Source organism: Ammospiza nelsoni, chromosome Z (assembly GCF_027579445.1).
Source record: "Ammospiza nelsoni isolate bAmmNel1 chromosome Z, bAmmNel1.pri, whole genome shotgun sequence".
In the NCBI taxonomy this organism is placed as follows: domain Eukaryota; kingdom Metazoa; phylum Chordata; class Aves; order Passeriformes; family Passerellidae; genus Ammospiza; species Ammospiza nelsoni.
Window position 1 is genome coordinate 14,780,797 of NC_080669.1, and position 144,179 is coordinate 14,924,975.

At 39.0% G+C, this 144,179-nt stretch overlaps 1 protein-coding gene across 1 annotated transcript; it reads right to left on the reverse strand.

Annotated features, from left to right (window-relative positions):
• Positions 1 to 4,479: 4,479 nt before the first annotated feature.
• ZNF608 (zinc finger protein 608) lies at positions 4,480 to 82,861 on the reverse strand. The gene is made up of 8 exons (XM_059492389.1): positions 81,977 to 82,861; positions 49,280 to 49,535; positions 12,673 to 12,760; positions 9,754 to 12,205; positions 7,580 to 7,997; positions 6,865 to 7,037; positions 5,813 to 5,966; positions 4,480 to 4,565 (listed from the first exon to the last, which is right to left on the reverse strand). Exons 1-8 carry the CDS (start codon positions 82,859 to 82,861, stop codon positions 4,480 to 4,482), a joined length of 4,512 nt encoding a protein of 1,503 aa, XP_059348372.1.
• Between the last annotated feature and the right edge of the window lie 61,318 nt (positions 82,862 to 144,179).

The following is a 144,179-nucleotide window of genomic DNA, read 5'->3' on the forward strand; positions in this document are numbered from 1 at the left end:
TGAGATTTTGAGACAGAAACATGAAGACAGTACTTCTATCAGTTGTGACAGTGACAAGACTCTGATACCAGGAATGAAATATGAATTAGACTCCCTGCCTGACCCTCACTGGTTCTCTGAGAAGAGCCAGGGTGGAGAGTTGTAGAAGGGCACCATAGTGTCCTTTGTTTATGCCAATATCAACAATGTGTATGTTTTAGGATGAATTCAAGGATTCTCTAAATTCGTGCCCTTTGGGAGTCCTTGTCCTGACAGCAGAGTGACAAGTATAACTCAAGACCAAATGGTTAAGCCCAACCATTGCACCTACCAGAAGCAAGGAGGGGATGTGTGGCAAGGAATTAGCTTTGTGACTTCTCAGGTGTTCCCCAAGGCCACAGGGAATTATAAAATGACAAAACTGAAATTATGTTTCTCTGAGCTCTCATTTTCACCTGCTCTAGGCTAGTCCTGGTAGCCAGCCAGCTCAATTGGTTAGACCCCTGTCCTGTTCCAGCGCCTAGAGCTATGTGATCCCTCAGAAAGCACTCCATCCTCCTTTACTGTTCACATCCATTTTCCTCCCTCTGCAGGCATCACAGGCAGTAGCTCCCTGGCTGGGTTTTTGAGTCTCTCTCTGTGATGGGCTTGTACTGACAGACTTTTCATTTCTCTAGCTGCATTTAGATGGACAGACTTAGAAACTCAAACGAGTGTACTACATAAGCCCTGCTTCACCTTTGCAAGACATCCAGGAACATGTGGATGAAAGACTGAAGCAAGGTCACTGTTAGCTGCTGCTGGAAGGGCAGGGTGGTTAAGGTCAGCTAGAGGTAGCCAAAAGTGTAATCCCATCCTGTGGAAAACAGAGTGCAAATGTATCTGTATCATGAAGATTCTGTGGCCCATTTTCAGTGACCAGCCTCTGCAGCTCTTAGTTCCCAGTGTATAAATTGTCTTCCTTGTATTACTGCTTCAGTTTGCTCTTCCTTTGGATGCTCACACAGTGGTGGATGACCCTGGCAGCTGCACATCAGTGCTCAGATGTGTGGGTGAGCACCCTTTGGGGAGTGCTGAACCAGAGAGTGACACTCACTGTGGCACAGCCTTTAGGGAGGTCAGCATGTTAAACCAGTGTTAAACCAAAAAGAGGGATATGAAGCCAGATGGAAGACATAATAATCTTAAATGGAGGAAGACAATATATGGCAAGAGACGTTAGCCACTCTTACAGACTTCAAGGATACAGTAAAACTATAACGTTAACTGTAATTTTAACTGTTGCTTACTCTGTATCAATCAGAGTAATTCATTCCAGTTACTTGTGACACTCAAACCACACTAAAAATCACCCATAGTGTGAATTTATAACATCTGCTTTACTGTGGTAGCATTAATGGTTTAGGCGGAAAAAAACAAAAGTCAATGGTATGTTTCAACACAAAAGCCATCTGAGCCTTTACTATAGAAGTAATAAGGCATTTATTATTTCAAGAGCCCTGCATTCACAATATCCCCTTTTTCAAAGAAAACACCCCTTCCTTCCCATTTTTTTATGAGGCTAACTTGTAGTATGTCACCACTGTGAGACTTCTGAATGTGTTCAGAACAAGACAATAATAGTAAGCCACAGATGAATGATGTGTAGTAAAAATCAATAAACCTTATAACTATTCACTAAGGGAACTGATTTTATGCCTATAAAAATAAAACAATTATAGCAATATTAATGGCAGATTCATCATAGTAATATAAAAGTCCAAGTGTGCTTGTCTGTTGGGAATCTTTAATTCATCCTTCTGTATTAAGTATTCACAAGGTAGAAGAAACGGAACCAACTCCAAGAACAATCTTTAACTTGCAGTAATTTACCTTGTCAAAAAAAACCCAACAAACACAAAACAAAAACAACCAGTAAAACTTTAAAAAACAGTTTTGACAATCAATGTAACTGGGATATGCAGAAAAAGAAAAAAATTAAAGCCTCAAAAACCTGACCAGTAAATTTGATTTTTTTCACATCACAGTTAGTGATTTCATGTTACTGTGTACTGTATTAACTGCATTGTAACAAAGCAGGTGGTATAGTCACATAAAATATTTATCTTGTGGTAATGCAGGTTAGACACAGCAAAGGATTTTTTTTTTACTTGACAGGTCCTCTGTTTTTAGGAATCTATTAATTTTTTGGGGGAAGGGCAATACAGGTATAATAGGAAAAAATTTATCTATAATTTATAGCATACAGAGCTGCTCTAAAACAGTATTAGAGACTTCAGTTCCACTAATACCATCCAAAGTGTTACCATGGGCCTTTTTTGAGCCTATCAGGGTCAACAGAAAGAGGTCCATCTGCCATCTGGCTTGGACCCTGCATTGCCCGCTGGGAGAGGACACTGGCACAGGCCCAGCAGGAGCACAACTAGGAGCTGTGGCATTGCTGCACCCTCTGCTATCTACAGCTATGACACATCTTTCAAAGTGGCTCAAGAACACCCAGAAATAAAAATTAAAAATAAAAATTAAAAAATTAAAAATCAAAGTTTTTTCATTATTCTGATTGCCAAATTATTTAAGGCAAATAAAAAAATGAAAGCATTTGATATAGGTTTTACATAAAATAAACTAGGTTACAGCATAAAACAAGTAAACAGGTAATGGCATTAAAGTCTCTCCTCTAAATCTGGGTAATTGTAAACATTAAAAAAAAGACTGCAGGACTATTCAAGTAATAGAACAATCACAGATGTCTTCTCATATGCAGGCTATTAGGTTATCTGCCATTCAAGATTATCAAAAAAGACATTTCATTATTCACAGATGCTCATTATCTCCATTTAAAATCTATACATTATATACAACACAGTTTTTGTGGTACTAGAATCCCCATGCCTTCCAAAGGTATATTTTTCACAATACACAATTACAATGAAACAGTGAGTACAGTAACATTTTACACTGATGCATCTTAATAGGAACCACCAAATAGACATCTACATTGTACCAAAGTGTCATCACAGTTAGCCTCTCTGAGAGCTTGTGGGAAATACCAGAAGGGTATGCAAGGTTCAGGCACACTGATACATAACATTATTTATTTACAATTGGAAAGGAAAAAAGAGAGAAGAAAAAGGAAAGGAAGAAGGAGAGAAAGGAAACAAACAGCCTTTTGCGGTTAACGCCTTCTAACCATGACAAGTACATATCTCCATTTAGTGTGTGGTTCGCAACTTAGCAGCAGACCCTGTGTGCGAGCCTTGGTACTGATACAAAAAAAGTAAAGAATATATATATATTTTTATATATATATGTATATATATATATACGCATATATATATATATATAAAAACAGAAGTCTAATTACAGCAACATTTGTTACTCTGTGATAAAATCTGCAATTTACAAAAATGAAATGACTGGTTTTTGCCTGCCATTAAGGCATTTCAAATTAACACCATGGAACTGATGTCTGTAATAAAGCGCTTCCTCATGTGATCCAGTCACATGACAATGTTCATCCCCAAATTCATCATTCTCTGAAAAGAGAAAAAAGAAGGTTTTAGTAAGCAGAATCCTTTCCTCACGCTTTTTTTCTGCACCTTGAATACATCATAAAATGAAATCTGTACAAGTATTCTAAAACCCAAGAAGAAAAGACAGCAAGCCCTGTCCTCTTCCCTCCCCTGCCAGAAAAACAACATCCTGAGAAGTAACCTGTGTCAGGATTTTTTTTCTGTGTTCTGGTTCCCTATCATCCATCAGCTCTTCCAGGGCTACAAACATTTCTTACTCAAATAATTATAGCTAGTGGTTGCCTGTTTTAGCATCAGCTTTCAGACAGACACCCGTAACATGGAACTTCATGGTTCTATTTGATACATTAAACTCTGAGTCTTAACGTGGTGGCAGTGAATGAAACCCTAATGTTAAAAGATGCTTTGGAATTTTCACTTGATATGGAACCATCATAATACAGTAGCTTTCCTCTTGACAACCTAGTAAATAACTGAGAGGCTTTCAGGCATATAAATGATGACATGGGTGTGCAACTTAAATACAAAACCATCTCTAATGGGCTCCCAAACAAAACTCCCTAAAAGCAAGAGCAGCAAGCCAGGCAGCCTTGCAGAATAGATAAAATCCTAAGTTCTTCTGGTCATGCATGGAACCAACTGAACCTTAATTTTAAACTCATTTTATTAAAAATTTGGATCTTATATTTCACAATCTCTTGTTTTATCTTAATACCAGTGTTTAAAACACACTCTATGGAAAATCTCAGAAGACAGACTACTTGTTCTGACCTATGTTACGATTAAAGAACACAACTAAGGACAAAATATCATTCTAAGGAGAACAAAACTGCAATTAATCCAAAGTACCAAGTTTTTCCTCAACTTTAAAAACTTGTGTCATACAAGGAAATGCACACCAGCAGGCTAAAAAAAATCTGTGATTACTTTCTCCTCTCTATGTTACAATATATAATTTATTGGCTATTTACCTTCTTTGTGCAGGAAACATACCAGATGCAGATGCCTGTGCAGCCACCTGCTGAGTGGCAACAAGGGCAGCAGAGGTCAATCCTGCAAGAAAGAAGAAACAAAGGAATGTTGATGTACCTCTGGTTTTAATGGATTTTTGTGGTCACAGTAAGGGTAGGAATGATCTCTAAGGCAAACAACCAGAAAATGTAGGGGGGTTATCACTACATAAATAACAAATATTGCAGGCAACATTGTTAACACAATCTGCCCAGTATGATCAATATACCTTTCTGTAATAAACTGAACTGTCTTTGATAGATATTCTACAAGAAATTACAGCATTTCTACTTACTGCATTCCTTTCCAAACACTGCACTGCATGATGCTAAGTGGGTTGTATGAGAGCTCATGAATAGGAAGTTCAGTAGAAATAATAGGTATCAGGAAACAACAAGAATCAAAAGTCACAGTGAATTACAGAAACGACATGCCAGCTGCTCAGGATACAATACTTTCATAATAACTTACCATTTTTACAGTTTTGCTACTGAACAAGCATAATGCATCCCAAAAGGCATATGGAATCACTGAATCACACTGAGAAATGTCAAGACTTTTACACAGGAAAAATAAATGCTGAGGCACAAGTCAATGGAAAGAAGAAATGTCATTTAGCCACCAGTTGTGGTAGCACATATTTTGCTGCATGGGAGGAAACCTCCTTTTAATTCAGCTAGAGTCCACGGTTAGAGAAAAAAACATTCAAAGACGGGTATAAAACCCAGGGAGAATAAATTGTATCTCACTGTGCTGCTTTTTCCCTGACTGCAACTTTGTGCACGGCATTTGCCAAAATACAAAGAGTCCTCTTTCAAACAGTCAAATTATAACAAGCACAAACCCTTGTGACTGGAATGCCTTGTACATAAAATATGTTCAGTATAAAAAGCTTTTGTCTTTGCCACACTTCCTCCATTGCTTACACAACCCTAATTATACAAAAAGGAGGTTGTTTGGTTTGGATATTTTACTGCCTTTTAGCCAGTTAATGTCAGTTTGCAGGAGGAATCAAAACATTCATGTGGATGACGGCCTAACTGGTACATCTTTAATAATGCTCTGACACCCAGTTTTGGAAACAAAACTTGGTATTTCTCAGACATGAAGCTATTAATCTATTGCTAGTACTTGCTGTGAATTTTCAAGCCTTCCCCCTAAATGTAAAGCACATCTGTTCTAACAGCGCGATCTCTATTCAAAATGCTTCATGTAGGCATAATTTCCAGCGTCAAGGCAACAATTCCATGAGGAAAGCTAATCCCACCCAGTGACAATTTTCTGCTCACCTTGAAATGGGTCATACTGTCCAGGTATAAGGGGGTAGCCCATTCCAACATGGGTATGGTGGTGAGTGTGGAGGTGCCGCTGGCTGAAAGGAGAATGGCGGTCTCGCTCCCTCTCTGCTTCCCGCTCACGCTCAGCTGGTGATTTTTCCACAGGCTAGTAACAGAAAGTGAAAGAAAACTGACGTGAGAACTTTAAAAGGGATGAAATCACAATAAAACCATGTTACTACCTGTCAAAAACTTTTTGTATACAAATGACACTTTTTCTGAAGCAGTATCTCTACTGGAGTATTTGCACTTGATTCTAATCTCAAGCTAATCTTTCTGGATAATGGAAGATTTCCCAAGGCAGAAGATTTTGAGGCAACACACTGCATCTTGAAGACACCATGGTGACTTCTAGTTTTGGGCTCCCTAAAGCTCAGCTGGCTTGCCAATGCCTGAACAACCTGGGTGAGCCTCTGAAAATGCTCACTGTTCTAAAGCTCTCTGGGGATCAAGTCTGACTGAATAGCAGAAAAACTACTTTTAGAAAATACAATGAGAGCCAGTGACTTGCTCACAATTAAAACCAGCAACAACTTATCTGAAAGTGAAATAACAGTAATTGTTCCAACTTTGTAAATCTCATTTGTAAATCTTCAGAAATTGGGGATGGTAATCAGCTACTCGGAAGATGTGAATTCTCGACAAATACAAGGAGGGGATATTATCAAATCCTATAGCCCAACTTCTCATTTCATTATGTTTCTGAACAAGAGGTTCCTATTTAACTGCAAAAATCTGTGCACCAGAAAGTATCTCTGAATCTGTATTTCTATATTAGTCTATTCAAGACAGGAAACCTCAGCACAGAACCGTGTTAGATGTGTTACTTCCAGTTTATGCCACAGAAGCATTCTGACTATAAACTGCTTTTATTATAAGCTGTACTATAAAGAAGAATCATGCACTCATAGCTTGACGCCAGATTGTGTGCTTCCCGCAGTTATGTTCCTCCTCTACCCCTTTCTGTATGTGATACTCTCCGGTAAGAACAGACAAAGCCTTACAACAGGTGACTTGCTGCGATACTGGTTGGCATGCTGCTGGAGCAAATCCAGTGCTTTGGACTCAGTGGTTGATTTTGCATTGATGCTCGGGCTGGTATTGACCTTTTCTGCCTCTTCTCTCCCTGACATCTTCCCATAAACTGGATAATGAAATCCTGGAGAGAGATAGGCCCCTGCGGGTAAACAATAAATACCACATCAAGTTACTGTTTTTACATTTTGATTAAATCAAGGTAGGAGGAGACAATATCAGAACTGACAATTACATCAAAAGTAGATCACATGACTACCAAATGGCACGACTGCTCTTCAATTTCATCACCTAATTTGCCCTGATGAATGGAGGTTATAAAGAGGGTTGAGTTGATAACCATTTCAGACATTTATGGGTCTATTTAAGTAAAAGGAATAGTAACTATAATGGTTCTGACAGTAAGTGCTTAGAATATTTTTATAGGCAATAAACTATCTGTCAGTCTAACAGCAACAGCAGACTGTCAAGTGTTGAGAAACTTGAGAGTTCATAAAAGGAACATCTTGTATGAAACCAGTTTCATCTACAGAACATTCCCCAGTGGAAGCACAAGCAACACAACGTCATCCATGAAGCTTCTAATTTAGCCTAGCTACTAACAGAAATATTAAAATGCAGACTTTATTGAACCTGAGGATGCAAATCTTAACTAGCACACAAGGCAGGTTTTGGAATACATACCAGGATAGCTGTGCATTAGGACAGGAGAGACTGCGCGATAGGCCGGATGGTTGGGATCGTACATCTGCGGATACGAGTAAGCATGCAAGTACTGGATGTATGACTGATGCTGACTCATTGGTGAGGAAACTGCTACTCTAGCACCCCGAGAGTCCTTCCAATTTACAGGAGTCTTTTGATCATCGTTTTTTATCTTGCTCTCATCCACTGATTGAGAATCAGAACGCTTGACCTCTTTGGGCTCCTCTTTAATGCTTGTTAATGAGACAGGAAGGTTAGGCAGGGAACTTTCCTTATTAGGTGTTTTTCTAGGGCTGTCTTCTTTTAACTTTTTCTCACGATCAAGTTCTTCTGATTTTTGCTGATCAAGGTATTTGGGCTGATAGACATAATGATGCCATGTTCGTGAATCTGGATCCTAATAAAGAGGAGAAAAAAATTGTTCTGAACTTAGATGTAGAACTAAGTTTGTTATTAGTATTTCCCACATTTTGGTTAATGTATTTTTAATACCATAGCCCCATTACATAGAGGAGAGGTTTGCTTGCCACAGAGTGCCTTGAGCTCAAACCAATATTCCCATGAAGGAGCAAGAGTCTATTATCAAAATTTAATTCAATTGCTTCATCTTATATCCTTCTTCATGCCTTTAACTAGTTTAATCATGAAATACATGTGCAATGTAATGAAGTTCTGAGACTATGTTATTCATAACACATTTTAATTAAAGCCCACAGAGAGACTTTTCCCACTAGAGAGCAAAAAGTATCTGTGAACCACAAAATTAGAGCTGGCTAATGATATGCCAGAGTACTTAGAATACCTGGAACAATGCTCATGAAAAGCTGATCTAGCTGGCAAGATTCTAATGCTACCTCTGGTAATACAAACGTCCAGGAATCAGTGGAAGTCAAACATTAAAGCAGACTTTTTCAGCTGACAATCTTATTTTAAGTTTGTAAAGTTACAGGTACGCAAGTATTTATTGGATCAGGATCACATGATTTAAAGAACATATACTGGCCATTGTAAATACTTTTAAAAATAATGTATTACACAGACCAGTTTATAAACATGTTACAGAACTGGAGAGGGGAGATCTTCACAATGCTACACCAAATCGCTACGGAGAAGTAACAGGAAGACTTCTTTTTCTTGTACAGGATATGCAAGAGCTAATTGTCAACATTTTCTCCAACTGACAGACATTTATGGCACATGGCACAAAAATATAAGCACGCAACTAAACGCTTGGACAGTCTGGTTTCAAATACTCACTTGAATCAGCAGAAATCTTCTCCTACTTAGGGCTGTACCATCCCACTTCCTTTACAGCTCTCTACTCCCACTCCCCTGATCCCACTGTACATTGAAAGACAGCCTGTAAGGGTGAAGTCTGGGATGTACCATACACCAGAACATGAAAGTATCAAGAATTGAGGCTCTAGTTCAGAGCACGGAGACAGTTGCATTGCCTCAAATGAAGGCAATGTGACATCTACGAGGGTCAGCATGAAGCCACTGGATAAAATTCTGGTCCCACTGAAGTCAATTGCAAAACTACCACTGACTTCAATGGAGAGAGGATTTCATCCATTGTGTAGGTCTGTAGGGGCTTGAGGTTGGTTGAGGAGAGAAGGGGAACTTAACTGCTTCAGAAAGGTCACCTTGGGTTAAGATAAAGAGGTATGCTTTAAGCCAACTCTTCAAAGAACCAGCTCACCCATCTTTAGTAAATGCCAACTGTTATTTAACAAAAAAAAGAAACACTTCAAACCATGTTTCAATCTGCTTTAAGTCCTCTCACAATGAAAGCTGCTTATTTTGCTTGAAATTTCTTATTTCTGAACTAAGCAAACTGCTAACCATTTACATCTAAAAGAGAAATCTAATTCTACTTTATTCATGCATATAATTTAAAATAGTCTGTTCAGGTCGTAAGCCTGTGCTCTGTCACCACCTTACTAGACTTTTTAATTGTAATTTTTTTTGTTCTTTTCAAACAGCTCAACTAGAAGGCTTATTGGTCTATTCACAGACTACAATAAAATCCAGCATGAAAAAATGATGGTGGAGCTTATATGGCTGCAGAGGTAGAAGAATGTAGCAGAAAGTAAATCTCACGTCTTAAAAGATAAACCAAGACACTCTTGTTCCATTTCCTGTGATCTCACCTGTTTAAATCTTGTGGTTGGATCTACTCCTGTTTGCTTCATTGAATCCATAACAGATTTCATCTCTACAGCCTCCTTTATAAGCTGGTGGTTTTCCATTTGTTTGGCTTTGAAAGTGTCCGACTGAAGCTGCTGCTGGTGATTGGAAAGGATCTGTGATTTGCTTGTCTCCTCACCTTTGTTAGGAACTGATGACCCTATTTTAGTGTTATTTTTGCTGGACTCTGGAGTTGAAGGGGCCTTTGAAATAGTGGCAGATGGAATATTCTTCTGCTTGTTGTCATCCTTCCCAATCTCTTTCAAGGGGGGGTCATTCTTCCTTTCACAGTCCCTCCCACTTTGTGCCATTTTCTGTTCTGCTAGTCTCTGGTCCTCATAGTATTTTTCATACTGCTGCCTGTAAGCAGGGTTGGAGGCCATTAAGGACTTTTGGTCCATATAGAGCCCATAGGCATACTGTCCATAATAAAGTGACTGAGCAAGTGCAGGGTGTCTTTGAGTTATTACTGACTGATGTTGCGGCTGCAAATTAGAGGAAGTGCTTTCGCTTTTCTTGGCATCTGACGATTCTGCCTTCTCTTTCTTTTCAGCCTCTTCCTCAGCCTCTTTTTTAATCTTCAGCCCCTGTGGGGTACCACTGTTCCCAGCTGCTGGGGCACTGACCTGTCCAGAGTGCAAGTAACTTGGGGAATAGTAAGGATCGTAGCCATGGTAATAGGGAGAATGAGACTCTTTCCCTTGAGCTGATTGTGCTGTGGTCGAAGAATGTCCTTTTACAACACCGTCTTTATTAGAAATAATATCCGACGGAGAGCTGGCCTTTGACCTCATGCCCTCTGACCTGCTGTCAGAGCCACCATCATCAGCTGCATCAGAAATATCTGAGTAAGCAGGGCTGTTGGTTTTAGCAGCCGTGCTGTCTGCGCCATTCTGTGTCAACACGTGCAGTGGGGCCATGGCAGATTGTCCATTCACCAAAGTGCTGCATTCCATCCTGGAGGCACTCCCTATGGAAGGGCTGGGCGCATTGTCTGTGAATGTGTAAACTTTATCAGCTTCAGCCTTAATACTTGCCATCCTGCTCTCTTGAGATTCTGACAGTCCATTAGCTAGCACTTCGTTCTTGTTGAGATGGTCCTTTAAAAAATGTCCAGATAAGTCTTTTCCAGACCCTTTTGAGTCCTCCAGCTTCCCCAGCTTAGAATCCATCTTAGGGCTGCCCGTCTCTTTGCTTTCTTTGTCCTTCAGCTTTCGCTTCTCCTTTTTCTTTTTGTCTTTGAGTGATGTGAGAGCTGGGTTTACAGTGCTTGGCTCTCCCATAATTGTGGGCTTTGGTTGAATGGGTTTCAGTGGAGGGCTCTTTGGTGTAGCCTGAACAATAGTAGTTGTTAGAGAGGGCAGTCCTGGTATTGTCCCTGTAGTGGTGGTTGTAAAGGCTGTAGTAGGTATAGCTATTAACTGGGGAGGAGTTGGTGCTGGTGCTGGGGCAATGGGCCTGGCCGTTTTCAGCTTGGAAAGGTTTTTATCCACTTTGCAATTGTTTGATTTCTTGCCTTTATCACCTAAACTCTTCTTGTCAATTAATCCTTCAGCCTCCAATTTCGGCATTTCAGTTTGCAAATTGCCATCTGCTACTGAGCAATTATCCAGTGCGGCTGCCATGTTAGAAATTACTGGAAGGCTGTTCAATTCACTGTTCAGACCCTTCTTTTTGCCAGAATTCTTGCCAGTTTTGGAACTGATAACTGAACCAGGGCCATTGCTGGTCAGTTCCCTCTTTCCCTTGGGGGTCCCTGGGGTAGCAATGGAGGAAGGAGATGTCGGTGCTTTTAGTGGATCAAAGCCTGGCAAATTTGTGCTTTGCTCGCTGCATTCAAGTGCCACATTACTCAGTGCTTCCTCACAGTCTGAAATTTTGTCTTCACTGTCAGGCTCAAACTCCAGTTTGTTTTCTGGGTCTAAGTGTGCATGAGCCTGATGGTAACGTAATCCATTAATGTGCTTGTACTTCTTGTTGCAGTTGGGGTGAGGACAGTCAATCAGCACTGGGGAAGAGCAGCCTTGGTCCAAAAAAGCAGTCTCGGGTTTCCCCTGTGGGGTGGTGGGAGTGCTTCTAGAATTAGTACGAATGCGTTTTCCAGACTTATTGTCCTCTGAACTGGAGTTCAAATCCAGCTCCATAGGAGGCTTAGTTTTCCTCTTGTTTGTGGACGAGGGGCTGGCTTTGACTTCATCCATGGCGCAGTTTGGGGGTGTTCTGCGCCCACTTGAGTTAAGGCTGCCCCTCCTCCCCTTGCCATTGGCACCACCTCGATTTTTACTCTGAAGTCCTCGGGACTCTGCGAAACTCGCGTCGTTCCCGGGTACAGCCGCAGCTGCAGCGGACCTTGCCCGCTTTCCCCTGCCCCGTCCTCCACGCATTTCCAGGTCACTTGTTGGCGATTCACAAAACCTGTACAAACAATAGATTCCATCAGCAGGAGCCATCAACTGAAAAAATAACAACCACCACCATGTCCCGTAAGAGAACCTTCACACATGTTAAAGGAAAGATGTCCTTCTGACAAGTGAGAATGTTACAGTGTCAAAGTCATTAAAAAAAGACAAAAATGGTGAGGACATATCCACCTGGTGAGAACAATGGAGCAAAACATTTTCCTAACTTAAAGAAATGCATTTTGAAATTAACTGCTCTCTGACTGAATCCCATGTATTTCCTCTTCCCTCTCAAAAATGCAAAAGTAAAATAAAGAAGAGCTTCCACCCCATGTTTCACTCTGGAAGACAGAACTACTCAATTCACTCATGCATGATTTCAATTATAACCAGTTGTGCTTTATTAATCTCTGTACGGTCTCTTGCCTGAGACTGAGGGTTAAAATGCAGCAGAGAAAAAATAGACTCAGAATGTTTGCCTACCTCGGAGGGGCCCAGTCATGCTTTGTGCAGTCCAACAGTGTTCCCACATAAGTCTTGTTCCTCCATGTAACATTTACTACCAGGACACCTGTCAGTGAGCAAAAAATAAAGTATTATCACACATAAGAACAATAACTGGGATAGCCTTTTTGTTTTGCTCTTTTTTTGTTTTTTCTTTTTCCTGTTCTTTCCTCACAAAGTAAGACATTTACTCTCATTTGCTTTCAAACACTCTGGTCTATATTGTTCCTCTTTTCTGGTTTCAGTGACCTCAAGTTAAAACCCACAGGAAAGACTGCAAATGACAAAGAACAAGAATTAGTGCACCCATGTGTGTGTGTGCAAGACAGCTTGCCTGTGTGACGGTGTGTGTGTAATCAAGATACAGCTGACAGAAGGAAATGGGTTTTGCCATGTCCTGCTGTAAAACAGCAACACTCACCTCTTAATTTTGCTATTATTGCACATAATTGCTTTCACTTGGCAGCCAGCCAGCGTAAACTAAGCACCAGTTACAGTGTTTAAATCAGAAGGTGACTGAGAAGAATAATCTGCTTTGCTTTGAACAATATGATAATGATGCTTCTATTTACTTGAAATTACTCATATCCAAACACACAAACATATACATGTATGCACTGCAAGTCTTGTTCAGCAGATATGGCTCAAAAAATGTATTATTTGCCTTGCTTTTGCTTCTGTGGAAAGTGAGAGACTAGATATGAAACTTCAACCATACCACAGTTAAGGTAGGAGTAATTGCAATATATATTTATATAGGAAAAGGGATCCTTCAAAAAACCTACTGTAATTTAATTGCTTTTCCACTTATGACTTTTATTAAATGCAAATTTGCCTGCCTAAAGCAGAATTCTAATTTCGTTTTATTTGAATTATCCCTGTAAAATTTGTGAATGATAAGGTTATTGTAAGTAACAAGAGAATAAATGTAGGGGATGTCATTCAAATGTTTTCAGGTTGCCCTCAAACGCTCTTCACATAATTTATCATCATGTTTATGGACTAGGCAGCATAATGACCCCTTTAATTCATTAACTGCCACAGATAAACAGAAGGTAGTATTATTGAGCCAGACATCTCTTCTCATTAGAACACACACTGAAATAAGAAATACATTTTATCTAACAAAGAAAGGCACAGTACAAAATGTTCCAAATTTATGAGAGGCGTGAAGACACCAACTCGCTGCTGACAGCCTTGTTTTTCCTCTGCACTTCCCTTATTCTATCTGCAGCGTCTCTGTAATAGAAATGATTATGGCATTGTGCCAGAATGTTTCCAGCCCATCTTTTGCTTTGTCTTACCAGTGCAATTTCTAATTTTGCAATTCTCTGCTGCACTGAGGCGAAGTTAACACACAAGCAGCAGCTTATTTCCTCAGGGGTCTTTTAGCAGCAGGGAAATATTTTAAATGTTGTTAGCAGAGGTACCAAGGAAGACGGGATTTCCTTGAAAATTCTCTGTAACAGATTTGAAATTTATCCCCCATATGGTTTTTCACTGCAATTAGGCAACTCTAGAATTTTGCGCACTGGAATGAACTGGTCTGAAGCATGAAAGAAAAACTGCACTTCCAGCCGGTGTCAGTCAGGTCCTAGAGAGACCATGGTGAAGATGTTTAGGAGAGACTTGGTGTGGCACTTAGTCCCATGGTCTACTTGACAGGGTGATGTTGGGTCATAGGTTGGACTCGATGATCTCAGACATCCTTCCAAGCCTAACTGATTCTGTGATTCTGTGATCAGGGTTAAAAGGCCATGCTGTATTTTTATGACCTATGCAAACTAAGCAAAGGCTGCAAAGACGCCAAGGCTGCTTTATGTTGCCCCTTGCTTAGGCATGGAGGCAGCCAGGAAGTGCTGGGGTCCAGGGAGGAGGAGGAGGAGGAAGAGGAGAACAACCCAGTACATCCAAGAGGAAATATCTGTTGGTAGAAATGGGGTTTCTTACAATGAACAGCTCTATGTTCCCACTTGCCATTTACAGTCTAGAGAAAAGAGATTGCACAGGTGTTTCTCTGGCAGCCTTGATGCCTTTCTTCCACTATAACAGCTTGTCATCTGTGACTCTGTAAGGCTCCAAGTGAAAATCTTGAGTATTTTCCACTGGTAAACTGTATTATGGCAGGCAACCCATCTATCTGCAAGCAGCACATTTGATCCCTCAACCCCATGTACCAGCATTTGTCCAGTCTCCTAAAAGTACCAAGCAAAGAGAGCTCTCTGACATACCATGGAGTATTACTGAAGAACTAACTTTGTCCTTTATTCTTCCCCAGCTAGTTAATTTTTATCCTTTTTTTAAAAAGTAATTGTTACTTTGTGGGGATTTTTTGAGTTTGGATTATTATTTTTTTAGGGGGGTGGTTGGTTTGTTTTGTTTTGGGTTTTTTTGGGGGGATGTCTTAATAAAGGTTTAGTCTCACCTATCTTCCTTGATATTTGTAATCTTGCCTATCTCTATGTGCACTTTATTAATTTATTTATGTACCAGACCTAGCGATAGTTTGTTACCTATTGACAGAAAAGAGGGCAAGGTAGAAGGCATAGAATAGTGAAAATAATAAAAGCCCCTGAAATCAATACGTATTTCAATAATTCTATGAAGACATTTAAATGACCTTCCCATGTAAGAAAGTCAGTATTTCAAAAGCAAACACAAATAAGCTCCTCCCTTAAATCTGCTACACATAGCATGTCATTAAATTTGTTAGGCTTAGCAAAGGTCCCGTGCAAGTAGGAGAGAATATTAATCTCCATGTTGCGTTAGCTGTGGCAAGGAATACATTTTCTTTCCTTAATGGACAGAAAACACATTGCTCAGCCACACAAAAGACTCCACAGAACTGCCAGGGAAGGTAACTCTTTTACTCTTCTAAGATTATCACAGAAATGGGTGAGGAGAATATAAGTAACATGGGAGGTAGGGATCTAAGGAAATGTGTAGCTGGGAGAGGCTCACTAGGACAAAGCACCGGAACATGAAAATGGAGATGACTGAGCTAGTGATCCACACAATGTACTTGATGCAGTGCTGAAGAGAAAGGATTATTCTTCTAAATCAGGGTGTGCTGTTTGTCCTGGCACAGCGTTCAAGCTCAAAGCAAGAAGCTCTGCTGAGCCTGCTGTGTCCCAGGGGCTGAGCAGTGCCTGGCTCACTCCCAGCATCACCTGAGTACACTGGCCATGCACTCAGGGATGCAGCAGCTCCTCTCTGGGTCATTCCAGCTCCTCTCTGTGCACCTGTGTGCCCATGTACCCCCTTCATCTTGTGAAGGAACACACCACACACAGGACCAGACCTCTTGAGGGCTGTGCCAAATCATAAGAAGTTCCTGTAATGAGACTTCCTATCACATCAGACAACATATAATGTAACAATAACCTATTTAACATTGCCTGAACAAGAGAGAAAATGCAAAGACAGTCTGAGAGAAAATGCAAAGACAGTCTGAGGAACCCACAGGTTTCATACTGTCTGAAACAAGAGATGATTTTCACCTTATAAAAAGCCCAAGAGGCTAAACTTTTTAAAATACCTTACTGAAGAATGGGGGAAAAAAATCAGGTGCTTGTAATGAAATGTACCTGAGGATATTTGGACTCTCTAAGATTCTAATTCAGGAGGAAACTAAGCCAAATATCGAATTCTGTTCCTGTGAGGTTAGATCAAAAACCAGTGAATATATACCACACACACAAATGCTTCTTTGAGAAACTTGGGGTGTCATCTTAAAGAGTTTGACCGTTACTAGAACACATTTCACAAGAGTTGAATGTAGCAAAGAAAAACTTATCTCTCCAAAATATATAATAGATAAATTTCTTAGTTTAATTTGGTTGATCATTCCATTTGCAAACTATATAACTATTCACAGTTACAGTATATCCGAAATTAACAATACTTTCTGCAGCCTTCCGTGTCATGTGTCCTACATTAAAGCAAAAAAAGAATATGAGAATTAAATGTTCTGAAGTTACCACCCATGCTACTCTTTATCATTAAGGAGTAAACACAGTAAGTACAGAATGTTTTATGTGTGCGAATTACGAAATGGTGTTATAATGTAAGAAAATGGGGTAATATTACCCAGAAGTTTTAGAGTTCACCTACTGTAGTTTTTCTGCCAAAATCCATTATTAGGCAAGGCACAATCATATCCAAAAGCATTAATGTATGACAATGGCACACCCAGGATGTGATCTGGTGCCCACCACCATCAATAGAAGCTCCTCCTTTAACATCAAATGTTGTCAGCCTTTTAGGAACCAGACAAGATTCTGTATTTTGCTGTTTTCCTTCACAGTATGTGTACCATTATGAGATCTTTTTCTTTACTCATCATAATCATAACCACAACGTTAATGGCAAAAATTTTCAGGCAGGAAAAACTAATGTGTGCCTATAGGAATACAAAGCCATTTTACATAAGTGCTTCTGATAGGTAACATACAAAATAACTCTGACAATTTTTACTTGAATTTTCTTATGGAATGAAAAGTCACATGTCACTAAAGTAGTATGTAAGAATGTCATTTCAGAAATCTACAGCAAAAACCTCACTTTTTATGAGTTCTGTGGATATGATGTATCTTTTCTTCCCCTGTCCCTTCTTCTGCTTTTCAGTGACTGCCTAACAAAGGCCAGAACCAAAACTTGCTATTTACTATTAACTATATCTTGTAGAATGAAATATGTCATCACAAGTTGGAAATGAAGTAAATAACCCTGTTGCTAAGAAATGCAGATGTGCTATTTTGACATGTAAACATCAGAATCAAAGGCATTTTCAGTACCAAGTAAGAGTATTGTTCATACGGATTACTCTGGCACTGCAAGTTTAGCAGACACATCTACACTCTTGCAGACATTCCTTCATTTAAAGACAAAAACCCCCTGAAGTACCTAGTCTAAAAAATATATTAATTTCTTTGTTTTCTTGACTCTGTTTTCTGCAATGATCATAAGCCAAGAATGTTTATGTTTGTATCCAAAACTTTGAAAATGAGCTCATGTGATGAGGAATCAAATTATCACATCACTACCTTAAATGTGGGCCCCAGCTTTTAAAAATACTGTCTTTAGAAAACAAACATGTTCAAATTCCAATACAAGTAGGCACTACTCAATAAATCAGATTGGAAGGCTTGACTTAATTTTTACAGCATAGGCTACTTTGTGTTCAGATCCCAGCAAATGCTACAAAATCCGGGTTTAGTCCAAACTGATTATTTCACCAGGGAACTCAGCAGAGCAGTTATCTGAGAGGGTAAGCCTTCATTTTTGTAAAAGGAGCTGCTCCCTCTGCTCTTAGTGGGCAATCTGGCCGAAAGCATCTGTAAAATTCTGGAGAAACCAGATCTGCACAAAGTCTATCTGAACACTTCTTTGTTGAAGAATATTTTCATGATCTTTCAAAACTAGGAATGATTTGTCTACTTTTCAGTCATCAGAAGTCATGTATATTTAAAAAGTCACATATATTTTAAAAGTCACATAAGTCACTTACCCTTAAACACAAGTGGAAGCCTCTGTTGTCAAAATTCCAAAATTAAGTTCTGCCTACTACCTTTACTATCCTGAGTATCATTTAAAAACAATTTTTCCTCCTGCCAGAGGAATATCTCTAAAGTAGACTACACTTTCCATAATTTTTTAGTAAGAATACTTCTTTAAAAGGTAATATGATAAATTCTTGTAGCAAAAATCTCTGCGGCATAGTAGTTCTTCAAGGCTGAGATGCAATCCTGGTATAGAGAAGCATCACATCATTACTTGATTACTGTTACAAGTATTACTTGTAACACTACAGCATAATCAATTCCTTGTATCTTCATGATTAGTGAATCCACAAATATGTTTGCAAGTCAAATTTGATTTGCCTCTTGTCCCTGCCATGCCAAGTACGAATAATACAGACATGCCTGGGATAGCCAAACCATGGCATATCTGTCATCAGTGAGTACACCACCCCCACTGATTAAACATGTTTTATTCCACATCTGGCATTGCAATTTTTTTGGTCCCACCTGTATCTATTTGACATCACTCCATAACAATAGCTAAAATATGTGAAATGCAAAAAGCTGAAAGATGAAAATCTATATTCTTAGTATTGTCTCAAGATTTTTTGTTGCCACTGGCTTAGTAAAAGCAGTACAACTCATTTGCCTCACAACCACCATATCCGCCACATCATCATCAATCCCACATCCACATATACACCTGCAATTCAACCGGGCATAAAAAACACAGAACAATTTTTATATTAGACTTGCAATGCAAATGGCTTATTCCTCCCTGATTGCTTCCATCCAGAAAGTAATCTAAAATGATCAGTAAACAATCTCCGTATGAAGCCACATCTTATAGACTGAATGCTGATCTGGGAGATGTACAGTTTATATACTACTTTAATCACACTCTGTCTAGCATGGCACAAGAACTTAACTACATCTACAGCAGGTGCACATGTAACCGCATCAACACCAGCCAGCCTGAGGATGTAATGATTGTCAGGTGGCCTGGAAATGCAAGACTGGTGGGTTTGCTTTTTGTTGTTTTGGTTTGCTGGTGGGATTTTTTGGGCTTTTTTTTTTTTTTTTTTTTTTTTTTTTTTTCCCAAGAGCCCTATTGCAGCACAGAATGTTTGAAAAGTCACTTTAACCACATCCTGTAATCAGACCATCTGGAGCACAGATCTGCAATTAGTCATCCTGGGCACTGGACTTTATCTGAACAAATACTGTACAGCAATGAAGATGAGAAGATTGGATAGCATCAAGGAAAAGAAGCATAATGAAATACTGCTGGTGTAGTCATAAACCACTGAGGCACTTACCAGTTGTGTTAATTCTGCTTTCTGTACTTTATGAAAGCATAGCAAGTTTAAAGGTTAGAGGGCTGAGAGGTGAAACTCTGCTATTTTAGTTAATGTTGCCCTGCTGGTGGCTAAAGCTGGACTACAAACTACAGTATCTTCTGCAATCGCCTAACAGAGTAAGATCACATCTGTGTGATTTCCAGTAAGTTCTGAGTAATGACAACCTACATTTCATGGATACTTTATTTGAATGTCATACCCTTTCTTTTCTTTTTATTATGAAGTCATTGGTAAAATAAAGGTAATATTGAAAGTAGGAGCTACCACCTTGGTTTAAAAATAGCCGTTTTATAGAACCTGTTCCCTGGACTGGCAATACATACTCCCATTTGCATTCAAAAAAGAAGCAGCAATTATACAGTGAGGAGTAGCTCTTGGAAACGTGGAGCTGGGCCATCAAGCAGACAACTTTTTAATCCCACCTAATAATTACTGCAATAGATTTTCTTAATCTAGAAGTTTATCCCCGTGCATATAAAAGAATAAACACTCCAATAACTGAAGAAATCCTGTTTCCCCATGAGCCCATGTGCCTAATACACAAAAGAACACAAGCTACTTCCATCACTGTCATGTCTCCCGCATCCTTTGTTCTGAAGCCTCATGGGCTGTATTGATCTGGGAAAATCATTGAACTTCTTGGAAAACTAGACTCTAGCTTATTCACCGCCATCTATTTCTTTCTCATGAAGACAGCTGGTCAATATTCAGTTGAACAGGCAGCTAAAAGAAGCTCTGGTTTAATTTCTTTTTCCTGCCTCCCTAGCAACATTACCCTTTTCCAGCTTTAGTATAAAAAAAACCCATCATGTCAGGAAGACATGTAGCTGAGGTTAGCTGAAATGTCAGTTTCTCTGGACAAGGCTATAACTGAAATGCTGGGGGCAGGTTAGTTCTGGAAGACAGGACAGCATCTAATCTAAGAGCTCATGTCCCTTATTAGTTATAATGATAACTGTTACATTTTTTTTCAGTGCATATATTTCTTCTAAAGCTGGTCTGCCCAACAAATAACCAGTGACCAAGATCTAAATACAAATCGAAAGCCAAAAGAAATATGAATGGTCCTAATCAAATATAAAGCTAAATTTCACATGCATTAAAAGACCAATAAAAGTCTCAAGGAAAACTGGGTAGTACCCCAGAAATTACATCAGATTGGGTCCCAAATGGCTTGTTGATTTATCAACGACTACATCGTTCTACTAAAATATGAGCTACTTAGAGTGGTGATTTTGAAAACTATGAAGCCACAGCAACCCACATAATTTTCTCCTGCCAGATTTTTATCAAAGTGATTAGAATTTGGCAGGATTAGGAAAATTTTTGAATAAAATGCTGTTAAACCTCTTGAATGTCAGACCACATGATTGCAGTGTTTACAAGAAAATGTGCAGTTAATGTTATTATAAACTAACCATAGGCTTCTGACCTCTGGAGTACAACTAAAGAGCTAGTTTTTGTGCAGCCCTTACCTTTTCTTTGGCCAGAGTAACTGAACAACTTCAATGTTTCACTGCAGCTTGAGAATAAAAATGCAGTCTTTATTTCAGCTGATACTAAAAATGCAGTTTGAAAATAATTTAACATCTGTGTGTTCTGAAGAAAACTGTATCTGTTTCAGAAATAAAGTATTCCATTTCTAGCAGATTCTTTTTTCTTTTTTCTTTCTCTTCAGTAATCATAACTGTGATTCACATAGCCTGACACTGAAAAGTGTCACAGTCTCAATTTTAGATGCTCTGTAATCCCCTGAGCTTCCCACTCACTTCTCAAGGAGTGTTATTTCAGCTCCTATGTTGCTGGCCTGTTGAACACATGGACACTCTTCTGACTTCTTGTGGAGCAAAAGAAAAAGAAGCCCCACAATCCACTGCCTTTGCTCATACTCCAGGACCATATGTCACTTGAGATAAGCAACAGAATACGGGGCTTTTCAGCTAATCTGTCACACTCGCTTCCTGCACTTTATATTAATTACAGGAACTCTTCAGCTACTTACTTCTCTCACAAACTCTTTTCTCCCTTAAGAGCAAGTAAATAGCAAAGCAAAACAAGTCTGGAGCATGGTGGAAAGAGCTATTGTTTCAGTACAAGAAGCAGGGCCAAAAAAAAGGGAAAACCAAAACAATTTTTTCTCACCCAGACAAGCATTCAGGAGTTCCTTTTAAGAATTATCTGCCTCATTTCCATTCTTCTTCTCAGACACCAGACCACAAAAATACTGTTTTCATCAGCAGACTGTTGAGAAACAGCTGCAGAAATGGGGAAGCTGGTATAAATTTATGTGTGTATGCATGTGTGTGTGTATATCTATTAAAAAAAAATCTGACAAAACCCCCAAAATCTCTTAAGGAGCTCAGACCTTTTTTTTTCTTCCTGAGGCAAGTATTAGGGCATCTCAGTAGATGTTTGTCTCCCAGCTCTGAACTCTGCCACTGTAGGAATTTGATGAGTAAATCCCAAGCAAGCAACAAATGCCAAAATGCACCTATAAACCTTCAGGTGTCTTTGGTGATTTGTTTCCCAGCACTGTACATCATGATAAAGAGCTGCCAGGTGCAAACACTGGTACAATTATTTATCAAACAGTAGAGTAGTTAATGAAACATAAATAAATGGAAGACAGAAGAGAGACAATTTATGGAAAATAAACAGCATGAATAAAGAAACAATTCCAATCCCAAACCATGAAAATTCTTCCAAATCTGTAGACTGCAGATACCAGAACTGCAGTCGAGCCAGACAGACAATTCTGCTCAACCTCAAAGAGCTGCTGCTGATCCATGTACCTCACTGGGACTGAGAAGCAGAGCCCCTTATAAATTATGATGCTTTATTTAAAGTCAAAGCATTTATTTGCTTTTGTGCCAGCTTTGGATCCTTTTCATCTCTAGCTTCCAGGCCCAAGAGAGACCACACTCCTGTAGCTCTGCTGGCAGCCAGCTGTGGGCCTCAGTAAATCATAAAGCCTCCTAACAAGCCATTCTTTACAAAGGCCAACTGCAGTTAGTAGACATGATAACTTCTCTATTATTCCACTCACTAGAATTTAAAACAGCAATTTAAAGCAGTGGCTGAAAACATTTAAATCTACTGAACTGCATTTTACATCTTTCTCTCTCTCTCTCTCTCTCTCTTTGTATTAAGCTTCACTGATTTCATGAAGACTTCATGTCTTCAGCCTGGGAAAAGGGTAAGTAAACACCTACAACAGACACATCCAAGACAAAGGGGAGGGAAATAAAAACATCTGGGATTTTGTCTGCAGAACTCCCTCAGGTTTTTTTGCAACAGCTAACGGGAGACAAATAACTCTTCTTTCATTTAGTTTGTGGGACTCACAGGGACACATCCTTGGTATTTGAGGATATAAACTCTGTTCAGATCTTAATACAGTAATATGTCACAAAGAAACTTCATGGCAAAATACAAAAAGATGAAAGTGTGGCAAAATACAAAAAGATAGGCGAACAGTAGGTGTACACAGGAGTTCTATGAAAACTCCAAGTGTGAATCATAAATTCTTTCTTCTAACTCTTTCCCACTGATGCACCCAAAAGGAATCAGTTTGGTGTGGTGAGGCCCAGAACTCCCATTTTTCCTCTGTATAAAAAAGAGCAAAAAAGAACCTTAAAAATCTGGGGCTCTTCTTCCTACACAATTGCTATGGTTTAGGATTTGGTGTAACCTAATTTTAGGGTCTTTTCTTACTATAGCTAATGGATTATAAACCAAACTATGCTTCAAACTTCACCTTCTAGGTTTGAAAACACGAAACTACATAATTTTTTGCACTTCTTATATCACAAACTAGTTATTTGCTTTGAAAAATAGTAGGCAGTGCTATCCTTCCCATTATGAAATCCTTGCAACTTTGTGGTGGAAAAGATGCCCCCAGCAGTCAGAAGTGTTTCAGTTACACACTTAAGATACCAGTTCAGTTTTGTAAACAAGCCTAATGAACTGTGACTAATAGTGTTCTCCTTGAGCAGAAGTAAGGTAAAAGGGATTTTGTTAGCATCTACTGAAGTGAAGTAGTAATTTTGCTGGGACAGAACAAAAGTGAACTACTTGTCAGCTAACCTATTTCAGTGGTGTCAAAATTCTGCAGAGAAGTTCACCATGATTTTCTTTCCTATGTTTTAAATTATCTTCCAAGTGGGCAAACTAGTAAAGCATCTAGTTCACCAGCTGGCTTTCTCCAGGTGCTTGACAATACTGATGCAATGCAAAGGCAAGCTACCAGCAAAATGAGTACCCACTAGAGATGAGTATACTTGCTGTGAGACTTTCCTTCTCTTATCAGCAACTGGTTCAACAATTTTCCTGTAAGTGTCCTTTGTGCGTGCTGTCCCAGTTTCTCCACTTATTAATAGCAGCCTGGATAGTTTACTCAGGCCTGCTGTGATGTATGTCTCTGCTGCAGCTTCTCTTGGCTTTTTCATGCACTGGAGCTGATCAACCTTTGACCCTCGTAGGTTTAGAAACAAAACCATTTAGACACAGAAGACAGCCCAGTGTTGCATAAAATGTAGGCAAAGACTTAGGACGCTAGGAAACCTAATATAATCAGCTAAAAATCTCTGTTTATTTTGGCATAGTAACATCCCATAAAGGATTATCATAGGCATGCTTTCCCTCATCAAAAGTACAACCAGCACAATGACAGAAACATATTTCTACACTGGGAGATTTTTTTCCCATGTCGCTAAGGGATGGGGGGGAAGGATTGGACTTTCAGACATAACTTAATTATTTCTTTGGTCAGACAAACAGTTTCAAGATAAAGCTTGCTTTACTCCAGAATCTATACACAAATTTCTGTATAAATTATTGACTGTACTTTGGCCTCATCTGAAATGCTGGCCCCTGAGGCTGATAAGCTCTGACCCCAGGTGACACATCCAGCCCTCTCACAAGAGGCAGGAACATTATTGCCTTGCACTGAGGACTGCAGCCCAAGAGCCAATCAATCAAGCTCCCTGACAGCTTTCACAGCCTCCTCACGTTAGGCCTAAGTCAAACTCCAGGGCTCCTATTGTTCACATTATTCTTTTCTTCCTCTGCTCTGATGAAGTTAGAGCAAGTCCAAGGCTTCAATGAGAAAGAAGGGCTATTATGAGCAGCTCAGATTTTATTGACTCTGAGCTGTACAACAATGGCCCCAAAGCCTTTTTCTTGAAAGCAATATATTACTAATTGCTAATAATCATAGGTAACAAAGATCAGTCCTTAGACTCAGACTTATGTGAAAGAAAGGCTTAACACTGAAAGAGACAGAATTATCATCTTTACTTAAAAAGAAACATTTTGGAAGGTAATTCTGTGCACACCAAGAAAAATAACCTTTCAGTCACACAGAACTGTCATACATATGTTGTCATGTACTATAATATAGCTTGTGTATTAGAAAACCAGTGACCATAACATATTTGATTAAAAATAACCTGGTGGAGTTGTGCCATGCTAACTGTGGACAAATGGATATTTTCTTCTTTAGTCACCCCATAGTATTTCAAGATCAATATCACATTGTCCTCAAAATGGAAAAACACTTTCAGAACTAATCATGATGCCATTTTTCCTAGTGTTGTTCCGAGGTCTAAAGACCATTTAAGTGGGACTTCTACATGTGTGATGTGGAAGTACACTGACTTGTCTTTGAAAACATTTGTCCTTCATTATTACTCAATTTTAAACAACTCTGTATGATTTCAGCTGCGTGCATAAATCTTAATACCACCAACAGGTGCTGTTGCCACATACACAAAAACCTTTTTCCTATAAGAATTTCAACAATTGCATAACATGATTAAATTTTGCAGTTGGCAAAGTCTTCCTTCTCTTTTTAGGCTGTTTGTGGTGGGGTTTTTTTGTTTTTTTTTCTTTTTTTTTTTTTTTAGGAGGGTGGTGTGGTGGTAGGACTTTTTAAATTAACTTAGCTGTAGCCTTAGGTGATTCTGCCATTTTAACTTCAGGATCATCTTGTATTAAATTACAGACAAGAAACTGGTAGCCATAAGTGAAGAATTATTTACTTTCTTAAATCTGAACACCAGTACTAAGGCAGTGAGGTGTATTTTCAATTAAACTGTTTCCTCCACATATTTTTAGTGCTCTGACTTCACAAGTGCACTGAACTGGTATAAGACCCAGAGAGCTTTCTGGGAAGGTGCTGGCTGAAAGAACAGCAGTTTCCTTCTGCTAAAACCTCTGACACAGCAGCTTGCCTTTTCAGCTGTCATTCAGTCCAATGTGGCTTTTCATACAAAACCAGAGGAGATCAAGTGCAGACTAAAAGCTTGTTTCAAATGAAGGATTCCACTCCCTCCCTGGCTTTCAGCTGAAAGCATATTTACGCCCTGAAGAATGAGAAGAACTCATAATTCACAGTCCATCAAATATCTTGTTTTCAGATTGTGGTGAAAATGAAGTTTCATAGTTATTTTGGTGGACATCTGAATAAACAGAGCAGTAAGCACTGGTGGTGCTGGAATAGCCCAATAAAAAATAAAAATATTGCAGGCCTTTAAATTTATTTATGTAGACACTGTGGATCAAACAGTCATAGTATTGGTAACTCAAGTTTTTATCTTTACAAATGTTCTTTTATTTCCTATCTTTTAAATAGTACTGACATTAAATTTCTTGTCCCTACAGGAACATAAAACATAACCGAAAAAAACCAACCAAGCAGTGTGAAAAGGTTAGCACTGCAGCACCTGGGACTGTACAGGAGTTTTAGTGCGCAAGGATTCCTATTTACAGTGCTGTCAATTAGCTCTCACTCCCAGGCACTGTGTTAGGCTGGAGCATTTTTTTTAAGGGAAATAAATGTAATGCTATTCTTGTCAGCTTACAAAGCCGACAAGTAATGCTGCTATATTTAAGCTAAATGCTGTTTTTCATGGGCACTCTGAATGATATCTAATTTGGAAAAATGACAGTGATTTTGCTGAGCTTTCCAAAATCAACACCCATTTTAGCTGAACAAAACAAAAGGCTGCTGAAGCACATTTATCTCCCTGATGATGTATATTCACTAAATACAGCCCATAACCCACCTACTCAGAGCAGCTTTAGACAGCTAACCTCACCTACAGACCCTTACCATTTAATGAACAATTATAGGCAACAAATCTTTTACCAACAGCCTGATGGCTGTTCTTCATTCATACTCTGGGCCCAAAATAGAAATTTGTCACAGCTTAAATAAGTTTTACAGATGTAATAGGTAAATGCAATAAAGAAAACAGGGCTTTTATAAAACAAAAATCGACAGAGCAGAAAGCTGTTCCTCAAGACTGTGCGCAGGCGCACGGGGCTTCTGCTGAAGTGAAATAGACAATGAAGGTTAGGAAGCATGAAATGACAGCCTTCTTTGCTTTTCAGGGAACGTAAATTTTATTCACAGAACGTAAATCTCAAAGTCATGGTTTTCAATCTGCATGCATGAACACACAAGATTGATTTCAAGGAGATTTGGAAGTATTTAACTCATTGCTCAGAGATGCAAATCCCATCTTGTACAACCATTATTGTAAAAATAAGAGAAAAAAGATGGGTGACGTTTCAAGGGCTCTGCCTATACGTTTTCATTTTTCAGATAGTCACAGATCATTAAGCTTCCATTTCAAATATGGACATATCTGTATTGAAACACCCAAATAAAGCTGTGTAAATTCTGCATGTATTAGGGCAGCTTAAAACCGTTAATGAATAATACAGCTTAAATGAAAGACAATCCTGAATGTGTTTGCCACAACATAAGATGCCCATGACTGAACAGCCCTCCCTAAATGAGCAGGAAAACATAGTTCAAATGCTTCAATAAACATGGCAACAGACCTAATGTGGATGCAGTGCTGAAAAATTTTTGGAAATGCAGATAAATATTTTTTAACTTTGGCACATCTGTTGCCGCTCAGTGGTTTTCTTATTATTCAGTACCTCTTTCATGATACTTCACTGCTTATCATAAAACCAATCAGGCAGAAAAAACTGTTGTTGCTAAATTAAAAATCCCAAACCACAGATTCTTAAACATGGTGTGTCAAGTTAATACATTATACCGTTAAAGAATTCTCTGAAGTGCAGCGTTTTCTAACAGAAAACAGATCTATTCTCAAACACAGATGAGCTTCCCCTGTGTCAAAAAACACAAACTGATTCTGTTTAAAACACAGAGGAAACTGGTTAATTTCTACCTCAGTAAAATTTACAAAGCAATAAATACTTTGCAGTACAAGCTGTGTGGTTTGTTTCACTTCCTTGTCACAGGAAATAATGAGGAAAATCCTTCCCTTCATTCTGTTATGCAGATTTGTACTGGAGAGCACACCATGCCCTGATCAAAAGCCCCAAGGGCTTAATTCTGAGTTCCATACCTCACCTGCTACTTCTTCATGAATTTTGGCAAAAAACATTTTCATTTCCCATCTTTATGATGACAGTGCTTGTAAACTCGATCACCACCACACTGTGAGTGCTTAGCAAGGCAGTAAAACTGATGGGGGAGGGGGGAAAGGAAAGAAATGTCATGTCTGAACTAGGGTCATACTAGTATTATCCTTCACTCTCTATTTCTGATACTGAAAATATCAACGAATTTGAATTTTTGCAACCCCTGCCTAGTAGCAAGAGGGAGGGGGAAATAAACTGAATGCCTGAAAATATATGCCTGTAACAGCAGGAGCAGAAAAGACTGATAAAGACTTTATGTACAGCATTTAGTCAGATTAAGTACAACTTCTCACTCCATGTTTTATTGTCATTTATGTTCTTTCTGGCCACACGAAGAAAGCTGCTTCTGACAGGCCACAAAAGCAAGGCTTCTGGGAGTGTTTTGTTCTTTCTCTTCAAATCCTCTGATGCATTAGTTTTCTGATCTCCCTCCTAATATAAAACTACAGCTCCCTTCTTACATGATCGTCCTTGTCAGAACAACTTCCACTCAGACAGCAGCTAATCCACTACAGCTAATGGTTTCTGTCAGGATGGAAGCAAGGGAAATGATGCCATCATTTACTACATGGAATAATCTGCATATCTCAAATGGACCTCCTCTTTCGCGAAATGCCAGTGTGATGTGTCAAATCCTTATAAAATCTACCTCCCTCAGTCCTATGTGAATGTGGTTTCATAAGTACATTTAACCCATGCATTTTTTCTTATACCCCTGAAGATTGTGGGGGTTCAATGGGGTAGATATTTACCCTCCTACTGGCTGGGAGGAAATTGCATGGTAAGACTGCTCTTCTCCTCTTGGCTCTCCACATTATTTATAGATTTATGATCTTTCAACACACCTACCTACATGTCTTATGAAGAGGAGTCTTGTATTTCAGAAGACAAGGTTGCCTGAATAGATTGGTAATCACCCTCCATAAAAAGTTTAACAAGGAAAAGTGCTGGATTCTGCATCTGGGACAGGACAGCCCTGGATGTACAGACAGACAGGAATGAGAGCTGACAGAAGAAATGAGTGCAGGAAGAGTCCTGCATCTGGGTGTCCTGGTCAATGGGAAATTGAACATGAGCCAGCAGTGCCCTGGCAGCCAGGAGGGCCCCCATGTCCTGGGGGGCATCAGGCACAGCATCACAGCCAGGCAAGGGAGGGGATTGTCCTGCTCTGCTCTGCTCTGGGACAGCCTCACCTCCAGTGCTGGGAGCAGGTCTGGGTGCCACAACACAAAAAGACACTGAGCTGTTAGAGAGTGTCAAAGGAGGGTAACAAGGATGGTGAAGGACCTTGGGGTGAAGCTGTGTGAGGAGTGACTGAGGTCCCTTGGTCTGTTCAGGCTGTAGAAGAGGAGGCTGAGGTGAGACCTCACTGCAGTTCTGCAGCTTCCTTGTGAGAGGAAGAGGAGGGGCAGGCACTGATCTCTGTGGTGACAGTGACAGAACATGATGGAATGGCCTGAAGTTGTTTCAGGGGAGGCTTAAGTTCACTATTAGAAAAAATACCCAGAGGGTGATTGGGCACTGGAACAGGCTCACCAGGGTCACAGCACCAACCCTGACAGAGTTCAAGAAATATTTGGGCAATGCTCTCTGGCATGTGGTGTGACTCTTGGGGTTCTTGCATAAGGCCAGGAGTTGGACTTGATGATCCCTGTAGGTCCCTTCCAACTCAGCATATTCTATGATTTTATGAAGATGACCATCTGAAACCACAAAATTAATCCGCAAAAACTGATACTGTACTTGCATTTTGTTCTCTTATGCTTCCTGTGCAATATTCACCATCAGATTAAGAGCTCTTAAAAGAAACGGTAAAGTAGAATCTCTCAGATTCAGGGCATTTCATCAGGTGAAAAAAAAAGCAGCACTGACAAAGGAAGGGTGGCAGTGTGGAGAAAAAGTCAGACCTCCATATGTCTCCACCCATGATCTCCCTGTTGATGAACTGCGTCTCTGAGCAGTAGACAACCAAATGCAGTAACAACAGATGCCACAACAAGAAGTTTGTAACACTTCAGGAAGGTGTGAAAGGAATGACAGTTGGCTGCCTTTTTCAAATCTCTGGCAGAAGCCTCTCTCCTCACCCAGAAGGGAGCCAAGGCTGTGGCACCTTTTCCTCACAGTTTCATTGTGTTCGGAGGTTCTCTCAATGAACTTTGAGTGTTTTATTCAAATAATTGCTTAGAGGCTGCATTTCTTCTAGCAGACTTCCCCTTGTGACCTAGAGAAGAGAACTAGAGATCAATCTAAAGGCCACACATTTGTTTCAACTCTTTAGGGACAAGAATATAGACGTCTTTTGCCTCTTTTGGAAGCTGAACAAAATTAAGACTGGTGTCTACTGGTAAAGGGATGTTTTCTCCTGGAACACCTTTCCAGTTCCAATCTTCCATAAATGGCATTTTGTGAGAGAAAATTACAATTATCTATGAAAACTATAAGGAAGGAAGGAACTTGCCTTTGAAACAAGGAACACTAGTGAAGATTTGAAGACTGCAGATTTAATAACAGGAACTGATATATTCTTGTTAACAAAGATCTGAAACTACATAAAATGGCTAGCAAACTGCTTTAAAAAAACCCCCAAAAATTGGGATTTTAATATGTTAATGGAATACATTTGTAGAGGGTTTGTCTTTTTCCCTTCATCAATCACATTTGCCCAAATCCATTAGTTTCGCATAGGCCCATGCACAATCAGAATCATTCACTTTTTAGTAGGAAACCTTTTGCAGATAGACAGATAAAAAGACGGCTTGGTGAATGGAATCAGATTCCAAGGAAGAAGGCTGGAGGACACACAAGAGCTACGCCAAAAGAAATCCACATCAAGTTTTTGTGATCTCTTTCCAGTTGAGGATTGGTATGCTGGTAGAATGCTGCTACCTTTACCCTTCATTTAGATGTTTTTAAAATAGCAGAATTCCATCAAAAAACCTCTAGGGCAAAGATTCACTGTTGTCCAACAGATGCATTCTCACTTTCCTGTAAGATTTGAAAGGTTATATTAATTTGAGCTTCTGTCCTCTGAAAAAGCCCTTTTCTGCCTTGATAAAACTCCCAAGTGACTAAGAACTATTTCTAAGAACACCAGAATCTGCATCTATGCCATTAGAAATGCAAACTTGACCAAAGAGTTCATAAGGACTGTATGTATGTACATTGTTACACTGATACGATCCTGAAGATACAAGCATGCTCATGAAACCATCTGTATTTCATAAATATAAATTTAGCAACTATTCCTTTTAAAAAGTTTTGTGTACTTTTTCTGAATTTTTTTATTATTGTTAATCACCTATAGACTAGTCCAAAGACTTGACTATACTTCAGACAAAAAAAGACAAAAGGCAAATCTGGTAAACTTGAAAAACTGGCAACTGGAAGTAAAACATCCTTAAACCAAAAGACTGCAAAGGGATTATTTCAGTAGCTAGACTAAGTCAGTTCAGAAATGATTCCATGTAAAATTACATCCACTGACTTTATTTCAATTACTTTTAAATTTCCCAAGTCAACAGCCAGTGTTTTAGAAAAGTAAGACCTATTTTTTTCTCTGATATGTCTTTCTTAAGGGGTTTAATATACCCACTCTCAGTGTCTTTGGGAATTGCTGAAAAGGAGCCCACAGACCTCCAAGGATATGGGGCTATACTTCACAGAAGGCTGTCAGAGACACTCAGAGAGTAAAAAGATAATTTATTGTCCAGAACATTTAACCATCACATGACAGTCAAGGAAGAACACTTCTAGTAAGATTTAATCCAATTTCAGTCTTCGTGTTTGAAAGCAAATGCATTTCCTAAAGAACCTTCCAAATTTATCTGGATTTCAGAGATTCACAATGATCATAAGGATCATTGAGACATAAAGGATGAAATTGTGTCTAGAATGTAAACAGCTTTAAACTTACTTTTCTGACTCCACATTTCACCTGTCCTGCCTAGACAATGTAGCCGGCACAAGTAAAAGTTATTTGCTTACTGGTTAAAGATTTTTTTTCTTAAAAGTCTTCACAATGGGAGATTAATAAATTAATCTGCCTACACAATTAGAGAAGTACAAGGCTTTTTCTTGATGTCTCTGAGATAACATCCTCTTCTAGGGAGACTGGACAGAGAGAAAGGTAAGGTATTTGTAAGTTAGTTGCTCACAGCCAAGGAGATTCATGGTTAGATAACAAAATGTCTAATGACAGCTCTTTGACAAAACTATATGGCTGACCAACTGAGAAATTAATGAGATACTTCGACTTCCTAAAACTTCAGAAGTGTAAGGGAAGACTGTGGAAAAAACCCTAATGAAGGATGAATCAAAGAGAACATTAGTGGTTGTCTTAGGCTGTAATGCAAGATGTGGCTGAGGCTGCGTATTCTATTACCATTTGTTAGAGGTGGGGCAGTTATCTTCTGTTAATTGGGCAGTTTTCTTTATCTCTTCCACAAACACATCCTCCCTCCAGAAAATATCTGTTAATGGGCCACTGAGTCTCTCTGCATGACTGACAAAATTACATCATCCCACTATGAGATGCTCCGCCCAGGGAGAGGAGCCAAGCCAGGATTCCTACCTGGATATAATCTGAGATTTGGAACACCAGGGGAGCCTTTTCCCACTGGATTCCCTGAGGAAGACCAGGCCCATCTACACCAGCACTGGACCTTCAGAGGAAAACTCCACCCTTCTACAGGATCCCTGCTCCAACAGAACCACACCTGTCACTGCAGGAGGGTGCAGCCACCATCTAATCGGACTGCTATCAACACCCTGACCCACAGGGTGTCAGGTCATATTCTCACTCTGCCAGTGTTGCTTTGCATTACTGCATTTTTTTATTTTTTCCTAATAAAGAACTGTTATTCATATTTCCATATCTTTGCCTGAGAGCCCTGTAATTTCAAAATTATAAGAATTTAGAGAGAGGAGGTTTACATTTTCCATTTCAAGAGAGGCTCTTGCCCTCCTTAGCAGATATCTGTCTTTTCAAATGAAGAGAGTGGTAAAGCTCACTATTACTCTTTTTCTGCCAGAGGGAAATCAGCTGCGAGGAAAATAACACAAAATAGGAAAACATTAAATACTATTACCATTGGATGGTAGGAAGAATGAGAAAAGTGGGAAGACTAAGAGTTAAACTCTGTCTCTGAAGGCTGTCTGCCAACTACCTAATGGATAGCATAAAGAAAATAGACCTAGCCATGTCTTTGAGACCTTGAAGAGTTGGGTTTTTTTAGTTCTCTCCAAGCAAAACTCAGCATACAACAAATAGCACTTGAAGAAACGAACAAAAATTCTAATGAAGAATGGAATGTTTTACTGCTGGAAAACATTCAATTGAAAATAGTTTGATAAACTGAAGAAGAGCAGTATATCCTCAATACTCTTACAACTGAAACCAATGGAAGATAAGTGTTATTTACGTGCCTCCCTCAGACTTGATGGCATTCTTGTATCTCAATATGCTGTACTATGTTTACAACACTGCCTTCCCTCACTCCTCCTAAGACAGCTTGAAAGATTATGTTGCAAAACACAAAGGTTACTGGAGAAGCATCCTTCAAAATGGTGAGGTATTTACTAGTTAGGCACTGGTATGAAAAATTAAAGCTAGAGCCAAGCACAAGGGTAACTTCCCTGCAAAGAATACCTGCACTCTCTCCTTATTCTTCTTTTAGCTGTGGGGATTCAACAGTTGGTCTTCATTAGGCTGTCCATAAGAGAGTTGTTCTCTGTTTCATATTTGGTTCCCACAAGCCCTTGATTAATAGCTGTCTGCTATAATTTATATATATAGTCCTTGTTTAGGCAGTACAATTTCTTTATTATGGCCTTTTAAAAATATTTCACTAATGCTGTTCAACTAATTTTTAATCTAAGGGGAGAAAAAATAAAGGAGGAAGGTAACACACTATGTCCTAATTTCCTAGGAAATCTCCATGAGAGAAAAAAACCCAAACCAAAACAATAAAACAAAAACCAGACCCAAAAGTATCCTGCTCTCAGAATTGTACTACAGAGCAAAGAGGACTTCAGGGGTTGCCCAGTCCACCCCCCTCCTACTTCTGAAGCAGTATCAGCATCTATAATAAACATCCTGAAAAATGTTCATGTAGGTTTTTCTTTAATGGAAGACTCCACAAGCTGCTAGATAACCTATTCCACAGCTTCATTATCCTTGATGTATCTCACTTGAATCTCTCTTGTCAATACTTAAGATCATTGTTTGCTGTCCTTCTACCATGATCACAAAGAACTGACCAACCTGTGATAAACAAGATCTCATCCAGCTTAATCTCCTCTTCAAACCAACTTAAAAAACTCCCAAAACAAAAAAACAAACAAACAAAAACAAACAAACAAACAAACAAACAAAAAAAAACCAAGACATGAAAAAAACTAAAAAAACTATGCCAATAAATACTGTGATATATTTTCTAATCTATGCTGTGAGGTTTTATTCTAGCCTTTTCCAGTCAAGATTTGAGCTTGAATAGAGCTGAGGGCAAAATCAAACTTATTAAATCCTGTGATTAGGAACATAATGATATTTACTAGTCTATTTCCACCAAACCATACATGCAATGTGGCTGACCCAGGCATTTTGTCATAAACATTTTATACTACAGCAACAGTTAAGTATTACATATTTTCCAAAAAGTATTTCAAGGAATGTGTGTGGAGGGTAGGGGTGTTTTTAAGGGCCAACTAGCAAAGACTGGTTTGCATTGCTTATGATAGAAACCTCTTGTGAGGTCTTCTAAAACAACAATTCAGCAAAAAGTGAATGTGAAGCCACTGAGTCAGCCCCATAAGCCTTTTTTTTTTTAAGGCAGCTTTCAATGAATCCATTTTAAATATTTCTCATTCCCCTTCCCCAGTTATTCTTATATAAGAACTCTGCCTCCCAACCCTTTCTCTTTGGAAATTTGGTAACCATAGTTTCTGTGTCCTGCTGAGACTTGCTATGTAGAGCTGTATTATACCTGCTATTTAGCTGCTGATAGCAGTGTTTCTGTTGCAATTTATGAGAAATGTCAGTTGAAGGCAGAAAGTATTGTACACACTATATTTTCCCAGCTGGATACCTCCGTGAGCAGAAAGCAAAAACATGAATACACATGCACCATACATTTGGGGGAGGGTAGGAAGGAGACTGAGGGGAAAAAAGGCTGCAGGTTAGATGTGATGTTGGGTGGTCTAAAGAAAATGAGCTTGTCAATGGGAAGGTACATCTAATATTATTAGAGAACACCAGAGGTTTTTAACGCAGTCTGTGGTGCTACAGCAGTAATATAAAGGCACCACTGTTGACTCTGCAGATGCCTTTTTCCTTTACACATGGAAGTTGTACTGTGGCATTTTGAAAACTGTCACATTCAACTGTCTGCTTCTCTGACTCAGGTCTGCAGGTTCTTGTGTAATGTTTAGCACAAGGACATTTTAATCCTGAATACAGTTTAGCCACTTTAACAGTATTTATACCTGAGGGTGTTTTGGGGTCTCCCCAGAGAGAAATGAAAACCAAGTCACCAAGCACAGGAAATACAATTGTGTCTCATCATGCTCTTCAGCATACTTTACTTACTACGATGATAGTGATATCATATAGCAATATGTTCCCTTGGGAAAGTGTTTTTCCTGGATAACAATGATAGCAATTTTCATGCTGCTTGATTGCACTGACAGCTGAAGGTGGTACGGCTTCACAAGAGAGGAAGTCCAGTTCAGTGAAGAGAGGGATTAAAGCAAAATGTTGGCTCTGCCTCCAAAGAAATGATGTAAAAATAATTTTTTCTTCACCAGAAAGTATTGAAGATTACCGTAGAAGGTACACACCAGAGCTTTATAGTCTTCAAGCACTGTCTCTCTGAAGATCAGCACTTCATGGCCATGACATTTTCTTGAGAGTGTACTATATTAAACCAAAGGTTTGCAGGCAAATAGTTTAAAAAATCCCCTAATTTATGTATACTTCACAGTCCACACTATATAGAAACATGAATCTGTCAGTAAGGCAGTACTCGAGAAGCAAAAGTCACCAGTAAAGAAAGCACAAATTATTAGAGCAGCAAAGTTATTCATTTGGGAGCAGATATTGCTTAAATAGTCTATGTGACTTCCTAAACTCTAGTCACTACCAACTAGCTTCCAAATATACAATAATCTTAGTCATTGCCCAGATCACCTCCTCCATTAGAAGCACAGAACTGAAAAGAATGAAAATCCCAAGTCTGCTGAAGTTAAAATACTCACAGTCAAACTGAGGATAGATCCCATTACCATTTAAATAACAACATGGAACTCTTTGAAGGAAAAGCCTTTTGATCTCAAAGATCCAAATGCTGAGTGAGAGTAAAAAACTCAGTTCTTAAAATTTCCAGGGAAGAAGCAGAAAAAAAAAAGGACTATGACCCAGGCTGTCAGTCATGTGCTTAAATTTCTAGCATTTTTAACTGTTAAATGTAGCCCTCTTGGTATGTAATTAGTGGCTTACATCATCATCAATACCACAGTTAATAAAAGCTTTAGTAACTTTTTCTTGCAGGCTGTTCTGGTGAGGAGGTGCCAAGAGCAGCATGAAGTGGTGAAGGACAGACCAAAGGTGAATCATGGGTTGTATTTTTCTTTTTTCTCCCTCGCTACTTTAAATTTAGGATACCCAAGTTTTGATCACCTAACACTTGGTTATTACTACAGATTTTGAAAATATGAATGTCTTGTTAATTTCAAATACAAAGCAGTGCAAGGTCAAATGGTATTAAAAATCTCATTTGGGGAGAATTACAAGCCCTGTACCTTTTGAATGGCAAAGAAAAACAATAAAATTGTACTGAACTGCAGTTCAAATTTCTGTCATTTTTTAATTCTTTCTCTGGAGAGCTGTGAACGAACGATGCTTTGAAAAGTGCTTTAGCCTTTGACAGTCGATGGAGTTTGCTGATGTCACATTTTCTAATTGACACAACACAGGGTCTGCATGGCACACTGCTACAACATTTGTTTTACAAGCGCACGTTTCACAGGAAGCCAGTGATTAATTTCCCAAAGACTTACAGGCATACATTTCTAAAAAGGGAAAAATAAAACTGTTACATATCCATACAAATCAAAATTTACAGAATCGTGGCAGTCAGCCAGCAAAACCACTCCAGGTCTGCTTCCCCATCTGTTTGGCCTGTTAGCTGAAAGAAAATAAAACCAAATTGCTCCTTCTGTAACTAATTCTCAGAACTCCCAAAAAAACCCAACTTCCATGACACAATATTAATAACTCAGAATGCCCTACAACAACCAGTAAACCTTGTAAAGCACTGTGTAATGTAAACACAATAGTTCAGGAAGAGATACTGAGACAAGGAGAGTTCAATCTTCCCCAGGATTGAAAAGATGCCATGCCAAGACACTACTGCTGGTCACGAGGGACCTTTTGACCCTTCCAGCAAATGGTGCCGTCCTGCAGCCAACGTGGCCAAATCCTGGCATGGGGAATGCTACACCCTCCTGTACATCGGCGCTGCCCTCGCTTGAGGCTCTGGACCTTGAAACAGGGAAGGTAGAAATAAATGTGTGTCAAATGGTAGAAGAAATTGAAGGTAGAAATAAATGTGTGTCAGCTCCTTGGTCCCCTGCAATCACAGCATTGATGTAAATGAAACTCGTGCTGGCTGAGGCAGGGCTGAGAACTTGCTGGCACCGGGAGCACGCACAGTCCCCGCTGCTGCCTCTGCTAAACGGGAGGCAACTCACACAGATCAACTGGCTGAGCAGCTGAGGTCAACAATGCCTTCAGCTATTTGTCTGCTGGAGCCCTGACAAGTGATTTTCATTTTATGGCAATGTACCATGTCAAAATCATTGCTTTTTCCTTTTAATCTTTAATTTATAAATTAAAAACCCGTCATAAAAACTTGCACAGCTTTTTTCTGTCTACCACTGGAATGGTATAAAGTAATTAATATACTACAGGTTTCTATTTCACAGATTAAAAAATAATTTGACTAGGAGCACTTTCAACAGCTGCCCATAAATCAGCCTACTCTCAAGAGTTCAACTCAAGAGTTATTGTGTCTATTGTGCATCTTAAGGTTCAAAGACAGATTATTCATGCATTCATTCATAGCCAAGAATGTATCCCAGCAATGAAATTTACCCTTCAAAGCTGACCCGAGCTTAACCACTGGATTGACTAAATAATTTAATTGCTCAATGATGTGCTACATCCCTTTACTGAAGACTGTAGTTTTAGTGAATTGAGCTAGTTTTAAACCAGTGATTTATAAATGGCACATATTCCAAAAGCATAAGCAGCTGCTGCCCACCAACAATACCAAATTGAATAATAGGAATGCAAACAAATCTCCTGGTGCACAGTTAGCTTTTTTTGCAGTACTTAAAAATTGTAGTGTTACAAAATTACTTCTGTGAAAGAGGCAGAAAATAGATGAAAGCAAAGCTGTTATTTACAGAGAGCCTCTAATAGCTGAGTAATGTTGCCAGTGCAAGAACACTAGTTCTGTCACCTCCCTTTCATACCCCACAATTTATTTTCCATTCTGCTTAAAAGGGTTTCTACCACTAGATGCAATGATGAAAAGAACAGCCAGTGTTCTTCTCTCTGACTTTGACTACAAAGTCAAGAGTGCTGAAATAACTTCTCCTCACCTGTTAGGGTAAGCTATCTGGTGCAGCTAATTCAGTCAACATTCCAGTCCTCTCCTAGCCACATTAAGCCAATGCATCTAGACTGAAGATTAAGGGGAAAGGAGACAATTACATTGTGTGTTACTGCCAAAGATGCAAAGACTCTAAATCTCCTTGAAGCTGAAAACAAATTAGCAGCTTTGCCCACATCAAGCTGTCTGTCCAAATGGAGGTTTCTTTTCACAACAGCATTACTAACTGTGCTTCTCAAAGATAATGCTTTGGGGATACAAAACCATTTTCTCTAAATTATTTCCTGTCACTTGCTTGTCTAGACCAACAGAATAATTTGTAATGCAATCACCACCTACTGCCTTGAAGCAAAACCAACTACAGATTTACTCCTGCCCCTCAAGAGCCCCTCTTCCTCCTCATTTATACTAATTTCATATGGCACTTGTGTGGGCAGAATCAAAGTAAAAAGAAATGGCATTAGCCTATACATTCATATTTCATATGAAAATGCATCAGTTACTAAACCTCTGTGCTGCCTTTAATCTTTATCTGAGGGAGAAAGGGGCTGTCAGCTCTTGCAGAAGAACCTTCAGTGAGTAGCATCAAATAAATTACTAAAATGTTACACAACTTCACCTCCACTGTCAACGGGAAGGCGTTTGCAGGGGGTTGCAGTCATTCAAAACCCATCTCAAGTCAGCTGGCACCTACAGCTTCCCTGTTAGGCAAGTGGCACTACATTGGCACAACAGCACAGCAGCTGAGGCCCACAGAAGTTTAGGTGCTGGAGCCAAGAAAGTTCAAGGAAACCAGTCTGTCCAGCTTTTAGGATGCACACATCGCCCTCAAAAAAACCAACAAAAAACCCAAAGCAGCAACAACAAAAACAAAACAAACAAAAACTAAACAAAAAATCCCCAACACCAACAGAAATGTATGTATGTATGTATGTGTGTATGTATGTATGTATCTCCAGAAACACTTCCACCACCAACCCTGCTGCCGCCTCTTCTCCCATCCCTGAAGTATATTTGGACATTTTCCCAGACAAATCTGCTTTTAACAAACCTTGACTATGCAGTTTAATGAAAAATAAACTTCTATGTAACTATGTTTCAGACCCCAGATCTTTCACTCCCATCTTAAGTAATCTGCACCCTGAAAGAAATGGGGCCCGGGGGGGGGGGGGGGGCGCTACAAAAAGTTAATGAAGTTGAAGGATCTCAGAAATTACATACTGTCAAAGTACTAAATAATTTTTCCATTGAAGAGTCATATGTGCTTAAAAATGCTGAATTTTAAGTATTTATAAGAATATCAAGGAAAATTTTTTCTTTCTTTCACACAATAGCAGAAAAATGAAAGACTTTTTCAAATGTGTGAAACTATGTGAGGATGTCATTCTCTCCAGCATTCAGCAAAAAAGAATCTGATCTTCATTAAAAGAATGAACATTAGTAGCATCTATTGGCCTTCCATCTGGTTATATCACCTCTAAATAAAGGTATCTGGCTGGAAATTGCTGGAACCCATGAGCCATTTTTTGGTTTTGTTTTTTTTTTTTTTCTTAACTTTTTTTAATTGCTCAGTCTTGTAACCAGTGATTCTTCCTAGTCTGAAGGTTTATGAATTCTATTAACAGACAGTGATTCTTCTGGATTAAATTGGCCTGGATGCAGACGAACTTGTACTGCCTTCACTGTCAAAGGTGAGAGTAACATGAGAACAAAATCCCTCAATATTAATTTATTGCAAAACTTTCTCCACAGAACCTACAGTCTTAACTTTTAGGACTTCCAAAAAATTATTGAGAATAACCTCAAAATAAGCTTCTTTTTAAAATCTGGAACACACTATAAGTCATACTCTGCTAAAAGCTGGCATCAGTTTCTCTCTTCCCTAAGGAAAACAGCTCTTTTAGTGAAACCTGAGACTCTTCTTACTGTTTCTAAATCCCAACTAGAGTGGGTCACATAGCCTCAGGGCTTTCAAAGATCCACAAAAGCCAGCTCAATATGAATGCAAGGTTAAGAAGTACAGGTTTGGTCACTGCAGGGAAAAGTAAACAGGCAGTAAAACATAATTACTTGTTTCAACCGACTTAAATGAAGAAGTTTTAAGTGATGGGAAAAAAACCCCACCACCTCTAGATTAATTGAAAATTGATTTGGAGCTGCCCCAGCTTGAAACTGATTTTCCACAACACATCCTCAGTGTTAGGGACTGGCGACAGAATTGCCATCGCCTAATAAATAATGTCAGTTCCATTTTATTAACGGAGATCGTCATACTGTTAGCGAAATTACTACAGAAACAGCGAATAGCCTGATCTTCTTCTAACACTCAAACAGAAACAACAAAACTCAAACAGAACAAAATCACTTAAACACATGAAATATTGACCCAAGTGAAGGCCTAGTAAACATCCCAAATAAACTTAACTGACATCTTAAACCAGAGGGAAAAGAAAATAGTAGGGGGAAAGAAGGTTCTTAAGGCTTTTCTTAAATATGCTTCTTGATTCTGATTAAATCTTTAACAAGCATGGTAACAAAAGTCTGCCCTTAAAAATTAATTCTACATCTTTTATTTCCATAGCTATATCCCCTTTAGGTTCTATTAAGATTTAAATTTACAGCTAGTATACTCAAATATACTATACTGGTTTGAGTATACTCAAACCAGTGCTAATTTTGATGGATGTGTAAGTGTTTTGTTTTACTTGATACTCCTTAAAAAAAACACCAAAAAAGAAACCAATCCTGAAAACCAAAATTAAAACAAAATGCTCTAATACTGGTCTTTTGTTTTTCATCCCAGATGTTTCTAGGGGATTTTATTACCCTAAATTTCATAGCACTTGGGGATATAAAAGTGATGAACTTCAATTGTGCTTTCCATTGCAACACCAGCTTTTGTAAATCCAGACCTACTTTTTCAGAGTAAATCAAGAAAGGTATTTCCCTTGAGCTTTTCTTTTTTACATATCTTCTTTTTCTTCTCCCTCACTCTCTACATTTTCAACCTCTGTGTTTCCTGCCTCCCTCTTCTAGAACAAAAACATAAGCAATAATCTTTTATTAACCCTGAAGGTCAAAGGGTTCTTCATTGTTCAAAAATTTTAATTGAGTTTTTCCTTCTGCTTTTTGGATTGCTACTTGCCACCAAAAATTCCAGATTAGTAGCTAGTTACTACTACATCAGTAGCAATTAGAAAGAATTACAAACATGCCTCAGGATACCAAAATTTAACTGTCCACTTTTCTTTTAACAAAATGAAAAGCTGCTTGTTCGGCCAGCCACTGATCTGATACCGGAAAATTAGTCCCAATGCCAAAAGCAGCTTTTCATGACATAGCCTCAAACAGTAGAGAAAAAGGATTATTTTTTAAATTTGTATTAATCTGTATTAGTACAAACACACAGTCTTATCAACTGAGAGAACCTCTCATTCACCACTGTACAAGATTGGTGCTGATTAGGAGTGTAGAAAAACTGGAATACAACAGCTTGTTCTAACTATTTAAACTACGTATAAAATTAATACTGATTGAGAGAACATCTTCAAAGAAGTGGGTTAATCCCTGAAGTACACCAGCTAAAGATACCATTACAGTTGTGCTTTCATTCCCTACTCCAATGGTATTTATTCAGTAAGGAAACACTTGGATGCACACACACTTCATTAGCAGTCAACTCTCCCCCTGCTATCTACAAATCCAAACATCACATGTTCCAAGTATTTCATACTGGAACAGTCTCACTTCTAAGCAATCTGCTGCTACTGAGACTTTGCTTTTGAGCAATAAATGCTCAAAACTGTTGCTTTTCTTGAAGCAGCTCCTTCAGTGTTCATAACCTCACTGCTTGAGCAGGCTCAGTTTCACATTCAAATACCTCCAAGCAAATGTTTCCAATCTCAATTATTCTCCTTCCTTTTTCCTAGGCACCCTCCCTGCCCCCATATGCTTGTTTGTAAAAGGGGTAATTTTCTATGTATGTACAAGAAGCGCAGGGAGTCTTCCTCTGTAGGAGTCTGGCAATATGCAGAGTTTTATGTAAGCACTGTCTGGAATTTAAGTTTTTTCATTCTCTGCTTTGGGTTATACCAAGAGAATTACACCCAGATCCTCACTCAGTTGCAAAATGTAGCATTTGCCAGGTCCCTTTAGATAAGCTGCCTGTTAGTACCCAGGGTAAACAAGTCACATCTGATGTTTTTGGCCAGTTATTGGGACTGCACTGTGGCTACAATTTGCTTAGCATTACATCAGTATATTAAGAGTGGACCAACAAGAGAAGCACTAGGCAGTACAGAAATCACACATTCCTCCATGTAACAGAAGCGTACAGCCTCTCTAAACAAATCTGTAGGACTAGCACTGGCTAGACCCTGTGGGGTGTTTATGTTCAAGGAGGAATGCTGACATTTAAATACCAAATTTAACGTTTAACAGCACAAATTTCCTAAGTGCTTTGTGTTGGTCTGCAGTCTTCAAAAATCTGAAGCAATGGTATTGGGAAGAAATGGAAAGGGTGATGAGCTACCTTGACTTCTCTGCTGTATTTAGGAAGCCTGGAAATTAATAAAGGTTCTGTTTTCACCTCTTTTTTTTAACAGCTCTTCACTAATCTATGATGCTTTACATCACTTTTACATCAAACAGTTTCAAACTTAAATTTATATGAACGACTAATTGAAATTTTTGGGGAAAGGAACTCTTTGCAACAGAATCAAAATTAAAACTCAAAAATATCTTCTATCTCCCTTCCTCTGCCAGCAGGGACCATCCATATCCTATTCTGAATTTCTGCTTCACTGATGTTTATACTGACATGACTTATGTACTGTTTGCTGAGAACAAAGAGGCTGCTAAGGTTTGGTTATTGTGACCCAGCTGATTCAGGGCAACTCACTGAAGCCACACCACAGCCATGTGCACCTGGTTCATTAAGTCAGTCCCAATGGTTTAAAACCAATTGAGAGGCTTTTGTGGATACTCTAAAATTACTATTTTCTTCATTTATTTTAGATGAAAATGGCATAAAACAGGTTACAAGTAGTAGGAACTCCTTGGCTCTAACACTGGCCAGCACTCTATGTTTCAAAGAAATACACAAGAAACAGTATAGAAGTCAGTTAGAGGACAATGCCTGAATTTATGTCCCTAAACAAGTGCATCCTCTCACAAGGTCACACAAACAGCTAAGATGATCAAAATGGCCCCTTCAGACATGACAAATCTTGGTTTAACTACAGCTAAATCCATCCTGTGGTCAGAATCCTAGAACTCTTAAAACTTGTTTCAGACAGTCTGTGTACATCCCAGATTCCTTCTGTAAAGTAGGTAGAGCTCCCACAAACCACAAACATTTTTATGCAAGACTGTGGCTTTCCATTGTGAGATGCAAAGCATATCTCTTCTGCTACAGGTTTCTATGTAACACATAATACATGTCAGACTCCAAGTGCCTGAGATAACACAATGAGACAGCTGGAAGTCTATAAAAAAATCACATATTTAAGGCTTCCTTAAATCCACCGATTTACTGGGTCTGGCATCACATACAGTAGAAAGAGCAAAAATTAAAAATAGTGTGTAAAACTATAAATACATGTAAAGGCTTTTTCTTGACAGACGGCATTTTGATAGTGAGTGATATTCATACTGGGTCAGCAGACGACCCCTGCAGCAGGAGAAAACAACTGGATTTTAGGTGTTCTGTTCATGTAGGTAGCCAAAAACCCTATCTCCACAGACCACTTCTCTGTAACATGGACATAATAAAGCCTAATTTTTAAGCAGTAGTTATCTTTATGCTTCTGTCATAAAAATAGACAATTCTGAATTAAATATAGTGGTTAACAATACCCTACCCCTGTACCCAGCAAGTCAATGGTCTACATCACACAGAAATGTAAATGCACCCAGTATAAAAGCAAACCTGTTCTTTACAACTGTATCACTTGGTTTAATAAAGCCTATTGCCTCTCTCAATAAACCTTGCTTGAGTTCAAGACAAAAATGTGATTTAATATGTTTCTCTAAATTTATACGAATTGTTGTAATGTTCTTTGATAAAAATCTCTAATTTCTACATTTGTTTCCTTACACATTTGACATGACTTTCACCATTACAAGTTTCATTGTTTGATCACACCACTGAATTTGTGAAAGTAAGTTGTTAAACCACAAAAATTGCTAACAGGAATAACAGCCAGACTACTCATTCTTCTAATTCTATTTCTGTTGACACATACACACCCTTACTTACACACACATGTACAAACACATATATAAACAAAGATATTTAAAACAGACTGTTGTTTTAAAGTGGTCTTTGCAAAACTAAGACCACATAGTAAGGCAGAGAGGAATCCACATCAGCTCTGTGCAACAGATACCATTTTCAAAACAAACCATGCATATTAGTTGCAAAAGTGGCAGGCTGGAAAACTGTACACACAACAAATACCAGCATGCCTCTTTGTCATCTAAGGCTTCTCCTTTCTACTAAATTTCTCTAAAACTTCTACAAAATAGTGTCAGAACTGATGCTGTGACAAATTTGGAATACCCTATCAATTATCCCATCAGGCTTCTGAGATCCAGCAGATTCCTGTTTCTTCTATTTGGCAATCAGTTTCAGGTCATAAAGACCAACAAGCTAACACTGATTAAAAAACACAGGTCATTTCCCCATTATTTGTTACTGTACAACAGCAGGTTGCACCTGTTCTGCACAAAGAGGAAGAATCTCACCACATGCAGACAGCCTGTTCTGCACACAAAGGCAGCAAGGGCTGTCTCCTACGCAGTTTTCAGGAAAAAAAGACACCATCAGAACAACTGGTTCCCACCTAAAGGCAGACTCTACTACTAGATGCAGAACTAAAACCAGGACGTGACCCAGGGCAACTGCGTGTGAGAAGCCGAAAAAAACCGAGGGCTCTAAGCAATTTAGAAAGTTGGTTGGTGGTTTCCCTTTTTTCTGGGTCATTTTTATTTCCTCCAGGCAGTAAGCAGCAATTATTGCTCACTTAGAAATTGTTTTCCCAGAAGATAATCACACAATTTAGCAAGTACCTGATTCAAGATAAACTTTTTTTTTTCTCAGTATATCAATAGACTTTCAGCAGCTGTTTCCCAGAACATCAGAATGATCAAACAAACCAAAACACGCACTCCAGTTAACACTACCAAGCTGCTCTCCGTGAAGGACTTTTACTGCAGATAGCTTCGGCTGTCAAATATCCACATCAGCTGCCAGTTTCAGGTTGACTTGCCCACATAATAATTTCTCCTTCCTCTCCCACAGGATAGCCTCAGACAGTGCTCTGTTTCACAGCCTTTACCACCACTTTGGACACACTACCAAGTTATATCCAAACAAGGTTGTTATGCAGATGACAATGCCTATGGCGTACATACAAGCAATTAAACACTACACAGCTTAGTGGAGCAGCTGAGAAATGCCCGTGTGAAAACCATGTGATAACTCAGTCATTTAAAAGTAACCACCTATGGTTTGTTACCACCCCCTGTAATTAAATATCACAGGCTTCAGATGCCAGCTGCCCTCTACACCTCTAAAGATTAAAACACGCTGGGAAAAATAGTCAGTCTAATTTATTAAATCAAGTCAACTAAATAAAGTGGTGTGGAAGTAATGAAAAGAGCTGCAACAATGCCCTTTTTGATCATTCAGAATTTTGTCTGAAATCAAGTGTTGCTTTCTTCCCTTGCCCCCTACCCTTGAAGAGATTATCTTAAAAATATGACTCATAAGCCTGAACATTATCCTTTTGCTGACCTCAAAGAACAAATGCAACAGATTGTGACAACTTGCTCAACATACATAAAACTGGTTACTTCAGATGGCTTCATAGCAGGAATTCTCAGTATATACCTTCTCTTTTATGAAGTATGTTTTACATTTATGCTAATAATGAGTTCTGCATAAACTATTTGATTTTATCTTTCTCCACTCAGGCTACTATTTTTGTTGTAATAACTGTGATTCACCACATCCTTTCTGTATTTGCATTCCCACAACTCGTTGCTGCAGCACACAAAGGCTGCTCAGCAGCACACTTGGTTCCTATACTCATGCAGCCAGCCTACAAGCCTCTCCTTATCACACCATAATTCATTTTACAGAGTGGCTAAATTAGATACAAAATAATTCAAATATGTCAAAACACAAGCCAGGATTAGAAATGTTCATACCTTCCTTAGCTTGTTTAAATTGTTTTATGTTAAGAGCTATAAGATACTATAGACAGCCAGAGAAATTTTGCATGGGCGTTTTTATTTACTTTTGGAAAGCAGTAAAGGGAGTGAAAACTAAAGAAACATAAAAATCACAAAAAAAATTTGTATGTCATCATGAATGTCCAGATGGTTTTAGATGTGCCTAGTTACAAAGACTTTGGTTAAAGTAAGGTGGATTTACATCAGTTCAGGAAAGGCTGTGTTCTGCCGGAAAGTCAAAATCAGAACTTGAGAAAATCAGTATCTGATAATATTTTTTTTCTATTAAAGGCAAAAAGAAGAGCCATCTGTATGCTGTTTCCTAGAATTTGGCAGAAATGGCCCCATGCAAGCTTTTATATAGCTGCTTTCCTGAACCAGTCATAAAGCTTGAAAACACATAAATATGTACTTATGTGTGTGCTTCAAACATCAAAAACTTAATTAAAATGCAAATCATCATTATGAACTCATTTTTCTTAATACAGTGTTGGTTGTGGACTCTGGGATAAAACAGTCAAATTTGTATTATTTTCTTTAGTCAGCAGGATCTGAAACACTCAAACAGAGCATGGTACAAACAACACAATATGATATATCAACTATCTTCAGTCTCTTAATCTACACTCTAGCTATATTTCTAGAGTATTTTAGAATCCCATTTTATCTATATTTGTAGTCACTCATATTGTACACAGAGTGTTTGTAAAGCTATGAAAACAGGCACCCTCATAACAGTTTCACTCAAACATACCATTACTGAATTGAGTTATTTCAGAAAATGGTTTTAGACAAAACTAGGAAAAGGCTAAGGGAGTTCATTTCCATTAACTAACAAGAGTTTTAAAACCACTAGAGTGCTGAGATACTGGTAAATGGAATGTCACCCTGACCAGAATGCACTTTTTTTAATACTTCATTTCTAGTGCCAAACCTTTCGCAAGGAAGGCCTCTTAAATTCAGTGGGGGTCAGAAGTTTAGTTTATTCAGCAAGAATAACACTATTAACAGCTACTGCTCTTTCATGTCAACACAGTTAACACCCACACATTCCAACTCTGGTTAATACAGGCCAGCCAAGAAAGATTGGAGTTGCTAAGGGCAGTCATCTCTGCAGGGATATTTTAAACCAGAATTTATACTGTGCTTTAAAAACAATCTAAAAGGATCAATCTACCTTATGAATCTGCTGTAGACATACACAGAGAGAAAGATGGATGGATGAAAGCATATAAAAGCAAGTAAATCTGACTCTTTCTATTGATTTTTGAGAGGACAGCGTAGAGCACTTTGGTGAGGTCTTATATATCACTGCAAAGGACGAAATGCCATTGTGCATACGGTCTGAAGCATGTCAGGATTTATCATGAAGCACTGCATCGCTGTATTCTGTCATTATATCATTTTGTAAATAATCTTGTTTTCACTGTTGAGGGAGGTAGATCACTAAAAATAAAATAATCCTCAAAAGAAAGATTTTCACACAGCTATAAATGAAAACATCTGCTATTATTATATGAAAAATTGCAGAAGTTTAGTGTACACATGCAGTATTTTTAGCAGGAGAAAGCTGGAATTTTAATAAAGAGCTTTTGAAATCCAAAATGGAAAAATCTGCATATCACAGCATAATCCTCTTCCTACTTACTTTGCTCTAAATCATAGTAAATCATAGCAAATCAATGTTTAGTGTTCCCCAAAGCTCTCCAGCACTCCTATTCGGACAAATGTCTTCAAAGGATATTAAAGAAATCAATCTGGTTTTCATAGCACTTCCTCACCACATGGAACACTTTTCTTCAAAGCTGAAAGCTTTCCTCTTAAAGCATATTTTAGATAACCAAAAAGCAAAAATAATCACATGACACTGAATTTTTGCAGGGTCTCTGGGGCCTCTATTGTTATGTAATAATGGTATTTCTTATCAGCTGAAATATTCAGCTAAGTTTTCATCTAAACTATTCATATATCCACTCCCATCACATAAACACCCCCTCATGATGTTCATTTAAATAGGGCATTTATGCTCTTCTATTAGCCATTTCTTCATATGCTTTTCTTAATTTAGCAAGAGGAAACAATTCTATTATTAGCTAGGGTTACGCGGTAGGTCATTTGGAAAACATAGCTGCTTTAAATAACAAAAAGACCTGCCATTTGTTTTTAAAATAAGAGCTCACTAAGTGAACTGTAAAGCATTGACTGCCATAGAATATAATGGTGTCCCAACAGATTAGCAAGCCTTTAGCCAGCACCCAGGCAGATAGAGCATACACCCCCTTGCCAACACATCTCAGAGACAAACCTAATGGAAAAAATAATTTACCTTCTTCAGTTTCATGCCACACAATTCCTTCCAAGTTCACGCTGGTCCCAGGCTCACAGGGTCCAAGGCATTCGGGTTCTGTTACTACTCCAACCTCGCAAGTATTTACACCCACTGAACGTGTCCGTACCAAAAGCTGCTCAACTGGTGCTGCAATATTGGATGAAGATGGGGAAAAGTAGGAAGGCAGAATCTGAGGTGTGATACTGCTGGAAATCGGAGGTGGAGGTGCAGGCACTGTAAACAGGGGATCAACCTGAAAACAACAGACAAACTTACTATAATGGTGCTGTGAGAGTTAAAAAAAATAAAATAATATAATATGAAATAAAATACATAATTTTTTTTTTTAAAGTAATAGAAAGTCCAGTTTGCCAAGATTGCATTTCTTTATGTAGGGATTTGGTGTACCACAGGTAATTTCAGTCTTATGAGCTCAAATTTTTTGGCATTAGCCCAAATGCCGCACATGAAAAATTAAGTACAAAAATATCTATTATACATGCTAAACAAGGCAACTTGCTAAGTTTCTACTAGACTATTCCCTGTCATCATAGACTATTAGTATGAAATAGTAATAAATTTTTAAAACAAGGATTAAGTTTACTTTTTTCTTGGCACTGACAGAGATTGATTTCTGGATGGAAATTAATTTTGTGAACCAGGAACTTCATTTTCTATTTACAGAAAAAAAAAGACAGGTACAAAGACATAAATGCTATTCTTTCATGTATATCATAGATAAATTAGTGGTTGGAACAATTCTAATATCCATATGGCAGCAAATACAATATCTTATCATCTGATCATTTAAAACACATTAGGATGACCCACCTAGTACATTACAGATAACATTTAGATCTTTCTGCTTGGAATAACAGAGAGGACTTTTACAAGAGTAATTTCTCAGGGTTTCCAAAATGCATATTTAGAAGAATGCATCTTGCCAGACAATCAGTTGGAGCACAAGACAATTCACAGAGACGATATCAACATATGAACTGACAAAGTGATCTCTCCCGTTCAACTTACAGTCTACCCAGGAGCAGATTCTCTGTATTAGGGCTTTCAATATTTCACTCTGGCTCTAAGGTCCCTTGTCCCATAAAAAACAGCTAGATGAGGATATGAGAGTGCCCAGTCAACTAGCTAAACCCCCGGAAGTCACATTCATTTGGCCCATTGGATCACAGATATCATGCAAAGAAATCACTCTTCAACCTAATGATTTTTTAAAAATAGCTGCTTTTTAGCTGCATTGAAATAGAGGATCAAATGTCTTCCATGACCATGCTGTTTTTAATTTTGGACCTCATAGGAAGACTCAACAGAGAAGACACAATGACGCACTGTACATCATCCAGGTTTTGCTCAAATGTATAATAACACAGAACAAAGTTAATTTTCCTGCTTGTAAAGCAAAACGGGGATACAAATAAAAGGACAGACTAAAAGGTATTACACATGTATCACAGATCAGCGCACTTCATCAGATGGACACTTTTTGTAATGAAAACATAAAATGACAAATTAGGGAGAACTTTTTAAAAATTGTAACAATTGTTATCATTGGCCTTTGTAACCATTCTGGGTTTTTTAGCATTGCATAGAAGCAAACTAAGCACCAAGGCTTTGATTCATGTGTGCAAATCTTATGCTTGCTAAATAATTCTCAATAACTTTGGGAAAAATATTTTGCATGATCTTTGTATGACCAGCCTAGATTCTGACCTCAACTACATTAGAACTAAGCAGGAGAGGGGAAGGACCTATAACCACAGTCTTCTCCAAAGTATTTCTCCTTAGAGGGGATTCTTTTTATTGAGAATGAAACTTTCAAGTTAGAGGGAAGTGAAAAAACAAACAAATAAACCAAATAAACCAAACAAAACCTAGAACAAATGGACAAAACAACACAAAACCAAACAAGTTTTAAAACCACAAACAAACAAACAGCCACAAAACCCCACAACACCAAAACCAAAACAAAACATAAATACTGAAAGCGTCCCTAAGGAGTAAAAATCTACTAATACCATCAAAATTCTACTGGTTAAAGCAGAGGTCCTGTGACATAGAACAATGCAAGGCTCAAGCAATGATGTCTTTATTCTTCTCTTTATGCCAAGAGAGTTGCAGAGTTAAAGCACAGGCAGAAAGCTTTGCAGAGCAGACTTGAATGCACACAGGAAAGTCAAATATCAACTGACTCCCAGCAGCAGCTGTTACTTGCAGTATCTAATAGCACACATCACACAAAATCACAGCTGTGGCTGCTGTGCGTGGGCAGACACTGATCCTGTGCTCTGCAGCCCCTGCTGCCTGATGCCAAGAGGAGGCACACGTTTGGATGGCACGGAGCCCTGCTCTCTGGCACTGGCTGTGTACGGGTGCTCTGTCACTGGAACCGGGTCAGGGCGTACCCCCGCATCATTTAGGAGTTCTTAACATACCTTGCCTCACACCAGAAGAGAACCGGGCTCAGTAGCTGGCAGGTAAATGGAGCCTAGCACTTAGGAAAAGCTAAACCACATCCCATTATAAACCCAAAAAATGCTGATGAATAGCCTGTTTGATAGTTTACATGGTGTTCTGTAAAGCTGCGCAAAACCTCCTACTACATATGGAACATAATTCTTCCATAAAATAGACTTATCACAAAACCAGAGGAAGAAAATTCCTAAGTGTTTTCTGTGGTCATACTAAACTAGCCAATGTTTTAAATGAATGTAGGCTAAATTGACAGATGCGTTTTCCATTTTTTGACTATTATAAACAGTGAGGGGGAGCTAATGAAAGCATGGATCTGACAGTGTATCCTATTAAGTTCTTTGTTACAAATATTTGTGCTCAGTTCTGGTTTATTTAGACCTGCTAATAAATGTTCATGTTTTCCACTGGAAACATTCACTCAGGACAAGGCCAAAAAGGGGCGTCTGCACTAAATGGGACTGCTTCTGTGTGAATTAAAACACTAAACCTTTGGAGAAATAAGTGGACACTTACTGTCTCTGAGATACAGGTTCATTGCACAAGTATGTCCCTAGCCACAAGAAAAAAACCAATAAGCTTAAACATTGCTCCAGATTTCCATGTTTTAAAATTAACCCATCTTGCTTGATAATCATAACAGCACTGCAAAGTAGTGGTTCTTAGAGATCATTGTGGTGACACAATTGTTTTCATGAATTCTCCAAAGGGCACTGATGTAAGCTATTAGAGGCAAAGAGAGGCAGGAAGGCCACCATCTCCAGTGGAAAAAAAGGCACATAAGATTAACATCTGGTGGTGGCAGTCTGTCAAACTGAGGAAAGTTAATGTCAAGAACAGATGCTCTGCAGTTTCTCACTGTTATTTTTTCGTTATTATTCCCAGGTGTTGGCACATACTGAGCAGCAGCCTTGCTGTTTATCACACAACAGATTCCAATATGAGATTGAAAATCTGAATCTGAAGAAGGCTATTTACATAGATGCTCTCTTTAGACACACAATCAAAGGAGTACAAAAAGATAAAAATATTCAAGCAATATTTTTTTCACCTAATTCCAAGAGCTTTTGAGAGCTGATTGGTGACAAAGGCTACAAAGCTGCAGTGTTATTCGTGGCAGTTTTCCACTGCCAAGTGTTTGATCGTATCAGGGAGCTATGATGCTTAGTAGCAGAAAGCTCACAGAAAATGAAGGCTGCCTGCCAAGCAATATAGCCACTGCTCCTCGGAGCAATCCTTTATCTGAATATTTACCAAAAAAAAAAAAAAAAAAGGTCTGTTTTGGTGACTGCATAACATTCATCAGTAGGAGGAAGCACACATGAAAGAAAAAGGAAGTAATGTACCAACATGAAATAGGCAAGACTTTCTAAAAAGTAAGATTGCCATTCAGTTACTCAGGCACTTTACATGCTGGAGTCAAGTTCTGTGTATCAAAACTCACCTTCTTGATTTAATGAAGGTGTGTCTTTGAAGATATATCTCAATGATAACATAGTTTACCTATCTAAGACCAAAGTGGGTCATACACTATTGCAGCGTCATGCACCAGGTGATTTTGAAATGTACATGCCAAAAAAGCCATTAAATCCATCCACCAACACAGCCAGGAGAAAGGCAGAAGAGCAGGTTTCAGGCTAAGTACAAGCTCTTCCCAGAAATCACCACTTTTTAAATTGTGAAAAAAAAGAAAAATCTACTGTAAGCACTCCCAGTGGGAATGTCTGGCCTAATAGAAAGAGTATGAAAGGAAGATCTGAATCCTATTATAGGATCTAACTAAAAAACCAAGTCTGGCCCTTTGCAAACCTAAATCCTCCCTCTAGAAGACAGCAACATAAAGGCAGAAAGGACTAAGAAACTTCCAGCCTTGAAAATTACATTGACAAGTTCTTTAGAGTTGTGAATTAATACATCACAGAATCATTATGTCTGGAAAAGAAAACAGGAAATAAAGGAATTCAGCCTTATCTGGAAGTTTGAAATCCTACAAATTGCTTTCTTTAGATTTTAAGGTGAAAAGGAAACAAGCTTATTTATACATAAAGTATACTTGCCTCTATCTTAATTTTCTAAAGCAACATGATTCCAGAAGACCTCAGTGTAGTCTCATGCACAGCATCACAAATCAGAAGCAATTTTAATGAAATTAACCTAACTGCTTTGGAAGAGAACAAATATGGGAGAATGTGACATGAGAAAAATGTCTGTGTGCTCAGAAGCATGTCTGCACTTCCAGATAACTCTCCTCATGCTACAGACCTTGCCCCAGAGAATTTACATATTCAAAACTGAAAGCTATTCCTTCATATTCTACCATGTAACAGGAATTACCATGTGAAGAATCTCCATTTTGTCTCAAAGATCTCATTTGCATCTCAGTTCAGTATTTCTTGCCTGTAAATCGCATCAGAGGCCAACTCAGAAGCATTGTGACATCATGCTTAACAGAACTGATATTTTGTTTTCTTCAAATATTCTGCATCAAACTCTTGGGGGGTAAAAAGGTCAGTCCCATAAAGGACAGCACAGGAAAAAAATAAATACTGTAAGACATGGATGTAGCAAGGAATTTCTGCCATAGGACAGACATATCTGTTACGCACTTTAGGTTCAAAGCTCAGGAAGGTCAGAGGTACTAAGAAAATTACTTTGGTGAACTTAGTTGAGAATCACAAGAGCTTAAATATAAAAGAATTACAAATGTGCTTCAAACTGCCTAAATTTCATCCAAATATCATACTTTGAAACCTTTGTTTGAGAATAATATTTTCCTTTTAAAATATTTGTGCTTTACAAATATTGTTCCGCGAGCAAGGAACTTGATGTGTGATTGTGTTGAACCGAGTAACACAAGTAGCATCTACTTGCAGTTTCCAAGTATTTCCCACTCTCAAAATTAACTTCTCCACTTCAATCAGCTGAGTAGTTGGAGAGGGCAAAAAGACATTAGTAGAACTGTCACTTTTTTCCTAGTAAAGCAGCAAATCACTCACATCTGGAATGATTTCAATATTCTGAACAGTTGCTATTAAGGAAAAAAAAACCCAAAAAAAACCCCAAAAAAATCAAAACAAAAAAGCTACTTAAAACTTATTCTGCTACTAAGCTTTCAATACAGGGAAAAAGGAAGAATAGCCCCTCTTGTACCAAAGATATTCTCTGTCACTCGCATCAGCCACATTAACCAGCACTAACTCTGCAAACTCATCTTTTGACAGTTGCATGTTCTTTTTATATGGTGACCTCCAGACCTCCTCAGACTCCAGGTGACTACGTGACATTATGGATTTGCAGCACCTCCACAGACATGATAACGCTAGTATTTTATTTTTAGAACAGTATTAATTAAGACTATGATGAAAAGTCAAAGTTCTGAGCAGGGTCTGGTCTAATGCAGCGCAACAGTGCTGAAGAACAGGCAAGGAAACTTCCTTGTCCTCTCTTGGATCCTCTCTTGGATCTCCTGTTCTAGCTCAGATGAGTGGGATTTCCCAAGCCATTCACCCATTTTACTGTGAGAGAGATTAGCATTTGACAGCTGCCAGTGATAGCCTTTTGCCAAGGCTGAGTCTGTGAAAAATTGTATGTCAACTCTAATGCTTGGCAGAGTTCTGGGAGGATGCCCAGATCACCAGCTGCACATTTCTTGTAGAGACATTTCTCCTCATTCAGCCTATGTAAATCACATTCGTTGAGATAATTGTACCTAAAACACTTTACTGCATTGAATCTTGATTTCTCCTGGTCGGTCTGCACTTCCAAACTTTTCTTCAGTCAACCACTAAGCTTTTCATACACTAAGCTTTCATACAAAAAGAACAAGTACTAAAATTTAATCAGGATATCAGTCCTGTGTAGAGAGGTATACTATTCTACAATCAAGAAAGGAATTTATTCTGAACAGTAAAGGAAGAAATTTCTCTGTATTGTCTAAGGCTAGATAGAAACTGTGTAATGATGTCCAGTATCTATCACTGTCATGAAACTGAATATGGTAAAAAACAAGGCATGTCTACTTGATGGTGAAGGTTAGATACTGCTTTATTAAGTTATATGAGCTTTTAGAAGCTTTTCATTTTAACAATGACAATCACTTCTTTTTATTCCAAAGTTTCTGCTACACTCAAACTGTCAGGGTTCTGAGCCTGAAAATAGATAGGCTATTTGCTTAATAGGTCTCATAGCATTGTAAATAAATACTATCCTCAGTTTTCCTATGTTTATTTATAATATATGAGAGACTTCAACCTGAGAAAAGAAGCATGGTTGCTCCATGACAAATCAAGACTACAGGAGACCAAGGATAATTTTCTCATTCTCAATTGTATATAGGAAGATAATGTTTAACTTGATGGCATTATCATTTAACTGCTCCACTCCAAATTTTCATTCCTAATGTCCAAACAAATAATGACCTATGACTCCAAAGCAGAAATTCTCCACTGATGGTTTCAGTTACTTGATGATGCAACCACAGTCTGGTGGAAGAGCGGCCATTTTAGCCATTCCAGAATACAGAAGACATTTAATGAAACATTGTGATTTTTTCCAGGACTCCAGTACAATGTATAATAAAGTGGCAATAAAACTCAGAAGACAAACAGCCTAGTTGTACTTTTTTGATTTTCTGCATGTCAATAGCCCACTGTGCCTTTTACACATTTGCTGACCACTCACTTTGCCAGTGAGGAGCAGCACACATTATGACCAAGGCAGTTCCTTCCTGAATTCAATATTTTTTTGTTAAGAAAAATTGTCTAAATTTCTCTTCCAAAAGGTGATGATGGACCTTCTGTAATCCTACAAAATAGAAGTGAAGTTCCTGGATGACTTATGTATACCAAAAGCTTTGATGGGCCTGCCTACATTCTTATGGATGGCATTTTAAGCATGTTCCAAAAATTGACCATTTGGCTTAATGGCCCCATATTTATTTCTATCTACAGACCTTAAAATTTTTAACCTTGGGCTTTTTAGACAAGACATATTCTCTGACAAATATATTCTTGTATTATTGCCTCAGAAGTCCCTCTCTTTTGCTTTTTTATATGGTGTAGGAGCCATATCAGTTAGGGTTTTTTCTGTATTAATTAGACCTTAAATATTCACAGTATGAGCTACAAACACTACCTAGTGTAGGATATTGTGTCCTAATTTTATTTAAAGAAGACAGTATTATGACTTTCAAAATTTGCTTACCTACTTGCCTCAACTCTGAGGCCATTCAGTTTGGCAGAGAAGAGAAACCCAGATTTAGTGTTCTCTTAGTTCTTTTTCACGAGAGCATCTACACTATCAGCACCCAAGTATCTGATTAGAGGTTACCTAATAGACAGACAAATCTTGTCCTTTCAGTGACTCAGAATTCAGGTCACCTTGAGATCTCTCTTTGCATGTCCCTATCTCAACAACATTTTTACCTGTTGATTTTGCCTTAGTACCTCAAGATCCTCATTAGCTTGCTTTCTAGGAGGGCAAACACAGAGAGAAGTTTGCATTTTAAGACTTTTAGTCAGGATTTTTCATTTTTGTGCTGCTGAAAAAGAAGGGAGGTATGCAAAGTCCCTCATTTTATCCAGAAAATCCCAGACGCCATTGTTGAATTGCCTTGTGTTTGCCTGTGTCTTTTCTTACACTCTCATAGACTATTTTTATAGTGTACCAGCATGATCAACACATACTACAAACAAAGCTCCCTTTTTGTTCAAATAGAGCAAAGGAAATTGACAGTCCAAGTATTCCGCTTTTCATGTGATATTTTCTCCAGTTATTTGCACCTTCTAGGATGATCTGCCCTAACTGTGCATATCCTTTCTATTTTACCCATTGCATAACAAAACAAAGACAAACAGAAAGAAATATTTTTGAATACTTGGTAAAAATTCAAATATCTTGCTCATAAAAATAAACCTAATCTAAGATGTCATGAAATCATGAAATGGCTCTGGCAGTTGTATCAAACTATATAGACATGTACAGACCTTTGAAGAAATGAAACTGCACTTTATCAAGTGTGATTTATAAGCAACACTGATTTAGCTGGGAGATAACACTGCTGTCTAATCATTAGTAGTCAGACAACAGCCATGTGAACACATCAATTATGGGCCACTGCCAAAAGCCCTTGAGATCCCAGAGATTAACAGCCAATCCTCTGTTTTACAAGCTCACATCAAAAAGAATATTAATAAGAGGAGGGGCAATGTGAAAGCTTGTCAGAGTAATTCACGCACTAAAACAAGGCATTTTTCCCTTTGCTCTGCCTTGAACTGGTCCATGAAAAAAGCTGGCATTAGCTACAAAGCATGAAGCTGCCAATTTCTCAGAAAATGTTTTTCATTAACATATGTGAAGTTGTGAAAGGCTGGAAAAGCTCTATTTGGTGGACAAAGGCGACAAGTTCTGTGTGTTGCTTTCCTGAATGCATCAATCCTGCAACTATTATTCAGATATTTGGAAATGAATATCCGTACACAGAAGTGTTTGATGACTTTTCTCATCCTCAAAACCAGATCTATTTACCATTATATACATATTAGCCAGACTGCATTACTCTGTATTGCTAATGATTCTGAAAAACTTAAGTAGAAATACTACCAAGTAATTTTCAGGTTTATGAGTGTCTTCAAATATGTGGGGGGGAAAAAAATCCACAATTACGCCTTTCTTATTGACTTCTATGGAGTGTGGTTGACTAGAGATTTACCCTTCATGCATATAAATGAATGGAAACAAACCAAGAATGTAACTCCAAAGGGAACAGTTATTCCTCTGTACAAAAGTAAACATACCTATAAAGGTGGACCTCAAACAACTTGCTGCTGACATTTTAAATATAGCACTTTTAGCTGGATGGTTTAGTCCCTTCACTGTCCTCCCTCTCTGGACTCTACTCAAGGGTCTAAATATAGAGAGGTTTCACAGCATGGCTGCAAACAACCTGAATCAGATCCACCAATAATGTGTATTTAAGGGAAGAGAGAATTTATTTGTGGGGAGCTACCTTTATAAAAGCTATCACAGTTACTGCCAGACATTAACCTCTGAGCAAAGAGGGAGCAAGAAGCAGGAACCTTTTAGACTCTTCACTGTCCCAGAGCCAGTAGCTTTAGGCACAGCTCCAGAATATATATTCTGTTCTGACATGAACCAGTTTTAAAAGTTCCTACTTTGCTGTGGTCTTCCAGACAATCATTCCCTTCATGCTTCTTACACAGAGTACCACACATCTCATATCCTGCTTCAGGATGGCATATTTTTAAGTAAAATTGACACAGCTAAGAGGGTCTTAACTACTCGAGGAAGCACGTAAAGGCACCAAGTATGTCAATAAACAGATTGGTATTGTGGAGCTCCTCGTTTGGTAAACAGCTGGACTAAGGAGGTATCAGTCCCAGACTGTTCAGGCAGCCATGGCAATACTGGCTTCCACAGTTTTACTGCCCCAGGGACACCTGAAATGACAATTTTAACTAAGGGTACAGTCTTGTATCTTGCATGATCTGACCTAAATCCCACAACTCGTCTCATACTTTTGGTGGTATTCATCTTGACGCGTCAGTTCATTGCACAAGGTCCATGAGAAAGTGTGGCAGTGACAGCTCAGTCTGAAATCAGCTTCTGCAGAGGTGGAACCACAGCTCCCATGTGAGCCTTACACCAAAGGGCACAGAACTCTCTCCCACAATCATTCTGTCAGCACATGCAGATGGCAACTGTGCTGAGGAAATGTAACATCCTAAATTCATTTGATTAAGCATCAGTGAGCTTAATCACATAGCTTAATATGTTGTGTAAGAGTCCCCTTGTTCACTCAGGTTTATACTTATTTTCCCATAGCAAAAGCAATGTCTCAAAAAAAACAGGCTCTTTAAGGGTCTGATGGATCACCTGTAGCTTAATGGCTGACACAATTTTAGAAAAAATATTTTTCCTGTCCTAGATGTGTTTTGGAACAGATTTGTTTTAAAAAATTATCTGAAATATATGGGAAAAAGAACACCATGCTATGAGCTTCACCCTAAAATATCTCAAGATTTTAATTTCAGTGTGTTCCCTCTTTCTGTCATTCTATGATGTGATCTTGCAATTCAATTGCTTAAAAGCTAACCTGAGAAAACACTCATCAGGCAGACCTCTTCCAAAGCAGTAACTTTGTAAGGACAGCATTAAAACAAGAAAGTGATTCAACCACTGTATAACTGCTAATTTCCAGAAAAAAGATCTGATTCAAAGAAGTTAAATTTATTAAGAGGTTATGTTTTTGTTAAGCTGGCTGACACAGTAAATTTATTTTCCAGGTATCCTCTAACATTGCCTTCAAATTTGAATAATGAACTATTACAAACCAATACCAAAAGTTGAAGTTAATGCACCAAGTGACATGAGTTTAGTTTCACAGGAGTGGCCTGCCCATATCCAGCAAATTAAAAAGACAATGTTTATCTATTTTTAGACTCTTTCAAAAGGAGCCAAGACTTTCTAAATTTCCAGCTAAAATACATCATTTTCAGAAAGAAGTCCATGAGCAGTCTTTGTACAAAAATATGGGAATTTTCAGATTATATCTCTTAAATCATCACCGAAAATGTTAAGAGTATAAACAACTAACACAGCATCTGGATCAATAGGATTCTACCAGAAAAGCAGACTTTAGGTGACCACAATGACTCTTATATTGGCTCAAACTATGCTGCCTAAGTCACTACTAATAAAAGAGTAAGTGAAAAGAAACCCTTTTATAAAGTGGAGGGCAGTACTTAAATCAATTAAGTTATTTTTGTGGCAGTCCTGTACAAAGTGCTCTGCAGGTTCTACCCAGCACCACTCTCAAGGAAGTGTCAAAAAAGTACAGACAGAAGTGCTGTAAAACAGGGAATGCATTAGAATGGAATAATTGGATGACAGCCCTAATACTGAGCTCCTGATGATGCACAGCAGCACAATCTTTATTCCAAGCAACACTGGTTACTTTTCAAATTTACTATTAGAAAGGTTTTCAGCACTAACTGTGTCAAGCTCTAAACACTTATTTGCTTTAAGATAGTGTTAATGAGTTGGCTAATCACACAATTTTATAGTTCTATAATGTACTGTGCTGTAAAAATTAAATCAGTGTTTATTACACCTCTGCTGCTTTTGCTTTCCTTCTCATTGGACTGACTCTTGGATGGATTAAATGGATTAAAGCGGGAATATAAAAAGTGCGCCAGTTGACAACACTTCTTGGTATGTGTGTAAACAGTATTTTAGTTCAAAGCCTACCTGTGAACAAAGTAATTCAAATACTACTTTCAGGTACTGAAATTGAGGACGTTTATTTTTCAGTTTTGAGGGAGCTGCTAGTTTTTCATTTGCTTCTGGAATTTTCTTCCTCTTGGACATTAAAACAAACCTGCTCAGTTTTCCTTTCCCTATCTCAAATATAAAAGGCAACACATAACTGAGTTTATATTTTTGCAAAATTACACATTTTTGTGAATTCTTTGATGTCAACAGTGTTTCTGTGACAGACCTTGATGCTGAACTGTTAAAACTGCATTGAGAACAAAGCTTCCTTTATCACTAGAGAATCAATATGACTAATGGCCAACCACAAAAGACTGGATCAAAGATCCCTGAAGATGCATTGCTTGTTTGAGGAGAGAGAAAGAAGGCACACACATACAGATATTGGAAAAATCATACACCCAAGATACAGAGGTAGAATTAGTGGATGTCTGAATACAAAGAACTTCATACACATTCTTATATTTCAACCTAACTTTTCTATAGAGGAAAAAATAGCAAAAAGAATTGGACAAACAACCTTCTCTGATTTCAATAGGCATGACATAGAAAGTTCTCTCTTACGCAGTAATGAAATATATATTTAAGCTACCCTAGACTGGATTAATTTGAATATTTCCTGAAGACTGACCACTTGCTTTTGGTATTGTTTATAATTAGAAGAGAATGACCATGTGTTTTATTAAAATTAGTGTAAAATTAAAACAGCACTTGAATTCTGATAGTATTTGTTTACTGCTCCATAGAACAAACAAAGTATCTGTTGTTCTGCCCTCAAACAGCTGAAAATGATTTTGCATTCCCAAACCATGGTAAAGAGTCATGATAATACAGGAATAGATACAATCATGCATTGCACTATGGCATGGCATGGCTAATATTCATGCTCATATCATGAATGGGTATTGCCAGAACTTGCTTTGTGGTCTTAAAACCTAGGAATTCTGAGATCACAGACACATTTGGTTTGGTCTGTATGTAGGCATTAAAAGCCACTTTTGAAGGAAATACTCAGTATCAAAATATATTGACCATTTTCAATAACTCTATGGTCTCACCATCTCAATTCCTCTGACAATAAAATGAAGATAACTTTTTCCCCCCTTCTTCCTTTCCTCAGTGTATTGCAAAGCTTATGGCCAGACGGTGTACTTTATTTAATTAGAACTTAAACCCCAGAACTGATGCCAGATTTTCAAGATAGCTCACAAATCAAAACAAGGCGCCAGATGTTCCAAAGGACAAAGCACATTGGGTACATGAGCTTTCCCTCAGATCCTCATAATGACAAAAGGAGGTGCTAGCCTGTTCAAAAAAATCTTGCCAAAGTTGTAGGCGTTAACCACATTAAAAACCTGTCCTTCATAAATGAAGTCATAATGCTTCCAAATGCAATTTGGTCCTTGGAAGACGAGTGAAATCATCATGCATCGAAATATTTGGACCAAATTCCACTTTTCATTCCAAAAAAAAGAATATTGTGCTTCATTTTCCCTCTGTTTGAGGGCAATTTTAGGGGCAAGGAAGAGACTGTTCCTTGACTTGTTTTTTTCCTTAGTATCCCACAGAAAATTTTTGTGTGTTTTTTGTTCCGCTTGGTTTTTTGCACATGTTTGTTCTAAACAAAATAAAGACAATTAAACTGGAATAGGATAGGATGCCAGTGGATAACTGATAAATTATGCTGTGTTTCCTTTTGCCTCACACAAGCCTTCAGCTTAGTCCAATACATCACAAGCACAAGAGAGAAGGATGTATTGGATTTTTCTGCTACACTCACATTTGCATGAAAAGGAGCAGTCAAACGAAAATTAAGCACTTAAACAGCTTAAAAAAAGCACTGGTTCAGAATACTGTACTTCAATAAAACATTCATTGTTATTCAATGCTTGGCAAATGACATTGCCATCACATACTAGTAGAAGAACCGTGAAGAATAAATGCTGTCTGAAAAAGAGGCTTGTACTTATGCAGCGCTAATGACCATCTAAAAGAGCGATTCTGCATGGTTACATCCTCTTTGAGATTCACAGCTGCAGCTTCACAAGAGCAGTCATACATCATAATCTGCAGCCATTTTAGGCTACCCCTGTGCTTTGGAGTGCAATATGGGAACTAAGGAACTGCTAATCTGTAAAGTTACAATCAAAAACAACTTTATTCAGCGGTGATGAGTGAATGTGATGACCCACCTTCCCCTTAAGGGTGGGTCATCACGCTGAGGAGGAGGTGGTATTTAAAATTTAATACTGACAACACACTTGACTGTAGCAGCAGTGACACACAGGGAAAAGAGCTCCACATTTAGTTTCACTAGAGAGAAAACATACTCATTATTAGATTTTGATTTCTAATTCAATATAACAGTGGCATAGACTAGCGCACACGAGCCGTTCTTTCAAAAGGTCAGATAACTGCATTTTAAGATTATAACACTCACATTGTAATTAACGTGAAGGATTTGCTTATTGAACAACATGCTGATCCTATAAACATCATTAATTAACTGAGATGCAGTGACTTTTCAGAAAGTTAACAGCTTGGGAACAAACAGTACGTCACCGTACTTTGAAACTGATAATCAAAGGCTATATTATTATCCCCTAGATTAACCACAGATTTTGCAGGCAGACCAGAAACAGCCTCCCTTTCTCTACGCTCAAGATTCGCGGCCACACCCATCCCACGAAAATCTTTCCTGCAATTATGCACACTTCTTTAATCTTAGTTTTATGGAAGTAACTGTGGCTCTCAGCACAATATACGGCGTACAAAACGACTCTCTGGATCTTTAATTAGGCTAGACAAAGGAGAACCGTCTGGAAGCTGCTGTCAGTGCTAGGCTTGTTTGGCTCACGCATTAAATACCTTTGTCTCTACAACTACTTTAAAGCGCATTTCTCAGATCAGGTCAATCAAGCTACCCCTCCGCTGCCCTGTAAATGGCATCTGTCATCGTCCTTGTAATTCCCACATATCTGTATGTACAAATTTGGATAAGGAAGCACTGGAAGAAATGGGGCTGGTGCCAGTTTGAGTAGTTAAGAGTTCAACCAGAGGTTAACTGCAGCCAGGAAAGAAAGATAATGTTTTGATTTCAGTTCTCAGTACTTATACAGTCAATACACATCTCTTGTGTTTCTTAGGCTTCTCTTGAGTAAAGTAGCTTGAAATCCAGGTAATTACACCCATAAGCGTCTATATGCTGACATACTGAAGGAAAAACTAACTCTTCAGAAATTAGTGCCATAGCTTTTTCTGCACTATGAACACACATCTAACAGGAAGGAACTTACAAATGTTTGTTGATTTATAATCATTACTGAGAAGCTACATTTCAGCATTTAACACAGCACCATCAATAGTATCTGGCCTAGGTCACAGAGAGAAATAAGGCAAGAGTAATTTTTGTGCTTTTGCACAAGATGGGCAACACAGTCAGTGGGAGACACTTTCCCTTGCCAAAGGCTTACACTCACTTGCATCCTATTCCTTTACAAAGAGGTGATTTTTAATTTCCTCATCACTGAATACCTTATGGAAAGCTACCCAACATGTATTAAATGCAGAGGAAAAGAATGTCACACCTGGAGCCTGCAGTTCCTTGTGCTAGTAACTGTATACTTACCTATTTCCATAGGTTAATCATAATTCATTGGCTACAGAAGACAGTCGACAGACCAATGAAGGAGCAACAGACTGTTAAACATAAAGAAGAGGCTGTTCCTATCTCGAGCCAGCTACAGCAAATGTTTTCCAGAGTCTGGTGGTATGAAAACAGTGGCCAGAAAACAAAAACAGAACAAAACCACAGCAACAAAAACCCAAACAACAACAACAAAACAAATAACAACCAAACAACAATAACAAATCCCAAACTCCACATGACCGGATGTTCAATCTCCACCTCTGCCAAAAAAAAAATAAAAGAGGTTCCCCTGAAGAACTTAGTGTGAATTTCCATCTGAGTGAGCTTCCCTTATATCAAGTGACTCAAGTGACTCAGTTACAGCTCCAACAATTATGCCCAAAAAAATCTGTCCTTCTCACCATCTGTGACATTCTTCCTGGTTACATCCAGAGCACCTAGCCATCAGACAACCAGATAAGAATTTCAAATGTTGCTAAAGAGATGATGCTAAAGAAATGGAGAGTTCCAAAGCAGGAGAGCAAACAGAGACAGGGATTTCAGCAATTAGGTTTCTACAAGTACCGTCCCTGCAGATTAATGAAAGCTTTTAAAAAAGGAAAGCCCTGACAAAGTGTTCCAGATACACAGCTTACCTTCGAGACTTCGGTACATTTTTGTGGTTTCACAACACACTTTCCTATTAATATGGAAATACTTTTCTCAGTAACCAACTGATAAGTTCACAGAAACATCAGGGGAGACAGACAGAGTACAACATGGAACCAGAGACTTTACTCCATATACAACCTGTCAAATGAAGAGGGGAGTCTTGAGGAAACTTTTCACCTTACATTCCACCCCTTCTACTAACACTGAATGTAGAATAAGATAGGAAAAATATTAAAAGGTACTACAATGTGCAAGGAACAAAAGTATCTTGCAAATTCAAGAAGAAGTCCAAATAATCATTCATCTTATGGGAAAGAGGAGAAAGAATTATACATAAAGTAGTGATGCCTTTCATGAAGAAAGCATGCAATGTAATGCTTGCTGTTTTAGTAAATTTCTGTTTATCTAGAAAATCCCAAACCTCAGTCTAAATGCCCAGATGAACTCAATAGACTTAAGTTGCAGTCACATATCCCTTAACAGCAGATGTAAATAGAAGTGAGGGTATCTAAGCTAGGTACTTATCACCAGCCCCACCACACCTATTCTGGAGATCACTGCCTTTCCCTTCACATTGTCTGTGTACCCTCCCCTTTCACCACAGTCAACGTGGACACTAGGTTAGAAAACACACTATTGTGGATCACCTGGACCTTTTCTTGAAGCAGTCTAGGGACTGTTCCACCTCATAGAAATACTCCTAAGTGATACACATTCGTAGTATTCTGGGAAGATGCTGTTAGAACCCCACATGGGATTATAGGTCAAGTTTCATTTTCAGAAACCTAACAAAACTGTTCCACTGATACCTGCAGGCTGAGGCATGCTCTGATCATCAGCTTCCAGTTTTGTCCTGGCACTGCTCCATTTCTACCCACGCCACAGATACAGCTTCACTGCTTAGCCAGATGCAAAGACTAAGGTACAGCCAAGACCGGTGCAGACACTCTTGCATAAGCACTATGCCAAACCTTTTGTGGGAGAACTCAGCAAAACCACAATGTTTTTTGTCCAGAACTGAAGAAAACAAGATTTTCTACAACCCACTTCCACAGAGGAAAAGCCAGACTGAAGAACTTCTGTAGTGCTGTAAGAGGAGTTACTGTTGGATATACTGGTTCCTCTGAGTGCAGCCTAACTTAGATCAAACCAAAGGAAATATCTTTTCTTACTCTAAAGACATGTAATGATGCTTTGCTCTCACTCCAAACCAACAAATGCAGTAATTCAACTCTAAAGTGGGCTACAAGCCTGATTTTAAATAAAGCTGCAATTTAAAAGGAGAATAATTTGACCTCTAAGTAATATTTCCTCTCCTCTCATAGCCTGATCTGTTAGCAAAAGCTTTACAAATTTAGTAATGACTAAAATAAATTAGCCTAATTACTTGACAAACCTGGTACACTGACTTGAAGCTTCCATATCAACTGACCTTCTCCAAGTCAAAACACTGAAAATGCTGAGAGTACAGGAACGAACAACAGAAGCCTCACACTCCTCATCCGCGGAGCTGAGTTTTATTCACAAAGCAAACACAGTGACTTATTGTGCAACAGTGGCAAGACAAACAGGACAGAGAAAATTCTGCTCTGACCTCTACACTTAAACTTAGCAAAGGCTTGTTCCCTACAAAATAGTGAAATCTGGTAGTGCAAATTACACCACTCACTGCCTATTCCATTTTGAAAGTAATATTGTATTAGCACGGCTCTTCCAGAAAGAATTAAAAGTTGATAAACATAATTATAAGAAAGATGAGCTCTTATGACACCATAAATATTATCCAGAACTATTGTTATCCTAATGAGCTAAAGTGCCAGCAGCTCCTTTTTACCAGCTCCTTGGCTTCCAGTATAAGAACAACAATGGAAAAATTAAAACGAATTTCTATCAAATTTCTCCAAATCCGAAGATTAAATTATTTCTTTGTCTAATTGTTGATTTAGAATGCAAATTTCCTTTTGAATTTACTAAGACTCACATTCAGGGCAACATTGCTTTTGCTTAATCATTGGTTTAATTAATAAACTTGTTTTACTCTGCCAAGGAGACAAACAAGTTTATTAAGTCTATCAAGCACTTGGTAAGGTACTACTGATAAAAAAAAAATATGGTCCTACTTCACTGCATTGATTACCCTGGAGTGAATTTGTCTACTGGTAGTTAAGCTTGCATACGTACATACATCACACACACACAAGAGTACTTTTGTTTTGAAAATTTATGAAATTTCATTTGTTATCTCAATGTTATAATTTTTAAGTTGTAGTCTGATTACCAACAGGGTATCTAATAGAAGCAATAATAATAAGGAAATTTTATACGTGCAAGTAGATGCAAAAATTACTACCATTTTGCCTTAAATTTTCCTACAGAAAATATCTTATTACAAACTGGTTTTATAGTTCTGCCAGTCAATTATACAGGTTTTAAAGTACAGTGTGAACAAAATCACAGTACCATGCACATAATGTAAAGTTCTAAGTCACTAAGAACACTGCTTTCAATCACTTCAAATATGTCAATGCTCATTTTACCAAACAGATATCAGATAGCCTGGTTTAATGTTCCTACAGACACAGTCATTTCAGAGCCTAGGGAGTACCCAAAGGGGCGTAAACATACACAAATATGTTTATAATTAATATATTGCATATAAAAGACACAATTCTTACATAACCTCCACAGCAGCATTCTTCTTGCAGAGATGTCAATGCTTATGTTGCTGCTCATTTTAAAGCCATCGCCTTCTATGCCTAAAAATGGGATGGGTGAAGTGGCCTGCTGGTAGGGAATGCAGCTAGGAGCTCTTTTCCGTGCGCTATCTCTCATTCTTGTGACCAGGAAATGCAACAGAAACTAAATCTGTAACAAGAAACGCTGCTAAGAATACTTTCCTGGAGGTTGCTACTTAGTAGACTCTAGCTTGAGGGAGAGAGATTCTGAATAGCACAACTACCGGCAACACGCTCTGCATTTGTTTATACATTAGCAGAGTTCATCATTTTATATCCATCAGTGACTTTCAATCAAGCAATACCTAAAGAAACAAGGCACAGCATTGCCAAGCACTTAAAAAGGTCGCACCTGAAACTCATTAACTTTTTTCTTGTCCCCTTACAAAAGTTACGCAAATTACACACTAAAAACTCTCCTGTTCTCATACTGGATTTCAAAAAACTGAAAAACAAAAAATTTTTGCATCTTTTGATTTTTCTTTACACAAACTTTCCACTAGCCAAAGGAAAAAAATACTGTCCATTTTATTCTAAGTTTTTATTATAAGTTAAGTCAAATTAAAAATGTATTTTACTGCTAGAGATGACCAGACACAACTTACCAAACTTAGCTTATCTACTCTTTTCCCCATGCAAATTACTACAGCCACTGAAGACAAATAATGGAACAGTTGTTTTACAGAGACCAAACATAATGTTCAGATGGTTCATAATCAGATCAAATCAAAGCCTCTTTCCACACAAGTAATCATGACTTGTTTTCTCAGAAGGCTTTGCCAACCAAGATACCAACTGCAGGGATATTCTGTAAAATAATATGTTTTCTTTTCAATGACCTATGGACCTATTTCCTTATTTTAACTCTGTAAATTCATTTTCACAGCAGTGACAAAGAGAAGAAGTCATATAAAATTCAACTCGGAAGGTAAGAATTTTGGAAGGCTATAAATTACGGAAAAAGTGAGTTTTAACTGAAGAAGCTTAAACAACATTTACTGCAGAGGTTACTCCATTTCTGCTATAATGCTTTCTTGGCTTTGATCTTTAAACCAATGACTCATGAAAATGATATCTTCAAATTTACAGGCCACCAGTGAGTAGGTCTTTAAAAAATGTTGTACAACAATAAAGCAGGAAGCACAAGCACTTCTTAACCATTTGAACTGTCAACTAATTAATTATGATACTGAAACAAAAGCCTATTAAAAAAACTTTCTCTAAAAAAGGAGAGAGGAGAAAAAGCAAGTCAGAAAAAAGGGGGCTAGGCAGTTCTAGTGAGCAAACCAAATGGCATAATGGGGAGAGAGGTTCAAGAAAATGTATTATATTTGCTCAAATTAATAGAAGCATTTCTCCCCCATGCCATTCAAAAGGCAAACAAGATAGGGCAGCTCTCTTGCCACAGAGTGATGCCCCTTAGCTGGAAGCAGCTCCAGTTGTCAGGTTCCTGTCAGCACGGAAGTGCACCAACACTTCCCTTCTCCCACTCTTTTGTTCCTACTTAATATGTGTGGTTTGTTCAGCAGTCTTTGCTGTTAAACAATTCATTTTTTTCCTTGCCTCCTCTGCTTCAGGAGCAGGCAAAAATAGCAAGACTTAGGCACAAAATATAAAGCTCATTTCCTGTACCTTACTGCCTCATTCTTTCACCTCCTTGTCCATAGGATTTAGCTACCAAATAGGTCTTAATCTGTAAACAAATGATTTGCTCTACAATTAAGCCATTCACTGCTTTTTTGTTTCCTCCCTCTCTTTCTTTAGCTGCTTGGCTGCTGTCCAATGTGGAGGCTCATAGGTTCTTCTATTATTTAGTGCTGGTTAAAAGGCAATAAGCTCATTCAGAGTTTATAAAACTATAAGCTATCAACAAAAGCATTTAATGCTTCTCTGAAGCACTGTGATTTTTTGCCTGAAAAATTAATAATGTGTGGTTGCATGCTTATATGTGTGTACATGCGGATGATGTGAGGGGGTGTTTTTTTATGCACTGGCCTGGTAATTCACTCAGCATGCCTTTAAAAAGTCAGTTATTGTAAACTACAAATACATATATTTCCCTCAAATTTTAATTGACTGTGTACTTTTTTTATCAACAACTGACAATCACAGGAACTGTGATTCACCATGGCTACAAAGCTGAACCTCAAATACTTTGATGTTGTATGAGAAAAAAAAAAAAGAAGCCATGCTACTGTGGCATTTCACAATGTTTGCAAATATAGTTTCTTTATAGAATGATGTTGGGAATCACAGGAGTCTGCCAGAGTAAGTGAAAGCTTCAGAGAAGTAAGTAACATGTTAGCTTTTTCATTGCTGCAGTTAAAAGTCACTGACGACTCAAGAGAAAATGGCATTGAGATAATTTTCATTTACCTCTATTTTTAAGCTTTTGTTCTTTCTGGAAAATACATTCTCAGGTTAAAACCAGAACACAACGTGTATATGTTTGTCTTCATGGAGATGTTTCTATATACAACACAGGATTAGCAGGCTACTGCCTCAATGTGCGACAGTAAAGACAATTAAATATTTTTTTTTAAAATCATGTCTGTATGTTTTCAATACTTAATACGTTAAATAAGTAAAGTATTGTAAGTAGATAGATAAATTTACAGGTGTAAATCTCATTTAGAAATGACAGGTACTTAGCCATTTCAATTTCAGCCATATACTTCCAATGAAATTCTGCAAGCCTATTTAAAGTCTATTACGGCTGCTGACATCAATATGCCAGGCTTTAGAGTGCTAATCTCTGCTAAAGATTTTCACCTACAAGTTTAGCCACTGGTATATTTGACTTAAATACTCAGTGTTTCTCTGTATAGGCAACTACAGACATAAGGCATTAGAGGTGGATGGGCAATGGGGCAGAATTGACACAGAGCACCTAAAGCTAGTATTGCCTGAATAAGGAATGAAGTTCCAACTCCCCTTAGATTCCAGTCCTCTCCTCCGGGTTTTAGTCCTGATTTCCACACTTTCCACTCAAAATCTCACTTCTTCCCCACTGAATATAACATACTCCTACTGTAGCTACTCATGGGAGAATGAACGCTACAGGAAAACCCTCTTAATTTAAGGTATCTTATTTTAAATGTACACCCATGCACTCATGAATATGGATGCATACACAAGCACAGGTCCATACAAAAGGACACACAAAAAGATTTTAATGAGCTGTACCTATTAACACGCACCAGAGATCAAATGAGGCTCTGTCCCCATCCTTCCCCCGCCATCCAAATGACAACTTCACAACTTCTGACGTTGCAGATAAGAGGTGGCAGCCAGACAGGTGTCAGGTATGCATGCTCATCCTGAAAAACTACTTAGAGGTTCCAAAAAAAATTGTGCTAACCCTGCAGAAAAGAAATGCCTCTTATCCTGAACTGACACAGCAGTCACATCCATATTTCAATGTTAATTATGTGTATTGCTAACTTGTTTAATTTATCGCAATACAAAGTACCCTCAATGATTACCAACCAGTTGAAAAGGGTTTGTGAAAATGAAGCAGTAAGAGGCATTTGAAGCCTTTCAAGAAATATTTCACTTTGAGAAAAAAATATAAATCTTGGATGTAGTTTGAATGTAGTTGGCAAATTTTCCACCTAGAGTAAATCTGAAGGCTCAAAAATAAATATTCAAGAGCATTAATTTGTTTCTAGATGTGTGCGTGCAAGTAAAACAGCAGCCATAATGTGGAAATTTGAGTCACATTTTGCAACTAATTGGAAGCAGATTAGAATTCTGCCTCAGGGGAACATTGTCAAACTAGAAGCTGGAGCAAATGAAGAAAGAGGTGAAAGCATCGTGAAGAGCTGACAGATTTACAGTGCTCAAGGCAATAAACGGGTACTAGATGAAAATGAATGTGCTTCACTGTACTGCATGCAGTTTCAGTCATATCTCAGCAATAAGAGCATACAGCCATGAAACAATTATTTTCAGAGAGATGGTGAAGGAAAGAGCAAGAATGAACAAAACACTACTCAGGCGGCGTGCAAAAAAACCTATAAATCCTACAGTGGCTCAAGTTGTTACAAGAATAATATAATTGGTCATAGTAGGTACTGTTCTGCAACCTGGACTCATCTCAAGTAAGGGATTACAGAGACATAACACAAGGAACTACTTACTTGAGTTGAAAAAGGACAGTAAGCCCTTGCTCAGTGTGAGTAAGAGTCAAAGCATTAGGCTCTTAGGAAAAAAAAAAAAAAAACAAAAACCACACAGATTTTACATTTTTAAAGCTAAGAAAAACACAGAACCCTGCAGACAGATAAATCAGAGGCAGAAGGGGAAAAGCCTTTTTAGGGGGTGATTAGGAAAAGGTTGGAGGAGATCATAAAATGAAAATAAAGTGCAGAGGCTAATGTACCAATGCTGTAATGGAAACAGCTGCTAGCTTTCTCCTTCAGTGCTTGGCATCCATTGCAGCGTCACAGGAAAGACTGTTAAAAGATCTGGACATGAAATGTAAATAAAACTATTAGCCAAAACTCAGTTGCTGTATTTATAAAACAGTAGCAGCTCTTTTTTCTTTACATGTATGTATATATATACATATATATATACACAGCTCCAGAATATATATGTGAATATTTATATTGATATATATGTAAGCATGCATGTGTTTGCATAACCCTCTCCTTAAACAGCAACTAGTAACACTATTACATAATATTGCACCTTACTTTTGGCTGAAGTGGACAAGAATATCAATGTATGCTTTCTGTAAAACTGGGTGTGGAACAACCACCTTCATTGTTGTCAAAACACAGCAGTATTTTTCCTTCAAATTCCAGAACTCCAATGCAATACTGGAGTTCTGGAGCACATATAGTGCCTAACATTAAACCCAGAGCAAAAATTAACTATCAAAACTTCATGTCAAATATGTTCATTACATCCATAAATACTCCTGGAATATTGGATCCTTGTAGTCAGGACAAGATAGCTAAACAAATGCCTTGAAGTTTACTAAATCAGATTTAAAACTCCTACCAGCAAAACAAAGTTCAATGAAGTAACAAGGTCCATTTCTAATTGTATTTGCTTCTAACTATTACCTTTTGTTGAAGAGACACAGATCTAGTTTCATTTCGCTCCTTCAAAAAGAAAGGATTGGCAAGAACATGAAACCCTGAAACATGCAAATACTGCCATTACTTCACTGCTACAAGCCTATAATAAAGCACAGATTTGATAGTCCTATCCGTGTAGTGTGGCGAACCACATTCAAATAAACAGTTCTCCATGAAGAATGAAAACCCAACGACCAAACCCTTCCAATTCAAACATTATTGTTGCTTTTAACATAAGCCATCCACAGAAATCAGCCAAGGAGGTGACAGGAAATCCAAAAATAATTTGGTTTGGCCCTGCACACTATGAGAAAGGAGATTACAGTTTGCTTTTCACTCTTCTTACTGGTTGAGGGAAGTGGTGAAAACTATGAAGGCTATGCTTACGTAACAAGAAATGATGGTACCCACAGACCTATTTCTACCAGAGTTCAGCACAGCATCACTGAAATTCATCAATAAAGGTGGCACTTGAATAGCATGAACTTGTGTTGCAGGGGGGTTGGCCTTAACAAAACCCCTGAATTAATTCAATGGATAATGCAAATGACTAAATGTGTGCAAAATCAAACTGTCTAGTGAACACAGTTAAAGAGGCCAGATGTGCCTCAAAATTTCCTGGGAAACACAGCCTAAACTTGGCGCTTTCTTTTATCAGAATGAAGAAAGCAAGCTCTCAGAGTTTACCAAAGTGTGACCAATTGGAGCTTAGTCTTCTGTTGCTAATTGAAGCATGGAAAAAAAAAAAAAAAAGCCAGTTTCTGAGGGCAAACTACAAACATATACTTTTTATATTCCAGTGCCACATGATAAAAAACAGAATCAAGCTGACTGGTAGAAATTTGACTGGCAACCAAAGACCAACCTATTATTTCAAACTGTTATGGGAATGCAATAAAATTGCTACCAGGTTTCCTCATGTTACTCTTCAATAAAAAGAAGCCGTCGGGGAAATAAGAGGAAAAGAAAACACATCAAAACCTCTAAAGTTTCTTTAAGTAAAAGTACACTTTTGTGGTGTTATGCCATCTGCTTCTTGGTTAACATGACAAGACAACTCAACAACTAGAATGCTAGTGTTTTGAAAACATCAAGTAACCACAATCAATAGATTTTAGTTTGCTCTTTTGACTGCAAAAACTGCATTCACATGCCACTACTGGCATATGCTTTGAACATCCTCATGAGGTTATTTCCCTTTCAGTATTATTTGGTGGAGTTTCTCTGGAGACAAACACCTCAAACTGTGTTTGTGTACAAATGTGAGATTTAGGCTAGGAAGAATCAGAAGCTGTGAGAAGATAAAGGAACCAAAAGTTTGGTATTTTTTTCTGAAGATCAGCTGACGAAGACTTATCATAAAGGATATACAACTGAATGTGGCACAATTTCACTTCAAAATTAGTGAAACAAAGAGCTTCACATTTAATTCCTAACAGGTATTACAGGCAGAAGCTAGAGAAGTTGATCCTTTCACCTTAAGATTTAGCAGTATTTGTCAACTGACCATACAAGCAGACATATTACAAATCTCTGTCACTAAATGCAACTTCCTCACTTGCAGTGTTGGCTTCAGATTTCAGAACAACACCATAGTAGCCCTAGAGCTGGAAAACCAATCTTTACAGACATGATTCCTACTTCATTGCATGCAACTTCCCCTGAACACTCAATTGAACTGTTTAATCAAGTAGCGTTACACAAATATAAGCATATATATTATGGAACCATGCACGTACATGGGGTGGGTGTCAGAGCAAGCTACCTATTCCACTCCTTGATGTTTCTCTCAGCTTTTTCAAAAAAGAAAAAAAAAAAAATTACAAAGAGCCTGCTTGTCAGTCAAGTTGCTCTGAATAGTTTTACAACCTTTCATTCAAATGTAAAGGCTTTGTTCCAATTGCCAAGACCATTTTGTAAGAGTTAAAAGAGAAAGTGCAACAGAGGGTGCTTACTGAAATCCTACCGCACAACCAAAAGTCATTCTCTGACCTTCCTCTTTGTCCAAATGGCTACTCGTTGCCTTCAGTAAATTGTCGTATTAAATCAAGGATGTAATAACAATTTTTTTAAATCATGATTTAAAATCTCATTTAAGAAAGTCCCTCAAATCATGTTGTAACAAGTGGTAATTATATTTATTAAAATTATCACATTTCAAATATACTTTTAAGCAAATTAAAAAATGATAGATTGTGTTACTGTTCACTCTGATGAAAGGCTGCACTGAAAAAAGCTGCACTGGGCACAAATAGCGCTACAAAAACAGAAAAAGAAAGAGGTTTATGAAACAGAATATATATATATTTTTTTCGGTATATATATTATATATATATTATGTATTAATTAAATATATATATATAACTTTTTATTTTTTAGAAAGGTATTTACTTTCTGCAATTATGGCATCATCAGAAATTTTCATGAAAGACTGCTTTGCCATCTTCCACCCAATAGGAAATCTTATATACAGACCACTTTTAAAAAAAAAAATCCATGTATATTCTGTGATTGTTAAGAGAGGAAAAGAACTCCTTGATATGTAAGCACACTAAAACAAACACTAGTTTTTAGCAAAAAAATATGGCCAGCCCTTCAACTGAACCCAATCCACAGATCCACAGGTGCCTATATGAGGATTGGGGCAAGATGTATTTCTGGTGTAAAAAATGAAGGACACTTCAGAAGTCGGACAATCCTCAGCCATTCAGGGAATTATGAATTAGAGCATCACACAAGGTACAATGTTAAGAATACTATAAAAACAAGAACCTGGTTGTTGGATCATTTGTACAAAGTATCTTAGCTCAGTCCACAGCAGACAGGTTACATTCAGCAATTCCAACTGCATACCATGCAACAAATCTGGAACATGCCACTCACAAAGGGAATTCTGTATTTGAGAAATACGGACCATGTGGCAGTAGCACAAAACGGCCTGAACTGCTGCAGAAGAAATCCAACCTTTTTCAAGGGTGGGTGACAGAAATCCAAAATATAACTACATCCTTATCCAAGATGGAAGTAAAGGTGAAGGATAGCTGAAATGTTAGTACTTCTGCAACGATACTCCTGATGAAGCTTGAGAAACATGCTCAATAACACGCGTATCAGTAAGAGTGTGAGACGTGAAGAAAAACAGGGGTTTTTATTCTTTTAGAAATGCAAATAACATGGATAACACAGGGCACATAAAGGGGAACCTGCATTCAACGTGCAAAGGATGTGTCCATTTAACAGAAAGCAGATCCCAGGCCCTCGCACTAGTGTCAGTGCTATGGAGATAACCCATTTTTTATACGGTGGAGAAAAAAAGGCACCAGTTTGAGCACGCAAAAAACCCTTCAGATTTCAGATTTGTGATTTACGTTGTTGTCGATAAAATAGCTTTCCAATTTTGAAGGAATGCATTCTGTGTTAATGATCACAACCAGGGGTCCAAGCTTTACTCTTTTGTCAGAACTACAGCAGATCCTCCCCGCAGCTTCACCATTAACATGTCTGTTTCCTGTCAGACCACTCAGAGATAATGTCATTTATCTCAGGGCGGCACAAGACCAGTCATTAGCTTCAGTAAAAGACCTCAAACAAAGGCCGGATGGCGTTTTATCCAGGGCTCATAGGCTGCAGCCAAGAATCTCATTGCCTAACAGTTTAGAACAACTTATCTTTAAAAGAGTGATTTTCTCCCTGTCAAGAATTCTAGAACACTTCTCTGAAGAGCAGCAAAGTCTGCATGGAAAATTTTAGTCAATGGTTTTATCATATGCAATTAGGTGCCTGATAAGAGCTTGCTAAAGTTATCCTTTGAGAGGCTGGGGTGGGTTTTTCTGGTTGTTGTTGTTTTTGGGAGGTTGTGGGTTTTTTTTTTTTCCTCCTTCATTTTACTTCGTAAGGAAAGACAGAGTAAATCAGGTTCTACCTCAATAGCAAGACCTTTGAAGAACTGACCCTTATTGTGTTTGTCTGCAGGAGGTGATTCACTATTATAAATTCTTCAATGACTGAGCTTCTGGAAACCTCTTTAAATGAAAGTGGAACTGGTTAACTGTATGTATGAACATGTGTTTTCACAGTCTCTCCCGTATTATTGCATTTCAGAAAGCTTCTATAAAGTGCCAGGTGAACTTTTTAAAATAATGATAATAATAATTAAAAAAAGAAAGAGAGTCAGAAAAATACGAGCAAATCTCAGCTTTTCAATTCCTGGGCTTATGCTGAAAACTAGAAACAGATGGTACTTTCCATGTTACTTGAATCTGGTTATTGAACACCTCTATGGTTACGGGAGATTTTACTTAGCACTTTTAACATACATTTCATTTATTGGACTATAAAATGCTACTTTGGAAAAACAAGTCTTTATATAGCTATAATTAAAACAGCCTTGCAGGAAAGCCCTTTAACATAGAGAACACGGTTAACCTCATGACATCTGGACAATCAATCCTTTCCTCTTTACTGGGTATTTATGAAGTTATTAAAATTGTAAAATTACTAATGCCCAAAGTGAAATATTTTTCCTGTAGTTCCGAATATGGCTATCAGCTTCCCTGCTTTGTTTGATAGATGCTCCAGACCAGCCTCCATTGTGCTACACTAACTCTTGCTTTGCACAGGAATTCAATAGAAGATCTGGTCATACATATTGGCAGAGGTCAGCAGGTTCACACGGAAAGCTTTCCTCGGCCAAAGGGCAACACCTCTTCACCCAGCTCAAAAAGCACCGTCACACTACTAGACAGCACTACAGAACTTTAAGAACCTTGAGCTGTGCTTATTGTTAGACACCCATACTTATCAATGTTTTTAACAGCTAAATCCCTTATGTAGCTTTCAAAACAGTTTGCTGTCAAACAACAATAGACTTTGTTCTTTAATTACAGCAAGTGACCTCCCTGCCCTTTTATTTCACAGTGAATAAACTACACACAAGGCCAGCAAGAAAAGTACATGAAGAGCATATCTCCATAACATCATTAATCAAAGCATGTACTTAAATGATTTACATCAATAGGTAAAATTCACCCAGAGATTCCTGATGGCATACAAAACACTATGAAATCCTAACACTAAAACACAACAAGGAAAGTGAAGATAAAATAAATAATACTAGCCAACATGCTAATTTGCTAAAGACAACTTTCAAACATGCAATGCAGTCTTAATGAGAAGCACTAAGCTAAAAAAAAGGACAAAAATTCCATTCTGGAGTATCACTAGACTGATACATTTAGAACTGTAACTAAACCCTTCTGATTGCAGCTTTGTATCTTCTGCATTAATTCCATGTAAACATACTGTTTTTCACATACCAAATGAAGTTTTCCTGTATCTCAGAGTAAATTATGACTGAATTAATTCCAAAATCTCCTCACAATGCATACAAAGCAAATTTTGTAGCTATTCTGAACAATTTTCAATGTAACAGCTGTTAAAAAACAAAAAAAATGTTAGCTGGAACAGATGAAGAGCTCATGCTGACAAACAATCAGCAACTGTGCTAAAAACAGTATGGATAAGAAATGGAAAATGGAGACAGGTTTTAACACCAAAAATCTTAGGAGTGGTTAGCCTACCTGTCAAAGCTACTTATTCAGACATGTCACTGTTGGCTTAGCCACAAAATGGACTGCACAAGTATAGCTCAAACATTTTAGAATTACAGCACACTTTGACTTTATCCACATATTAGGGGAGTGGCGACTTTTACAACATACTTGTGGTTTCTGCATAAAAGAGCCAGCAGAACAGAGTCATTGATTTAATTAGGCTTCGTAAGATCCAATTTATCATGTTTTACATGACTTTCTGCAGCAAGGAAACATAATAAATAGACTAAAAATAGAATGAAGCATGCTGTGAAAGCTAAACAGTGACTACAACTCCTGGGAATCTGCTCCAAGCTTTCCACAAATAGTAAACAAATGCAGTATTATATTCCACACCACATATAAAAACATGTAGATTTTTAACCAGCAGTCATGAACTCATCTGATTCTAAAACGAAACTTCCAAATTCATGAGGCATGTCTTGCACAACAGTAAGATAACTGAACATTGATTTCAACATGCAGGCTGCAAATTATGTATTTATCTACAGATACAAGCTGCTTCGTGCAAGTATGGCATATATGTTCTAGCATATAAACAGTCAAAGCAATAACACTTCAACCATCTAAAGCCTTTAAAAAATTCTTTCCAATGATGATTAATCATTTGGGGGAAAAAAAGAAAAGAAAAAAAGCAGAACAACAAACATAAAAGACTCCAATGTTGCTAATCTTGCCACTGGCTGGACTTGAAAAGTATCAACCATTATCAGCAACAAGCTACATATTATTATTATCATTATTGTTGTTGTTGTTGTTGTTGTTGTTGTCATGATTTAAAGGGAATATTCTTGGCTAAGAGAAACGCTAAGGGACTTTACTTGAGATAGCAAGCAAGCACACCATTGTGCCAGACAATGGCCAAGGCTGCACGACTCTGGTGTGCAGAGCCTGTATTAAAGTCGGTGTGTGCCAACAGCAGCGGCTGTTGTTGGAAATGCAAGCTCCAGACCTCCTCCTGGAGCGACACCTACAACACGCAGAGTGTGCCACTAACGCTGAACTCCTCCAAACGTGTTTGCTCTGAATTTGCATGCCATCCCATTTACATAGCACATAAGATTACTCGCACGTATATATAGATTCTTCATACAATTTCCTGTGTGACTAGAGAGTTGAAAGAACACAAAAACGGGAGAAACCACACCACCCTCTAATCTCCGTTGCCATGGTAGCAGCCTTTGAGATACTGAAATGTTCAGATTGCCAGCTAAACAAAATTGTTGAATGTGAACATTTGGCTGAGAGATTAAAAGGCTAAGGGGGTTGCAAAAGGGCAGTACCTCCCACATTCCAGGCAGCCACTGAATCCAATCAAATGGCTCTGACTCTTTAACCACAGCCATTGTGAAGACCGGATTAGGGCAATTTATCTAGATAGTTAAAACAGATTAGAGAACTGCAATTTGAAGACTATTGGCAACAGAAGTAAATGCCTACTGTACTAAGATAATAAAGAGACCATGAGATTTTTGGACACCTTTCTGCCGTGAACAGCACTTTTCATAAATCAAAATGCAAACATATACACATGAATTACATAGCAATCTGGTTTTCTCATCTGCATTTAGACAAGGTCATAAGGCTCATTCAAATTCATCCATAGATATACTATCTTAAAAGCAATAATATGCATACAATATAAAATTTAATTTGTTCCTTGCCTTGAACAAATCCCTTGGAATTATCTCCCAGTACTAACAAATATCTGCTATCACAAACACCCAAATCTAATCCTCCAGTCGACTTCGTATTACAAAAACCTTCATGACTGAAATACAAAAAGCTACTAGCCAGTCATAAGAAGACATAACTTCCCTCTCCCTGAGACCTTCAGCCCTCCCAGGCACTTGCAGACCATACAGTTAACGCCTTCCCGAAAGTCTCCCCATTGCAATGTTCACTTGGGGAAGTTGTAAAAGCAGGTAATTTAGGACAAACAGCTGACAATACAGTCACAATACTAACACCCTGAGATTGTTCATCTGGAGGGTGTTGGTTTGCTTTATTTTTCAAGCAGAGCAGGTTCCCTTTGTTTAACAACCTGTAGAATTTACCATACTTGTAATCCTGGGCCAACACTCGCCCTCTGGCCCCCCAGAAGATGGCTTCTGCCCTACGGACAGGACAGAACTCCCACCAACACCAGAACATCCTTGAACCAGCAGTTGACAAAGACAACATTGTCTACTCCACCTTTCACAAATAATAGAGTAGCAGCCATCTATTCATACAGAAAGCATCCAAAATAGAAAGGAATAAAACCACACGCTCCCATCCGATTTCTTTCACACCATTTCAACCTCTCAACAAACAAGCACTTCAAATCCAAGAGCCAGCATGGCTCAGAGAGGAAAACTCTTCCAGACAGGAGACAAACCGCTCCACTCTGTTCCAAAAGCTCTTTTGCACACACAATTCTCAGCACAAGGTGCATTTCCCTCCTCCCAGCATCCTCCTTCCAGGTAGACAAGAGGCACTGCCTGTCTGCTGGCTCCTTCCTCCCAGTCACCACACCAGCTTCTGGGGCCTCTGGGCTGCAGTGCCACGGAAGCGCCCAGCACAATGAGCGTCCCGCGTCTCCACCAAGCGCCACGGCAGAGCCCTGGTCTCTGCCCACAGCTCCTGTTTCCTCCCCAAGCACAATCCCAGCTCTAGGCAGAGGGTCAGAGAAAGGGAGAGGGGTTCCTTTAGACTTTGGGAGAGGAATGGCCATGAATGCCTGCTGAAGCTGTGGAAGAGTCAGCACATACAAGACCTGCTGCTCCTGGAGCCTGAGCTCTGCAGCCCCAGCCTGCGAACACATTCCATCCCACTGGTACTGCTGCTCTCTGCTAAAACTGGGGACAGCTCGGGCAGCAGGGTCATCGCTGCATTTCTCCTTCTGGGCAAGTGCAATTAAAACGAACAGACAAAACAGAAAGGTTCTGCAGGTCTGATGACAGGAGAGGAAATCATAAGGAAGAGCAGCATACTGGAAACATACTGGTATCTTCCATGTAGGGAAGAGGTCTCTGGGTTGGTTTTTATGTTTTTTTTTTTTTTTAAGGGAAGGAGGAAGGACATACGCATGTCACAAATACACAGCAGAGAGGACAGAGGAGCCAGACATACACTCATGGGACACTTATTATAGACATGGGGAAACACAGAAGAGGTGGAGAGGAGCTTTGTCCTACCTTTTCTGTTTTCAATTTCTTGATTCGCCTGTGGCTCTCCTCCTCCTCCTCTTCCTTCTTTACCAAAACAGAGTTCCCCATTAACCCTGAATCCGGGGTACTTTTGCTCACTTCCCCCACAGCAGAGGAGGTGCAGTGGAAGGGGCTGGTGCTTCCACCACTGCCTCCCTTGGCCCCGAAGCCATAGAGGTGCCCAGAGGGAATTTGGCTATTGCCACCCCCACTGCCATTGGGGTGGCCCTGCTGCAGGTCATGCTGCTTGTCCTTCCTGGATTTTCCTGCATCCTTATCCCGCTTGGAGCCTCTGCTGCCTGGGGCTTTACCTGGTTTCTCCTCTTTGTTTTTCCCACAAGAGGCAACGGTGGTGGTGTTGCTGGTGTTGTTATTATTGCCGTTTGGGTTACTGCTCACACTTTGACCCAGTGCTGAATTCATGCCAGTTGCCTCTCCAGGGCGCCCTTGGACTTCCTGCCTTTTGCCAGCACTGCTGATCTCAGGAATCCCATACAAGGCAGCAGAAGGCAGAGATTTATTAGCATCCTTAGAAGTTTTACTCCTTTTCACTTTTGATTTGCTAGTCTCTTTGTGAGAGGAATTCCCCTGGGGAGCAGAGGGCTGAACAGAAGCGAATTTTAGGCCATCAACTAAGGCTGAGGTAGCATTAACCCCACTGGAAGCCAGACCCCCGCAATCCTTGGAGCTGGTGTTGCTGCTGCTGGTGGTATTAGAATTATTCATCTCAAATTTCTGTCTGTCCTTCTCTAAGTCGGCGTCCAAATCGATTATTAAATTCCCAACACCGATTTCCCAATCATCGCCACTGTCATAAGTGTCAACTGCGTTTGGATCCACACCTTTTCCTGCAGTGGAAGTGTTCAATGACATCCTGAAGATAAGATCTCTAGAGTAAAAATCCGATGAACTTTTCTTTGGAGATGTGGGGACATTCGTTTATCTCCGTTGGGCTCTCTCTTAAGTTCAACTCTTCTTGTTTCCCTCCCCTAGGTGTGTCTAGGCTCACAACCTGCAGTACACATCCACGTTGTCCTGTGAGGAGGGAAATAGTCAAGTATTTCTTGTCTGGGTGTTACCACAATATAACGTCACTCAACAAAGAGGGGGCAAGGTAGGGGGGAGCAAAAACATTCAGCATTGCCACGCTCTTAAGTTTGTTAAGCCAGAGACAGTGGCTGTGGTGTTTTTATAATAAGCACTTTTATCTTTTATTCTACTTGTATACCAATATCCACAACCTCTCTTTAAGAGCCATGCCCATAAAAAAGAAGGGAAAAAAAAAAAGGAAGAAAAAAAAAGGAAGAAAAAATTTATCTACATTATTTAAATCCACAAAGTTCAGGAAATACAGTGAGAGAAGTGGTGCCTAGCTGTTGGAGCACATGTTGTAATCTAACCCCTTGGACCACCACCTAGGCACGAAAAGGAGAAAAGGAAGGACAGGGATTCACTCTTCAGTGCATTCCATGGATTTTGTGGCTTTTTTTAAACCAGACCACTGAAGTTTTGTGACTCTCCTGTATTATCTTTTACCCCCCTTCCCCTTAATCTCTTGGGGGAGTGGGGGAGGAGAGTGCTAAGGGAAGTGGGAAACCTCATTTTCCCTGCCACAATACACCTTCTGTTAAAAACAACAGCCTACAAACTCAAATGTTTACTGGAAAATATTAAAATCCATAGGTTAAAATTAAAAAAAAAAAGTGAGAATAAATAAAAATTCTCATTCCTTTAAAAAAATATTCTTAAGACAACAGTTCTAAAAGCAGCTCTAATGTATTCCTAGGTCACACAATTGTTAGGTCTGTTAAATATAGTATTACTGACTGTACAGGAAACTGATTAAGACGTACACTTTAAGTGATCTGCACCAAGGTGGCCTCAGTGACCGCAAATGAGTGTGTGTTTGACAAAGCTTAGTTAAAACGATTTTTAAAGGGATCTCTCCCTTTTACAGTCGACTGCCGAAATATTTATACATATATACGCATAATGCTTACCTTTAATCCTTTATCATTTTTAATTAAACCAGCAAATCAAAATGCTGTTCCCACTCGTCTCAGCAACAACTCTGTGCCTCATTTTACTTAAAGAGCAAGTGATCAAGAAGTAGAAAGCAAGTATCATCTCAGCCAGTATAAATCGGTCAATAACATATCTCCCCCTACTTTGGCACACGGATCAGAAGTCCATTTTTTTGTTTGTTTGTCTAGGCTTTTTTCGTCCTTGCTTAAAGAAAAAGAAGCAAAAAGAGCAAAAAAAAAAAAAAAATGCTGTGCCTCACAACTTTACGAGCTGGGAGGTAATATTTCACATTCAGAAGTGAAGCATCAAGGACCAGATTTTTGTTTGTTTGCTTTTCCTGAATAAGCACCGAGAGGTAATAAACACCACAGTAATATTAAAAAAAAAAAAAAAAAAAAAAGGAACAAAAAAAAAAAGAACAAAAAAAGAACAAAAAAAAAAAAAAAGGAAAGAAAAAAAAAAATGTTTCCCCAACTTCACACTCCGTCTTCAGCCCCGGACCTGGGAGCCATCCCGATCAGTAAGTAATGATCCCACGAAACAAACCTACAGGCGCCCGGGTGTTACAAGACAGAATGTGCTAACATCGGGATAAATTAGTGAAAGGGAGGAAGGAAAAAAAGAAGAAAGGACTGAAAATCTGGGCTGGATTCCGCCTGTTAGTTGGGAAGTGGCATTTTTTTCGCCCGTCCTGACAGATCTGATTTCTTGAAGTAACTTGAGGGGAAACGGGCGGGGGAGGCGGGGGGAGGGGGGAGAGGGGGGCGAGGAAGAGGAGGAGGAGCGGGAGGGGGGAATCACTGATCTGATAAACCGGTTATCAAAACATTTTGTGGGAGTGGAGGAAGGACTGCGTACTCTCAAACGAACTAAATTTTCCCAGGGGTAAGATTTCGGGGAGGGGGGTGCCTGTCCCCGTCCGTTCGTCTGTCCGTCCCTCCCCCACCAGCCTTAGATCAGCGCTTTTTAAAAATAGGAATTAGGGAAAAAAAAAAAAAAAAAAAAAAAAAAGAAACCACCAGCATAGGCACGTATCAGTTTCGAATGGCTGTCTCGGGGGGAATAAAAATAATAACAACGAAAAACCCGTGAGCTTGGGCTAGTCAGTCATGCGGTAAGTAATTCAGTAATTAGAGTCCGAGGAGATAAAGCAGACGACCTTTTTGTCAGGACAGATCGCTCCCACCTTATTGTCTCAGCAAACCTCGCAGTCTACCGTTATCACCCCCTCCCCCTTCCCTATGCCTCCCTCCCCCCTCTCCAAGTCAGACGGTCTCGGAGCTTTAGCTTAGTATTTTTAATTAGCCGGCGATGGGAAGCTAAAAGCCGTAATGAATTGCCGGTGGCGGGAGGGCGGGGGGGAGGGGGAGGCGCGGCGGGCCCGCCGCCCGCGTCACGTGACGCTGCCGGGCGCCATTGGCCGCCGCCGCCGCCGAGCGGGGCCGGGGCCGCCCCTCACACACCCGGCGGGGCGGGCCGCGCCCTGCCCCGGCCCCGCGCCGCGCCGCCGGCCCGCCGCCTCGGCTGGAGTCCCGGAGTGCCCCCCAGGAACGCCTCGCCGAGCCCCCCACCACCTCCCCGGGTGGGGGGGCCCGTTTACCTCAGGGCTTTCCCTTCCCTGCGCCTCAGGGCAGGCAGAACCCAGACGGCGATGGAAGCGGGCAGCCGCCGAGGGACGATCCCACCCCCGTCCCCCGGCTCCAGCCTCGCGTTTCTGGTGTCTCGGTGTGACATGCGAGGTGCCTCCCGGTCTGTCGGTGCCCCGTCGCTCCTGCTAACGAGCGCAGTGCTCTCGGGGCCCGGGGGGGCGGGGAAGCAATGCAGACTTGGCTGTAATGGTGTCACTTTTATTTCCCCCCCCCCCCCCCCCCGTGGGTTAGTTAAAACCCAAAAAGGCACTACGTTTTAACGCTCCCCAAGTGCACCGTCAAGTATGATTTGTGTGGCTACAGTGCTTTCACCCTCTTACTTCCCTCAAATAACTCACCCTGTCTGGGGGGTTGTTTTGGGGTTTTCTTGCTCCTTTAAAAATCCCCAAGAACCCTAGTTATCTCAACTCCCAAAACTCTTTAACACTCCCGTTTGGAGAGAAAAAAAAAGAAAAACCCCTCTAAGTGCTATACACACCACGCAACCGTACTTACGGTCTGTATTGGATCGAGTTGACCTTTTCCTTCTAACTGCATTGAGTGTGTTTTTGTTGCAGCCGCTTTTTATTTTAGGAAAAAAAAAAATCTAATGTCTTCAACAGATTTATTGTGTTTGGAGGAAGAGAGCACCAGATATCATGAACCTTCCTTTCTTTCTTTCTAGAAACAAAATTAAAACAACAACGCCAAAAAAAGAAAAGAAAAACTGGGCAGAGAAGGCAAACCCGGCATGTGTGTCTGTCCCCTCACAGGCTGACACACAGGCACAGGGGACAGGGGCGCTGCCCCCACAGCAGCGGCCGAGGCGGGGGAGTGGGAGCCTCACTCCGCGCGGTACCTGAGAGGGACTTTTCTTTGTTCGCGATGCCCTTTCCCTGCCGGCCAATCAGCACCCAGCTTTTATGAAACCGGGCCCTGCCATTGGCCCGCCGCTCCTCCTGCCTGCCGGCGAGGGCGAGAGACACAAACACGCACCCGCTCGCTCGCTCACACCCCCGGCACCCGCTCGCACTCGCGCCTTGCGGCCCCGCACACGCTGCGCCCCCGCGCGCGCCGCACCCCCGCCCGGCACCCTCGCACCAGCCCGCCCCCACCTCCGCGCGCATTGTACACTCACTCACGCGTTCTGCACTCGCACGCACACGCACGCAGCCCCCCGCTCTGCAGCCCGCAGCCTACACCGAGCCTCCTTGCTGCAGCCAGATACAAAATCGTGTTTCCCATTTCAATTATCCTACATAACATTTAAAGCTGAGGGAGAGAAAAATAAATGAGGGGAGGGAAAGGAAAAAAAAAAAAGAAAAGAGAGGGGGAGGAGGGGAAGGAAAAAAATAGAAAACCAAGGTGGAGTGTAGCTCTGCCAAGACTCACACGTAGGGAGGAAGACTCCCTCATTTCGTTTTAATTTAATTTCAGGGCAGTTTTCGAAGCCATGATGAATGATTTTTCTGTGCCGGTTTCAAAGAGGCAATTTAAAATCTCAGTCATAATTTTTAAATGCCCCCTCATTCAAAATTATAACAGCTTGAAGCCAGCGAGAGAGGGTTGCTGATACACATGTGCGATTATTTTCGTGCTTAGTGGAGGAGAAAAGCAAACAGTGTTTGGAGGAAGGGGCTGAGGGGAGGTTCATGGTAGGGCAGCACCCCCAGCTCTGCTTGGGGGTCACCGAGGCGCTGCTCCGCTCTCCGATCAGCCCTCTTTCTTGCATTCACTTTTACAGCTCCTCATGTATTTTATTACATGTTCATTTTTACAATATGGCTTAAGTTAGACAGGTCGGGTTTTATTCTTTTTTTCTCCTTTTTTTTTTTTTTTTTCTCTTCCTCTTTTTCGGAAGGAAGGGGAGCAGAAAATAACCCTTTTGTTTCCAGACTGCTGATTTACTGCCGCACGCACTGAAGTGTGAATGCCAGCGACCCTATAACTACCACGTGAACATCCTTTCACAGGAATTAGTAACACAAATCTTCCCTATCGGGCTTTGTGTGGCTCGAAAATATCCCCCTTAATCATTCCTTTTGTTTACGTTGGGAGCCATTATGCTACACCACTGCGTTAAATTGCGTTTAACCCTTCGCGGACGGCGGGGGTGGAATGGGGACGGCGGCGGCCGCCGCCCGCGGGCACGGGAGGGTCGGGAGGTGGGGGGCACTAGCCCCGCAGACACCCTGTTCCTTTTAATATCCTTAAGCACGATCTACTCTTTTCTTTTTTTTTACCCTTTTCATTTTTTCCCCCCTTCCTCTTCCCCTTGATCTCGCTGGGACTGATCTCCCTGTGAAAATCGATACGGGATGTTTTTCTTGCCAAGCGTACGCTACGCCCAAGTCAAGATTTCCGGCAAGAAGTCAAAGCGTGGCATTTACGATGTCCTGCACACCCATGACAGGGTGACAAAATACCTCTTTGGATTTCGTCCAGCTGAGCAAATCACGCTCGTCAGCGTGCCCGCGTTGCAGGCTTCCCAATGAAAGGGGCGATTAGTGGAGAGGTACCAGAGGAGCAAACCCCCCCAGACCCGGCTTTGCTGCGGGGGCTTTGCGGAAGGTGAAGCAGGACTAGTGGGGGTAAAAACCGCCCGTGGCGTGGCACTCGACCGCGCTATGGCCACCTGGTCACCATGACCAGGGGCCCCAGGAGAAAAGGCTGCGCTCCAGGTGCTGTGAGTCCCGCGGACATTGGGGTCACCAACATAAGCTACCTTGGGAGGCCTTGAGGCTGCTCCGTTTCTCCTGTGTAAAAATACTTACCCTTCAAGGGCTGATAATGAAGGGTTTATTAGCAGGGATATGTTCATTGTCAAGGAGGCCATTGATCACATTAAATGTTTAAGCCATTACAAAGTGGGGGAAGGAAGCAAAAAAAAAAAAAAAAAAAACAAAAAAAAACAAAAAAAAACAAAACAAAACCCCCCAAAAACGCACCAAACAAAACAAAACAAAACAAAAAAAAAAACAACAACAACAACAAAAAAAAACAACCTCATGGCATGTGTGCAGCACAAACAAGAAATGCTGCTGAGGTGTGAACAGTGAACACATCCCTGCCATCCCGCCCTGCTGTTGGGACAGCGCAGGGATAATCGCAAGGAGGACCTGTGAGCGGCCACTTCCCAGGCGCTGTGGCAGCGGACACGGCTGGAGTCACTGGCACCCTCACCCCAGGGAGGGGACACTTATGCCCAGCATGAGCAATTTGTGGAGGAGTGGGCATGCATAATGTCACAAGGTACTGAAAATCACAGTTTCCCCGGGGGTAGCTCTTGAGTGATATCACTCACTGGTTAGCAAAATTTTAAGATCAGCAACACCAAGCTTTTGGTCTACTTAGTCATGGATCACTATTCCTGTTTCCTTACAGTATGTATTTTTCAGATTTAGGTAATGGCCCTGAATTTTTCAGTATTGACCTCTGTTTAGACACGTTTCACTTTGGGCTGCTTCTCGTCTGCAAAATTACAGTCATTTTCACATTATTATACAGTGAGTAGGAGACGGTTTGTATTTAGCGTTGGGTGGGGGAAGGGGTATTATGGGAAGTGATCTGCTACGGTCAGCACATAATTTCAGCCCAAAGAAAATTGCTTCTGAATAGATGGTCTGTTAACTAGCCAAGGAACAGTCGCTGGGAGAGATTACAAAAATGCCTCTGCTTTATCTGCCTTACACCATCATTTTAATTTTTGAAAGAAACGGTCAGGGGAAGAGCCAGCCACAGAGGGTTACTAACTACAGAGGCCAACTGATGGGGGTAAAGTATCCTTAAAAACCTCCTTAAATTACAAATTTTGGAGGGGAGCCTCTCACCCCATTCCCTCCTGGCATTTGTGTATGAGTCTACAGGGAAGGAGCCTGCCCAGTGTACCACATGGTTGCCAAAGAAGGGTTTTATTTACCCATTTCTGTGGCAGAAATTAGAGCAAGACTGCTTGCCGGCCCCTGGGTGCATCTGCAGCAGCAGATTCCGATGAGTGGATGCAAGAGGACCACTGAAGTCACATTGTCTTGTCAGGTTAAGAATGTCGGTATTTCAAAAAGCGGCCAGGGCCCGTTGTGTGATTTAGTGACTTTTCTGCCTTAATTTCTACCTGCTTTCCAAATTAGATTACAACTTTGTATTTCTGTGCATTTTACAAGACAGACAAAAGGCCAATAAATTAGCGGTGATTGTCTAAAATAGAAAATCCGTACTTAATTGGTGCAGCTGTGGACTGCTAATAATACCAAGAGATCACCATTCACCCATCCTGGTCTCTGTCCGGATTTTTTTGTTTGTTTTGGTTTTTTTGGGAGGGTTGTTCGGTTTTTGTCAGTTTTGTTTTGTTTTGTTTTAACCTTGCCAGACATATGCATCGCACACGCTACGAAGATCGCCGTCGAAGGTCTCTTTGTTTGGCGGAGGGCCCGCGCTGCCGTTCCCGCTGTCCCGGGCGGGCCGCAGCCGTGAGGGGAGAGAGGCGCCTTCCCGCCCCTCCCGCGGCCGCGGGCCCCGCGCGCTGTCCGCTCCCCGAGCGCTGAGCGGCCGGCGCCCAATCAGCGCGCGAGAAATCGCTTTCGCGGCTCGCCATTGGCCGGCGGCGCGCGGGGCGGGGGCCCCGCGCGCGGGCCCTGGGGGAGCGGCGGCTCCGCGCCTGAGGGCAGCGGGGCGGGCCCGGCGTTCTGGCCCGGCGCCGCTGGCAGCGCCGGGGTTAAACTTGTCGAAAAGAACCGCAGTAATGCCACCTAGGCTTACTGTCATTAGCAGCAAAGCCTTAATTGCCTCCCCTCATTCAGTCTGTCTCCACTTCTCCTTTTGTTCCCGTGTGCGGTGTTGCAGGAGCACGGGTACGGGTCCGTACCTCCGATCTCGGCATTATCGACAGCCTGTCTGCAAAGATAAACCCATCGTTCTCTTTCTCTTCAACTTGCACCAAAGAGAGGGCAAAAATCCATTTCTCATCAGCACTTACTTGTCACACTAATTACGTAAACAATGAGTGGCGTTTCTCTCCTGTACAACGTTTTGCGCATAAAAGTTTTCTCATAACAAGACTTGAAAGCAGTGCACTGGAAATTGTATTGATTCGAAAATTTTGGGTTAGCGCATCCTAGAACCTTCAGAACATCCCACAGTATTATGGGCGAACTTTCAGTTGATGTGCACAAACTACTGGCTCTGCAGATTAGTTGTGGGTAATTTATTACAGCATTGCTGACTGCCAGTGATCCATAGACCAGAGTGTGGGAACTGATGATACAAACTACAGAGGAGTCATTATACACTTGGCAGATACTTCTGTTAGATACAATTTTTTTTTTTTTTTTCCAGAGGCAATGCTGACAATGTTTCCTTCTTCTTTAGAGCAGTCCATAGACTCTTTTACATTTATCTGCATATTCACAAGGAGTCTCAGTTTGATACCTAATCTAGTGGTCAGTGTCTCTGACGTTTCAGCATACAAATATAGTTTCTACATGGAAGCAAAGTGCTGCTATGTTGTTTATTGAAGAGCAACAAAGATGACCTGACAACTAGATGGAATGATTTATGAAAGAGCCTCTATGTGCATGTGTATATTTATTTTGGAGTACGGAGAGAGTGTAAAAAGTAAACAGATAAAAACTTTCCTTCTGAGAGCACAGAGGCAGAAAAGAAAAAAAAGAAAGAGACGAAAGAGAACAAACCTGAAAAAGTGGGGGGAAATGTAGAAGAAAAAAAAAAAAGGAAAGGAAAATAAAAAAATAAAAGAGAAAAAGAGAAAAGCAACAGTTGAAAATAAATAAATAAATAAACAAATAAATAAATAAATATCCTACCAGTGTAATGTGCTAATCAGTGAAATAAATACAGAAGGAATAAATGAGACGTTCCCAAGTACCGTAGCATAGAACTTAAAAATTAGGCTGGAAAGAGCACTAAAAATAAATAATATGGGTAATTACTCCATGTTGGCATTAGAGTGGACTGAATGACCCAGTAAGTTTTTTCTATTCCATAAATTAACAGCTCTCCCAGGTTCTGCTGTAGAATTTGAATTACAAACCTTTTACCTAGACATGAATATAGCCTTCAGTTCATTGTATAGATGGTCAATTTTTCAAGTAATTTAAACAGCATATTTATTTATGTAATGCTTTGTGCAAACATTCCGATAATGTTAAAAATATTTTTTTCTTTCATAATAAAGAGTGTGTTCTGAGAAACAAGGAATACATGTTGAAATCTGTTACAGTCTTGTCATAGCCTAAGCTTAATGTTTCACAGTCCATTATAATTTGTAATAGAAATGATAGATGCAGTTTCAGTATTTTAGTAGGACAGTGTATCGATGTTCTAGTCTTGCCAAGGTGAAAAATGTACAAAAGGCCAGTGGCTGGGTACAGTACTTCACATTTTCAGGGAGAACAAATGAGCATGGGGAAATGAAACTGAGCCTTAGTGAATAGGATTGGATTGGTTTTTTAGAGGAAAGGCTAGGAGTCATAGGCCAGGGAGAGGAAAGATGAATCTTGAAATGGAATTTGCAGAGGAGTAGCCAGTTAGGCTTAAGGAGTCTGCAGCAGAAGCAGGTTTGAGAGGGACTTTCCCAATGTGAAAGGAGAGCAAGAAGAATGATGTTGAATAAGCAGAAGGAATAGGCCAGATATAAGATCAGATAGCATATACCAGGAATAAGATAAAGGTGACTAACAGTCAGAATGGGCACTGTCTGGTAAAGTGAGGAATGACTCCGAAAGTTTTCAGAGCCAAGGTTGAGCTAAGTATCATCCTCACGGGAAGACTGAGGAAAACATGCTGCTACATTTTTGACAGAAAGGAGCTCGAAGATGAATGACTCTTGAAAACCCATGAGAGAAGAATAAGAGTTTGTTTGTATGTAGGTTTGAACCCAGTAGTTTTAAAAACTGCAGAGCTATGGAAGGAGAAAACTTATGCTCTGGGACAACACAAATACCAAAGATTTTGATAATCCTGATAAGAAGCATTTAAACAAACTAAATATGTTAGCTGCTAGAGCTGCAAGTGAAGAGAATAACCCTAGGAACGTCTCAATGTGTACCAGAGCAAGCAACTGTGACCTCTTGCTTTCCTTACTGTCCTTGCTGCTCTTTTGTTGTTTCCTTTGCTGTATTGGGGCAGGAGAGAAACACAAAGAAAGCTTTGTACCCTCAGCTACACAAGAAGGGACTTGCTCTAAAAGCAGCATGAGGAAACAGGAGTGAGACAGTAGGAGAGAAGGAGAGGGGATGATGAGACCAAGAGACTGAGGCAGTAAAGGCGGCGATGAAAATACAAAAAGGGAAGATTAGTACAGAAGATGGGGAACTGGGGCAGTCTGGTCTCAGCTGTCTCACAATCATTATGTGACAACTTCTGTGATTTGGCCATCTTGCCTTGAAATACTAAGTAAAGCAACAAGTGAATGTAAAAGCATCAAGGATTCCTTTAGCCAAAAGTAACACAGCTATGTTTTTTAGTGGATGATGAAATACAATCAGGTGAGACATTACTCATTTCAAGGTTTACATTCTCCATGGAGGTACCTGAAACATTGCTGAACTGCACTATTGACATTTGAAGAGAAATCCCATCCAGATTTTAGACATTTTCTTTAGCAGAATGGTTGCAAACGTTTAATTTAAAAAGAGGCCTGGTAAATAAAAGAGAAAATGAAAAAACAAAACAGCAACAAACAACAACAAACAACAAAACAAACCAAACAAAACCAAAAACAAACACCCAAAACTGAAAAAAACCCCAAAGAACAACAAACCAAAACTCCAGGGAATGCACCAAGTGATATAATAATATCTGCTTGATCATTCTTCGTATTAATGGAAGGAAGTTGTTACTGTAGCTATACTGAGCTCCTCACATCTGTCTGTTTTAGAGCAGTGGTGTGAACTAAACATAGCACCGTTTGTGTCAGACAACAGGGCAGAGGTGGTCTGTTTAGCTGATGAGCCTCTGCACAATCTGGACTTTGAAATCTGGAGGTCTTCTCATCACAAAGCTTCTGCTTCCTCACTTGTAATTTAGTGTAATAGTGATTACTTACCTTACAGGGTGCCCTGAGGACTGTGTTTGTTAAGCATATTGAGATCAAGTGTAATGTGATTAAGAACATCTGCATTAGATTTAGACCTGTATTGCAAATAGCTGCTATTAAGGCAGACTTTCCAGTGACTGCAACTTCTCTCTTCTTTAGGACCAGAGAAAAGAAGTCCCAAGAATCACACAGGGGTGTCAGCTTTATTTGCCTTATGTAAAGATCCTCTGTGCTTTCAAGCCCTTAAGCTAGGATGCAAGCAGACTTTTTGTCCAGTTCTCTGAACTTCCACCGGGGATGTGGAAAAAAAGAAAAACCTGGTGTGCTTTTTGTAATTGTCGTGAAAGAAGTCTTGAGTCCTTAGGAGATGTTTAGGAATTGTTCTGGAGCCTAAACATGTGGTGTCCCGGAGCCGGAACTGCTGTTTCAACCATCTTCCCACAGATGTACTATAAAAGAACCTGGAAGAAATCCTGTGAGGATCTCTGCTTCAACAGAGCGTATTCTAGTGCATATTCATCAAGAATGCCCAGAAGATTTCTTTTATTTAAACAACAAGGATACTTATGAATTGTTCCATGCTCTGGCCCATGGAATATTATTTTGCAGACTAAATACCTCTCCTTCCTTTTGTCCCGATTTGAAATTTAGGAATAAATTATATGATTTTTATTATAAAATTTTACTTTTCCATTTTACACTTCTATAATTTTAAGAGCACAAACGTAATGCTCTCAAAATTAAAAAATAAATATGCCCAAATCAAAGTTTTATATTATTTAAACAGATTTGTTAGGTTTTAATTTTAATGGTAATAGAAAAAGATATCTACGAGTGTATCAAAATTAATCAGGTGTATTAAAAGCAGTGTTTTTTTATTTGGAGAAATGAGTTTATGTGAAAAGTTTCTGTTTCTAAATCTTTTTATCTAGCACTTTGTATTTTGCTGGTTAAAAGCATTCCTCTGAGGTCAAATAAAAAATTGTAATCAAATGCAGACCAACTCTCTCATACTGCTGTTTAAAATGGTGAACTAGTTCTGAAATATAATCTGTTAACATATTGTTAATGAAAACATTTAGCACCGAGGTCAAGGCTTTTTAGGGGAGGGGGAAATAAAAGGAAAATACACTTTTTTCCCCCCAGAGAATATTCGCTGTCTAGCCTTCTTAGTTATTCTTCATAAAAATACATGGATTATGGTTTAGGGAGAATATTGTTGAGAGGAGTACATTACAAATGCACAAAATCAGTGGGTAATTGCTTTTACATTATTACTTTGCAAGGAGTAAGTACAAGAACTGTCCTGGTGTTGAGCACTGCTTTTATTGTGTCTTTAGGCTTTAGGATGATGAAGAAGGCCAGGGTGACCTTGATCAGAAAATATTAAACCCTAAGTCATAGTGCCCAAAATTTGAATATGTTCACATACTTCATAGAGATCAGAAACTTTCATGAATAGTTTGCTATATTCACACAGTGTCCCGACAACTCAGAATACAGATAATTGTTCCTAAGTTCAGTTACCCAGAAGGTATTTATAGAAAGAGCTTTGAGGAAAATGTGATTGTATTCCTTTTATTTCTCTCTATTTTAGCCTTATTAAAAGAAGAAATTATGCATCTGAAAAGAAAAACATGAAGAGGAGACCCCATTGCCATTACTTTGGAGAGCTGAGATGTGGAGAATGAAAAAGCCATTGGTCTCAGTTTTACTACCACAATGGCCTTTTATGAGAGGGATTAGATACGCCTAGAGCTGGTGCAGCATTCACTGCTGCCCTGGACAACAATCTGGAAAGAAAGACGATAAAAATCAGTTTGTCATAAGGTTAAATCACTACAGACTAGCTAGATTGGCTTTTCAGATTGTTTTTCATTTGGGGAAACAAGGAAAAAAAAACAGAAAGAAAGAGAGAAATATGGCTTTAAAGCTGCTTGGGTTGTCTTTTTTTTTTTTTTTTTTTTCCTTCTCTCCTTTTTTTTTCTTTCCTGCAAGATGTAGCATTCAGAAAACATGTTGAGCGAGTTGAGGCATTAAAAAGATCAGTCTTTCCTTGCTGAATGAAAGACTGTTGTGCGTGTGACTCACATACTAAACAGAAATCTGCCTTCAAAGCCTATTTTACTGCCTAATTATATATACACAAAATGTAGCTGTCTGTTTCAATCAAATCCTAAGAAAAAGAATAAAACTCCTCTTAAGATGCAATTTTCATGGTTTTTCATAACCTTAGAAAACATACTGCTAATGCAAAAGGGGGAAGTACAGCTGGAAGGTCCAGATAAGCCACCAGTCATTGTTTTGTATTTTTTTTTAATTATTACTTTATAAAGACATTATACCTCCTACTCAGAATGAGTAAAATTAGTGTCCTCTCATTATTTTTTCTCTTTATGGGTTGAGTTTTTTTCCTTGAAATCTTGTTATGCATTTTAGGAGCAGCCAGTAGCTATGGAAAAGGTTTTTTTAAGCAATCTCTGATAGCAGTAGCAAGCCTTGAAGAGAAATCTAGGAATTCCAAACCTATACAAACCTTTGTACTGCACTGAGCACTCCATATGAGCAAAACCAAATATAGAGTGAAAGAATGCATCATAAAACAAAATAATTGCTGGCAATCAGCTCTCTTGGAAACTTTCAAACTGGTCAACATGTGCGAGCCATTTCTTTTGTGAGAGACAAAAAAAAATAGTTGGTTTTAGCTCTTTCTGTAGTAATATAAGTGTAAGACTATATGTATATGCATATATGTACACATATATACATATACATATGCATATACACACACACACACACATATATATGGGGTTTTTTAACACCTACTATTCAGAGACCTTTTAAAATAACTTTGACTGTAAATTTTGATAAGCCATTACTAATTTATGTCCTCTTGCAGATACAAATCATTAAAATGAAATAATGTTTTCATGGTTTATCCGATGTATGTTTAAATGCACCTTAAAAGTTTCTTACTCTGAAGATATCCCTGTTGTCTCCCTGGGAGGCTGCAGCAGTGGAGATAAACAATATACTCCGCAAATAGCTGTGCCAGCGAAGACGTACAGCTCATCATCTGCCTGGGGACAGTACATCCTATTCCCTCCACCTGAGCACTCTCCAGATCATTTCTATCAAAATGAGGCAAATTAGCAAAACTATTTTCCCCACTACTTAAGCAGTCGAACCCATTTCGCCAGAAGTGATTTAGAGGGGGCTTTTCCTGGAAGATATGCTATTTAGTTACTTCTAGGAAGAGACATGGGAGTGCAGTGATAAACAAGTCACAATAGACGTAGAAAATAACTCTATTTCATCTGCAGTGGTTGTTTACAGCCCAGTAGTCATATCCTGGAGCTGCCTCTATTGTTGTTAAGCCATTGATTCTTGTAGAATGTTCTTGCTAATTACTGAAGGGAATAGGTTAAAACTGGTCACTGAAAATTTAATTCAAACCCACATTTTCTGTCCCAGTCTCTGACATTACTTGCGTTGACAAAAAGGCTGATCTCTCCAAAACAGGGCAATGTCTGTTAATTACAGAATTAATTAGATGAGGGGCCCGACATGTTCTGCTATGCAATGTATGTGCATTCAGCCAGAAAAGTTTTCTGGCAAACCTTTCTCCCACCTAATCAATGTCTAGTAATTTGAACTCTGACATAATGCAGCGATGGGGTGAACGGGTAAGGTTTAGGATTTCTGGTTGGTGTGGTGAGCTTGCAGGTTTTCTGTATTTCTGAATGCCCTGGCAAATGGGTATCCAGGTCACGTGGATTGTGTCTTCTCTCTCCCAGACTCGTTACAATGGAGGCTTGTTGAACATAATGACTGTACTTTAGACAGACAAAAGGTATGCTAAGGGGATTAGCTGAAGCTACTTCCCTTACCTGCCTGCAGGGAGGGAATTTGGAGAACAAACACAGAACAAAAGAGTTACGGCTCAAGTGAAGTTACTGCAAAGTATGCAGGGGTGTGACTTTACAGCACACTACCGCACTCTTTCTCGTATGGGCATCCTTTGTGCGCGGTGAGGGTGCAGTTCAGACAGACACTTCAGCTGCTCTAACAGCTTGCTGCTGCCAAGAGAGGAAGTTCCTTTCTCTAAGGCCCGGGTTTCCCACTTTTTCTCCAGCCCTTCAAGTTGTGTGGTCTCATCCTCTCCATTGCGCAGATGTGGCAGTCATTTGACCCCTAAGTGAGTCGGTGGAGTTTGTTAAGCCAACAAAAACTGTTGACTGTTTTGTGGGGTTAGTTTGCTGCTGGCTCAGCGAGCTGAATGAGTGCACTGTGCAGTCAGAGAGGAGCAGATGTGTCACCTCTTCAGGAGCTCAGCGGTACCATACAGTTTAGGTGGGAGTGCGGGCAAGGAAACTGAGGCCTGAAGAGCGCAAGACAACCCCTTTTAATTGCAGTAAACCGTGAAATTGGGTTATACTATTTAATACAACTACACCATAAGGACAGATACCTACCATCACCAGATCAGTAGGTTGAATTGCAAAACAAAAAGCCCCAAAACAACCACATTTTAGACATAACCCGCTCCCATTCATTTTGCAAGAGCAGGATGACATACTCATGAAAGCACCTCATTCAGTGGAATAGCTAGAAAGTTTTGGTACCTGGGGATCCCTTCCTCTGGCACAGCTGCAGTAAAAAGAAATGATCTGCCTCTGTCCTTAGAGCATCAGCATTGTGAGGGATTTAGTGCTGAAGAATGACTGTGTTATAAATTCACAACAGTATACTTTGCAGTAACTTTCTCAGTGAAAAGAATATATCAAAGAAATCAAGGTGGAACTCATGGAGACACATGGGAAATCCTAAGCAAATGAAGGGAAGAAATAAACCTGCTTTCATAGCAGACTAAGGAGATTTGGCTGTGAGATCAATGTATGCAACAGATGATGAGCTGAGCTGAAGGCAGCAAATGGTTTGGAAGACAAATGATTTGGAAAAATCAGAGAGAATATTCAGGCTGTTAACTACAAAATAATCTTCCAAATTTGTAAGAAATCTTAGAAATTTAAAGTAAATCTTGTGTGACTTCTTTCAGGTACATGGGCTCAACACAAAGTGACCTGATTTCTTGGTATGTTATACGCACTGGCTTTTTCCAGGTCTTTTGGTCAGGCTATTTCCCTGTTAATCGCACTTACCCATGAGGAGTATTTTGTGTGGTACCTCCCTTGGCATTCAGTGCATTTGTCTGGGAAACATTTACTACACACACATGAAGCCACAGTTTAATTTTTTTTTCCACAAAAGATTTCAACAGTCTTATCTTTGCTGTGATTAACTTAACTAACCTAGGACCATTTAGTGGCATTGTTGAAACATTAATATTGTGTCTTTAGCTCTAAAGTTGAGCACAGATAATTATCTCTAAGAGGCATCCCTATTTTTAAGTCTGGCATAGATTTTCTATCCATGCCAAATCAGTAATAGGATATCAGGAATTCATTCAATCTGTCAATCAATCAATCAATCAATCAGTCAATCAACAAACAAACAACCAAACCACAAGAAACCAAACAACAAAAACAATAGCAGCAAACAAAACAAGCCAAAAACAACAACAAAAACCCAAACAACCTCCCTCCCAAAAAAATAGCAATCAAAAAAAAAATGAACCCAAAAACATGAAACAAAAAAAATGGAAAAGACGCAGACAAACAATGTCAAGTTGTTATGGCGTTGAAGCTTTAACTACGTTAATTCTTTTACTCTAGCATAATATTATGGCATCACCTAAGGCTGATTGCACAAGTGCTGGTACAATGGCAGTTCTGGTTGATGACCAGCTGACCATGGGCCAGCAGTGCCCTGGCAGCCAGGAGGGCCCCGTGTCCTGGGGAGCATCAGGCACAGCATGGTCAGCAGTGCCTGATGCAAGGGACAGTCCCCAAGGGAGGGGATTGTCCTGCTCTGCTCTGCTCTGGGGCAGCCTCACCAGGGCCAGTTCTGGGTGCCACAGCATAAAAAAGGCATTGAACTGTTAGAGAGTGTTAAAGGAGGGTAACAAGGATGGTGAAAGGTTTGATGGGAAATCATGTGAGGAGTGGCTGAAGTCACTTGGTCTGTTCAGGCTGGAGAAGAGGAGACTGAGGGGAGACCCCACAATGGTTACAGCTCTTGGGAAGGGAAGAGGAGGGGCAGGCACTGATCTTTTCTCTGTGGTGACAGTGACAGGACCTGAGGGAATGGCCTGAAGTTGTGTTAGGAGAAGTTTAGGCTCGATGTCAGGAAAATTCCTCACCCAGAGGGTGATTGAGCACTGTCAGTCTCACTAGGGCGGTGGTCACAGCACCAAGCCTGACAGACATCAAGAAGCGTTTGGACAATGATCTGAGGCTCATGGTGTGACTCTGGGGTGTCCTGCATAAGGCCAGGAGCTAAATGCAATGATCCTTGTGGCTTCCTTCTAACTCAGCATATTCTTTGAGTCTATGAATTTGGTCTTGAATAAAGCCAATGGTAAACTGATTTCCAGGGAAAACATACGCAGTTTGATAAACAGCAGACATGCGAGACCCTTTCAGTTTACTTTTAACTTGCATTAATAAAGCGCTTTGGAGCAGAAGGCAAAAAAAGAGACAAGTGCTTCTCTTTTATGTTGCCTTTTGGAATTTTTTTTAAAGTTATCTTAACTTTTATTTTCTACAAAGAGTTAAAAAAAAACTCACTGAGAAGGTGAGTTTGTTTCTCATAAATACTCTTTTAGAATATGAAGCAGGAGCGAAAATATTACAGACACCTAGTAGACAAACTGCTAGATGGACAGGTAGTATAGGAGAAGAACAAGACTGAATGTCACGCATCACCTCTGTGGCAAAACAGTCAAAATCACTGAATCCATAGGGTATGGGTTTGGAGAGGACACTGTGAAAGAAATCACAATCTCTGCCATTGCAGAAAACCTTGCAATAAGTATTTTAGGAGGTTCACAGAATATATATTCTACATACTACTAAAACATCAAAGGCAACAGAATTCATTCCCAAGTCCTACAGCAAATATGAGACCTATGTAAAAACGTGAAAAGACACAGTTATAGCATATCCAAGGAGGGCAGAAGGCTTTTTATCCTATGTTGTAAGGTTTTGCAGCAGAGCAGAACCTTGCACACAACCACAGGGAAAAGATTAATTGTATGGAAGAACATCAAGAATATGTGCCAATTAGAACTGAAGATTGTTTCCAGACATCAGTTTAGCATAAAGTTGTGGCAAACAGACAGGACACATATGTCTCATAAATGTCATTGCTACTAGAAGCATCTCCTGCCTTCAGCTGTGACCATTGCCTCTGATGATTCAAGAGGAAGGCTGTTCTGTAAGTGCAGGGAAGCATTAAACTTTCTCACTGCTTTCTCTGCTGGTCTAATACAAAAAGCCCACTCTTGCTGAGTGAAGGTTCATAAAGAAGGAGATAAAAAAAATGCTATAGTGTCTGAACCCTTGCAGAAACTGGTGCTAGGCAACCTTTTCCAGAGAGATTTTGTCAAGATAAAATGCCACTTACCTTTCTTGTAGAATACAGCCTTTCTCTTGAGGACCCTGAGGTGGGGATATTGCTCCTGCTGGTCACAGAAGTCGGGCAGGCAGTAGAGAACTCTCCAAGCAGAGAAGGATTGCCTTCAATGCGCGGTTCTTCCATCCCCAGCTGGGAGCGTTTTGTGTGTTTGGATGAGTTGGTGGTGTGAGATCATGTTTTATACACTTCTGTGACCCTGTACTGCTGTATAAGGACACAACTGTACGTAGTTACAGTCATGGCAGGCCCAGATTTTGGATGTTGCTGTATGAAAAAATTTTCTGTTATCTTTGGGGAAAAAAAAAGCATTTGGTATTGAAGGCCACGGCTAAGCCATTGCAGAATGGCAAAATAATGTTAATCTGCTTCCTTTAGTTTTATAGTTCAGCAGTTTAGTTCCCGTTTATGTTGCAGAATTGCCAAGTTTTTCTAATTTTTTCAAAAACATGAATCTAGTCTTTTTGGTATGTCAAAATATTCTCAAGACAGAAATAACTGACTGTAAACTTCATGTCACAACAGAGTTTTCTCCTTGGGGTTTTGAGTGGAAATTATTTCTCATTCAATTATCCTTTTATGATTGTGTGACATAAAAAAATCAAACAAATGTCTAATGGAAGTTTACAAGAATGGACAAATGTATTCTGTCTACCATGTAGAACATAAAGGCATAGTGTAAAATGCATCTTTTACACTTCCAGCAACATAAGCACAAAATGTGAAGCTTTATGGTACTGATGTATGTGCACATACAAAAAGAAGTGAAAGTATAACAGACAATTGATATGAAATATTATTTGATAATTAACTTTCTATCTGAAAATATCTCATCATTTCACTACCTGTTTATTAAGAATCTCATTTTAATCTCATATTAAAAAGCCAAATTTCAGTTACAAAAGAATATATTAATGCATTTTAAAAGTATATGAATGAGTAAAAAAGGGGGGAAATAATTCCTACAATATAGAAAGGATTTAGTGGTTTTATTTAGAACTTCTTAAAAATGGGCTAAATGAAGGAGACAGCAACAAGGCCTTAAATATAGATGAGCTGACAAGAGCATAGGAGGTAAAAATCTCAAATTGTTCTGAAGATTGCTACAATACTGCTAATATATTTTGTTACAGTGCTCTCTTAGTCCTTCACCAAATGTCTAATTTCAGATCTGCTGCACATGCTTTCCTTGCAGGGTTTAATGTACGTGATTAATCTTGACTTGGCTTAATACTGCTAGGAATGTGGCAATGACCTCAGCTGAACACTGGCAAAGTGATTAATGTTACATGAACTGGGATTTTTTTACTCACGATCCTGAATAAACACAGACATGCTGTATTCTGTTACAGACCTTTGCTCAATTGAAAATGTACTGTGGTTTCAAAGAGTAATGTTTCAGATGCAATAAACAACGTTAGAGGAAACATGGCTCTTGTTAAAGAAAATGCTGTTTCAGGCTAAAGTCCCAGTGATCATAAAAGATATATGATGCAATAAACAAAATGAACCACAGGCAAGACAGGTCCATTCGATGACTAACCTCTGATTGAATTTTCCAACACTCTTTGACATTCTGTGAGATAAACTATTCAGAAAAGGTCCCTATTAAATCTAAGCTTGTAATTTCTTTTTTTTTTTTTTTTTTTATTTTATTTTTATGGTGAGGTCCAAGAACTGTGTGAATGTCTCCTATTGGTTGTTTGTGTTTTTGAATATTTTATGATATGGGAAGACAGGCAAACAGTTGCTATGATTGTCAAATATCTTAAATCAAGTAGAGAAAATGCAATAAAACACAGTTTCCATGGCAACACATTGTAACCTAGTACCTCTGGATTATGAACCAGCTCACATCTATGATCATTATTTGTTGACAAGCATAAATTGAGCTTAAAAGCATAAATTTCCAAGATAAAACTGAAAGCTTGAGCTCAGTAATAATAATATTTAAATATTTCCAAGGTGGTGGCAGCAAATCAAGACTAGTTATGTTGTCATTTGCATAACGTTAATAAGCTAAATGAAAAGATGTAATAAATATATACATCTCCAAACCTGCAAATAGTAACTGATGTCTGTTGTGCCCTGCTGAAGGAATACAATAGGACCAGTAATACAGAATGATACATAAGACTTTACAATAAAATACCTTAATTCTGACTTGCAGTTGTTTGACAAAATCCAGGAGAAAAAAAAAGAACAAATATTTGAGCACCTGATTGCTAACACCATCTCCTCTTCTTTGCAGTGTTTTCCCTGTTGCCCATTGGATGTTTTTGTAGGTCAGCATGACACAGTAAAGCAGAAAAAGGGAAATTAACTTTGCTGGCAGAATTTACGTACATCTTTCATCTCCACATACATTTCAAAAGCAGAAAGGTGATCACTTTGCCTGTTTTTCACAACTCAGTAAGAATTGACCAAAACAAAAGGGTAATTAATCTTGTTTCTGAGTGCTCCTCACTCTCTACTGCTGGCATGCCCGATCACCTGAGAGCATGGAGTCTCCATTCTTAAAGATTCTAACTGAGTGCACAAAGCTCAACCCCAGGAATGAGGGACCTATTGTACAATCTCTGCAAAGCTGCCCAGCAGCCCTGCAGGTTCCTGAGGCTGCCTGGGCAGCAACAATCAGATGCAAAGCAGTAGAGGGTTGCCCATGTACTGCAAGTCTGATCTTTCCACCTCACTGTGCAGTCACAGAAACCATTGCCCAATTATTTGAAATTAACTTGTTACCACAGTTAACAAACTGTGGTTTTTCTACAAGCAAGTTCATTGTTTCAGAAACCTTCTGGTGACTTACGAATAGGCAGAAATGGATGTTCATCTTCTTTGCTGAATCAAAATCCTTGTGTTTCAGAGGCTTCAACATAGCTTTCTTGAAGACTCTATGTCACATTGCCTTTATGTTGTTGATGGAGTTTAGGGAACAGACTTGACAATATAGATCCTAAACACAGATCTTGGCTCACATGAACTTGGGACCTTAGTGGTTTGTGTAAATAAAATTAATTTTTCTGCTTTGCACTAAAAATTAGACAGGTCTGACCAGCACTAAGAACTGTAATGGGCCAATTCAGTAAGTACATGCAGCAGCTTTGGGACCAGTGGAAGCATACAGCCACTTACATCTGTAAAGTCTACTTATATGAATGAATAAATCCTTCTTAAAATACAGATTTTTTTTTTTTTTTTTTTTGGCTACCTGACAACAACTTTGTAGACGTTCCCACAACACTTTGTAACAACCTCTTGCCTGTTGCAGAAAGAAGTGACCCACAGAGGTTTTCCCAGCAGAACACACCTATTGGGTCTTCACAGGCATTGTCATGTAAATATCCACTTGAAGACATTTAAAAATACAAGCTACTTGGGCTTCCTTATGTAGACAATTGCTGTGACACCTCTTAATGCGTATAAATAATACAGCAGGGACTCTAAGTCTGTCAGTATGTCTTACGGCTTTTGACATTTTCTGTGACTTAGGGAAAAATGCAGAATTGGCTTTCATACAAATACGGTGGAGCTGGAATTTTATATTCTAAAGATCACAGACATTCCCAGACATTGTCTGGGTACCTGAAGGGCAACACCAGTCCCTTAGGGGATTGAGGGAAGGTTGAAGTACAAAAGTAGTCTCACCTGTTTTTGGAAAATTTTGTGTGGACCCAAGGTTCTTATAAGTTTACTGATTCACTAAATGATGTATTGTGCTTGAAAAGAAACTTCAGTAAAAGGGGAACAAAATTATATATAAAAATCAGAGGCATGTAGTTCCTGTCACTTTATCAGTTGCCTACCATAAATAAACTCCATGAGGGAACAAAGAATTAGCAATAAATCATTGTCATACTAGTATGGGCAGAATGCCTTGTTTTTTTTTTTTTAATGAAATTCAGTGGCACCGCTAGAAGCCAGTGGAAAAGTAAAATATGTTCACAGCACGCTGTACTTGAAGCAGAACCTTTTCCTCCTGGTGTCCCTGTGGTCTGAACACATTGTCCATATCTTGGTCAATGACTTCTATTTGAAAGGTTTTGACTTTAGAATAAGGATCCTGCTTGGATTGTTCAGCCAGTATGATTATCTGCCTTAGAGGTTAGATATCCTTAGCTTAGCACTTCTGCATTGAATAATGTTGGAGATGAGCCCTCTTGCTCTGTGTTCTGTATCGGATCTCAGACCCTCACCTGTCTTGCATATTGCATCTTCTCTGTGGTTTGCTAATGAGAAGGTAACTTTGAAATCAAAGCCAAAAAACTAGAATTTTTTAATATAATCTGAATTCTGAGTGTGATTTTTGAAGCACAATTTCTATATGAATGAGTAACTCCATAACTCTCTATGCTATATTTCTCAAGACAGTGCTAAATGTTCAAGGCCTACAGTGATGGACAAAGTGGAAAAAGACCCATTCAGCTGAGATAGCTATAAATTTTTCTCAATTAAGCTACCGAAAAAAGATTTAGTAAGAAAAGAGACTAGAAACACTGGACTTGGTAGCATCAAGTGTAGGCTTTCCTCAGAAGGGACTATAGTATTGTAACTTTAAGATGATTCTTGAGATGTATTGGTTGAGGGAAATGCTTGTGATTTCAATGGCAGGATCAAGCATTCTCCAATGCTCAATAGGCTTTGCAATCTCAAAGTTTAGTTTTCGTGTCAGTGGCTGAAACATCTCTCAGTAATCTCGTGCTCCTTTTGGGGAGGCTGTTTCAGCAGACACCGTAGTTAATTACCTTGTTTTACATCTGGATTTTCTTTCTCCATAGTGGTATAAATCCTGCTTTTATTTCAGCAGCAAAGTTCTCATGGGCCTGTTTCTCTGCCTTTTAATTTTTTAAATTGTGTTATAACTGTAACTTCCTCAAAGTCAGTAGAGTTATCTGGAATTAAAAGCAGAAGAACATAATTGTGAATTGGAAAAGCACAGGAACATCTATTTCGCTCATTAAATTCCCAATTAAACACATCATTGGTCCAAATCATTTGCAAAGGCCAGTGCAAGGTCATGTAGTTTATGTCACTTAGGCAGAATAGTTTATAGTTGGCTTATCTGTCCTGCTGAGCAGATGATATTCAAATAGGAAATGTCTAAGAATTTTAAGGGGCCCAAGCAAAATCCACAGGAATGCTTTAGGCTGAAGAAACTGTTTAAGATTTGGCACATACTACATGTTTAGAGACTGTTTCCTTTGCCTTGCTCTGCCTTCCCTTGCATTCCCTTTCATCCCCTTCCTTACCCATGCACTTCTTTTTATTTTTTTTTTCATTTACTTTTTCTCCCCCTTCTCTCCCTCCCTCTTTTCTTTCAAACTGCTTATATGCTTCTGTGGATATTCATGACACTTATCAATATATCATGGCTTATATACTCACAGTTCTATGCTAAAATCACAAATTTGTAAAGCAGAATTGGTGAATATATGACATATCCACTTTCTGCATTACCTATTGTGTTTAAATGGTGTAGCTCACTACACCATTTAAACACAATAGGTAATGCAGAATTTCCACAGAAATTTCCACAGAAAACTGAATTAGGATTTGAGTTAATCCAAATGAAATTACATCATACATAAGTTTAAAACTGGGCCTCCTGCATCTTGGCCATTAACATCTGTCTCTCTTTGATTCAAAAGTACCTTCATCTACATTACAAAGTATTTCAGCGAGAAGGGATAATCTATGTGGAGTTACAGAAGCTTAGAAGCAATAATGCAACAGAAAACTCCAGGGTGTTTGTACTACTGCTTTGTCCAAGATGCACTAGTAGGGATGAATTTGCTGGTGGTAAATTCGTGGGGTTTTGTAACATGCTGCAGCTTCACCTTGCAGCCTTTTGCTGGTCCCTGCACCCCTCTTCATGCTTCACAGAGAATATTTTCCACTCTGCTTTTATTAGTTTACTCTTCTATTTGGTTTAGGAGGTGAGTGGTGTATTTTTCTAGCTGCAAGTATAACTTCTGTATTCTCCACCTTCACAGAATGAAGCAGTAGCTGCCACAGCCAACCCACAGCATTTAATTTTCTAAAATCACCTTTGAGGGGGGAAAAAATGATAAAAACAAACATCAAGCAACAAGCCTTCCTACCTTGGGAATAGAAATAAGACTAACCTAAACTTGAGATAGCTGAAATTTTGACCTACGTAGATTAAGTGGGTGTAGGAAAGGCTGCTCTACTGGCATGCCCTTATTCCACCTCCTCTTATCATTAGTAATTCTATTCCATTCTTATCTGATTATGCAGGGACGTATTAACTCACTGGCAAATGAATACGCTATGGAAAAAACTCCCTCAAATGCAAATTAAACAGGAGTTGCTGATACTGAACACAAGGAAGCTTCTTGTACTCCTGCCCGTCTGCTGACAAGGAGCTGCCACCCTTCCTATGAAAATAAAAGCCATAATCTAGCAAATATTGCAGAAATTATGTCTTTCTCATCTCCTTGGATGAAATCTGATATTCAGGAAACCCTTAACATTCACACTTTTTCTTATCTGACATTATGTCTTTGAAATGCCACATTCCAACCTTTAAAATAAAGCAAAGAGCAAGAATTAGGTTTCTCGTTTGCATCAAGCCTGGCTGTTGAACCCGTGGATGCACTTGGGCCTCAGTGGTGCATGATTTTTCCAGGGGTTTGTCATCTCTCCCAGATCAGATCAATGACAACTGTAAAACTCTGGCATCTTGCAGGGTCTGGCAGATAGGACAAGAATCAACATTTTAATGTATTTTTCAGAGATTTCACTCTGGTCATCTTTATGAAGTTCACTAACACCCCTTCTTTTGAGCTTTAAGCATAGAAAGTGTCATATGTATAAGAAAAGTGGCAATTAAAATAATAGAAAAAACCTCTCAAAAAGTTTCAAGCTAATTCCTAATAGACTAGAGACCAAAATGCACGAACACACTGGAAAATTACTTGTATCTTTTCAATTTTACTATTATTCAGTTTTTATTTTTGGACCAAAAAAAAGTCTTGCTTAAGTTGTTTTTAGAGTTACACCAGGTAATTTATAATATTTTTTTTCAGATTACACTTACTATTATTTTTTCATAGGGTGAAGATCCAGGTGGACAGGAGAGCATGTACTGTGGCATGTATTCCTAGGCTGAGTACCTACTATGTCTGATTTGCAGGCAAAACTAGGATCTGTGCCTCAAGCCAAAGTGTGGAAAGCGTTGCAAACCGAATATTCAGTTTTGAAAGTGAAAACCTGCAGGCCTTTATGTTCGTAAGCCATTTGTGTTATGCAGGTACTTGTATTGTGGAGAACTGCACCCATTGAGACAGCCAAAACCCATGGAATGTGTTGTGAGGTGCACGGTCAGAACTCCTATTTTGTGTCTACAATACAAAGCATTTAGGTAGCAAGCATGGAAGATGCAAAAAACACAGGGTACAAATGGCAGCTTGTGTTCTTTGAACTGCTTTCAGGAAAAATAAGCTGATTTGCTGAGGTTCTATGCAAACTGACTGAGCAAAAACAATTATTTACTATTTTATATATGTCATGTCACGTTACTCATACCTTTTTATTTTGTTATGTTTTTATCTAATGTAGTTGTATTTTGCTTCATCTTTCAAATTAAAACAATGAAAACAAAGAACTGGCACAGTATGAACTTACAATTTATTTAATACTTTGACTTTGCAGAGCTCAAATACTTCTGATCCATTTGTTTCATGGTGTTAGTTGGCTTAACCTTTTCAGATTTCTCCAAACAAAATAACTTGAACTGCAGCAAGCTGTTTGCTAGGGATTTGAACTCTGTAAAGAATGGGGAAAAAACTCACTTAGCTCCTTAGTGTGTTGAAGAAAATATATTTATTCTCATTTGTGTGTTAGACTCCTGGTCACCTGGCTTCATTGTTGTTATTATGTCAATTCTGCCTGTACAATATGCTCCCATTTCTCTCACTAATCCTGGCAACTGCTTCTTGAAATGTACAGGGCATTAATAAAAATAACAGCACAAATAGTATTCAATATGAATGCCCTTTTTCTATAAGGTAAAGTGTTAATATAACAATATAAATACAGAATATAATCTGTATTTATTCAATGGAAAAACTATTGAAAGTATGGTAACTGCATGAAAGGATCCCCTGTATTTGCTCGCTCAGGTTCTTTACACATAGTATTTTAATGCATGGCTTATTTCATTTTCACACAACACTATGGCTATTATTTTTCCAACAAAAGGAAGGAGAAAAGAACCAGACCTACCATATAGCAATTCAGTTTGGAGCAAATAATAGAAGCCAGTATTTCAGGGTAGAGGACTTCAGCAGCTCTGAAAATGAGTGGAGGCCCATGGGGAATAGGCAACTGAATAACAAGGCTGGGTGATTCTCAAATAAGGTTCAAAATATTTTTAGTAGGATAGCTTGTATAGGAGCACTCTGTTCAAGTAAGCTGTTGATATTCCAGAGAAAATGCAGAAAGAATTAGAAAAGAAATTGAAAGACTGGGGAACAAGCCTCACTGTGAAAGTTTTGAGGTGTGCAGTCGGTTTTATTTATCACAGAGAAGTTGAATGAGAGTGTTGGTCATAGTCACAAATTCCAGTAAGGAATCAGGAATTTGATTATATGGAGCTCCATTGGAGACATAACTGCATGGAATGTATTGGTGATACACTTAGATAAACTCAGATCACCTCAGGGCCATCTTGATGGGCAGCATTCCTTCTAAAAAGAAAAGTCATTAACTATCTTTACAATATTCAAAGACTTTTGATAGATTCTCCCTTGCTGGTCCAAACATTCTGGCCCAAGCAATGAGGAAAATATATTTTGAGTTCTGGTCATAAGTTTTAACCAGTTTATTTGGCTTTCTTCCTCCAGGCTTCTTGGTCAGCAGCCCAGCATCAGTGTGGTGCAGACGATTCATTTTCTGAGCAGCAGTGATCTGCTAAGACCACCTTTTCAAGGCAGAAAGTGCCTGTGAAGACACAGTGTGTGCCTTGCTTTTTAGAATAGAGATGGGAAATGGCAAGGGGCAGCGCAGGGATTGCCGGCATATTTTGGCCCTGCTGCCACAAAGAGCAGCCATCACCACTGTCCGCAGCCTGGCAGGACACACGGAGAGCTGGCAGGGCTGGGGAATGTGCGGCATGGACGCTGGATCCATGACATGGTCCGTGTTCGTCATTGCAAGGCAGTGCCTCAAAGGCGAGAGTGCCGCGTTAGCTTAGATCATTAGGGTAGTCTAGCAATCACCCAGGCCTTGCATCAGCCCGGGGAGACAACATGAGGGTTTCTTGCCTGTATTTTGGTTGAGATTTTCTGTGGTAGGCATAAATGACTGAGACAAAAAAGAAAGCAAAACCCACCAAACAAAAGAGGACCAATTCGTTCTGTATGAGTCACTAGAGACACATGAGACACACATGTATTCAAGTCATGATGACATTGAAATACTGGTGACCCTGCTGAGATAAACTCAGCTTCTAAATGAAATGTTATAAATGCCCATGTTATTTAAACATCTTTTTGGGCAGCTCCAATTAAAATGAGCTGTTTTTCAAACTATCAGTGCCCTTTAAGAGCTCCACCTGGGTCTCCGTATTATCTTTGGGTCAAGTTACAAACGTCATTCACCCAGACATTGTGGCTGGCTTAGGGCAATGAAAGCTACAGTCAGAGTAATAGGAAATAATTTCAACTAATATCTTATTACTGCTGTGAATTCTGAGGTTTTGGTTTTCTGAAATATATGTTTCTCAAATATAAAAACATGCACACATGAAAAGAGAATCTGTCAAACGTAGCATTTGGTACGTTTTCCAGCCTTTTACAGCTCCAGAAATATTCTATGGAAGATTTTATGGTGAATATTTTCCAATTTAGCATAGTTATAGCAACTGAATATTTGACCCATTTTCCTTGGAGGAGTATTTTCAACGGATCCTTATACAGCAACAGTCTGTCCACTCTTGTTAAAATTGCGGGTTTGGGCTCAGGTTTTTTTCGTTTGGTTTGTTGGCTTTTTAATTAATTAATTAATTAATTAATTTTTTAAATTAATGACCGCCGCATTCCACCATTCCCCCGCGAAAACACTATCACTGCACTCCTCTTTCTCCCTCGCGCCCCTGCTCCTTTTTTATCATTTCAGGTGGGTGATGTAAAGCCTTGTTAACGAAGAAGCAATCTGCGATCAGCATCTGAGAGCTCTTCGTGGCGTGCGCTAGCAATGTTTCGATACCGCCTCCCCCTCTGCCTGCCCCGGCTGGCAGCCTGCCCGGCCGGCCGCGCCGCCGCTGCCGCGGATCCCAGCCTCTCTCCAGGAGCCGCCTGCCTCCCGCATAATGGGCAACATTGAAAGCAGCGAGGCGCTCGGTCGGCAAGGTCAGAGTGCCTTTCATTCCTGCGATAATCAACCAGTGTAGCTCTTCCTCAGACCTGCGGAGAGAGAAGATAGAGGTCAAAAGAGCAATTACATTTCACGTTGACTCCAGGAAAGGCTTGGAACACAAAACTGAAAAGAAAACAGCGCAGAGCCTCCCTCTCCCACATTCCTTTTCCTGGTCATTATTATTAGAACAGTGCAGCAGCCATGTCCATTATCAGCGCTATAACATGAAGAACCATTTTCCTCCGGTGGATGAGATCTTTCTTCTCAGATGTTTAGTGCTGTCAGCATCTTGCAAAGGAATGTAAATGAGAAACACCGTGTATAACCAGAGGCAGCGAGTAAAGGCTATTAATTACATTTAAATTTTAACATTAGCCAACTCTGGAGCAAGTAGTTATGCTAGTTTCCGTCTGTAATCTGTCTTTGAATTATCATGGCTTTATTTATTTAGTGTTAAGATGATAATTTACGGAATATAATTTAGATGAAAATGTCAGTAATTTTCATTTGCCATATTGTCATTTACAGAGCTATCTTTATTTGACCCTACAGCTGCTGGGCCTAATTACTTTAATGGCATTAATTGTAGTGACCATTGAGGTATTTTAGCTTTTAATTGCTATTACTGCACAGCTGAGATCACTGCAAAATCATCATGTTTGTTTCACAGACATCTTCTGTTGCTTGTTTGTATTCCTAAAGCATAGCATAGAACAAAGTCTGCCAACGATTTTAGCCAAAAAAAATCCCTGTGAAACATAAATTTTAGGCAGTCCTTTCAGCAGAGCGACCTGTAAACTCTAATGTTAATGTAGTGCGATAGTAGAAGAATGTAACTGATCCATTTACTCATTGCCCTACCCTGTCTTTATGAAAGCTGAATTAGCTCAGTGTTGACAAAGGATTAAGAAACTTGGTAGTGACATTCCTCACAGTAAACAAAGCCATTCTCATTCCACATTTCACACTGAAGGCAGCCAGTTCAAGAGTATACCCTCCTTTGTTTCCAGCTATAGAGTGCAAACATGGCTTTATTCCATGGTTTCCTATGAAACGAAATGTGAGTACAATGTCTCTATCCCACAGAACACCTGGTATTATTCACTCCTCTGCTGAAAGCACTATATCACTAACGGATTGAAAAACATATTTATTTTATCAACCATGACAAGCAACAGGACTCTTTTTTTCTTTTTTTTAGTGGTATTACTGTTGTATGGCAGGATGAAAAGAGACATAAAATTTTTTTCAAGATCTTTTGAGTTCAGGTCTCTTCAAGTATAGTACAATTAGCAGCCAACACTTAAAAATCACATGTAAACAGAGCATTGCTCTAGGCAAGGTCCTAAAACTTAGACCTCACTAAGGTAAAACAAACTGAGGATTCAAGAGCAGCTGAGTCAACATGAAATTGGGATTTGTTTAGATGGTGGAAGCTGTTCACACCCCAGTGGACTGCACTGCTCTATCCCTACCAGCTCTGACATCTCCCTGGCCATGTCAATGTTTGACCCATTGGGAACAGAGGTTAAAATGAGTTGTATGAGTTGGCACCATTTCTTCTTTCATTGCGGTGATATCGGCTAGAGACAAATGCTATTCAAATGGTTCACATAAGCTTTTGCAACCTTGGGTGGTGCTGCTCTCTGTTTGTTTGGTTGGGTTGGTTGTTTGTTTGTTTTCCAGTGGCTGCCATTTGCTAGAAGAATAATTATGAAGTGAGAATTCTGTAATGTGTATCATCATGGTGTATCACTGTGAAAGACATGGCCCGAAAAGGAAGATTTAGGATGGTATTGTAATGGAAAATTCTGTTCTTTTCCCTTTCCTTAAGTACAAATGAATATTACTGGTCTTTCCTGGACAGGTCATGGGAAATAAGGCATTTGTAAAAATGTTCCTCTGGTAACAATCCTCCAATTATAATCAGCAAGATTGTCTGCGTGGAGAAAGAGACAGGAATATAAATGTTAACTTTCTCATTACTGCTCTACTAATTGCACACAGTCCTTTCAGAATATGACAATATGCATCAGTTTTCCCTTTCTATTCCTTACCATGATAACTTTTTTGTGAATTAGTAGAAATATACACGATGAATATTTTCTCTGTTGAACAGATATATTGATTGTTCACCTCTGCGTTACCTGGGATAACCTTGACAAAAGATCTATATATGATCTTTATTGTATATTGTTTCTATAATTAAAATAGTTCATAAGAAAAGGCCATCCTGTACAAATAAGAAGAGAGTACTTTAATAAAGAGAGGGCTTAACTGAATGACTTAATGTTGTGAACAGACACAGAAAGGAGAAAAATGTAGCTCTGGTAAATTATTGCTAAGTCTGCATTGCCTGTGTGTTTCCATTCCTAGTTTATTTATAAGTTCTGTACCAGTAGTATACAGAATTTTTCAGTCATGTCTAATTTATAAGACAAAAGAATCCATGGAACCCTTGTGTCATGAAGCCTCATAATTTATTGACAATCTTAGGCTGCAGGATTGGGCGCCTGTAAACTGGCAGCACTGCCAAAATCACAGCTATTCCCATGCACACCTCATGTTCCCATCCCCTCCAGAGTGCTGACCAGCAGCCTGCCAGAAGCAGCACTTGTGAAGCAGAGACTAAAAGCAGATAAGGCAACTGATCCATCTGAAACACCCGGAGACAGACAAGGGCTGTCTCTGAGCTGTATCAGTTTCCTGATCCCAGCTCACGGCACAGCACATCAGCGCTTGTGGTGGCTCTGTCTGCAAGGTGACACCAGTCTGGAGAGGATCAGCTAGCAGCTGAGAAGGCAGAGACCTCTGCAGCAGCAGGAGCGGCATATGGACCTCATAGCGCGGCTTTAACCTCCTGACATACTTCTGTGATCTCTTCCCTCAACTCTTCTCTACTTAAGGGAAGCTGACATTATAGCAAACAAAATCCAATGGTTAATTGGCTAAGCGTGTCTGACAACAGCATTAGAGCTGCTCAGAGATACATTCATGGCTGTGATTCACCTTGCTTAGCTGCATGCCTTGTGAGATGTAGTTTTCCTGCTTTATGTGTCTCATGGTAAAAGTGTAAATGTTCAAACTGGTGCTCTCAGTGCATGAAGAGATGATCAGCAAGACCTCGATGTGTACTAGCCAAGGAAAGGTGAGGTGTCCCAGCTGGCCTCAGTGACTGCAGCAAAGCTCTGGGTAGACCTCATTTAATGAAATGAGCATTTGGGATAGCTGACTGACAGAAGTACTTGTTCCAAACTGGAAAGTCTATTAGACTCTACTTAGTCACAATAAGAATAGCTTAGAAAAGAACCAACCTCCCCAACAGCACATTGTATAGTTCAGTATCTAAAAAAACCCACAAAAAGCAGCAAATCAAAAACAAAAAACCCGAAAACTTTTCTATAAAAGTCAGGGAAAAAAAACTCCCATCAGCATCATTCAGAACAGGAAAAAGATCAATAGTCTGTAAAATGTGTGTATGTGCTCTGTTTATGGAAAACTGAGCAATATAAAACATATGGCAATGACACATGGAAAGAAATATTTAAAAAAATATTTGCTAAGCCTGTGAAGGGAAGAGTTAGTGATGGAGCTCTTTAAACAATGGTAAATGTTTCAATCCAGACTTGACCTCGTTTTGTACCTTCATCTCTTACTGATTGGAATTATTTATTTAATTACATTTTATTTTATTTTCTGGTAACTGTCCAGACTTCTTGGAATCCTCTAAAACTTAATCCTCAATCAGAAAACATAGTATTTCCCAGTAAAACCCCTTATTCATTGGATTGCCTATTATGAATTTTCCTGTTAACAGATTCTCACAGACTCCTGAAGGAGGTCTGGCAATAGCACATCATAAAAATCAGCAAAGTCTCCTGTAATCTTCAACTCATTCTCTTACAAACTTGCAGACTTGCTAAATACCTACAAAACATATGAAAGCCTTTGTGGCATGCCCCAAAGAAGAATGAATGTACAGTATGGGACGTGGATGAAACTAGTAGGCTAAATTTCCTCAAAGTCAAGACTTTTATTGACAGAAACTGCTCCTGGAGCCAAAATTATTTCCTTTCAGGTTGATTGTTACCTGACTATGACAACTACGGAAAACTAGGAGGTGAAATTCTCCTTGAGGATGACTCCAAAACATCTCAGTGTGGGCAATCCCTCAATCTCCAGCAATGTCATTCCAACAGTATCCTAATCTCCATGAATTCCATCAGGCCTTGCCTTAACAGTGCCGGCTGCCAGCGCTGGTTCCCAGTGATGTTGTTCAAAGGGATTCCTGACCTCTGATCACATGGGAGAAAATGCAGTTTCTGAGAACACACATCTGGAAGCGCTGTAACAAACAGCAAATGCTGACACTGATCCTTCTCTGCCGTTTCACCTGCGCACTGTCGTCAGGCAAAGTGCCACCTTTGCCGTACAGACTGAAACAGAAAATGGCCCAGCTTCTGCTGTCACAACATTCATTTCAGTGCTTCAAGTCACAGCTTCGTGTCTTCTCATGTTTGCCTCACTGAAGTTAAAAGACAGGGTAACCTGCATGTACTACAGCTTGTAATTGGATTGCATGTTTGAGGGTGAAACAAGCTGAGATGTTCCTCCCTCCATCTGTCCTTGGCAGCTTGCTTGTACCTTCGCACAAGCAGAAAATTGCATCATAATAACATTAATAACTTAAAAAAAAAAAAAAAAAAAAAAGCTGAGCATTACTATTTAGAGGATATTTCCAAAATTTCCATGAAAAAATTGCCTTCAGATTCATTGCTGTAAAAGAAGCAGTGGTTACCTCTTGGATAAAGAGCATTGAGAACTGCTGAGGAAAAGTGCCATGAAAACCTAGAAGAAAATACATGTAGGGAAAATCTGCATAATGTGTCCCATCATATTTTGTAAGGTTTCTGTTTATTAAAGGCTGTTTGATGAAAAGCAATATACATTTTAAATAAATTAATTCACCAGTGGCGTATCAAGGAAAGTTGTAATTAATTTTCTCTGATGGTGTTGTCCAGTTTAATAGACAGTTATGACCTTTCAAAAATAGATTTACATATACTGTTGTTTTCCCCAAATTATGGAATAAAAGATTGTTATGAATTCTGCTATTATGGATACTAGGAAGTCCACAGAAATAAGTGATGGCCCAGTTCTTATACGACAGAATGCAGTTATCTCAAATATCTGTCAGGGCAAAATATTTTAATTTATTAGAAGTAAAAGCAGTGAATCAGCAAAATCTTCAGGAAAATGAAAAAGCTGTGAAAGGGTAGTCCAGATGAACACCATATATGCATGAGAACAGACACTATTATTTTTTTCCCAATAAATGTAGGCATGCAAATTCTTCAGAGGGTGTGAGCAAGGATGCTAAAGTCTTTTCAGCGACTCCTTATATGGTTCCTGAAACTTCTGCAGCTTCTTCTTTGTCCTGGAATCTCTCAGTCAGCATTCTTTAGTCCCAAATGAAATCCCTCTGAAGACTTTATAATATCCAGGAATAATATAATTCACTTTTTATGTGCAAAGGCCAGAGGTGTCTCTCAGCATGGGTCCTCAAAAGTGTGACTTGGATGTCAGGCAAGAGAATCCTGCTGGGCATTGAATCCTGAGCTTTCCAGAATGAGACGGGGAAGTTTTTCTCAGGCTCAATGGACATTAGTCTAATCCCTAAGCCAATGAATGAATAATGCAAAGATAAAATTGATATAAATACTAATACCTTTTATTTTATTGTTTATTTGTAGGTCATATTTTGATATAACCATTTTTAATTTATTATTTATTAGTTAGGTGTTTTCATTATTAGCTAACTTATTTTAAAATAAATGTAAACAATTAACAATAGTTAAGCTAGTTAAAAATATTTGGGGGATTTTTCTTTTTAAAAAACAAATCTATGCCAGAGACATCAACTGGACAAAGTCTCAGTGGTTCTTTAAAGCATTTCTTGAGATTAAAAACACTGCAATAGAATTTATTATGTTGATTTGCTCAATTTTTTTTCCAATAAGATGTCCGAATTTAATTTTTGTTCCACATTGTGGTTTACAAGACCATTATTGAGACATTTGAACAGGAAGCAATTGAAACATCAATTAATGTCTGAGGGTATCTGCCATCTTCAAATTTTATGTGCTTTGCTCATGAGGAAAAGTAGAATTGAAAATACACCAAATAATGTGCTTGGTCTGCTCATTTAGAAATTCAAGCTTGTAGCATGATTTCCTCACGTCCTGGATTCAATGGCATCATAGACAGACATGTCTATGATGGATGCTTTCAGTCTAAGGACTTGGAATGGTAATTTTCCTCCCCTTTCAATGTACAAGAGACAGAAAGACAAGAAAAGAAACTCCAGGATGATTTCTTCATGTGAGTTTTTTAACAATCACTGAGTGAAAAAGTATTTCTTCAATTTTCTTTAATAATTTTCTTGTAACTTTTGAAAAAACTGAATCATTATCCACAGAGTAGGTGGTGTAATTTTCATTATGATCCACATTGGCTCTTTTGCTTAATAAGTGGATGTAAGCCTCATTTTATCAGACAAAGCCAATCCTTATTTTAACAGTGAAATCACTAATGGCCTGATAATATTTTCATGAATGTTTTAATTGCTCTCCTCTTTAGTGCCTTTCTTGCTGTTTACAGCTTTTAGCCTTTGTAGCTTTGCTTGTCTGCATTCTTTTCAGTTTTCTGCTCTTTCTTTGTCCTCCTTTCTTTCTGACTAAACATCTTCCAATGCTCCATGGCACTCTCATCAATTGTAATTAGCTTTGCATGTTTATATTTCTCCTTTCTAACATTAGTATTCCGTGTCCTTATGTAGTCCCACTGTCTTCTAGCTCTGTCTTTGTGGACTAATATAGCAAAGTTGTCTGTTTAATAAGATGTGTTGTGTCTATCTTTGTCCCTTTCCATGCCTATATGCACAGCACTTAGAAGAAAGAATAAAAAAAAATTCTAGACAACCTGTTCCCTCTTTGTAGTCCTGGTAATCTTACAGTATTTTCTTTTAAATGAAATAGCTGCAGCAAAAAAAAGCTTATGAGTACCTTAGACCATAAAAATCACCCTATAATTTGGCGATTTGGGCAGTGAAAAAGAAGACTGAGGTGATGGCTTAATTTCCCTCAGGCTGGAGAGACACCAGATGAGATTATTTTCTGTGCAAGTTTTACACTTCATATTTAAAGGAATGATCCTCAAAGGAAAGGTTTCAGATAGCCTTCCACAGGAGGATGTTCCAGTCTGGAGACTTTTCCTGTGAGCAAGGATGCTGTGTCACCCTGGCTGGGATGGTAACTCCAGCACTGTGTGTGCTGGCTGTGCTGCGCCCTTTGGGGTGTGCCTGGCTCCCCCCAAGCCATCCAGAGGCACACTCTGGATGCAGCTCACTCAAGGAACCCTCTCTAGCACCCCGGCCAATTTAAAGTGGTCTGGTGTGGCCAGAGCTGTTAGGAAAATCTGGCCCTAAGTAATCTGAGGAAGAGGTGGCGTGATAAAATTTGGGGAAAAAACCCCTGAATTAAAGCACTTAGTTTTGGAAGGCTATTCCTTACCAAACTAACAGAGAAAATTAGGTTCTGCCTGGCAAAGCAGGTACTTAAGTAGGCTGACTTACCCACTGAAGTCCAACATTCCCATTTATGCTTTTGGTAGAAATACAGCACGATATAGAAAGAATATTGCACTTAAATTCTTCCACCTTGGGGAATTAGATTCTACTGATATTCCATTGTCACTCTGTTGATAAAATGCTTGACCTGTTGATCTTAGAATGGTAGTCACAGTTATAAAAATGTATATTTCACTTGGGAAGTGTGTTAATATGACACTGCAGTAGCACCGAAGTAGGAGACAAGTTCTCTTTGATATTAGAACTGTGTTCTCTTCTGCAACATTTAAAATAGTTGCATATAAGCAAATACAGGTAGGAGTGAACACTGCTGACGCTGGTGGAAGAAAGGAAGCCCTAATGTTAATATTTTCCCAGGAAAATCTTTTTGGGTAAATCACTGTATTTAGTATATGGAGGTTTTATATAACATGGCATTGAGGCTATCCCAAATGCAATTCATGCATTTGCTATAAATAGTCCATGCTCAAAATCCTATGGGAATTCCTGCGTTATAGATGTAAATTGAGATTTCCGATCAAGCATTCCAATTTTATTGGCTACTTAGGTAAATGATTTATCATTTGCACTTGCAAGGATTCAGGGAATGTTGAAGGTGTGTCTTCAACATTCTTGTACATCTTCATGTAAAATTGTGTCTAGCTAGATATGTTAACTGCTGATTGTCCTTGTTATGGTCATTTTATTTTTTTAGTACTCTTCAAGAAAAAACCCATGAACAGTAGTGAAGTTTTGCCACAAATGTAGTGACATAATTTTATTTTGCTTTGCAGACTTTTGGAAGGACTGGGAAAGGCCTAAACCAGCTTGTGACAGTAGACAATTGTAATAAATATTATCCAAGTTCTAGGGCTTATCTATAACATTTGTACATGTTGTACATGTTGTACATGTTGTACATGAACATGAACTCCTCTCATGTTCCAGCTCATTTTTAATTTAACCACTTGAATGCTACACAAAAGCTAGTGTGGTCCAGATGTCCTAGTATGAAAAGATCAGTGAAGAAAAGGATGTTTTCTCCCATTCTCCCAACAGGAAGGAGGAACAGGTAGCAGAAGACACACAGCAAGGAAAGAAATGAACAGATGAAGGCAGCAGTAAAGAAGGAAGCAAAACCAACAAACAGACAAGCAAGCAAGCAAGCAAGCAAGCATTCTCCATGAGACAAATTGCAGTCCGGGTTTCCAGAATGCATCTGTAAAAGAATGCTTTCTCGTCAAGGAAAAACTCTGCAAACCAATTCTGTCCTGGCTGTCCTTTGAACAAACAACTCTGTGGAGCCCTAGACTCTTTCTTAACTGTGGCTACTTGCCACAGATTCACTGTGCCTTATTTTTGAGTCATGCAAAGGGAAAATGTGCAGAATGAGCAAAATTAACATGTGTAATACAACAAACAAAGGTTCCTCTAGAATCCTGGGGTTAACCACATAGAATAATAAAAATGAAGAGTAGTAGTAAAAACAATTACATTGCTAGAGTTGTATAACGAACAAAAATATTTATCACTGACATTTCAGGCTAGAATTTGGAAGGTCAAATGTGCAATCATACAGAAAAACCTTGCATGTGGTAGCTTGTCTAACCTGTTGTGAGTTGCCATAGCTGAGAGGGGGTCAGTCTTGCTGCGTGCAGTTGTCTCCTGACAGTTATATAATTCCCCACCTGCAAATATCAAAGCCACACACTTAGTCTTTTTTTAGAGAACATACACACTTACATGTGCAACGTATTTCTGACTCTTCAAAACAATCAGAGTGCTCAGCCTGTATTTTGTGGTGGAAGTTCTTGTCCAGAAAGTGGCAGGAACTGGAAGGCTGGGCTATCACCTGCTCTGTTGGGATCACGGGTGACAGAAAACCACTGAGTACTATCCTTCATGTGTATGACCTGCCCCAAAATACTTTGCTGTAGCAAGGTAGCAAGCCTTTCATACAGAATAACAATGGGAGAATAAATTGCAGGAAAAGAGTAAAGGAGATCAAAGAAAATTCTAGTCTCCATTTTAATTTCTTATGTGGGAGTGCAAACAAATAGCACTATTATGGTTACTGATTAAGAGAATGTACTGTTTGGCAACCTGCAGAAACTCAGTTGTCACGAGCAATAGATGTGCAGCATAATAAAAGTCTCACCACTACACAAGATTTCACAATTTCTTTTGTCTCCCTCAGCCAGTTTATCCACTAGTATTAAATAGTGTGCTATCATAGTGCCTGGATGTACTCTGATGAAGTCCTCAGACCTATTTCTCCAAAGAAAACAAAGCTTTCTTCTCTAGCAGCCCCTTGCTTTTGTGAGGTCTCTCTTCAAAGTGAAGGGTTTCAGCTGAACATTTAAAACCCTCAGCTTTTTTTACTCTGTAAAATTAAGTGACTTAATTTCACAAGACCTTTGTGAGTAAAAGAGCAGTCAGGAGAGCTGATTTGGATGCAAAAGTACAGAGTGCATGTGCCTCCAGATCCCTCCAGAATTTGTGTTTGTTAGCCTATGGTCTGAAAGCTCCTGTTTGCACAAACTTACGTAAGTGTTAACGCGCCTCACCAGGCTAAATATACTAGCCAAAATCCACAACAAAGATGCCCTCAGAAGGCCTGTGTCAAGACAACTTCGTAGCCCTCAGGTAGCACATCGGAGGTTGTCACTGGGCTGAAAGGGTCAGCCAAGGCTAGCTCTGGATGGTGCACTTGACTCCACTGCAGCTCCTGGGCCACAGTGTTGCAGGTGAGTGATTTTTACCCTGGGCAATGTGGCTGTGAGCTCGGGAAAACAACTGAACAAGAGGTCTGTGGCTGATGTGTGACAGTGGTCACAAGGGCTGCAGGATGAAGAGAGAGGCGAGAATGTTGACCTCATGTTCAGAAGGCTTGATTTATTATTTTATGATATATATACTACATTATAACTATACTAAAAGGAATAGAAGGAAAGTTCTCAGAAGCTAGCTAAGCTAAGAATAGAAAAGAATGAATAACAAAGGTCTGTGTCCCAGCAGAAAGCGAGAACAGCTCTGCCGTGAGCGGTCAGTAAATCCAAACATCCACAGGAGACCAATCATGGATCCACCTGCTGCATTCCACAGCAGCTGATAACCACTGTTTACATTTTGTTGCTGAAACTTCTCAGCTTCAGCAGGAAAAATCCTAACGAAAGGATTTTAATGAAAAGATGTCTGTGACAGCTGATGCCATGGCTCTTCATACCTCGGTGGCGTGAAGTTATTGTGCCTGCATGGGTGCCATGCAGCCCAGTGCAATCCTCAGAGCCAGAGAGCTTGGTGGGGTGCGCTGCTAATTACAAACCAAAACAAGTCAAGTAATGGTGACCTCTGTAAATACAGCAGTCCTGCCAAAGGCCCTAGGCTGTTTTACAGAGCAGGCAAGGGAAGGAGGGTGCAGAGATATTCACAACTATCTCTTCATAAAGCACAATCTAGCTGACCCAAAGGCATAGCTAAGAAAAGATAAATACTGGAATCTGCTTAGCTTTGTCTTATTTGTGCCTTGTAAGCATTATTTTGAGGTTATGCAAAATAATTTTGTGTCAAACCCACAAAAACCCACCCTGTGGATCTAAGGTTTTATTGTTTTTGTGAAAGAAGTCTCATGTGCTGTTTTCTTAGAAAATGAAGCTCAGTTCATAGCCATATGATTAAAACAGACTCTTTCCTCTCCCCTAGAAAAATAAAATCACATGAGCTCACTTACAAAAGCAACAGTCGAATCCTGGGGTTTGCTGTAGTGTATAAAAACACTTAGCACCATTAACCATTTCCTGGGATAATCAACTCATGTAGCAGCAGGGTGAGTGAAAGGCCTCAAAGAATTTTTATTTCTTTTATGAAAGCCTGCGGTAGAAGTTTATAAGGAAAAGTTGTAGGGACAGTTTAATAATTACAGAAGCAAAAGAAATCATGAGAATGGGGAGACCAATCAGATATGAAAGAGGGCAGAGGAATATCAAACAGCAAAAACATGATTTTGGTTTTTTATGAAGGTTCATCATCAATAGCCAATTTTAATTTTTATTATTATTTTTATTGTCCTTGAAATACTTTCTGAAATTCTAGGGTGAGAGCAAAATATTATTATTTATTTGTCTGCAATTTTAAGAAATGTTAATTTTTTTATTTTTTAATTTTTTTGGGTGGTAGTATTTTGGAGTTTTTCTTCAGTTTTTGATAGGATATCTTTGCTAATGGCCTGATTCTGTGTGGTGCTGAGTGACCTCCACTGTCACTGAGACATTGAAGCACTCAGCAGCATTTGCAATGGGCCTTTCCCCCCCCCCCCCCCTAAAGTATGAAAGAAATACTCAGTAAACCAAACAGCTATTCAGCTATTAAACTAAAAAGAAGAAAGCAGAGAGTGTCATAGCTCCAGTGTATGCAGTGGCTGTAATGCCAAATGCTTTATTTTACAGTGGCCTTGGCTTACCTTTCATGTCAGGACTGACTGAACTGTGCTCAGACAGCTGTGCTCACGAGTGCACAGGCTGCTTCAGAGGAGACAGAGCTGTTCCTTCACCCCAGCTTCATCCTTTACCATGCTGTGCCATTGTGAAACATCAAGAGGTGCTGATTCCAATAAAGGTCATGTTGCTAATAGGGAAAAAAAAAAAAAAAAAAAAAAAAAGAAAAGTGCTCTCTCTGCAAAAACTGCATATTAAACCTGTGATGTTTAATTCAATTCTGCTGAGTGTGGGCTGGTATGGACAATTCCAGACTCATACAGTGCAGGACTTAATGCCATTAGGAGATAATGAAAATCTAATCTCCACCCCAACATCTCTGCAAAGAAAGAGAGCCAGGGCATAACTGGCTCGAGTGCCAACTCCCTGCAGTGCAGTTCCTGTCAAGCCAATGTGTTATAATATGAGAAATGGGTGCTGAAATGTTTATGTCAAATAGGGAGGTGTATGAGCACTCTTAGCTGAGATAAAACAAAACCAAAGAGAGGTCGTTGAAAAGGCACATAGCTGCATGTTAAGAATCCCTTTGTTGCTGAAGGAAAGGGCAGCCAGCTGCCTGGGCAGCCTCTCAGCTGAAGTGGAGTAGGTGTGTATGATGCCCTGGAAATCTCCAGGGCCATGCTGATTTACATCTGCTGAGCATCCAGCATGTCTGTAGGACAGCTGATCTGTATGCACAGGCTCCATTAGGAATTTAAATAAGTCTCACAAATTCTGGTATTTAAGTAATTCAAAGATTGTTCTTCAACCAGCTGGATTTCCTGCCTTATCTGCAGAAGTTAGAACCATAACAAACCTGTGGAGCTGTTCTCAGCTGCCTGGTTGGAGTAAACCTGCTCCCTGTGAGCGTAAAACAGCAGGTATGTTTATTGTGCGAGTAACAAGGTCACTGACCGTTCAGCTGTAGGAGCAAACTCGATTAAGACTGGTGATAATCTTTTGAAAGACTGTAATTTATCTCCATTTGAAGAGTATTATCTTTGTTCTACAGCTATCACGGAGAACAAGGTTAACAAATATTCCATGATGAATTTTTGAAAGCTTTAGTCAGATCTTGTATATTTAAGCCTTTCTAAACAGCTGTCAAAGGCAAGGAAACAAAGTGTCAAATTTGTACACAGACCTACCTAATGGCCTTTATCTGAGAGAGTGGTTTATGATTTATACAGTCTCTACCTTTACTTAAACAATTTCTCTTTTGCTCTGTAGTGAAGGCAATTTTATAGCATTACTCACGTGGGAGAGATTAGCCCCAAAGACTGATTGTACTGAAGGAAGTAGGCGATTTAAAACACACAGAGACATGATGCAAACCATATGATAATCAGCTTTTATTACTAATTACTTCTGAATTGTCAGTTAACTGTATTTGGATACAAAAGTTATAATTATAAGTGCATTCTATTTTAAAAGGGATTGTGCTCATAAAAAGCTTTCAATTGTCCTTAACATTTAAGTAAACTGTCACTTTCAATGATGTTGCATAAATATTAATAAAAGTGCATACTTTTTATCCTTGAATAAATATTAACAACATAGGTAAATAAGAGAAAACTCTCTATGTGATTTACGAAAGCATAAAAATCCTACTCTGAGCAAAACAGGAAAGAAATTAGTCCTGGATATGCCTCGTGTATATTTTTTCTTAGAGAATTTTTCTTGTAGAGTTTTTCTGGGAGTCTTGTTGCGTACAGGATTGGATTGCATACAGTACTGGATAACAGAAGGAAGCCAGATATGTAGTTAAGCATAAATATAAATTATGTGTATGTGTATGGATACGCATTTAGGCATCCATATTCACAGACATTATGTCTATTTAATCACAACGTCTTTAATTTCAGGAATATACAAGAAAATTGAAAAGTAGAAAAAATGCATCAAGACTGTGTTTCTTTGCACATATTCATTCTGGCGAGAATCTTGTGCAATTCCTTTGGAATCAAATGCTCTCAACTGGTTTTTCACGCTGTAGATTTTGCTGGCTTTAGTGAAAAATATTTTAAGACAGCTAACGCATGAAGATACATTAGTGCCACTCAATCCAAGAAGTTGCAACTCCCCTGTTTTCCTCAGGACCTAGCAATGAGGCTAGCATGGTTCTAACTCTGCCAGCTGCCTGCCGCCAGTTCCAGCAGATTTGTGGTTGTCATTTGGTCGGAGAATCAGCACTTGTTGTAAGTGGGTAAAGGCTATCTTGCACTTTAACACAGGGCTTTTCTCTGGGTCTTTTTAAAGCAACTTTTCTACTGCAGACACCTTGTGGAATTGCTAGAAAGGATTGCGGACATGTATAAAAATATAGTCCCTGTGGTTCAGGTGCACTAATGTATCAAGGATCAACCTTGTAATATGACAGAGAAATTGTTAGACTCTCATTTTCTGTTTCCATACTGTCTAATTTTTTTTTTTTTTTGCTGTCACTGCTGTAGCATTTGGCAGTGAGAATGCAATTCTTTTCAGGTTCTTTGATCCCTTCCATAGTAATTATTAACGAATGATGAGACCGGAAGAACAAAGAAACACTGTGACCTCATCTCCAGCCCTTTAGCCTTCCAAACTCTTATTGACTTGTTAATTTTCAATGCAAGAGAAATCTGAAAATTACAACAGCCTTAATTATCTCAGGCAATATACCCTTCATGCAATTTTTGTTTCTTTACAAAGCTGCAGTGTCATAGAGCACAGACAAGGGAATGGACAACCAATGAGAGGTGAATGTTTTTCTACAAGGGAAAATGTTTCTCTGATTCACATCATCTAGTTATGATGTTTGTGTTCTTGATTCTGTAGTCTAGAAGGCTGAAACAGAAAAAGAGACCTCCTGTGTGTATTTATATAACATAAACCTTTGCAGCTTACCCTGGAGCTACATAGCCACTGGAACTTGGTTATAGTCCAATAAATAAGGCCTCTCAAACTCTGTTTGAGAAGCTATGCTTTTTTAGCTTAACTAAAATATCTAGCAATAATGGAAAATGAAACTAATATGTCAGTATTGACAAGAAATATTATCAGTCCTGACTAAAATCAATGCTTCCTTCACAAATTTTATTTTATCTTATTTATAGACCTTTCTGTTGCTCTCATCTCCAAATTACCTATGGCTTTCATAGAAACCAATGAGGTTAGCATCAGACATCACCTGGGAGATCAGAAAGATTGGTGTCTTTATTTTTCAGATTAGAAAATGGAGTCACACCTTGCAGACGTGACTTCTTTCAGACCACAGAGAACACAGGAAGCTGAACAAAAATTGATCACCATTGATCACAATATGAGTTGAATTTTAGGTGTTCTATTTTCAACTCCTTCTTTTTAAGTCTTTTTTCAGACACATACAGCTAATATAAATTCATTTCACTAAACACACCTACAGCCATTAGAAGAAAATTAAAAATCTGCTGATTGAGAGGAAAAAAAGGGTAAAAGAAAGAAATATAAGACATATTTTAAGACTTTTAAAGAATGTAGTGTAAATGTGAATATCCATATTCTTCTGTTCCAAGCTATAATTAGTAGTTCCACATTCCAGAAATATGAACTTAGTAGACTCATAATGTCTATTTACCTATTTTCAAACATTAATTACTTTATATTTACTGTGATGCTTGCATGTTCTTTCACTATTTTTGTGCTGAATTTAAATCCTAATTATTTACTACTTCTGTGAACTTACTGTGTTTTTTCCACACAACAAAGGGGAAATAATGACCTAAATTTTGAAGTATGTGTATATAGGACCTAATCAATAGCTCTAGTCAAACACATTCCTCTGGCCTTATAAATGCTATGGATTCAGTTGCTGCCCATGAAAAAGAGAGTTAAAAATGACCCAGGATTATTTAGATGAGGAGAAAGGCAATTAAATGATAAATTAGTGTTAACAATTTTGCTTATGACATACAAGCTTCATTCCATCTCATCCAGCAAATACAGTAATCCAGACAAATTATTCATTAGGAACTAATTGGTGCCATTGTTGGGAGGCAAGATTTTAATGGCCAGTTGGTTTAAAGAAGGATTATCTGAAAGGAGTTGGTCAACTGCCAGAAGCTGTTTGCAATGACAAATTGCTCACAATGAATTGTTTAGAGAGAAAACACTACTTTTTGTTTATGAAACAAATCTGCATGCCAGTCAGTCGAGCTCAGTATGAAGGATGTTTGGTATAAGGTCATGAATGCAACAATGGTTTGCTTTTCTAGTATGTGCTGTTTATTTCTCTTGAAGCTGTAACTGCTAAATAGCAGCAAAAAGTAGTTAGCAACTCAAGAATTGGGTCTATTATTGTAACAGAGAAAGGCTGCCTAGCAGTCTTTTCATATCCATCTCTTTTTTTTTTTCATTGCCAATCTTCCTGTATTCAAGGGGTAATCTGAAAATACCTGTGTGCACTGACTTGTAGACATTTTCAGGAATTCTAATGATTGTACTGGATCATTTAAATTCAGTAACCTATCTTCCACTGCTGCAAAGCCTCTCTGAGTGATTCAAGCCATCTAGCTCCCGTGAAGAAGCAATATGATTGCCAGCGCTCCCTCAGAGCTGCTAAGAAATAACCATTAAAATTTGCTTTTAACAGCGTTTCTTACAGCACAGTAATTTAATGATATGTGTTGTTCACAGATGTTGAAGAGGTAGATGTTGCACAATAGTCAGTACAGTCAGATTAATGATTTTGCCAGCAAATGTTATCGTAAATGTACTCAGAAGACTGCAATCAATTTTCTGCACAGCACAAAACACAGCCCATGTCCAGTTGCACAACACTGCATGACATTCTCCTCTTGCCTACACAGAAACAATTTCCAAGAGGCCATGCTGCCTTTCTGGTGCATTTATCTTTGTCCTAGTCTAAACACAATGTAAGCCTCCCTATTCTTTAAAGACAATACTTTCACACATGGAATAGCCTTTGTGCAAGAAAGTTGCTATGGAAATCCATTATAACATTTTTTTTTCTGGATAAAAAATCCTTCCAGAAAGCTCTGTATAATGTCAAACCTTGTGTGTCACACAGTGACTGCTTACAAGTGTATTAATACCTATCTGATGGGCAAGGGATGTTGTGCAGTAAAATCATCTACGCTTCTCAGCAGAGGGGAAAGGTACTCCCTGTGCTCAGCGAGAGGAGCTGTAGAATCCTAAAGTGGAGTGCAAGGCAGACTAGGGGGATGCAGCTCCTCTGGTATTCAAATCCTATGTGCTGTACAGAAAAGAGAAGGACCATCCACTACAGATTTAATGGTTGCAGCATGAAACTGTAAGGGTTCTCTCTGCATCTGACCCGACTGAACATGAAGATAGAGCACTGTGGCTTTCTAAGTTGCCCCTATCTCCAGCTCTGGACAGTGGTATCAGCCTGTATTTTTCAGGCAGAGGAACTGCCTGAAATCATCTCAAGAAGATGGAAGGAGCAGGCAATAAGTACAATCAACTGAGCACCAAGTCAGGCCAAATCAGTCAGATATTAATTGCTATTATCAGTAAGATAACTATCAAGGCAACCAATGATCAGGCATTGAGCACCTCTGCAAAGAATCTACAATTGAAAATAGTTCAGTCTGATGTAATTTAGGACTAAAATTATTCAAATTATTTTAGACATTTTGTACCTCAAATCTTTTCTTGAAATCTTTTTGCTTTTGATATTTGAAGTTATAAATACCAGTCTACAGAAAATAGAGTGAATGTGGGACAGAAATCTATGAAGTTCACAAGCTGAAGTTCACTGCTGCGTGCAGTTTCTAAATTCACAGATTTCTATGTTAGTGAAAGCACCAGGACAACGACCAGGTTTATTTTTACATTTTGCAGTGTTTATGCTTCCAAGCCAGTTACATACATCAGTTACCAGTACGGATGTGATTTGATATTTGCAAAAAGAGCTGAATAAAAGTGATGTAAATGCAGATCCTATTCAAGAGGGTGTCTTATCTCAGTGTTCACCTCTACTCTGCTCCTTTCTCCTACTCACTACTCAAATGTGTCAGCTCAATTGTTTGCTCAACATGTTTTAAAGTATATCTCTCCAAAATACATATTTATATTTTGGATAAACGTGGTAATTTCATAGAACCAGCATAGGGCACAGCCACCAGATCTGTTCCTCAATACGTTTTGGTGAGCACACAGGAGCAGGTGTGCACTGACCTGGTCTAAAAATTCATAGGGAAAAAAAGAAATCCGAAATGTTCATCCATGCATTTGCCATGAAACTCTTTACTGATTTGATATACACTGCCCTACTGCAGTAATGAAGGCTTTAGATGCTTCCCCACACAGAGGCTGTTTCTGTGTCCCTTGTGTCACAGGAAAACACGCATAATTGAAGATAACCCTCCAAAAATTCAAGACAACTGCTGAGCTTTGACCACAATGATAATCAGTTTTACAGTATTCTGAAAACAGGACAGATCTCAAAGGTGATATCATATCATATAATCTATCACAAGGGAGCATATGCTTTATTTTTTGTCTGTTATCTCATTCCTGATAAAATGTAGCTTTTGTGCTGAGTTTGGAGTGAAATGTACTTATCTGGTAGAGAGTTCTGACTTTTCCGAAATTTTCACTTAGTTAGAAAGCTCAGAGATAATTTAAAAATAGTTACAATGTGAACAAAATAAATGCCAATGCTTCTTTAGTTTCTGAACTGATGTATTTCCTGAGAGCATAATTTCTCCCTAGTTATTCTGAACAGTCATTAAATGAATAATAGAGAAGAAAGGACATGTGCTCATTTACACAAGCAAAATAGCACTTATGAAGCAGAAAAGTCTTTAGTATCATTGTGTACCTTACATTTTTTAGTGTCGGGACCGTGTTGCAAACACATCTGGCATGGAAAGTCTGAAGCATCATGCAGCTTTCCTGTGGCACATTAACAGTGTTTATGTGTATAAGAGCAAGTTCATGTAGAACCCAACTGTGGTCAAAAATCCCTGTATTGTGAAAAGTCAGTGTTGATTATAATCATAATCATTACATCTGAAGCAGACTGCAGATAGGAAGGAATGCCTCTCTTTCTATTTTGTTTCTGTTTCCTTTCCAGCTTTCACAGGCTTGTCAGGTTGGGGGAAAAAAAAACCCCTAAAAATAAAGAAAAAATAAAAAAGGAAAAGAAAGAAAAAAGTGATTTGTTTGCTAGACAGAACAGTCTCTGTGTCCTTTAAGGATGAACTTTGCACACAATTATGGACAGGCTTTTGGAAATGACTGTGAATTTTCTGAAACATAATGCGTTGCCTTGCTACGTTGAGGTACTGAGCAGCAGAGAGTGGCATCCATTCCCATGCCTAGGCATTGCAAAGTGGGCTGCTTTTTTTTCTTTTTCAAGTACCACACTTCTTTGCAACAGTTGAGCAATGGCAGGAATGTAAAGTACAGGTCCGTGATGTATGTAAATGTTAATTTTGTGCCTTTTTTAGTACTGATTTTGACATACTCAGGTAAAACCAATTTTCACAGGCTTTCTAATTTGGTCCATCACAACATCTCAGCAAGTCAAATAGGTCTCTGAGTAGGGTAGATAAGCATAACAGAGAAAGGGTGTCTATAAACAGAGGCAGAAAAAAAAACAAGTTCACATCTGGGTCAATGAACAATCGTTGGTGTTTGGGAAACAATGTCAGCAGACAGCAGCACTTAACATTGTTTTAAAAAATTAAGTGCTTCTGGTCTGATAGAACTGTCCCTGAAATCAAAGGGAATTTTTTCCTAATTATAATGGAAACTGGATAGAAATGTAATACCAGCATGATTACATCTCTAATACATTCCACAAATCTAGCTATTTATTAGAAACATGGAATACTACATAAATGATTATCTGGACAAAACATAATCTGGAATTCAAAATGCCTTGAGACAAAAAAACCACAACAAACCACAACAAGAAGCAAAATAGAAAATCAGGAAAACCAGTTTGTCATTGGCAGAAGAGCTGAGTGTACTTACTAGTTCTGTTTATGAGCACTTGCAGAAATGTTCTAGGGGTACATATGTTCCTACTTTGCATTTAAAAATATGGTATGCAAATTCAAAATAAATACTTGAATATACACCAGCATTTTTGAGTTCTGCATAAAAGGTGGCTTTGCACTGGCATATTTGCACTGAACTGACAAATAATAGGAAACATCTGAAACCTTCTCACAAGTCCACGTTTGCACCTGGCAGGCACATATAAGTGCAGGGCATTGCAGATGCACTGCATCTCCTGTTACAGCAAACATTTAATATAAGCCCTTGTTTCCAAATTCTGCCCCGCCTTTTGAGATAAAAGCACATGAAACGCTAATTCCATAGGACAAGGCATGTAGTAGTTTGACACTACTTTTGGCTCCCAGGAGCTTTTCAAATTTTTTTTTTCCCTAAAAGCTCCAACTACATTTAATATTGAAGAAATGTCCTACGAGCGCCTGGAAATAACAGCTGAACCTACCTGCAAGTCCAGTGACTACATGGAGCAATGAGGCATGCTGGTGACAAGGGCAGAGGAGCTGGAATTCCCACAAATGTGCTGTTGATGTCTTTCTGTACTCACTCTGAGGACTCCAGAGTGACACTGGTTCATCTGTAATGAGGAGAATTTTTAGATCTGTAACGCAGCAAGGTGTATCAGCCTCCACACAAAAGCATCTTACTTGTTCCCTGTACACGTTCTTTCCTTTTGGCATTTAAAACACCAGGCAGAGGCCAGGCCTTCTGCTGGAGGCTGAACCCATGGCCTGAAGTGTGAGACCCGGCCGGTCCATGCGCTCCCAGACTGATTAAAGCCACCTCCTCCATTGTCTGAACTGTCCTGATCCTGCTACCTTTGATTTTGTTTACTTGATGGGTCCCAAAAATCACACCATTAATGAACGAGCCGCATATACCATAGTGATGAGCCAGGTACCTCAGGCAGATAAATTTTAAACACTTATCTCATTGAACTATTTGATGTTTTTCCTATATTAGTCTGTTTGGTTTTTTTTCTGTCACTTTTCTGGTTCATTAACTAAAAACAAACAAACAAACAAACAAACAAACAAAAACTATTGATCTATCTGAATTTTGATTATTTTAGGTAGAAACTAGCTATGCTTACCTCAAAGACAGTAGCCAGGCACATGCAGATTGCAACTGGATAAACTAGGATAGAAATTATCAGAAAGGAAGGGAACAGGAAAGTAACAGACAAAAAGCCAGAATAGGTATTTCTTCATACACAGACTATCAGGTCAAAAAATAAAAATATGTAATAGTTTACTAGGTGTTCAGAGGTTTTACACATTGGATTTTAATTTCTCATATTTATTCTACCACTGTAACATTGTTAAGTGATACTGTGCTCTCAGCTCTCGTGTCCAAGACTTTTCCTGAAAATTTAAAATATGTGTTGCTATAGGGAATCTTGAGCTGAAAATTTCTATGGTTACTTTTCAGAACCTGAAAATAAAATCAGACAATGCTTGTATATTTCACATTATGTCAGCCATTTAAGTTACTTACTGCCTAGTAAGTTTTCCTTTTCTCTCTGCATTAGGTAATATTGATAGCATAATTAACATGCTTAAATCTTTTCATTACAGCTTCTTGGTGCATTTAAAATGTAATTAAATCATTGTGAATTTGCAGTCTTCATTAGTTTTTTTTCAAGGAAGTGGAAGAATATTGTCCTATAAACAACACATATTCCATGACAGTTAGTTTGTACTCCTGCTTCATGAGAAGAAGATAAAGCCTCATGGAAATGTTTTAATACATCACATTGAAATCTGTTTCAGAAATTTGTCAAAAATAAAAAGATCCATAATTTCATTTCACATTGCTAATTGAATCACAGCCAAAACCCTCAGAGTACTTACACTAACAATATTTTAAGATAAATTGCAAGGCTGGAAAGGAATCCCGTACTGTCCCCAAAATCAAGTACCACATTAGCAGATAGCTCTGCAGGAACATTTGTTCTTTCAAAAGTCGTTCCCAATATAGTTATCCTTTAGCTCACTTTATTTTACTATTGATTCCCCCTTTCTGTCAATTGATTGAGTCTGATTTTAGGCTTGCAGACTGTCCAGGAATCCCTCATTTATGAATGTTGTTAGAAATCATATGAAATCCTGGTGTATTTAACAACAATGTGACTCTCCTAGTGCATTCAGATTAAAAGTTTATTACAACTCAGATACTTCTGGTGGATAATGCACCCTGCTCTGTGCTGAGATCAGTCAACTAACTAATCTTGAGAATGATTTACCTGGTGGCAGCTTCATCATTTCAGGAAAATTTGAAAAAGACAGAAACAGAAAAGGAAGATCGTATAAATGTGAATTTACATCAGGACTAATTTTATTTTTTAAATTAGCTCACAAATTGTTTTCACAAATAAAAGTAATGAATTTACTCCTACCTTCTTTTAGTTTTTAGAACAAAAACTTCCAAGAGAAGATCTCAATGCATCTGTCCCTAAGAGCTTCCATTTTAATTTACAGAAATTAAGAACGAAAGAGATGGATCAATTCTTTTTCTTTCCAGTAAAAAAATTGTAGTTTCCATTTGCTAATCGAATGTTCCACGTGTCTAGCAGTGGATGCTGAGGTGTACCTGAGCTGGTTTTTTGTCTGTATACAAGATTAGGCATTGGTATTTACAGCTAACCCAGTGGTATCACAGTGGGAGAATGAACAGCTTTCCTCAGGTCAAAGCAGGGCCAGGAACAAATGCCAGATTTCCAAGTCCCATGCATGTGCTGGTTGTAACACTATCACTTTATAATAGACCTAAAATTGATTACTTCAGCTCCAGTTTCTAACACAAATAGAGCCATCAGCCCCTGTTCTTATGGCTTTGTTGCAAGTTATTGCAGCTGACTCTTCAAGAATTTACCCTACAATATGAAAATAAAACAAGTGGGCAGAACTATAGTGATCACTGAACGCTCAGTGCAATTTTTTCTTTTTCTATCCATTTGGAAGCAACATCCATCTTGCACAGTAAATGACACAGTACTCCTATGGTCTCTCATTCTTTCCTTTTCGGATTACTATTCTGAATTTAAAAGCCATTCTTCAACCAGGAAATAATATCAGCAGGCTAAATACTTCACATTGGGGTGCCTGTTCTACTAATTCTGTACTCTGCCAGTAATCGTCTCCTCTGTGGCTGACTGTTATTTTACAGCAATACACAAAAATAAAAAAACCAAACCCAGAACCAAACCCAAACACTCAAGGAGACATCTCTGTGGTACGTGTCCATGTTCAGTTTCTATTATTGTTTATAACGTGCAATTCAAGTTCAAGTGGGGTTTTGCAACCAGACGGAAATCTTGGAGCTAGAAATGAACTCTCCATAACCCAGGACCTTTATGCCTCTCATTTTCTCACTCTTTCTCTCCAGCGAGCCCAAAGCCAGATAACACTTTCCTGCTGTGAATTTTTTAAAGTCACCCAACAGCTCTGGCAAATGAGAGCTGTCATAGTTTTTGGATGAAAAAATCATCTGCAGCTCACGCAGATCTATGAGCTGATAGGAGTTAATTGACAGCTTGCAGGATTTCGTCTCCAGGCAGAGTTAGAGAGAATGAGAGCCCTGTGGGTTTCATTTGGGCAGAGATAAAGCAGGTTTTTATTCAGTGCTCATGGAGAGAGCATAATTAACCTTTTAGAAGTTTTAAGAATGATCAAATTGTTATTCATTTTTGCAAATGAGAAAAGTGAGATTCTTTCTCTGCCAGGAAAATACCAGTGCAGATTTCAAGGTCACTTGATGATTTCCTTTGACTGAAAAGATGGAAGTTGGACAAAAAAAAAAGGAAAATGAAAAGACTGAGAAATGGCATTATAAAATCATGCATCATTCAGGATGTGAAATGAACAAATGTCCTTTTCTAACATAATATACTTAGCTAACATTTACTGCATGTTCATATTAACCTTCTGGATTCTGCATATAATGAAGGTTTCCCTTGTTATTGTAAATAAGAAACTTAGCACTAGCAGCTGTCTTTTATATTGCCCCTATAATTTTTAAAAAATATTTTCTTACAGGAGAAAATGGGCCATTATACAAGGTCAGTGGCATGGTTTTCAGGATGTGTAACATATTTTCAAGTGCTGTAAATTTCTAGAATGATAATATCTGTAGAGAATAGGAGAATTAAAAACCTGCAAATTATAAATGAATACATTATAAATCTCTTTTGACAATAATAGGTGTATATACCTAAAGGCAATAGCTGAGAGGTGCCCTAAACATTCTTTGACAGAAAAACAAAACTCTCAGATTTTTGCTTATTGTCCATTCAGTATCTTTTATAAAACCTAAACTAATATAACCATGCTTTAGTTTCTGTCTGATAGAGTTTCAGTTTTCTAGAGCAGCTGGGCACAAGATATCTTGCAAAATTATAGCCTGTTTTCCTTGTATTATTTCTGGCTAATTTTTAGGAGAATAAGAAGAGTACAAAAATAGATCGAGACTCTTGTGTTCCATAGAAGCAACATGACAGTCTCTAATAAGAAACCTTGAAAAAGAATATCAGAAAACCTGTTCTTCTAAACTTCAGACCTTACGATGCTATACTAATTCCAGTCTTGTAGAACATCTTTTTTTTTGTCCAACCCTTCGTGGTGACATCATCTATGTGAAGATTGACATGCTCTCTTCTTTTTCTGCCACTCATTCCCAGATTTCTCCCTGCCTCCACCTCCATTCCCAGAATTTTCAGACCTGAGATCCACAGGGTATGGTAAAAGCCATTAGAACACATCACACACCTTTTCTGATCTGGAGGTACTTAAAAACCTTCAGCAACTCAAGTTACACAAGTTTTTCTGCTATGATAAATCTACTAACTACCAATTGTGAGAGTCTGTCCTGATATATGCTCCTGTCCCCTGTACTGTAGCTGTTTGCAGGCTGTGAACTCTTTCCCTTTTATGTTTTGTTCCTGTATGTGAGTGCCAAAATTGTGGAAACTATTCACACATTCTTTTCATAAAAGTCTTGCAAATAAGTTTACTTAAAGAAATCAGCTTAGGGAGTGAGGATTTCAATACTTTGCAATGACACTTGAAATAGTTCTTTTTTTTTTTTTAACACACAAAGATTATCTTATCCTTTTTTTGCTTAGAATAAACCCTTATTATTACGGTACATTAGGAAAATATTGTTTTTGCTTCCTAAAATCCACATGAGAGGACAAGGTGTTCTTTGTTTGTGATTTATGTTTATGTTTTCTGCTCTTTATAATGCATTGGTTTTTTTCTTTTCTAAAGAAAAAGCTTTTATTCCTTTTGATTTAGGCAGGTTGGAAGATAAATTGATACCTTCGGTAACAGTCAAAAAAAGTGCTGAGACTGTGACTGTCTTGAGCCACCTCTTTGTTGTTAAAATATACTGAAATATGGCAGGATAAATAAGTCATAAATAGTTGTCTCTTGTTTTTTGTGGCATGTTCATTGCTGCACTATTGACTTTATATTAACAAAGAATTCAGAGGGTTAGGCTACGAAAACATTTATTTTTCAAGTTTTAGTTCTCCAAACTTCATGGCATGATGAATTCACCCAAGGGAATGCAAAAACATGCATTCCCATGTTTGAGGTTAAACCATCTGTGTTTTCCATTCCCGTCCTACTGATGTACCAGAGCACCCTGTTAGTAGGTACAAATCATAACACGCAACCACGACAGATATGAGTAGTTTCAGTCTGAGTGCCAGTGGGTCCGTATGAAGAGAATACTTCTGACAAAACTCTAGGAGGCTTCCCAGACAAATCCTTCTATTGCCAGACTCAGATCATGGATTTTAAGTAGGAAGACTTGACAGTAGCAACATTTCCAGACAATTAAATGTTCAACTTTACATTTTAGACTAAAATGCACAGTTTTAAAAAATGTGTCTGTCATATCATTTTCAAAAAACTAATAATGAGCTAGCTTATATCTTCAAACTTGCAGCAGGCCTTTTAGGTTTTTCATATTGTAAAACTTATTTAGTTTTTACAATATGAAAATTATAGACATGGTGACATTTAAACCTTTGCTTTTCATAGCATTTCACACTTACACCATTTTAAAAGACAGCTATTAACATTTACAAAAATCTTTCAGAAACCAAATGTTCTAACATGCAGAATTCCAATTATACTGTGTAAGAGGGTTATCGACTATTCTTCTACAAGAATACTTTGAAGTACTTGGTATTAAACCCAAAGCTTAAATGTCAGTTGCACGTAGACAATAAATTAAGGTTTATAAAAGCATGTAAGATTTATTTAATATTACAATTTTGACCTTTAGACTGTCTTAACCATAGCTTGCTTAAGTTTTCCTCCCTCTTGCCTTCTTTCTTTATCTGTATAATCTTGCTTGAATATTAAACAAAGGTTGTGATGCCAGTTATGCAAAGTAATATAAAGCCTTCATAGCAGCAGTGTTTTCCTCCAACTGCTGTAACACAGCCACATAAGCCATGTTTTGTTCCTCAGCCGAGATGTTTTCTGAATTGCTCAGGGAGTTCAATGAGCAGCACTTCCAAAGCTGTCAAGACACAGCTGTTTAATTTTCAGTTTCTCATTGCAAACATCCAAAACTTTCAATTAAATGCAAGCTATAAATACAAATGCAGGCTTAGCTCATGCTCTCACAGAAGACACTGAGAGGAAGACAGGCAAAGTCAAGAGAGGGGTTGCAGCAGCAGGACAACAAGAGGAGCTCAGTATTGGAAGGAAAAACAGTGCTGTTTTGAAACACATTTGAGCTCACAGAGAACAAAGGGCTACCCTGCAAAGGTAGGGCATGAATTAACTTTTTTTTTGTTTTTTTTTTTTTTTTGTGCTGGCTTCACACTAAGGAGTCTCCCTCCACCCAGACAAAGAAGTGACTTTGTCAAAAGCCAAGTATCCAAACTATTTTTGGCTTCTCTCAGATCAGTGGTATTATTGATTAGTTATGGCCAGAAAAGTCAGGAAAACAATCAGGGAAGGAAATATGTGTTGAACAATCTACAAATAATCTTCTCCACCGCTTACTACTGGGGAAGCGTGTGCTAAAAGCAATGTACTGGGGAATGACCACAGAAATAGATGTGGAAATTAGAAACTCAGTTTAATGACACTTTTTATATTTTGCAGAGCAACAAAGACAGTGCAAAGGTGACTTCATACAAAATACATGCCAGGCTTTCTGATGAAGGAACAGAAGAAACAAATGTAGAAAACTGCACTGAGGCTCTAGTCTGGATAATATTCTGCTATAAGCTGATCTGTGAGACCTAAATGACTGAAAGGGCACACAAAGTGCCAGCACAGAGTCACCACCTGGGAGCTTTCCCTAGACACTTTTCTTCAGATGTCTCAACTACAGAGATAAGGTTAAAATGTTGAGATTGGCTGGACAAAGATCAGAAATTAAATTCAACTCCATGTTCATTTCATTTTATCCAGACTGTAGTTTAAAGATCCAAAGAGGTCATGGTTATTTTCTGAAATTTGAAGAAAGTTCTCAGGGATCAAAATGTTCACTATGTCACAGCATGCTTCTTTCTCTGAAGTTGAGAGGTAAATGGGAACACTACATTTTACAACTTCACCTGACAGCAGCTTAACATTTCAACTTGACCAAAGTCACAACATTGTTTCTTCTACCTCACCTTGAAAGCAGGGATTTCAAAACAACTTGTTTGGGTTCCTGTCATGGTTTAACCCCAGCTAACACCAAGCCCTAGTCAGCCCCCACCAGCAGGTTTGGGGAGAGAACGGGAAGGGTAAAAGCTAGAAGCCGCATGGGCTGATATAGAGACACATTATTAGGGAAAGCAAAATCCATGTATGCAAGCAAAACAAGGAATTCCTTCACTGCTCCCCACAGACAGGCAGGTGTTCAGCCATCTCCAGGAGAGCAGGGCCCCATCATGTGCAGTGCTTATTTCAATAGACAAATGCCATGACTCCAAACATTTCCCCCTTTCTCTTTCTTCCCCTCAGCTTTACGTACTGAGCATGATGTCACAGGGTCTGCAAATCCCTTTGGTCAGTTTGGGTCACCTGTCCCAGCTGTGTCTCCTCCCAGCCTCTCATGAACCCCCAACTTCTCACCAATGTGGCAGCACAAACAGCAGAAAAGGCCTTGGCTCTGTGTAAGCCCTGCTGAGCAACAACAAAAACATCTCTGTGTTATCAACCCTGTGCTCAGCACAAGTCAAAAGCAGCTCCGTACCGGCCACTGTGAAGGAAACTAGCTACATCCCAGCCAAATCCAGCACAATTCTTTTAATTTCCCCTGCAGCTAAGCATTGCAATAACTAAGCAGAACAAGATTATGCTGTTAAAATATAGAGTATTTTTCCTCCAGTACAGATGGCAGACTTGAAAGTTAGTTTGGCTTTTTTTCAGATAGAAAGACTTGTCAGGGACATGTGTGACTGATGACATAGCCGATTTCCTTCCTCAACATCAACACAAAACAAAAATCAAATTCTCAGCTGTAACTTACATATGTGAGGACACACAGCTCAAATAGAAGGATTTTGCATCTCTGAAAATCACATACCAAATCCCCTTTTTCCAACACGTACTATGATACCACTTATCTTCTCAAAATGTATCTTTTTTTCACATTTTTTTGTCCACTGAGAAAAAAGGCAGAGAGAAGGCCTTCAAGAGAGGACATTTCTAGCCAGCTCAGGCATCACAGGACAGGGTTGTGTTACCTTCTCCCATAATCTTTTCTTGCCCCACACACGTCTTTGTTTTAATTTGCCTGCTGATGATCATTCTGTCTTTCAACAGGTTACATTCCCCAGAAGAGCCCTTTCTGTTTCCTCTCTGCCATCACAATTATCTTGCTCTGCTATCAGATGAACAAATAGCAACTGTGGCAAGACAAGTATCAAGTCACTGCAGAGATTTAGGCACAAATGAATATTTTCATATGACGTCGTGTTCAGGCATCTGCCCCTCATTGTTCTTATCTTTCTCAATACCTTGACATAAAATATAGAACCCCTGCTATGCAAATTTTTTATAACTTAAGGTAAAGCATTCCTAATGCTATGTTAAGGAAAATTAAGAGTCAGATCATGAAAATAATTTGAACAAAATGGTTTTCTTAAATTCCATGAAGGGTAATTTCATTCTGTCTGGCACTAGGATTGGTAGCAATTATTTGCAGAATCAAGATCCCTGAGGAAACTAATCTCCGAACAATATATTGGGCAACTTTTCCCAGAAAAGTGTAGCACCCAGCAGAGAGGCAATATTAGGGAGCTGCAGGAGAGACAAGAAAGTGAAAAGGTTTATGTTATTGATTGCAGAAAAGAGAAGCCTTCAGTCATATACCAAATCAATCAAGCACTCTATTTCGGTTTAGTACGCCTGTCATTCACTACATCTAGCACCGCCTCTAATTGTTTGCAGTGTGATGAGATTTGTAGACTTTTTGGGAATTTTCAGAAGACTAAATCTGGAGACCTAACAGTTAAATCTTTAGGGTGGTTTGTTTTGCTTTGTTTTGTTTTTTATTTCCTCGCTATCTCTCCTCCCCTCCTCCCCCCACCCCAGCCCCCATCCTCAGCCAGTACTATATGAAGGGGGTGAGGGCACTCAATCAACTTTATTGAGCCACGGCAGTTTCCATACCTCTCAAGTGTCTGAATTTTATTGGAAAGCCCTCCACTTACAGAAATGTGAATTATGGGCTATGCAGTGTTTTCATGTTCTGTTCCATTTTTTGCTCTGTGGCCACTGATATTGTAAGGAGTTACCACTGAAGGCTTAAGAAATACATTCAAATTCCTATAAGTTAAATGTGTTGTGTTGACTCAAATACTGTACAAATTCTTCCTGCCATCTCTTAGAACAGATATTGATTTAATGAAGAAGAGGAAAATAAACAAGGAAAACAATTAACTAATCCATCTCAACTTACATCTCCAGCATCACTGCTTCCCTGCCCAGAATTTCTTTATTTATATTAGGCTGGTAATGACTTTATAATATACTCCAGAATGATAGAAATATAAGACTAAATACATTAAACTGGGATTTAGATACACTTCAACACAGATTTAGGGAATAATTAATGCAATGCTACTGAGCATTATGGAATTAAGAGACTTAGGTATAATTTGGAGGATCTCGATATAATTTGACATGTGTGGTTATTTACGTGCACTTTTAGTCTTTCTCTCATTTACCCTGGTATGCTTAACTGCATACTGAGCTAAAAAAATAAGTGAAAGAAACTATTTGCATCTGGGACATAATAACTTTCCATTCACTATGTGGTGCATTATTGAACATTAGAAGATGGCTCTGTTTCCTGGATGCTAATGAGGATATTGTTTGATTTAAATGCACTACAGTCAGAGATCCTTACTGTTACCATATGCCTAAGACTTTTCTTGTATAATTCCTAGGACTCAAAATCATCGAACCAGACACTGGAACACCTGTACATTACTGATTGGAAATATAGGCTGTTAATTGAGCTGTAATTCAGAAATACTTTTTTGGCAAAATTTGATAGGATTTTCTTGCAGGAAAGGTTAAGTAGATAGAATGAAGGCAGAATGAAGAAAGTTGCTTCAACCAAAGGCAATTTGTGTAAGAGGAAGATTCCCTTCATTAATGCAGTACATAATGAGCAGGACATGCCAGGAAGCAGGTGTTTTTTGGTTGTTAGAGTCACATTTTCTTATCCTGCACATGTGAATTGCACCTGCTGTGCGGATGCAATTGAGTCTGTGCAGACTGCTCCTTCCATCATCTGCTTTGATCAGATAAAAGTGACACTGTGGCAAAACCATATGTAGCAATTTTTAGCTAATATTTGGAACACTAATGGATGCTGTCTGTCCGCAATGTCAGGTTCAGCACACTAGAGTGAAGAATGTTGCACTTGAAGGAAGGATGAGGTAAATGCAGTTAGAGCAAATGTAACTGCCCTCCATCCTGTCCCTGGGGCCCTCTGTGAGGCACTGCCTGAGTGAACTTCATGTGCAGGCTTCTGTCACCACAGCGGGACTGCTTTTAGGAGAGGTGGCCACCCAATACACTGTGAGGCAAGTCATCCCTCCAGGAGAGTCCAAAGAGAACCTGGTGAGAAGGGCATGCAAAGCCAGCTGCACACTCATGCCTCTGGCATCAAAAGGACATGGAAATAAACCTGAACACGAAATATGAAGAGGAGGAGCTGCATAAGGTGTAGGAACAAGGAGAGTGTGATGGAAAGGTGAAGGGAAAAAAACAGTCACAGAATAAAAAAGAGGAAGAAATTTTCCTCCGGGACATGGGACAGGAGTAGAATAATGCTCTTCCTTATAGCCAGTGCATGGGACCACACTCTTGCGTAGCTTTCAAATATAAAGGCTTCCATATACAGCCTGCTAGTTAAATGGTTGTGGTGGGGTCTGTGGAATTTAAAAAAAAAGGACAGTGAAATTTTCACTGAGCGGGCACCTGCTCTGGCAGCTGAGCCAGGCCTAGACAGGCTAACGGTTGTTACAAGGCTTTTCACTGTGCTTAATTTGGAATTATGCCAGGCACTGACCATGGAGCCCCATGTTCTTAGAATAAACAAAAGGATTTTAATTATTATGAATGACTGGAAGATCAGGTTTCTATCCAACAGAAATGATACTGCAATGACAGGTATGAGAAGATAAGAAAAGCTGATTTAAATTTTTTTTTTCCAAAGAAGCTATATTGTTTCTTCAGTTTGTCTTGTCCTCTGTATTTAAATAGTTTTAGGGAGAAGTAAAAAAGTAGATAAAAAGTTAACTGACAGTAATCAAATTAAAATCATAACATACAATCTCCTGCTTTTCTGTCTTCATTTTAATATAGTTTATCTAAAAACACACTTCTTTGTATGTATGGGAAACTGGAATGAGTTCATCTAAGTGCTTTTTAAGTGCAATGTAATTCTGTGCTGTAAAAGGCCAACAGAAAATTGGACACAGTACACAAACAAGATTTTTAATATTTTTTTCATTCTGCATAACCACCCACTTTCAGAACTGGAAACTGCATAAACAAGATAGAGTGGAGTGAAAATCACTTAACTTCAGATTTGTGCATTCTGCTTTGGAAGCAGCTTTTTCAGCTTATGTTTGTATTTATAGACCCACCACTGGGCCAGACCCTTTAGTGAGCTGTAACTGAGAGCAGATTCAAGAGTAACATCAAGTACTTTTAAAAACTTCAACCCAGCAACCAAAAGTGTTTGATCTTTTATTGGCAGAGTGTGGCTGTTGTAAAAATAAATGAAATACAGCAACCAGTCAATGCCAAGTAACTGTAGATGAATCCAACCTAAAGTGTGTTCAGATAATTCTTGGAGTATGTATTAGCATCGGCTTTGGTTCAGACAAACACATGTGCATATGCGTACATTCATTAGTTCATGATATTTTTAATTTTTTTTTTCTTTTTGTTTTTCAAAAGGATCG

Bases quoted from the DNA above. Each gene is read 5' to 3' on its own strand.
- ZNF608 (XM_059492389.1), bottom strand. From the start codon at position 82,861: ATGTCATTGAACACTTCCACTGCAGGAAAAGGTGTGGATCCAAACGCA. The intron at 49,536-81,976 runs GTAGGACAAAGC...TGTTGTTTTCAG, and splicing joins AGAAATTGAAAACAGAAAAG to GTTGATCCCCTGTTTACAGT. The intron at 7,038-7,579 runs GTATGTATTCCA...GTTTACCCGCAG, and splicing joins CCTAATGCACAGCTATCCTG to GGGCCTATCTCTCTCCAGGA.